We start from the raw sequence: 144,179 nt of genomic DNA, 5'->3' as shown, positions 1-144,179 counted from the left end.
TACTCAAGTATAGGCAGGCATTGTTCTGTTCACCTCTGCAGCACTGATAGGTATTGGGTGGATAAATATTATTACTCTCAGGGCTAAAAGTCAAATTGGGGATGTGAGATTAATTGTCACTTTTACAGCTGCAATTGGAACTTTGGGTGTCTCGGGGAAATAAATACCCAACTCACCTTACTAATTCTTCTAGACTTCAGTGCTGCCTCTGCTTCTCTGATTTTATTTCTAATTTCAAAGTTGACCTACTAAATTAGAATCTCCAGGGAAAGACTTTTTGTGAGCTGCAGCCCATTACTCTGGAGGAGTGCAGTTGTTCTCTTTAACAGCTGGACTGTTTAGCCTGGTTTTACTGAGGACATTTGTTTCCTGGGCCACATTGTGATAAATGCAGACTCGCCTTCCACTGAATTTTTAATGGCAATGCAATCTGCAAAATTATGTTAAATGTATCTTTTTTAATGATGTGAATAGATTTGATCTTAATGTGTTTTGATGTTATATTTTAGGACGTATTTAAAGGACTGTGGTCCTTTGTGTACATTATCAGCAGAATTGTCTTTTCAGTCCTGACCAGATCTGTCCTCCAACCCACAGAAGATCATGTTTTTTGTGAAACTGTTCTTGGCTATAAAATTTGGGCTGCAGAATCCCTTTTATTCCTGATGCAGAAGATGGAAATAGCCCAATTTAATTTTAACATCCCAAGCAGAGTTTGAAGGGCTGGTAAGTAAGAAACCCCCTATCTGTTAAACATCCCTTGGCCACCTTCTTCTAGTCTAACAAATTGAACTTGCAGCTGCATTTTAAACTAAGTTCACATGACTGGGTGGAAACATTTTCACAATGAAATTGTGTTAGCCATTGATCTTGTTTGTTACTTTGGCTAAATCTAGAGAAAAAGAAACAGTAAGAATGGCAAAGAAATCAAACCCCACATGTTTTAACCAAATATTGAAATAGGAAGTTGCAAGAGAAGATAATTTCAAATAAGAATGACTATGCTGCTGCTTTGGATCAAAGGCCATGTCAGCAATGCTTCTTCTAATAATTTCAGACATTAAAAAAGGAGAATGGAAAGTGCAAGAAATAAAGAAGAAAACTGGAGTTTTCTTCTCCAGGGCAGCAACTTTTAATCTCAATTAAAGCAGTCAGGCTAGCAGAGCAGCATGCTAATACTTACTACAGAGAGTCAGTGAATACAAATGACCTTTGTGGATTTGGTTTTTGCTGCTTTTCCTCCTGATTGAAAAGGACACCCAGCAGTTGTCTTAATTGGATGTTAATTGATACATATTCACAGGAAGCAGAGTCTGTGATCTTGCAGCTTGTTTGTATGAAAGAGTATAATGGAACGAAGTGTGAGGAAGGTTTTTAATGATCACAGTGACATAGCAGAGTAGTAGGAATTTTAAAATTATCTCAGAAATGTTTGAGGAGTCATTACCGGAACAGACTTAGCTGCATTCACACAGCTTTAATATTCTGCCTTACACATTAAAAACATAATTAAACTAAAGATAAACCTTATAATTATGACCTCATACCTCCTGTCAGTAATATTCTCTTACATTTTCTTGAGTCCTCATGATGATATGAAAGAGGATGATGAGACAGGATGCAAACTACTCATCTTTCGAAACCATCAGTCACTATTCCCAGGTATGAAGTGTTCCCTGATGATGGGCACAGTCACTCCAGGAGACCCCTGTTCCCTCTTGGATATCCTTCTACCCCCACACAGCATGGAAACATGGGAAGGAATTTGCTTAGTACTTCCCAGTGTTGGATTCAGTGGGTTGAATACTGTGGTAGGAAAGACACCACCTTTGTCCTTGAGCATTCAAATATCTGTGGCTTTGAGCTAAGAATTATGTTTTCATTTCTATTGCTATTTTTACTAGAACTGAGTAAACTCAAACAGCACAGCCCCTTCAAAATGCCATTGAGCTCTGAGGGAGATATTGTCTTATTGCTTTGTTCCAGTGACACCTGTAAATGGATCCAGAAATAATGTTAAGTAATCCCCGCTTGCATGAGGATGTACTGTATGAGAACCAAGAAAGTAGAAGTCTTTCTAATTAACAAATTGCAGAAGCATTAAGAACTGCTACACAGCAAGAGAGACAGCAAAACTATTGGAAACTTTTAGTGGTTAATCCATAAATAAAAGCAGGTTGCCATAAACCACTTCTGAGACCAACTCAGCCCAGTAAGACCATGCAAGTGTATTGGGCATACTCCTGTTCACAAAAAATAGTATTTAAAATGAAGCATGTTGCTTCAAACTAGACTGGCTTTTTTGTGTGTGTAAAAAGGAGGTATGAAAAATTATAGAAACTGGAAGCTTTGTAAGGACAGTCATCTAAGCACAGGTGCCGTGTAAAAATGACAAGTGGTCACCCTCAGTGTCTAAGAACTGACCCCTTTGAGCTGCAAGCCCAAGGGGGAAGTGTCCCTGCTATTCCATGAGCCAGCCAAGCCCTGCCAAGGGCACACAGAACCTCTGCATGGAATTAGCCAAAGTCTGAGGGAAATGCCTCCTGTGCTCCTGTTTCCCTGGGCTGTGCTGGTTAGATAAAGTGAAATGTCAGACTGCTGGAAGTTCAACAGTGTTCAACCAGCTGCTTTTTCTGGTTTAAATTAGGAACTGGATTGCTCTTTAAAATGGTTCAAGTTTCCTGAAGGCAGATCTCTAAAAGTCACTCTGCATGCAGAAAGCCCAGCCTCTCCTAATCCATCCTTTCTGCCTGGAACAACAGACTGACTGTAACCTGAAGAGCAGTTTCTCCTATTTCTTTTCCTGATAGTGGCTGTGGATCTCCCTTTAGTCCAAAACCATTTCAATGTGATTGAAATGGCAGCCTGTACTGACAGACTTTAATGTGTTATTTTTGGAGTTCCAGTTACGACCTTGTCTGTCCTTACCTGTGAATCTGTCCCAGTGCTACTCTAATATATGCAGACAGAAGATGTTTAATGTTTAGGAGTGTGATAAGTTGGCATCCCTTAGTGCATATATTTACTGGAAGGTACAGTGGAGTCTATAGGAGCAGGCAGGAAAGCAAAAGGGAGAGCAAGGCAGTGCTGAGAAGGTGAAGTGTTTATCTGCCAATTTTAGTTTCCAGTGTGTTTAATACTTTATAATGTCAGTTGCTTGGAAACCAGTGTTTTGTGCCCTTTTGCTGCTTGGCAGAAATCACTCTAATTGGCATGTTTCTAGCACTGTCACTGCTAGCAGTTTGCAGCGTTTTTTTTTTCTCCAGAAGCAAAATTTTTCTTTTACATGAATGATGGCTCACATTAATTAGACAGCAGTCATGGGGAAAGACAGCCATTTAAGTGTATGGATGTATGAACCATTATCTCTATCATCAATCACTGAGAAAGACTGCTATTCCTATCAGCATTTCTGCCTTTCCAGAGGCTATCCCTTTGAGTCTCAATTCCTTTCCTTTTAGGCAAAAATACTTGTTTATGTTTGAGATTTCTTGAGTGGAAATAGTTCATCCTTATTAGATTTCAGTACTTATCTAAACACAACAGTGTAATTCCACATTTCTGGTACCCCAATGACACATTGTCACTGGATGCTAGAGCAATGCTGACATGTAAAATGAGGTTTCCATTATTTGGCAGTAAAATGTCATTGCTCTGTAAATATCTTAATGTAGTAAAGCAAGACATTAAGTCATGAGAATTGTTTTCTACTTTCACATGAAAATCTTGAAGCAGCATTATTTCCTGGTGAAGGATCAGGGTCCTCATTGAAATTCCACTTAACAAACAGTGAGTTTTTATTGGTAATATGAACATAAAGTCAGTATTGCACATTATTACATCTAGAAAAGGGAAAACCCAGAATTCTCCATTTTTTTTTCTTTTGAAGTTTTGGTAATAGCTTACCCACAGCTTTTTGGAGAAAAATTTAAAGCAAAGCTCTGAAAGGTCTATTTTTCTGCCCTTCATCAATACAAGACTGGCTTTTTGCTGCTGCTCTGGAAGCACTTCACCCACTCACCTTTGTTTATGTACTCCTCCTGAGACAGGGTTTTTGTAACTCCTAGAAGCCAAATGTGTTTGGGCTTCTCAGTGTTAGAGAACCTCCTCATTTTCCAGCGAGAGGTTCTGTCTCATTTCACAATGGAAGCAGCATCTGTGTTTTAACATCTTTATAGGTAATTGAAAGCCACTCTGAGACACTTTAAATAAGCAGCACTACGTGAATGCAGCTACCTGTGACATCTCCTGTCACAGTGTGGGTGGTGTTTTGACTATTGAGGATCTTTATTTCCTGCCACACAACCTTCTGTGACTGTACCACAAATTTGCTCATGTCTTATTTGAACTTGTTTCTTGACTTATTTCCCAGTCAGATTTCCATGGATAATGTGCATCTTTCCCATTATGCAAATCCTGGTTTTGTTTTTTAAACAGACACTTGAGTATAGAATATTGTAGTAATCTGCAGGAGAATAAGATGGAAATCAACATCTGAAACAATGTGGGTATTCCAGATTGTTTGTGTGTCTTCAACTGCTCCAGACAGATGTTGATGTGCTGCTACTTGAGTTCCTTGGCAGAATCATCAGTGGTTCAGCCTGGTAAATGATCACAGATGTCTGAGTTTCTGGGGGTTGGTACCTGCATTTAATAGATTTTTAATGTCATTATCATCTGGTCTTCACTGAATTAAAGAAAAATGGGTGGATGAATGTTTACCCATTTGGTTCTTAGTGTGGAATTCTTCAAGCACTGAATGGGAGCAGTCACCACAGTGTTCCTGATTCCTTGTGTGGGCATCTCTAACTTGGCTGTGAGCACTACCAAACCAGAATTTTAAATTAATTTGCCTTAGTACCTACATTTGAACTGTGAGTATTTGCAAGCTTTTTCTGTCCACATGCTGAGCTTTTAGACCATGACCCAAATGCAGAGCTCAATGGAAGGACTTGCTGGCTCAGGCTCACTGCCACGTAAATTCAACTTCAGGGCTTTTGGTAATTTCAGAAATAAATTTCAGGATAATGTGTGGGCCCTGTAATAACTCACTGAATAATTTTAAAGTGAGCAATGCCCTAATTCTCCTTTACAATGAGACTGCCTTACACTGCTCAGGAAAGGTGATAGAACAGTCCTAATATAAATAAATTTGGGACATACTGGCATAGATATAAATTACAGTGCTGAATGTGAGGCCCTGCAGTACTGAGTGAAATGGTCAGCAGCTATAGTATCTGCTGATAAGAGAATGGAGCTGGTGTAAATCAGTATCACTGCTGACAGTTTACAAGAAATGCAGGGTTTGCTCTCCTATTGTTCTGTGCATGCTCTGTAAATAGGAAAAGCACTATGTACATATGGATTTTCTTTTACCTTGGCAGTTCCTCCAGTTTCATAATTATTTGCTATTTAGCTGTTACAGCACCTTGTCAGAAAGTTAAGGGACATGGAAGAATTGTTTTAGCCATTAGAATGCAGCAACAGCTCCACTGGAGTCTGATGTGTTCTAAAGCAGATACATTCAACATATATTTTGGGGACTGAAAGGATTAAAAAAAAAAAGTGTCCTATTAAAAGTGAAACAGCAGTGAGGGAAGTGGTGTGTAATCAATTGAAATCTGATTCATGCAGTGTTAACACAGGTGCTCCTGCAGAGAATTGCCATAACATCCTGAATCCTTCAGCTCGTCAGAACTTCCATTTTACTATATGTTCAAAAAAACCAGACCCTCCAGTACCATGGTGCCCCCAAAAAAGGGTGTAGATTTCAAGTTTAATCCAAATGAAGTCAGCTTCCTGCTCTCCCTGCTTCCTTCACTGGATATTGCTTTGAAATCTTCAGGGTCCAGATGCTCAGTGTCCTCATTTGAGATTTGTGATGGGATCACAGCTCATGATGGCACGGCTGCAAATGATGCAAGGTGCTCATTTAGAAGATTTGTAGTGGGTTTTAATACAGTTTTAGTCTGCCCAGGAAACAGTCCAGCTGTATTTGCTGTAGTTTCAAAGTTGTTGCCTCCTGCCCTTTCTGGTTTATAACAAAATGGATTGTTGTACTACATTTTCTGCCACAGAAAATACTTACTGGCAATGGTGGAAGTTGCAGTGTGAATTAAATTGCACTTGTTTTTCACCTGGGAAGCCTCAGCTCCCCTCCAGTTTGCCGCTCCTGCAGCAAGTCAGGCAGTGCCCAGCAGGTACCTCCCAACACCAGCAGGGTCTGGCATGGTGCCCACAGAGGAGCTTTTATGGCTGGAGCAGGGAATTGCTGCAGATGCACACTGAAATGCTTTTATGAAAATAAAGGAAATGGCCTGTGCTCCCAGTGGCTTTCAGAGCAGTGACACACAGGTTTCATTTATATTTACAATTGGTTGTAAGCCTCTGGAAGAGGCTGGATTCTTTCTAACAGTGTCTGGAGCAGGAGATGTTCTGTCATTAGCTTTGTTGATGTAAAGGCTGATTCCATTAAAGAAAGAAAACTGAATAAGCTATTTTATGAAATGGTGGCTAAAAATTCCCATGATCAGAGAAATGCCTGTGTATATATTGCTTGATAGCTACTTAATTACTTTATTTACTGCTTGAAATATTTGTTCACCAGGAATCTTCAGCCTTAGAGAGAGAATCAAGCTGGTATAAATTGTCTGCTATTCCAGCCTCAGGGAATGGGGCAGAGGGAGATGAGCAGGGAGAGTGAGAGGCTGAAGCACCTGGTGACATCAGGATTACATCAAACAGTGGAGCAGCCAAGGGCTTTGCAAGTTTCTTCCTCTTTTCCAGGCTAATCTGTTCAGGCTGGAGCCAAACCAGCTGAGCTGAGCAAGGGGTTGGCATCACATCAGTGCTTTAATAACCATCTCTCCCCTGAATTTGTTTTTGCACGCCATAGATCTGACCTTATCAACTATAAATTTGATCTTCTGCAACAAATACAACCTTACTGTGATTCCTTTAAAGGTGCTGAAGATGACCCAGGGTACTTAAACAAGTAGAAACTATGTTTAAAAAAAAGAAAGGGTAAATATCTAGCTTGTCCTTACCCTGATGAAAAAGTTTCTGACATTGCTATCACAGCTTCCTAATATTTTACTAGCACTTAAATGATAACTAAGACAAATTTACTATTTCCTTTTATTTTTATGAGTAATTTCTTAATCAAAGGCACCAAGAATCCCAAATCTTAGCAGTAAAAGTTCAATTCCCCAACACTTTAATGGTCAATTAACTGATGACCTTGAGTCTCTAAAGGATTTACAGAGTAATTTAGGAAGTGCATAGTTACACCAAGCTCTGAAAATACACTTGCAACTAATTTTCTGTATGTGCAGTACACTGCTGGGTCACTCCTTTGTGCATGTCTTTGACCCTTATCTGTAATAATATATTCCTGCAGAGAAAACTGGAATTATTCCACAGTACATTATTACTGCTCAGAAAACTCTTTTAATGTTCATGCTGATAAAGATATTAATGTGGAAGAATTAGACATATCCTTTTGTCTGAACGGCACTTGAAAATCTGTGTTGTGACTACAGTTGACTGAAGCTCAATTACTTTAATAAATGTATTCCAAATTTCACCTTGATTACATTTGCATTTTAATGAAGGATTCTCACCTACTTGTCAAATAGGCAGCCCAGCTAAATTTATTAAGTTATTGTATAAACAGGGTATTGTGATGCCCGAATTTAAATGGAGAAATATTTGATGTCATATTCCAGCAATATATGGTAAATCTACAGTGTAGAAGAGTGCATTGGTTATCTCTGTATTTTAATTTTGAGTTTATTTTACTGGGGGTTTTTTAACAGCCCATGAACCTTTAGGATCATTCATAAATACCCCAAAAAATGAAATTATGAGTAGGTATTTTGGTGTATTTAATCCAGGTGGTTATTACAGCTCTTTTATATACTCAATTGCTGTTAAATGTTCTGCTTTTTATTTCTTTTGCTATAGTTGAGCAGGAAGGAGGGAGTAAACTGCTTTCTTTGAGAACTGGGGAATTTGGTGCCTGAAATTACAGAATCACAAAACGTGCTGAGTTGGAAGGGACCCACAGGGATCTGAGTCCAACTCCTGGCCCTGCACAGGACCATCAGCAACCGACCATCATCATATCCTGTGCCCTAGAGTGATGAGCACCTTGTGGCCTTTGGGTGCTTTAACTCCTCTGGTAAGAAAAGAGAGTTATTACTTGTCAGTAAAACCAATGAGACCCAGCTTTCAAGCCTGGACTGTGTTTAAAAGAATCGATGCAGACCTGAGTCAAAAGTCAGCAGCACATTCACTGGCAGGGATGTGTCCTGTGGTGTGCTCCTTGGACTTGGATCTGCTGCTACATCCTTACTACCATTTTACTCTGAGGTTGCAGAGTACCTGTGTGCCAAATCCCTTCCACTGCCATCATCTTTGCTTGTTCTACTTGTATTATTTTTTTAACCTGTGTTGTTCTCCCACAGGCAGCACAGCAGGTTCATTTCTGTATTTCCTTCTCCAGCAGTAATACCCTGCCTGTTCCCTCCAGCTCACTGACAGGCTGCACTGGCACCTTCCCTTTTCCTCAACAGTGCAGCCTTCCAAGATCAAGTGGAATTCAGCAGTGAGCAGGCAGCTGCAGGGCAGTGACAGCTGAGCCCACACAGTGAGGCCAGTACTGCTAGAAATTAGAATTAGACAGGGTGGTTTTGAACCAAGGACTGGACAAAGTGATGCCAAGCTCAAGACATCCAATAGTTCTCCTGTGTGATGCTGAAAGAGATAAGAGCAAGCTCTCCCAGTTCATTTGGGGCATTGTTGTCCTTTGTTATCATAGTGCAGAGGGAGATACTAATGTTGAACTCTTGAATATAGAAGAATGTGAAATCACCTTTGAAAATTAAGTTGGTGGGCAACAGAGAAATCAGTCAATTTAATAGTGATCAGAACACTGCCCAAGTTGTGCTGAATTTTGGCAGGCACCACCTCAGTTCTGTGAAGCAAGGTGGAGAATACTCTCATAAACTTGGTCAGGAATCACTGAGGAGGAAGAGCACACAGAAAGGAGCAGCCCAGCAGGCTTGGGGCACGTGAAAAAGAACTGAGCTCCAGCCACCCAAATATTCTGTGATGTGGGGGAGTCAAAGGAACAAATAAACATGTAAGTCAGCTCAGAAGCCTTTGGGTGATCTGAGGGCAGGGATTTTAAAAAGCAGCAGTTTCCATTTTCTGTCATTCCTTGCTATTGAGGCAGTTCCCCTGGATGGACTTGAAAGGGATAATGCTTAAAGTCTGGGTAAGTGAGCAGCTGTAAACTCGGCAAGCGTGGGGGGAAAAGTGCTTGAAGTGGTTTTAAAAAGGCAGGAGGAAGGTGAGTGAACTCTGGAGAGGTTTCATAGCTACCTCAGAAATGCAGAAAAACCTGGTGAGCTTGTGCCATGCTTTTGTTTCCCCAGTGTGGGACCCCACAGCACTAAGAATAAAATAAAATTATACTCAGCAGAAGTAGCTGGGTTTCTTCATGACTCCACACCTATTACTTACAACCTTCTCCAGGTTTGCTCTTTATTTGATCACTGAATTGTCTTAAGTCCTTTGGCTCCCACTGCACCTCTAAGAATACCCATTGTACACTGGAGTTGTCCTCCACATGCCAGGCCTCACTGGGTGGTGATTAAATCCTTGCTCAGCAGGACAGGGGGACTCTTCTGGAGGTTACAGAGCTTTGGAGCTTTGGTGCTTCAAAAGTTCATTCATCTCCAGCAGTCTTTTCTCATCACTTTGTTGTGGCTTTTGCCACTCCCAAGTACCACCTTCCTCTCATGAACTGACTCTCAACTTGGAAAACTCACTCTCCACAGTCATCAGAGATGCCATTATGCTCTAGTCACGAACTGAGACAACAATATGTAGCCATTAATAAAAAATAAGAAATAAAATCTCTCCTGAGAGTACAAAAAAAAAAAACCAAAACAGATCAAAAAACCCCAATCAAGTAGTACAGACAGGCTGAGTAATTCTCAGCAGAAAAGTATCATATTTACTAGAGTGACACTGAGTTTCCAGCATTCTAAATGGTCCCTAATTGAACAGTTAGAAAAGGTGGGAAAGGAACAAAGTACTCCTGAGAGACAGTGTGATGGAAGGAGAAAACAGGTCAAAGAGACTCATGCAGTGAATGAGCAGCCCCCACAGCCTGTAAAAAGCTCAGCTTTCTGTTACACTTGCTTTGCCCAAGACTCCTCTCACTGGGATGAATCTTTTCAACTTAATATTTACTATTTCTGTGCTGACAATATGGTAACCCAGGAAAAACTGAACAGAATTTGAAGCACATCTTGAAACTCTGGCCTCAGGTATATAATCCTACCACCTCCAGTGGCATGATTCCAAGAGAAAACAAGTGAAAGCAAAAATGGAATGCCAGCAGTGTGTCAGCATCTGTTCTCAAACAAATCAGTCACATTATTTCCTCTGCCTCCAAATCTGATTTCACATAAATGCTTAATTGCAAATAATAAGCAGTAGTATAAATTTGTGGATACAAATAATACTGTATTATAATTTATAAAGTACTGTAAGCATATTAGAAATAAATGAAAATTATATATCCTGATAAACATAGAACTATCCAACTCTCAATATTAATAAATGCTAATAAGTGCAGTCATTAACAATTTAGAAATGCATCTAAGTATTCTTTGAAAAGCTAAGAAGGGGAGGAAGGGTGATGAAAACAATACACAGTTTTATTTGCTCTGCCTTCACTTCACATACTACTTTTTAAACTTCAGTCTTTCTTCTTTCCCACAGTAGACAACCACATGAGGAAGTCAGGAAAAAAGAAAAAAAAAAAGATGATCTTACAGGGGTTCATTACTGTTTATGCCAGTGTCTGGACTCCAAACCAGCCTGGAGCAAAAAAGGTAAGTTTGAAGGAAGATTCCTGTCCTGCCCTCCATGGTAGGACTTGAGTGAAACCCACAGTGACACAGACCCATCACAGTGCTGCTGGTCAGCTGCTGAAATTGTATTCTGAGAATTTCAGGACTTGGTAGGGATACAGCCTGTCTTTACTGACAGCAGCTGTCAGATTTGAACATTAAATGATTGAATCCTGAAGAGCACCTTGTGTGTGCAGAAGCACAATCTCATGTCATTTACCTTGCTGTCATTAACTCAGCAAGTTCTAAACTGCATAAGATGTTTTATGTAGTGTAGCTTTCAGGATTGGGCTCATTTTAAGGAAAGGCTGTGAAAATTAAAATTCAATCAGCCAAGGTAAAAGTGGGCCTGTGAAAGAGAGAGAGAGGGAGAAGGCAGTGCTTGTACCATGTTTGTTTCTCTGTAGTTTGGATTAGTCACTAACACACAGTCTGGTTTTTTCTAAGTTCATTAACCCAATTACTCAGCAAATGTGTCTTTATATATTTACATGGAATAAGCTAAATGCCAAAAATAATCTTGGTTGGGAAAAAGATGAGCTCAACGTTTTAAATTTGCACACTGTTTTTACTTAAATGCAAAACTTAGAAGCTCCTGTAGAATCCAAACCCCCCAGAATCCACAGTATAATGGGATAAATGTCAGAATTCTCCTAAGTTTGAAAGCACTGGGCACATCATCAAGATAAGCCCATTGGAAATTTCACATCCAAAAATATTCTTTGAGGACACAGAGTTATGTATCAATACTAGAAAAACCTTGAGAGGTGCCTAGAACCACTGGGACAATGAAAAGCTCCTGCTACAGAAATAATTGGATGTGTCTGTTTGAGCCCACATGGTGCCAGCTGGGCTTTTTCCCTGACTAGAATGTAACATGTTGGTTTCTCTTCTTTCCACTGAGCACCTTTTCCAACAGCTCTGTGCCACACACTGGCTTTGGGAAGCTTTGGCTCTCAAATCCAACAGTTTGACCCATTCCATACTGAACCTGCTGGAATCCAAGGGGAAGGAGTGAAGTGCTGGGGATCTTTTGTCCTTTGTATGTTGTTGTTTCTCTTCTTTCAAGAAATAATAACCATTTCAGTGGAATGTTATTAATTTGGTGCCATGCACCATAAACAAATCCTGTGTTGGCTTTGTCCCTGTGCAGTCAGCAGGGAGTGGTTCAGTCAGACCTGCAGCACAGCATCCTCCTCTCTTATTGCAGCTTGCAGAACCAGGAGAAAATATTGAGATCCTAGCCAAATCTGTGTTTTCTTCCCTTTTTCTCTTTTGGCTAATAAATATGGAAATTAAATACATTTAGCAATAGATGTATGTATATTCCCACAGCCTTCCCTTGAAGGGTTATCCCACTGAACTCAACAGGAATTCCATATACATTATCATTACAGAACAAAGCCAGCTATTAAGTGATATTTAGTAGCTGATTTTAGTCTATCAATTATGTATGACAGTGATGGGTATTTTGTAAAAGATCTCTTGCTTCTGAACTTTTAGACTGCCAAAAGTAAATAGTAATTTAGATTTTCAACATTTTTTTAGTCAATACAATAATGTTGACATAACGTGTATTTAAATTATTCATGAGTGGTTGGTAAGAACAGTGAACAGTTTATGCTCTGACTTGCAGGGTAAAGCTCTCCAAAGCTGTTGTGTTTTCTGTCTGTGTTCTCAGCCAAGACAAAATGTGTCTGTGTATAGCAGAGGCAAAAAAGTAGCATTATGTAGAATTAGCCTGATAAATTGGAGGACAGAAGCACTCCTGGTGTGTGTGATGAATGGCTTTTTGAGCCCTTTACATATGGGGACCAACCAATGGACTGGGATAAAGCAGAGTTTGTCAGCAAGACTCCCAGGTACAGGCTGGCAGCAGGGTATAAATGCACAGAGCCCTGGATTTCCCCCAGGTTTTCCAGTTCTGCAGCTCCTGGTTGCAAATTTCCTTTTGCCTCTGACCACTTGATAGACCTGACAGAGTCTTTATCTGTTGGCTCTCAATGAAGCTCACCACAAAACTAAGTAATCTTAAATCTTTTTGTTTCCTTCCAAGTCAAACTGGACCAGAAAGGCACGTTTACCATTTAGTACTACTAATTACTTTTTAATTGATATTTATGTTATCATTATTAGGCTGACAGCATGCTCTGCTACGCTCTAAATTACCACTCAGGAAGGAGCTCTTGGAGCCATTTGGGGAGAGTTCTGGGACCATTCAGGAGCTGTCAAAAAGGCAAGAAAACCCCTAAGAATGAAGAGGAGGCTAAAAAGAAAGTATTTATGGCAAAAATATAAATATTTTTAAGTATTTTATCAGTTCCTCTCCTTCCCATTCACCCAGGCTGGTTTCACAAGTAGTAAAGTTTGAAAGAAAAAGTGGTGAGATATGGTACAGATCTGAAATGACTTCCACATGAGAACCAGTTAAACAGGCTGAGGCTCTTCAGGGCAGGAGAGAAATGGCTGGAGACAAGGTTATGACAGATCTCTCTAATGTCACACAGTGCATGGAAAAAAAGTGATTAGAGTGGTTATTCACAAGTTCCCTTGACACCAGATTTATTGCACACCAAATTAAATTATCTGGCAGAAAATTTAAAGCAATGGGAAGTGTTTTCAAGCATTATTAAATTAGGAACTCATTGCTACAATGTATTGCTGGAAGTATATTCAAGTGCAAACACAATTTAACAAAATTGAAGGGAAAACAATTAATGGATACAAGTAGAGCTGCCTTGTAGCCTCACACCCCAAATTCAAAGATCTTCATGTAGCTCATACAGACATAATTTTGAGAGCACACACAACCCTAACCCACATGGGCACATATTTTTATTTCAAAGCTGGGAAAGAGATTCTGTAGCAGGCAGATAATCTGTAGATACAGCTGAGCGTGACTCTAACAGAAAGGTTTCTTTTAAGAATTCATGACTCAATACAAAGCCTTTTGTCCAGTGGTACCTTTGCTTATAGAAATTGGATTTTTCAGTGCTTGGTGGCTGAGTGAGGAGCTGCATTAGTGCAAAGGTTAAAATGTTACATCATGCTGACAGAGGTAAATGTTGAAGCTGCAGTGGTGGCAGCTGTGGTAGAACAACAGGTCGCTGCTGAGGAAGTATCATTTATCACTCAGCCCCCACCCAATCAGTCAAAGTTTTTACAGAGCAGATTAGAATTCTAAGCTTGCTTTCTTCACCCCATTTTAAGAAAAATTAAAAATCTCATTTTCCACAGACAGGGAGTATGTGATCCAAATATACAAAATGCAAGCCTAATTTTTCATGGCTCCTGTGTACTGAGCAATGTGTGTGTGCAGACCAGTTCAGATGACACAAATTTGCTTCACAATGCAAAGGAAAATTGGGACTTGTATGAGAGATTAAACTCTAACTGGATATTTTTTCCCCAAAGCTTTCCAGACAGTAGTTTAGCTTTGACTTCTCCGTAAAAAATGCATTTTTAAAAAGAGGATATAAGTATTTGTGCAAAGGATCTTCCTTATAAAACTTATTCCTGAATTTGGGGCTTTTCTTTGAGGTTGATCAATGCCTCTTCAACTGATTTATCACTGTTAGATCTCTGCAGAACAGGTAAATATAGTACCCTATTTCACAGATGATTAACTAAGGCATAGAAATCAAAGTCAGGTGGAATTACTGAATCCTTCTTTGCTTTCTTCTCTTTTCTAATTAATGTCTGAGTAGCTCACAGCTATGGAAGTTAATATTTCAAAAATATTATTATTAATACAGACAAGCTTGATTATTTGTCTTCAGTTTCTCCAGGTGGAGATGAATGAAGGGACTGGGCTCTTCCAGGCAGGGTTCTGACTTTTACCATGTAGAAATAGCTTGGGCTGCTATTCAACACAGCCACCATTCCTCTTCTGTATGCAGTGCTTCCCAAAAAGACAGGAAAAGGACCTTTTGAATTTGGGGATTACAACTTCAGGGTGTTGTGTGCTCACGGAAATGTCACTTATTACCATGTGGGACACACCAAGCACCTCGGAGGATGATTTAGGGTTTGACAGCTAACACTGGGATTTCTGCCAAGGAGCCTGACAGGTGTTTTACTGCATGAGTGATTGGAGGGAATAAGACAGAGAAAATGGGTGTGTCTGCTCTTCAGGGGATTGGCACCAAAGCAGGAATGAAACAGCAGCGGGAAGGACAACAAAGATGTTAATTTGAAGGAATGCAGTGAGTTAAATTGACTTTGCAAGTGTTCCAGGGACGGGGAAGAAAAGCATTCACCTTACAGTGGGAGGCAGAAACAGTAAAGGGTATTTTTGGAGAGAGATCTGCTCAAAGAGGGGGAGTCTGGAAACTGCAGCCAGTGAAGGGCTGCTTGAGGGTGTCTGGAGTGGTGGTGGAGGCTGATAAGGAGACACAGAGATGTAATTAGATACCTGGTGGTGTTAAATGCATTAAATTCCACATGACATTTAAAAGAAGAATGGCAAAGTGATACAGTAGGTTTAGGAATTCACCAGGCTTGACAGTTATGCCACTAGCACAGCATGGCACTGAAAACAGACTTTCTTCACAGTTTGTTCAAATCTACCTTGTTTTCTAATACACTATTTTTATAAGTATCTGATGTAAAAAAATACTTAGTGTCTTCTACTTAATGGCTGGGGTTTTTCACATCTGAAAGAACAAAGCTTATCTTTTCAACAGTGTTTAATGAATTTGGTACATTTGTATTTGGGTACCTATCTCAAAACCTCTCTAAAAATCTGCTTTTCTTTGAAGAAACTTTAATTTTCAGGAATACTGAGTAGCAGGTTTCTTTAGGATGTCTCATTCATAGCAGCATAAGTGGCATCCTCTCTGAAGGGAGAGAGCAACCACTACTGAGTTGGCAAGATTTTAGAAAATTGTTTTTGTCATCCCTGCAGGTAAAACACGAAGAGGTGTCAAAAGGTGTCCATAAACAAAAAGGTGGTTAAGAAGATTGGACTGCAGGTATGTTACCTGATGGGTTTCTGCATGACAAGGGAAAGCAGCTCATCAGAACAGTTTATGCATTTTTTCTTTCTTTCTTTCTATTCTTTCTTTCCCCCCCCCCAAACAACCTAATTCAGCATTCAGTAAATTCAGATAATATGTGCATTTTTTTTTGCATGGGTGGCAGAATAACCATTTTGCTGCTGTGCAAGCAGTATGTACTTTCTGGAAAATACTCCATAAGTCTTGCCTTTGCAAATGGAAGAAATCCTGTGCTCCAGCAGCTTTGTAGAAAAAGCAATGTTCTATCTTATTCCCGTGGAATTGTTTCTATTTCCACCAGTGCTTTTTTCTGTAGTCTCTCTATAACATTTCCAGCTAACATGAGGTGTGTTCCCCCATCACTCAGCTCTGTGGTGGTTTCCACAGCTGTAAGATGAACATGACAAACCATTCTTACAAACAGACTTTGCTGAAGGGTTTTTTCCCCCCTTAAGGTCAAGAGAAATAAATTTTATACCTGGATAGCCCCATCAAGTGTGCAATATTAAGAGGGTTTTCTCAGCACCTGTAGAATGTCTCACATCCTGGAGAAGGCACAGTGTGCATTATTTTAAAGGTGGTTATGTCCTAGGGTTTGCTGCCAGAAGAACTACAGGGTGAACTTGCCACTCATTAAGGACTAGGAGAGTGTAGCACCAAGGAAGCAGAGGCCCAGAAGGCAGGGTGAGGGCACAGAACTGGTTCTGAAGCACATCATGTGCTGTACAAACTCAGCCCTCTCCATGCAAAGCACTTGGCATGCAAATGTCAGGGAGCATTTTCTGACACGAGAGCAGCAGAGGCCACAGAAACCTTGCAGCACTTTTAGTACATCCCAAAGCAATGTGAGGGCACTTCCCTGCCAGGATGTGACTGGAGTGAAAGATGATAACAATCCAAATTCAATATCATTTACCATTTTTTAATACATCAAATTATTTCATAAATTTGAGTTTAAAAAACCCTGCCTGTACATTATATTAGATTGCAATTTTTAGTGAGAATAAGAGGCCTTGCTGTATGTTCTGAGCAATGCTGGTGCTTGCCACAAAATTGTTACCACAGGATGTCAGTTTCTTGCTTTAGCTGCCCTAAAAGCTCTTCCATTAAGAGCAAATCCATCTCATTGCCAATATGAGGCAGAAGATCATGAAGAAGCTGCTTGATCCTTACATGACACCTCAGTGAGCCTTGAGAGGTGGGAAGAGATTGTTTTTTGTAACTCTTGTGACCAGATTTTGTTTTAAAGATGAAGTTATGTGATTTGACATTAAAATAAAAATATAGGAATGAGGATGGACAGTTTTATGACTGTGCACAAAAATACATTACAGGTTAACTATTTACAGCAAAGTTTTGGGGTTATTTCTGAATTACTCTTCTGGGCATATACAGTGGATATATTTACTCTGGACATTGTAATCCTTTTCACACAAAAACTGAATTATAAATTCAGCCCACACACAGTCTGCAGTTCAACTCTGAAGATTTTCTTACCTACAGCCTAAAGTTGATATAAAATGTAAACACTTTTAATATATTTGTAAAATAGGGATGTATAAGGATACTGCAAAAGCTGGTAGTAATGCCCACAGGCAGAACATGAAATCTGTTCTTCACATCCATTGTTTTCTGCCTTCTTTAGTGTCTTCCCAGTTAACCCTGCAGAAGTGTGAGCATGTTTAAAACACAGCTTGGTTTTGGTTGGCTGGGCTGCTTTGGTTTTTTGCAGCAGGCAGGAAGGGTGATATTGTCAGGAATAACAGGCTGTGAAACAAATGAAGTATTTTGGAAGTGACGTGGAAAGATTAAGACAGCTGGGCATGAGAACTGAAAGAGAACGTGATGAAGATGGACAAAACTGATAAGGAGGCACAGAACCCCTGGGTAGCTTTGACTTTGCCAGCACAAAACAGATGTGTTCAGCTCCCTGTGCCAGCCCTGCCCTGCCAAGGGCTGCCTGCGAGGACTGAAATCCCTGTTCCTGCTCCGACAAGGCTGGTCACCCCTCTCGTGGAGACACAAAGCCATGACAGAGGCGTTGCTTTCCCCAGGCGCTTGTCTCGTTTACAATGGGGCTGGTTTTTCCATGCTCTGCCTGCCAAGGAAGCTGAATCACAGAGGAACACTTGACTGCTGCGTGCTGCTTGTCTTGGCTCTCTCCTGAAGTGAGAAAAACAAACAAATATGAGCAGTGTAGTGTAAGAATGCACAGGGCAGAACTTCCCTTCTCAAAATAGTGCGTGGAGGGGCTATAAAAGGGCTGTGGGTGACATGATTCCTGTTACCTGGATAATCCAGCCAGGGATAATAAGGATTTGACTGGATATCCATACCAGCAGGACACTACTGAGTGTAGAGCTGGCCTTGCTGAGGCTGAGAACCACGAGTTTCCTTTTTTACTGCTTTAATGAGGAAATTTCTCACCCCACTCCTCCTATCCCAGTAACATGTATCCTAAACTGGTGGGAGGCAGCTCTTCCTCACGATGTGCTGCCAAATCCTCTCTGCCTGTGCAATGGAAGGCACAGCCCAGTCATGCACAGACTAGAAAGGTTTGGAACATCAGTCTTCAGGACTGTCAAAGCAGCACTGCAGAATTTAGACAGAACATTTAAAAATGGCAGTCTTTTCACAAGAGTTTTATTTTTATTGTAAGCTGTAATTCTCTTCCTGTATCTCTGCATTCAGAGTGAAATGGTAAAGGCTGCTTGTTGCAGAGCCCTTACATCAGTGAGATTTATCTCAGCACATGGAGAGAGGAGAATGATGATAGCACAGGGAAAAGGGATAGTGAAGACAATCAGAGAGTGTGGCAGAACAGGCACTGATTGCACTGGAAAATCCACAGAGGCCAAACAAAATAAATAGAGAAAAATGAAGAGGACAAATCTGTAGTAAAATGAAAGCATTTGTTGGGGTTTTATTATTTCCTTTCATACCCAAGTTTGTCATCCAGAATTTGATGAACAATGAAGCAGCCCTGATTCCAATGCTCAGCAAAGGGAATTGGTGCTCAAGTCCAATAAAGTAAAGCTCTTTGGCATTATTCTCTTTAGAGGTGCCTTCCAACCCAAAACATTCTATGATTCATTCAGAATTACACTGAGTGCTGCATTCCCCAAAGAGCCATTTTTCCTCTGGAACTTATGGAGGCTGTGAAGTGGCAGAAATGCCAGGCAAACTCTGAGTTATTAATCAGACATGCATTTGTTCCCCAAAGCTTCTCTTTTATTGCTGCTCTTTCTGCTAAAGGTTTCCTGCATTGCTTGTCTGACTCCCAGAGTGTGGGAAGGGTGACCAATATGTACAGAAAAACTGGAAAAATATGGAAGAGTCCTGATTTGAAAATTCACCCAGACACCTTTTTTAAGGTTCTGGCTGCTCTGCAGGTGTGTTCTCCAGATCTCCTGCAGCTGTGGAGGTGAGAGGAGCCCTGTTCTTGATTTCCTGTGTGATGAGGGTGGGGAGAGCAGGCACCTGTGGGTGAAATCCCTGGTAACTGAAAAATTACCAGATAAAGGCATTTAGGATCTCATTAAATGCAGATTCATTTTTACAGTACATTTTGAACTCTTCAGGGGAAAAATGTTATGACAAGCATTGGCTTATTAATCAGTATCATTTGATTATTGTGTCATTGTTGATTTATTTACCACCTCAGTGTAAGTGACATCTGTCATAAACTGTTAGGACACTCGAGAAGAAACATTAACTGGAGCTCTGAGAAGGGGGTTGTTCCCAGTCCTTGCATCCATGAGCTAGTCAGGTTTTGTAAATTGTCACAGACCCTGGAAATCCTCCAGACCGCACTGAAAAAAACAACAGCTCCTTCTCAAGATCTTAAATTGGGCTCAACTCTTGTTCTGGAAGTTTTTGGCCGGCGGGGAAGGACGCAAGGAAGGGAGGAGAGCGCGCTGACAGCGTTACCTGTGCGCGGTGTACCCAGGCTCCTCTGACCGAAATGACAACGATGCCACCTCGTGTTTGGTGCTCTCAGCACAGTTCTTCCCCTGACTGCGCCACCAAGAGCGATCTCTCACCGGCAGCACTTTATTCTGCATTTTACACATTCCGAGTGTCATTGTGCCTTACAAAGGCAAATCAGACTCTCTGATTGTCTTGATGTTTTATAATGTTCCTGTAACAATACCTACAGTATAGGAAGCATCTACTCACTACAGATATCCTGATTTCCAGCTCTAAATAGCATTGACTCTATCTGCTCTTCAGTTTTGCTCTCCTTTATACAAACACAGGGTAGTTGTAAGATTTAAGACTTTTTTTTTTTTTGCATTAATTATTTCATTTTTGTTGTTCAGATAGCTTGGGGGGACAGTTGGCATTGAGTTTATTCTGGAGTTATTTCCTGATTATGGATTAATTCTTGCCTTACTAACCTCAGTACTGGATCACCAAGCATCATTAGATGCATTTCCCAGCTTTCCAGCTGAAGGTACATTTTACATTTTCCCCTGACTACCTCAGCATATGTTTGCCAGCACATTGCAGGAAAAGGCAGTAGGATGACACCACTGAACTTGTAGACAGTGATAAATATGTGATATTTATGAACCTGTCTGGGCTCAAATGTGTGTTTCCTAATGGGTCACAGTTGCTGGATGATGGAATTGGTGACCTGGTGATTTTCTTAGCTGATTATTTTAATGAACTGCTTCCCTGCCTGTCAAAGCTTCCTGAGGGCACACTGGGAAGAAATGCTGTTTATCCTTCAGCCACAATAAGGGGAAACAAGGCCAGGTGAGCACAGTGACCACTGATGTGTAATATTTTACTGATTAATGGCCTTATTTTGTCCTTCCTCATTATCAAGAGGTAATTGTTTCTCAGGGAAAAGAACCAAGAGTACAGATTTCCTTGACTTACAGACATTAAAGATAAGTAAGTTCTTAAAGTTCTGCAGAGCTCCTGCTTTTCTCTTTCTATATGTGGCAGTGATAAATTAGCACTTGTACAGGTAAAGAAATCATATTTTCCCCTGTCCATGCTTTTCTTTTCCTCCATCTCAAAATCCAGTTGAAAAGCTTCCCTCCACAAACTCTGTGGGCCTGATCTGGTGCTCAGAGAAATCAATTGCAGTGATTCTGGCAGATAAGCATGACCAGGTCTCCTGATCTCTGAAACCTCAATTTCAGCATTTCCTTCTATTTCTTTAAACTTCCTTGCAGCCCTCAACAGGTTTTGAGAGGCCCCAGCTCTGCTGTTCTTCTGGGATTGTTTCACCATGAGCTGGGTCAAGTTTCATTGACAGGGCTGTTGTGTTACCCTGTGGCCAACGAAAAGAAATCTTAATTTAGCAGCTTGGAAGCTGCAGGTTAAAGTGTGGTTACAAGAGGGTGGAATCTTCATCTCACTCCTTCCTCACTGTATGGAACTGCAGACAGAGTTTGTGAAATTTCATTAATAAATGAAATTTATTTATGTATCACATATTTAAAAAAAAAAAAAAAAGGAAACAAAAGGGCTTGTCCTTAGCTAGAAGGCACAAGCCACACTGCCAAAATCCAAACTTTATACCAGCTAAGAAGGCAACCTAATGTGTCTGCCTGCATGTAAAATGAGAGGATTGTGCCAAATGTCATTAGCTAATGTCTGAGCAGCTCTGTGAGCTCCCAGAGCAGGATGCCAGTGTGAATGTTAGGAGTCTCTAATGGTTTTGTCTCTTATGTATGCTTTTGTTTGATGAGGGCTCTTCTCTCTCCTGTTGCCACCATGTTTCTCTCTAAAAAGAAAGCAGATTGTCTTTTTTGGTTCTCCATCATCATCATAATGAATTTTTTTCCTTTTCCTGCTTCCTGAAAAGCCTGATTTCCTCAGGCAAGATCCTCAGCTCTCCTGAAGTCTTCATCTGCCAATTTAAAGGACTGAAATGAAACACTGAGAGGGGCGTACCCAGATAAAAGAGCCCTTGAGCTTTTTAAACCTTGGAGGGTTTTCTCTGCAGATATCTTGGATTCTCCCAAATACTTCCATGAACAATCTCACAGCCTTAGACTCTCCCTTTCAGCATTGCAAGGGAGGTTCAAAGTAACCCATTTAACACCTGGAGATGCACCAAGAGTTCAAGCAGCTTGCTCAAGGTCACCAGAGTGTGTGGTGGAACTGCTCAGATCAGAGTTCTGTCCCATCCTCTTCTGACCCTCTACAATTTCAGCTGATGGAGCAGTCACTAACAAATTCCATTAGCCAGAACAAGCCATGAAAACTTGGATTGGTCACTTGCTTGGAGGACATTCAGACAATGAGCTGTTTCCTGCTGTCCATTCCCAGTGTCACCCAAACCCCTCCCTCCTCAGGTTTCACCTGGGGCACTGAAATAAGGTTTTCCAGGAGAATTTTCTGGGTTTTGGGCTGGCAAGTGCTACAGGAAAACTCATCAACTAAAAGAGTAAATAATGCTTCTTTTCAGCACTCACCTTTCCCTTCTGCTTCACAAGGGTTCTGAAATTGTCATCTCTATTCTCTTTTCCTAGGAAAGATTTCACCATGGTAGAAAAGAGGCAAACCATCCTATTTTATCAACAACAGCCCCTCTGTGTTTTATACTGGACATAAAAAGCAGCATCTTATAAATAGGGATTATAAAAGAAACATTTCTGTCTTGGAGATAGGCTGTTTTATTGGAAAGAAATGTCACTGGAGGGGTATTCACAAACTGGGGTGCATCTTCCTAATCAGAATTTCAGATTTATATATCACCCCTCTGTTCTGCTGTCTGGTAAATGAATGGTACCACACCAGCATGTTAAAAAGATGGAATTATATTTAGCCTGGCATACTAATAACAGCAATTCTTTCTGCTAAGTTTCAATAAATATCACTGTAGTAGCATTGCAGAAGTTGAAAACTCAGGCTTACAAACTCCAGGATATTTGGGATCTGCTCCAGCTCCTGTTAAGGTCAGTGCAAATATTCTTGTTTACCCTGATGAGAGTTGATGACTATAAAATCAGAATAGATTATTATCACAAGTGCCATGGCTGATCTTGTAACCAACAGTTTGATCTGGTAACTGTGTCTGTGTAGGCATAATTCTACACACAGAAAACATTTCCCAGTAGGAAAACTGACCCACTACATCAAGAAAATTATCAAAGACAGACAAAGATGGGACCAAATGCAGCTGGGAAGAATTCTCAGGTGTCCCAATCTTAATTTTCTTGATTTTTAATCAAAAACAGCTGATCATGAGAAGCTGGGAGGAGGTACCAGGGCCTGAAATACCCTGAAATTGCCCTGGTTTTGTACTCTTCATAATCATCTGCACATCAAAAAGGGGCTGTAGGTGCATTTTGATCTACCTGATGTAGCATAAGTCAGATCCTTGATTATTCTGCAGTCAAAAAGGGAAATAAAGGGTGTATTCCACCAGAAGGGAAAAAGTCACTTTTGCACAAAGTACAGTGACTTTGAAACTTTCCCCTCAGAACGTGCCTCCCCAAGGGGCTGGACTGCTCCAGCTACACAAACCTGCTGCAGGCTTTGGGCTGATGGCTGCAGCAGTCCCACACTACAACAGTATTTTTAGTGGTGTCAGTCCTGATTAACAATGCCCATTTTCAGGATTCTGATTTTCCATTGTTGATCCAGATTTCTGCAGTGCACTTCACAGGGGCAAGATTAGACCTGGAGCAGGGGAAGGCTCAAAAGAAATCCTTTTCTCTTTGTTGACATCTTTATTTTTTTTTCCCCTGGCAAATGGTTGTTTCCTTCCCATGTAAATTATATGGCTTGTTATTAGGGTGGCTGTATTTTAGTACATTACATTGTAAATTACACTCAACCATTGCATGATTGATTTGGTCATTGTGTCATAAATTGTAGCAGATTTTTAAAAGAGCTTGTCCTGGTTGACCCCTCCAGCATTTAATTTATTTCTAGGACTGTAACAGTCATCAAAACATTGTTTTGACTGTTTTATTGTAACAGTCATCAAAGCGTTGAACACAGAGAATTCATTAGGATATTTCTCAGAATATTCCAGCAAATCCTTGCCTTTCAAAGGCTGCTGTTCCTTACCTGTGGCCCTTCAAACCATGCTTACAGAGGAGGGCAGGTTGAAGCTAAGGGAAATACACATATTTTGTAATGAAAACTTTGCATTAAAACAATGTCCAGCTGTTCCCATTGCTTGTAGGAAAAGAGGAAGAACTGTGACACACATAATCTAAGTGGCTGAGAGAAAAATGGCAGAAAACCAAACTTTTGCTCCTGTAAAAAACCAGACTTGATTACTGCAGGTTTCTAAAAAGAATCCAGGGCATGAGCAAGGGCTGAAAGTTGTTCAACTTTTTTGGAAGTCCTCTACAAATTCCACGAGAGATTTACCAGATTTTCTCACACGTGAAGTGTCAAAGGAAAATACTGAAATTGTTAAACAAGACAAGCATTTAGCATGGAAGCTCTGTGGGGATGAGCAGTGGGCAGTCAGACTCAGTCATGGGCAAGGAGCTGTTAATCTTCCTCTATAATTGCAGTTTCTATATCTAAAGGGGAGCAGAAGCCCCTCACCCTCACAGAAATCCACAAGCTCCTACAAGCAGCCCTCCAAGAAACTTTTGTGGATTTTTGACAGTCATGCAACAGAGCATGGCAGTTCTGTCCCAAACCAGAATATTTTGGGATATTATTTATCAATCTGATGTGCTGGTGTCTGTACCATGGCTTGTCTTGGTATCAGAGGACAGACACATTGAATTCATGCATTTGAACTTTTTCAAATTGTGATAAATGTTATGTATCAATTAGAAAGGTCCTGTTATGTTTACAAGCAGGTTATTTCCTGGTGGGTTCCTATCCCACAAAGTGTCTCACTTGCTTTTTCCTCATGAAATGATCTCTGACACAATAATTACCTGAGCCCTGGGCCGTGTTCACCAGTGCACCCGAGGCCACTGCAATTCCATTGAAATAGAGCTGGAGTGGCACTGATCAGCCAGATGCAAATTTGATGACTGCTCTAATTACTGTATTTGGGAGCCCTTAATGAAAGAAGAGTACTGGTGTGTATGTGTGAGAGAAGGAAAGATGCCTCCTTTGGGATGCTACACAATGGGAAAGCGCTAGGTATATTAAATATTTATAGAACAATTAGTATTCAGCTCCTCCCACAAGTTCAGATGTGAGTCCAGATCCAAACTTTCCCTAGTGGGTGTATTTAGCCTTTTGTTCAAGACTTATCCTGCTTGTAACATAGCTGTGCACAGCCCTGCCTGTGTTTTCCTGTTGTTTGTGTTGTGTGAAGCTGGAGCTGACCAGGGAAGTCCATGAAAAGATTCCAGGCTGACTGTGGAGTGGGAACTGATTAAATTAATAGTCTGTGTCAAATACCTTTATTAATGGAATATGAAATAAGACTAAAAATCCAAAAATATTTCCATAAGCACTTGAATTTGTGAAAAACATTCAAAAGAGGAATGTTCCAATATTTGCCTCTATAAATCGGTTTGTCATTTCTTTAATGATAAAAATACCATTCAAGTTGGCAAAATTATTCAAATTCTTAAACTAACAAGTTTTCATGAACTCATAGACAATTAATGGTCTGTAATATTTCCAAAAGGCAGAATTCACAGCACTGCATTGCACAGCTACATCTGAAATGAATCCTCATAGCAGGAAATCTGGAAAATTAGGTGTGCAGTTTGAAAAAATCATATAAATGAGAAGGTATCTGCTATTAAACTCCCTTGTAGTAACTCTCCACATGAATTCTGAAGGAAATTGACTGAGCTGAGCTTTGATGCTCTGTTTTAAAGGGAGGTAAGATAAATTCCTGCCCTTTTAGTACTACAACAGACTGTCTTGGCAGTCACAAGGAGAAAAACTTTCAAGAAAATGAACTGGTTTGCAGGGAAGTGGAGCACTGAGAGGAAACCAGGGCTCCTCCCAGCACAGCACAGGTCACCCACAGCACTGAGCAGATGCCCAGCACTGCCTGAGCTGCCAGAACAGATCCTCTAATGTTGATATCTGACTTCATCAGACAGGTCAGAGGCCAGGAGACAGCATGGAAAAGGACAGATCATGGAAAACACCCAAAGACATCTTCACATGTGTTTGAGCTCTTGCAGGCTTGCACAGTCAACTTTTTACTGACTTCAAATTGTGATAGCATTCCAGAAGGTTTTCACTGAATGAAAAAGCAATCTCAAATTGTGAAGGTAACTTTAATTTTTATCTGAGCATTTCACTGGTCACATATTTATTTGCCATGAATAATTTAGCATAGTTAACAGCTCATCACAAATCTTTGGTGTTTCCAAAGCCACAGCCCTCAGCTGTGGCCCACAATGAAAAATGGGAATCTGCAGCTGCAAGGGTAATATTGAAAAGTTTGGTTTAAACTAGGAAAAGCATTTCTCTCACAATGCCTGTTAGAGCATCAGTGTACAGAGCAGAGCCCCACAGTCACTGCTGAGTCAGTAACAGAAATACAACAGCAAAACCATTCCTGATCCATAATTTTTAAGGAAGGGAATGTGCATCCTTCCAGTCATTACAATTTCCACTGTTGAATTCACCACATATTAAACTCTGTCCACTTCAAAAGCAGGAACAAGGAGCTGTTTCCTTTGCATAGTGTTGGCAAGTAATTTGATTCATATATTCATTTGGAATTACCAAATGAGAAGTGGTTTAAGCAGCCTCCCAAACCTCTCCCTTTTCATTTCTCCTCATGCTTCAGTTTAGTGCTCTCAACGTGTCTGAACAAAATGCTTCTATCTACAAGCTTCACTTTTCAAACAATATCATCACCTGAAGAGCAGCTAAAAGATACTAAAACACCTAAAGCCAAAAGCATAATGGCTATTTTCCAAAGCCTGGCAGCAAACAAAACTTTAAAAAACCAAATTGTGAGGGTACTTGTGTTTAATACCTCAGGGGAAGAAGGCACGTGGGATGGAATGTTTTCTGCAGCTGAAGTTAAGGCAGAAGTTAAAAAGACAGTTCACCTCAGCTCACTATAAATAGAGGCTTCCAAGCAAAGACCTATCAGTGCAAAGCAAATTTGGACAAAAAAATGTACAAAATGTACCAAGGAAAGAACTGATTTAGCAGGAGACCTGCGAAGAGGAAAGGCTGGAGACACTGGTGACTTCCTGGGAACAGACAGGGAGCCATTTCTCTCCAGTGGCTGCTGGAGTGGCACAGATTTCCTTCCAACTTCACAGCACCAAGAGCCAATATTGCAGCTCTGGCTGTGCTCCTTCATAGCCACAGTCCCTGAGTTTGGGAAGTGTTGCTCAGGGGCCTGGCAGTCCTGGGGATGGGCAGCCAGCAGAGAAGGGAGGTTCCCACACACTTGGCAAGACCAGAATGACCAGACACAGAATTGTCTTTGAAAAGAGAAACGTGGGTTAGTTTTCCCCTGCTCCCCTGCAGAATATTTCCATAGAAGGACTTATTAAACCAAGCCAAAATACTACTTTTGGGAATATGGGAGGCCTCCATCCAACCTCTTGTGTCCCATCTCCAGGTGATCCCCCTTTTGGGTAAGGGAAGTTATATTGAGCTATGTGACAGGAGAAACAGCCCTGCTGTGTGTGCATAGTTCAAACCCCATGGGCTTTCCTCCACAACAGGGATGGGTTTTATTATCATGAGGTATTGTGATGAAGTATATAAGAACTTTAAATTACTGTGTAATAGATGCAGCGTGAGAATTTTAGGCACTGAATTGTTTCATTTCCAGTTTATATTTTTTTCTTCCTTTTGAAGGTAGGGAGATTCTCTCTCCTCTCAGGAAAGACAAAGCATGGCTAAAAGTTGGAAGATGGTAAGACTACTTTTTTTTTCAGCTAAGTAGAACTCAGCTTGGAGCCTGATGTACCCTTTGGCTGTTGCTGTTTCATGTCTGGACATACATGTAAGCCCCAAAGAACCTCTGGGCGTTGAACTTTGCCATTTTTGGTCTTTATGTGGACTTGTGTGCAGACACTGGAACTTCTTTGCAGGATCACTCTTAGCTGTGAACATGCCTTCGAGGAGAGTCCTTCCAGCCAGGAATACAGCAAAATGTGGTGGAGAGACCATATTCCACTGTACAAGGAATCCTGCTGCAAGCCATAGCATCTGAAATCAGGAGACCTTTCCAAAAAAAAGCATTTTGCAACTGTCATGTGTCTGGCCCATCTGCTTTGCCCATCGTGATAAGCAATTTATCCATGATCTTGCCTTACTCATATCCCTGGAAAAATTGCTGCTCTGTGCAGAGTGATCAGTTTCTCTTTCAAGTTTCAGCATGAAGTGCCAGGCTGTAAGCAGCAATATTGGGTACTCTGACTCATTCCCTTGGAAGGCTATTTTTATGATTGTTCATGGAACTATATCTTAAAACTCTCAGGCCACGTTCTTAAATCACTTTCACAGCTTTCTGCCGAGCCGTCCCAGCACAGCGGTTCTCCCCTCGAGGTTAGAGCCTCTCCGAGGCTCTCGGGGCTGGAACTGCCCTCCCTCGCTGCAGCCTGCGAACCCAAAATGTTGGCTGAGGACCTCCTTCCTTTTCCTCACCTCGGTAAGTGGCTACAAGTCAGTGCCGTTTAAAATTTAATCAGTCTCGTCCTAACAGGACATGGTTCTTGGATTTTAACCCATCTTCTACACAAACCACTAAATTCAGCCACACTAACTGCCTCCTGACAGAACCTTTATCTGAAGAACCTCTTAATGAGCTCTCATTAGCACAAATTGGCCCTGACTATCTCACCACTTCCTATCTCCTGCTTTCTCTGCAATCCATTAGCATCTGTTAGCAGCCTGGTTTGAACAATTAAACTTTACGGTTTCTAGAAACACACAAGAAACACCAGGTTCTTCTGTTAGATCTGTGTCTTTGAGAGACCTGGGAAGGGATTCACACGGTCCAGCTTAACAGAGCCCAAATTCTACCTGCACTTCATGGTCCTCAGAGGAAGATTTAACACAGGTTGTTGATGTCACTGGTGACTCTGCCAGTCTCTGGATCACTCTCTTGGAGCACAAAATCTCAATGTCTGAAGTTAAACAGGAAGAATCTACATCCTTTCCTCACAGCCCAGGGTCACATTTCTCTGGCTGATCTCTGCACACAACTTTGCCTTCTCCTCAAAGCTGATTTGCCACAGCTTTTTGCTGTCCTTTTTTATGTCCATCTTGGATGGCTCAAACGGCCTCAAGCAGCTGGATTTTCACAGTCATGAGATAAGAAATAAATTCTTATTTAACTTTGTTTCAACCACCAGCAAGCAAACTCAAACTCAAACCACTCTAAGCCATTACAATGGGTCCTGAAAGCGTGCTCATGGATTAAAGGCTTGAGGGGCCCTGGAAACTGCTGAAGATCCCTGGCAGAGGATATGGACTCCATCCCTACTGAAATCAGCCCCAACAGTAATTGTGTGATGTGAACTGTTCCTCCTGCACTTGTCTGGTGACTGTGATTAAAGTTCCCTGAGAACAAACAGATCAGAGATTTTACAGCTGCACGGAGCTTGTGCCTGAACATTAATGGCTACATTGGCAAGCAGATGGGAGCTGGTCTTTCTTACTCTTTCCTAAAGATGTACCATCTTTTCTTTTGACATTTTTGATAGATCAGCAGATTGTCACTCTGTGTTATATTCCAGACATGCAGCTGAGAGACGATTAATGTCTATGAAAGTGAAAACACTGCACCTTTATTCCTTATAAAAGTCTTTACTGCATCATATCTTGAAAAATAACATCCAGAACAGGGAAATGGTGTCTCCATTCAAGTCTATTGCAAAAAAAAAAAAAAAAAAAAAGTCTCTCATTCATAAAGCTGTAAGCACACCTTACTATTTTTTTAAACTTTAATTAATGAAATGCTCTCAGGACGAGCCAGTGAGAGCACAATCTCAACTTCAGCCTTCATCTGACCAAAAGTCTCTATTTTGCTGATACAGGTGTGAAGGTTTTTCTAGGACCACATATCAGAAACAGCCTGTTCCTTTCTCAGTGTAGGCTGCCATGTCATTCCTCACCAACTTGAAAACCATTATGGAAATCCATCTTTATTGACTTGTGGTTGTTTGGGGGTTTTCCCTCCAACAGGTTAGATTTTAGAGATAATATTGATTTCCTAGCTCCTTTTTGTGCATCCCCCACAGTGGGTTTCACCTTACAGATGTCATGTTCAGTAAGAACTGAATAATTTGCTAAAAAATTCACCATAATGCTTTAAGTTCGTTAGTTTCTGCTGCTCTTCAATGTTTTTGCTAAGTTCAGCAAGAGGCTGGGGTTAGGAGATGGCAATTTCAGTCCAGGTGCGAGGAAATGGCTTTGCGGGCTTTACCCCGCTTGCTGAAGCGGCTGGGACACTTGGAAACGCGAGTTTAAGAACGCAGCGCACTTCTCCCGGGGCTTGTGCAAACTCGGCTCAAGTCCTTTAACTGCAGGCGCTGAAGAAGCTCCCTAAAGGCCGGACCAGCCGCAGGTTCTGCGCCCCGGCCGCGCTGCGGCAGCGCCGGGGGCGCTCCCGGGGCCGGGCGGGACCCGGCGGGGACGGGGCGCTGGGAGCCTCAGCGGGCGGCGCCGGGCTCGCTGCTCTTCCCACCGCTCCCCGTGATCGCAGCCCCGCGCTGAGACCCGCGGCAGCCCCCCCGCCCCGCCCGGCCCCGTCCCGGGGCGGCTCCCTTGGCTCGGCGCCGCTCGGTCCCGCCTGCCCGGAGCGCTGGGCTTTCCGCGCCGCCCGCCCGCCGCACCGCAGCCCCATGTCCGCGCTCCCCGCCGGCGCCGACATCAAGCGGGCTCTGGAGAACAGCCCCGAGACCAACATCGAGGATGAGCTGCCCGACGGGCCGCCGCAGCCGCGGCCCAAGAACTACCTGCTCCTCAGCATCCTCGCCTGCTTCTGTCCCGCCTATCCCGTCAACATCGTCGCCTTCGTGTTCGCCGTCATGGTGAGTAGCACCTCCGGCTTGGGCTGCGAGCGGAGCCGCCGGCCCCGGCAGGGAAAGGGGCATCCAGCCGCCTTGGGGCCGCTCGCCCCGGGTGCTGCAGACACCGGGTGAGGCAGCGAGCCTGGGAGCATCAGCGGGCGCGGGCAGGGGCACCACCGAGCTATCCCAGCAGCGATGGAAAACGTGGAGTGAAAGGCAGTTTCCAACAAGTTTTCGCGGTCAGGTGGCAGGTTTATTCCAGTTAATGGGGTTTGTTACATCAACTAAGGTGCACACTGAACTGGACAGAGTGTCTGTGAAAGCGTCAGCTGGAGAACAGAAATCAGATTTGATTTCTGCTTTAGTTAATCAAATATTATAGGAGTGCCTTTTTTTCAGTAAACAGGCTCTTTGATACTATTTGTTAGAATAATACAGACGATGATAATGATTGTAGGTTGTCAGCAACTGTCCGTGTAAATTGAGTATCAAACACACTGAGAGAACAGCCTTACTCCTACTGTCTGAAATTGATACACATTGTCCTTAATAACCCAGCAATCCCCTCAACTTCTAGAGGATTGTTGGAACAGAATCCCCTTCTCTGAGTTAAAAGTTGCAGAGTCAGATCCAGAGTTTTCTAGTCATATACATGATCAGTGTTATCAGTAACACTGCAATGTATTTCTGTTGTTTAGGAGCTGAAAAAGGTTTAAAACATGTTGTGTATTTTCATCCTTTTCTCTGACAGCCAAGCTGAGAAGGTATGTAAAAATGTAGTTATTTCTTTTTACAATTAAGTATAAGAATAGCTAACTATGTCTAAAATATCCCAAAACACACCTTGGTAAAGTGTGATGAGTAAAGATTGATGAGAAGTTTGAAAACTACTATTCCAAAGCCATTGTTCAAGTCTTTTTTTTTTTTTTTCCTTCCTTCTGTGTTTATTTTCTTTGTTGTTACCTTAACTATACAATATGCTTTTTTCCTCATTTTGGGAAGATTTGGTTCTGCTGGTACTCAGCATCCTTTCTGTCCATGGACACTGAGGGTGCTATATAAAGTAATGAGAGCTGATGATCTGGGGCTGGGAGCGTCTGTTCCCTGTGACACTGTTTTCATCAAGGTGCTGGGGCTGTACAGAAGTTAACTGTCAAGGACAGAATTTGGCCTCTAAAGATTTTTGCACCCCATATGGAGAAATCTCCACCCACAGCCTGGTTGAAGTTCACGCAGGCTTCTGGAGTCAGGCATCAGTAACTGTTACCAGGGGATGTGAAGGAACCAGGGTGGGAAGAGCACTTCCTGAATGCTGAACAGCCTGTGCAGGTCTCAGCTGCCCACTCCCTTACAGGGGGAAACAAAAACCAGACCAGTGACCTCCCCTGTCTGGGAATAGTTTCTGTTTCAACACATCCTACCTAAAACCTCTCCTTTTCTATAAAAATAGCATGTCCAACTTCTTTTCCACAACCTGACCCCCCTGCCTTTCCAAGCTGCAACCTGTAACTGCTGCATTATCCTCAGCTGCAGGTTCTGCATTTTAGCCTGTGCTGGTTTTATTTCTACTTCTGCTGGCACCTGCACCGTCCCTCCCTTTCTCAGCTGGAGTTGCTAAGGGTTAACATTGAGATACAAGAGTGGGTTATTTTCTTTTCTTACAGAAGACACCTTTACAGTCTGCAGAGCTTACCTGAGACCTTGGGTCAGATTTAAAGACCCTCACAAGTGGATTTTCTACAAATTTCCACTTCATAAAATGGATCTAAAAGGAAAAGTCCTACTGGCTTCTAGAGGGGGCATGGTTCAGCACCCTGTGTACCTGTGTCATGTCCTCTTTAACTGTTCTAAATTCAGACAATGTTTTCACTCTAAAAGTAGAGTCTGGGCTCTAACACACCCCCAAAATAAGTGACAGATTTGTCTTCAGTCTCTTCTGTCTCTTCTGCTGCCCCATTTACAACTCCAGCACTGGTTTCCTCACTCCTTTCTCACCTTTGGAGGCTCAAACCTCACCGTTACAGATCTTATCTCCTTTATTTTTAGAATAAACCTTTTGCAAGTTCTCCTTATTGCAATAATAACTTTCCTTGCTCCTTACCTGTCTGTTTCTCATGGCAGGGGTCAGAGGAGAGCTGGTAGAAAGGGCATTACTGGCATCACTGTGTTGCCATATTGGCATTACAAGAGCCCTCCTCCAACGAGCCACTGGCCACTGGCACGGTGAGCACTGCTCGGCATTTTTGGCAAATGGAGCTCTGTTTCCCCCAGGACTCCTGGCTGTGGGATCACTGCTCTCAATACCCTTCTGCAGCCCCAGAGAGATGCCATCAGTTCTGCTCCTTGTCCTTTCAGCAGCTGGGTCACTGTCAGCAGCTGTGTCACGTTGCTGTGCCATCAGTTGGCTCAGTCAGCCCCAGGGACCCCCCTCAGCTCTGCCCTGTTCTTTCCCATGCAGGTGTAACCACAGGCAAGAGTTTGGGGGCAGGTACCAGGTCAGGAGGCTTCTGTTGGACAGGAGATTTCTCTGGTGTGGGGCTGGGGGTGGGCACTGTGTCACTGTGCTCTTTGGCTCCTTCTCTGCAGAGGTGAGCCCAAAGAGCTCTCAGTGAGCTGCCAGCTGTGCCTGAGAGCTGGCTGGGGTGGACTGGCTGTGTCTGGCTCATGGGGTCAGAGCTAGAGGGAGGCTGTGGAATAACTCTGGGAAATGAACTGGATATTTTCAATGCCAGCACTGAGGTCTGACAATTGAACACGTACTGTTGGCCTTTCTCAGTTCCCCCCTTCAGCTGTCTTCATTTCAAAGACCTCTATGTCAGACTAGTTCTGTAATTCCATAGGGCCTTACATTTGTAACAACCTCCAAACAGTCTCTCCAAAGCTATTTCTCACTGATTTTTGCTCCAAACTCCCTCTTTCTGTTGACACATTTTTGTTTAATCATTTCCATGCTTCAAACAACATATGTGGTCAAGCTGTGACAAACTTGGCTCATCTGCCTCTGATAGTAACAAGTTCTTTGTCTGCATTTGTTGCTGTTGGATTCAGATGCCTTGTCTTTATATGGGTTTCCCTAAGCACAGACAACAAATTAGAGGGTGGTGGAAGCCTTGGGGACAGGAGAGGATGGACCTTGCTTTCTCAGGGAGCCTCCTCTTCTAATTGGGATCCTTGTGCAGTGTGTTGGCTGTGGCCAGCTCAGTGACCAGCAGAGTGACCAATGTTTCTGTATTTAGAAAGTTTACTTGCAGAGTTTATTATTTTTACATCCCTTGTTAGGTAGCTTGTAGGTACCTGGATATCTAACACCATATGGGACAGCCTGTGCTCACTTCAGGAATATTAAACAGCATATTTAATATTCAGGAATATTTAACAACAGGGCTTAGCAGCTGCTGTTAAGGCATTTTTGCATGGCCCTTCCTTTGCAAACTGGTAGGTTTTTGTTTTTTCTCAGCAGCACCCTGCAGAGCCAACTCCCCTTTCACGTGTCCTGCTCAGCACCTGCCTGTTCTGAATTGCTCCCCAAGTCCCCCCTCTCCTTTGTGTTTCCCTGTGAGCTGTTCCTACAGTGAGGACTCACCCTGAGTCAGCAGGTCTGGTTCTTCCTTAGGTCTGAACTAGAGAGTGTCTCCTTTCCAGGCACAGCCAATTAAGGTTCACCCAGCCTGGCTTATAGAGCGTGGAAAATGCTGATCAGAGAACCTCAGTCTGGTCTGCCCAGATATGTAAGAAATGTAGAGGAAGATTTCTGAAGTAACTCAGTGTTGCTTCATGGTTTTGCCATGACCAGTGCTCTGGGAGTGTGGAACAGAAAATAGACATAAAAAGGGATGAATATTTTATAGCTAATTCAGCACATTTCTGTTCACATGAGGCCAAGTCACTTTATTGTTGAACTGAGAATGTTTTATAAATAGATGTGTGTGAACCTGGTGAAGTCACTGAGATTACTCAAGTAAATAAACAGCTGCAGAACTGTGGCTTTAATTTACATTATGACTTCATAGCCAGTGAGGTAGCAGAAACCTGAGAAATCATATGGTGTTAGGCTGAAAAGGGCTGAAATTTGTTTTAAAAGTTGGACACACCAAATGCCTCATACAGATGCTGCGTTCTCAACGTAGTGCCCAGCTCTGGGAAATAAATAGATGTAACAGTTAAATATGAAATAGATGTAACAGTTAAAGCTTTAACAGTTGATGTTATCTCTGTCTAATGTTGAAAACTGGAAGCTTGAACAGGAGCCCTTTGAAGCAGATGGAAGTAATGAATTTCAGAAAGCTTTACATCAGACCCCAACCACTCCCTCAAACCTCTTATTTTTTTTATTGAATGCTTTCTAAGTTGTTTCATTTAATTTAAACCTCTTCATAGAGAAACTTTGATCTCCTTCCTGACTCTCCCAAATCCTATTCTTTATCATTAATGTTGTTTTCCTCCTCTTCATCGTGGATTTATATTAAAATGGCATTATTTATTAAAGTTTGCATGGTGAATTATTTATGCAGTACCTGCAGAAATCACATGGACATTTTCCAGACTTCCTAAATACATTAGTAAAATGGCCCAGAATTGCAAGCTGATGCTGTCAGGTCTCGCTTACAACTCTGTCTCACTTTTGAGACCACAAGCCTGGGGAACTGAGTGGATGGTGTCTGCAGAACCCCATCTGCAGATGCCATGCAAGGGGAGTCCTTTGATAAGAGGGAAGCAGGAAGTCCAGGCCAGGGTGTCTGTGGTGCTTCTCTGTGTTTCTCCCTGCAGCCACAGTGGCATTGGTGGTTGTTGGCAGACACAGGAGGAGGTCAGTCTGCTCAAGGCCAAGCTGAGCTGTGTTTCTCCTCATAACCCTTTTAAAGACCTTTCCAAATGTACTTTGAGAAAGCTCTTCTGAAGCCAGGACTGCTGGGGACAGTGGAGTGGCTTAGGTGAGAGGACAGTGCCAGCCCCTTTGTAGCAGGATCAGGCCTGGCCCTGTCCTGTTTGACTGTGTGCTCATGTCCATCTCTCATTTCCATCTCTGCCCTCTTCCCCCATTATGTGCTTTCCAACCTCAATGAAATCTGACAGCAGAGCAGAGGTTTTAGTGATATTCTTTGGGGACACAAACCAGAGAAATGTTTAGGCATGTGGGCTTCCAGGAAGGGAAGAAATGTATCAGTTCTCTCTTTAAGGACATGAGTGCATCAGCATCTCAGCCTTTCGTAGACTCCAGAGAATAAGTACCTGCACTTATCCTTGAGATGCAGTTCTAGGAATGCAGGCTGTGTTGCTTTGGGACTGTCTGGGCTGGGCTGATGCTCCTGCAGTGCTGACACCACGAGTGCACCCAGCCCATTAGCTCTGCATGCTCACTAATTGACACAGCACACACATCATGCCCCTCATTGCTTTCCTGCTTGGGAGAAATGGCTCTACAGCAGTGCTTGGTGTGCTCTGAACTTCATCCCTTTCCTGCCCTCCACAGTCTCAGCTCTTCACTCTGTTGTTCTGTTTGCTGCAAAGAGTGATTTATGGCTGAAGCACTTTCATTATAGCACTTGGTGGTACCTCGCACAGTCATTTTCTGGAGACAATCTGAATTCTCTAGTCCAGAGAGCAGTTAATTTGATCAGGTCCCCATATCTCTCCCCCTACTCTTCCCATTTCTCTGATACCTCCTGAAATATATACAAGATACTAAAAACCATGTTGTGACTAATCTGATTCCCTGAGGAAGTATGCTGAGTTCAATAGTGAAATCTGACCTAGAAATCTGGACTCAGTGTTGTGGCTTATGAACTGAAACTCTCATGATTTTATAAAAGAATTCTTAGCAATAATGCCCTTTTTAATGCTTTGATAGCATCTCATTCTTGGGAAAAAATATCCTACAAACTGTGTTTAGACTCATGTACTACAGTACTTCATGTGGTTCACTGAATCTTTTCCTTTAAAAATGGTTTGGTTAAACCAAAAATTAATTCAGAAAATCCTACAGTCTGTCTCACAAAAGCCTAGAGGGTCAGAGTGGTCCTATCACACATTGCAATCTGAGCATGTAATGAATGTAAAGCATCTGCTAAGTCAGGGGTGGGTAGAGAGAAACTCTCTTGAGTCTCTTGCGATAGATAATATGGGGATTTCTGATGCACACCTCAGGATGGATATGATAATAATTATAAGTGTCTTCCAGAAATGCAAAGGAACACAATTTCTAGCCCATGAGGATGGCACTAAGATGTTTTGTACAGATGACCTAAATTTCTTTGGTTTGTATTTTTCCCACCACTAGCAAACTGCCTATTAATTCTTCAAACTTTGTTTGGAAAAGTAAAATATTGGGAAAAAAGCTAATTAGTAAACTTTTAAAGTTCTGCTGAGACTTTTTCTAAAACTGCAGCCTGTTTATGCTTTTTTAAATGCTTATAGTATTGTAAAGCATAAGAATTTATCTCACTACTAGTGAAGTGGCCAACTGATAATTCCCATATACTACAAAACTATTTCTAAAGATAAAAGCCACTGGTTTGTGCAAGTGGATTGATGTTGGTTTGACAGCTTTTTTGCTGGTGTGTGTGGTATTTTCGGGGTCCCCTGTTGTTGGGAGGAAAGATGACTCTGCCTCCATGTTCTTAGAAGGCTAATTTATCATTATATTATATTATATTTTACTAAAGAATACTGTACTAAACTATACTAAAGAATGGAGATAGGATACTTACAGAAGGCTAAAAGATACTAATGAAAACTGGTGACTTTCTCCAGAGCCTCAACACAGCTGGCTGTGATTGGCCATTAAGTTAAAACAATTCACGTGTTGGATAAGCAATATCCAAACCACATTCTAAAACACAGGAGAGCAAATGAGATTATTATTGTTTTCTTTTTTCTCTGAGGCTTCTCAGCTTCCCAGGCAAAGAATCCTGGGCAAGGGGATTTTTCAGAAAATACGATGGTGACAGGGGGTGTATCATATAAACAAAGCCCCACTACTGAATTAAAAAATAAAAAAAGAGCTGTAGCTTCAATGAAAGGTACTGAAAATTGTCAGCAATGGAGAGAGATGGGGAGACTGACTTGGTGATCAGAATCTGATTTTATTGTGAGATACAAACACTTACATACTATTTCAGGGAGACTAGTAATGTGTACTGCAATGATTAGGTTAAAATCACATACACAAATTATGCATATAACAACATCTCTTGCTTGCAGAGTTTAATGGGATTTTCTTTTTCCAGTAAACCAGTCTGATTTAATCCTCTTGCAATTCAGGACTAATTTTCAAAGCTCCATTTGCTTTTGCCAAGGCATCCTGTTATCAAATCTCTCATGTTAACCAGGTCCAAAGTCCATCATCTGTCCTGTGCCCCCCAACATTCCTACAGAAAATGAGTGGAACAGAAAACTGGACTCCCTGCTTACCTTGGCAGCGGACACTGGTTTGTTCTGTGGGTTCAGAGCTGCCATGCTGCTTTGCTGCCAGGTTTGTGTTTGAAAGGCAGAGCTGTGATTCCCCGTTTCCCTCTGCAGGCTCTGAACAGTTACAACCAAGGGGACATAGAAGGCTCCAAGCGGCTGGGTCGCAACGCGCTCTGGGTGGCCGTGGCCTCCATCATCATCGGCCTCGTCATCATCGGCATCTACTGCGTGGTTCACTTCACAACGGTGAGCAAGGGCTCTCACAGCCTCCCTGCAGGGCCCAAGGGCTGCCACAACCACCTCTCTTTATCCACCTAGGGATGCATCTATGCTTTCCAAAAGGATTTTATCATATTTTACGTGTTAGAAAATTCTGTTGTCTGTGGTTAAACACGCGCGACTCTGTCTTAGCAGCAGGTGGTTTTCTTGAAACTCTTGCAGCTCCAATATGTTTTTCCAATTTTGGTCAGTTGCTTTTTGGTTTTTTTCCTCCTCAGCTTCACCATCTTTCTTACCAAGTGACCTGAGTTCTTTAAATTTCAGGTAACAGAGTCCCCAGGGGCTAATTTTCAGTTTCTCGGTCTGGCCAACAGATCTTTTAACTCTGCAAGGAGGAGACAACAGTCAGTTACTCCTCTATTGTTTGACAGTAAAACAGATGACCAGAACTATATCAAAAGTGACCAAAAATGTCATTCTGACTTGTGTCTCTGTGGGGTAAGGCCCTTCACTCTCCATGCTGTGTTATTGTCCTCCCACACCTGCAATAATAGAAACAAAGCTCAACAAATGAATCTCTGGGGTTACCCAGATGAATTACTGGAAAAGAGAACAAAAACAATTGAGGGTATTGATAATCTTTCTTAAGGTTGTGCAACAATATGTTCTTTTCTCCACAGTACTGTGCACTTCCCATTAAAATAACCAATTTAAATGAATTTATTATTGGCTGGTTTGGTTGGAGGGCATTTCAGTGCACTGTACAAACTTATGCATAAGCTATAAACAGAGAACACTCCATTTACCACTGAAATGAAGACACCTCTGGGGAGTGGAATGGAGTAACTGGTTAAATGTGTACAGCATTTTCATACAAAAATTGAAGTACAACATATTGAGCTGCAAGGAAGTTACTGGACAGGGGGTCCAGCTCTGTGGGATATTATTAGATGGTGCTGCAGACTCTAAGTGTTCTGTGCATTCATTAATTTTCTGTGCATTTTGCAAGCAAGAGTCTTGGTTCAGCTCCTGTTCAGCTCATTCAGCGCTGGCAGATATAAACCCAAGGCCCTTCAGGCTGGGGGTGCCAAGTTTTGTAATTGACAGCAGCAGTACATTCCACCACCTTACTCATCATTTCTCAGGCAAGGAGAGCAGCTCAGTTATTTTTTCAAAGAAGGGGAGGGGAGGAGAGGGAAGGGCAGTGTGAGGAGTGGCAGACAGCACTGGCCTGAAGCATTCACAGTGATCAGGCAGCAGTAAACCAGGATAATACAACTTTGTTTTTCCTTTGGGGACTTTTTAATTTGATTTTGGTTCTGGGTTTTTTTTTTTAAAGAGAAAACTCTCTGTTGGGTGGAAGCAGCCAGGTGCTTGGGAACCCTCAGAACACTGCTGGGATATTAATTTCTGTACATAGTTTCCACAGAGCTTTCTTGGCCAAATGGCACCATGACTTTTGTGAGGAGTCAGGGTTTACTGGATTCACTCTTCTCTCTGCCCTTCCAGCCTCTTCACTGCTCCCCTTCTCCCTCTCACTTGTCACCCTCCAAAGGTGGTGAGAGCCTTTGCTTCTAGGAAAGGATTTGATGGCAACAACAGTCTTTTGATGTGAAAATGAGTGAACAGAAGCACTCAGCCAGTCTTTCCACTCTCCATGCTTACCTGGGTCCCCTCTGTTGCCCTACTCTTGGATATTTTTCCTTTATACTAAATTGTCTCAGTCTGATGTTCCACTGCTGTGAATGGCTTTTCACACTCCATTCAGTGACCTCACACCCATTTGTGCCTTTCTCATTATTATTTACTGACAGCCACTTTGCTGAAGTGATTGTAAATTAATTCTATGCTAACTTTAATATATGTTTCAAAATTAGTAAGACAGCACAAAATAGCCTTTATATAATAATATGGCATATTTATTTGATCACCATTAAGCACAGATTTAATGTTTCCATGACCTACACATGCATTTTTCCTAGAAGTTAGACTTTAGCAGTATGTATGAAAAGCTTGACCCTTCCAAGACTGATTCCTGTACTTTATCCACTTGCAATTAATCAGATACCACAGTACCCAGTTCTTCCTGCTGACATTCCTTGTGGCTTCTTTTGGTCTTCAAGGGATAACAAATCTCACTGCAAATTACATTGGGGAGATACCACTGCCAGTATCAAAGATGCAAAGTGTACTGAGAACTCAAGTTCTCTTCCACAACATGAAGCCTCTGAGAAGCAACAAAAGTGAGACAACCAAGTCAGGTTGGCAGGGAGGAATCTCTATCAATTGTTACACAACTTTTCTTATAGGTACAGAAACTTGAGTCAGGCTCAGCTGGCTCTGAAGCCGCCTTCAAAACAACTCCACATGCCTAAGCCAGGAGAAAAATATCGAGTCAGGTGTGTTGAGGGTAGAAATGGTAGAAGTTGCAGAGAGAGGAAGAGCAGGAAATTCCTGCTTTGAGCAAACAATGATTTTATACCACCAATAACACTCCCAAATGTACCCCCAATAGTAGTGGCAGACTTGGGAAGTGGAAGACCCTTTCACTTTTCAGCAATCCCCTACTTCTAAGTGTCCTCATGTGCCTTCCTTGGTTTGTTCAGTCACAGGAATAACAGCAGCCAACACCTACGTCGGCAGGGAAGAAACAGCCTTGACTTCTCATTTTGAAGATTTACTCAGAGCTAAGTCAGCTTGGGGCTTCTCCTACTGCCTTGGAGAGCCTCATTTGTCTCAAACACTGGCATGTTATCTTTAGCTAACATATATTAAGATATGTAGTGATACATATTTATATCCTGGAACAGGGCCCACCCACCCATCTATGATCTGCAGCCATGCCCCTAAATGTAGGCAAGGGGAAGCCATCACTTGCATCACTGGAGCTGACAGCCCAGCAATAAAACTTGTGTGCCCTGATCAGTGTGAAGTGGCATGTCCCTCGTCCTGCTGAGGACTCTGAATGCAGGGCTGTGGTGTGTGTGAGATCAGGGTTGTGCCTCATTCCACTGGGCCAAATTTATTCTTACTCTTCCCCATTTGCTTTTAGCCTCCCCTGTCAGCTTTCCCTGTGCCCCTGCCTTGCCAGTCCTGACTGCTGAGTTACATTTCCAGGGCTGGCTCAGATGTAACTTTAGCTGGTATTTGTGTCACCACAGTCTGGCCCTGCATGTGTGCCTCAGGCATGATGTCCATCAAGAACTGCAGTGAGAAATGGGATGGATTTGCCTTCCCTGAGGGGACAGCACCGTGACCTGGAGCAGGGCAGGGCTGTGTGCCACAGCCTGTGTGTGCCATACCCTGCTTGCTCCCACCCAATGCGACTGTTCTCCTCATGCTCCTCTCAGAAACCTTTCCCCAGACTTGCACAAGCTTGGAGTCAGCCTTCCCACCTCCAGGCATTTTGTTCAGCAAAAGGTGGTGATTTTGTCAGTCAGTGAGGGCTCTCAAGTCATTTACAATCTGTGTTTTCAGAGCAGCCTCAACGTTTTTGAAGCAGATTCCAAGTTCTGTTTTGTTTTGGATTTTGCTGACACGAGACACCCTTGGATTACATTTGTTCTGCTGGCAGGGTTTAGGGAAACAAGAGCCTGGGCTGGATCCTCTTACTTAAGTGAAGGAGATCCGAGGAATCCCAAACCCTATTCTTAACTGGATCTCAACATGTCATATTCTACTTCATGCTGTCATGTGAGTAGTTCAGAACAATAGTCAGCTCCTCATAGCACATACTTGTAGACCACCTCTAATGTCTGAGTGACACTTTGCAGTGCTGCTCAGGGCTCAACTAGAGCTCACATGAGTTTTGCCACCCAGTTGAGCCACCAGGCATTTCATATACAGCCCACGTCTTCTGTGCTCCTCTCTTGTGGACTTCTGCAGTCTGGACAAGTAGGAGTGAGTCAAGCAGAAATGTGGAGGATGAGTGAGACATGTTAGAGAGAAGTAAAAACTTCAGTAGACTGAGACAGCAAAAGTTTTGCTCTGAGGAAGGAAGCCAAAATGCTGTGACTTTGGAATTTTATGCAAACCATTACAATATTTTAATGCTTTCGTAGAGGAGCCTGAACTTCTGACCCCTTCCTTAATCTCACTTGATTTAGAACTTCGTCCCAGGGAAGCCACAGAAATGCCACCTGTCAGCATGGCTTCCAAGGAACACAAAGCCAGCCAGGCTGAGGAAAGCACCAGCTTGCAGTGCTCAGAATCAGAAGGGTTTTAAATCAAGCACATGTGCAGTAATGCAGCATTGGTAATTCCAGCTAGAAGGAAAAGGAGTAAGTGTTTAGACAGGGTATGTACAGTTACACATGCAGTTTTCTCACTGACTTAGAAATAATTCTTCAGGAGGAAAAGGAGTGCAAGATTATTTTTAATATCTCTGCTGTCTTGTTCCTGAAGCTCTCAGAAGCCTTTGCAGACATTCCACTCAGTGACTGCCTGTCTTTCAGAGACAGAACAAGCTGAAGACCAGGACAAGGACAGGGATTACTCAGCCAGCCTCCAGATCTTTACACTGGCCATGCTGTCCTCTGCACATTACCATAAAAATAAACAAGTCAGGGTCTTTTACTGCAGGGACTGGCCTGTAAGGATAGAGCTGCAAGCCTGAAGTCAGGGCCTTCCTGTTCTTTAATTCTTGGTGTCCACCCAGCCAGGGAGCTCATACTGCTGCTTTTCTATTGTAAGGGTACATACTGATTATTTCCTTGTTTTACTGGATTTGTGAAAATACAGGAACCTAAAGTCCTCTACCTGTCTCAAAGTATTCCCTCAGCTGGGAGGCTGAGCAGTGGCACAGTGTGCAGGTGCACAGACAATGTGGCTACATCAGCCTGAGCTCCTCAGCCAACCACAAGAAAAATCCTGGTCCAGAAAGAGCTGTTTCATCTGTGCACAGAGGAGATGTTCCCACAATGGATTCTACCCATGAGTAGCATCCAAGAGACAGTCAGCAAAGTCATTAATGCTGTCTGCAGGATATATTTGCTGGGCTCCTTGAAGAGCTGCTAGAATGTATCTGCCTGATGGAGTCCCTCAGACTGCGGCAGAACCCAGAATCCAGGGATATGTCAGGGCATCCATGGATATCATCTGAGAGCTTTCCCCTACACAAGAATTTGAGGGAACTCCTCAGATCCTTCCTCTCCTAATGCAGATGCACAGGACAGGTTTCCCAGTCCTTTTAAAGCACGTTGTGTGTTACTGTGGGATTTACCAAGTTCTCCACTGCTGGAGGGTTGTTCTTGTCTGACTGCTTCATGTACCACTCCAAGGAAGCAGAGATGCTGTTGACCTCATGAATCTTTGTCAAGTAAGAGCCCATTTCCTGGAATGAAAGGCCCTGATTTGCATTGATTCAGGTAACCCAGTTTAAAAATTCAGTTCGGATTGACAGATGACCAATGCCAATAGAAACTCAGCTCTTTGACTCAAAACTGTATTGAGCTGCTAGTCTAGAGGGATGTTTGTTAAGAGAACAACTACCACTAATGTGGCATAATGTATCCATTAGATCCATGTAGAATTAATAATTTAAACTCACAGGGCAAACTCTGTCTCCTCCTCCTTTAAAAACACATATTTCTGTGTCCTTGCAGCATGCTATCTGAAGACCGGGACTGCATTTGGATGATATCAACGTGTAAACCTCTGGAGAGGGAAAAAGAAGAGATGGAAACCATTCCAGACTGTTAGCTCTGACCCAACAAGTCTGCAGAGGCATGTTGCTGGTGAATGAACTGATAGCCCAGTTAGTTAATCAGCATGGCGTGACCAGGTTTTCAAAATTATTTATTTATAAGACATCTCAGTATAAAGCAGCATTTTCTCTTTTACCCTAATGTATAATGAGATCTTGCCCTAAAAAATAATCCCTTTTCTTTCTCTTTTCCATGGAATGTATGCTGGATCTGTGATGTTCCCTGGCTGACCCCAGCCAGACAAACCAACATACCCAGACTGTTTATGGTGCACAGTGTAAGATCTGATGCACAGCCCACTGAAGCTAGTAGGAGAACTCCTGTTACTTCTGGCAGATTTTGGATCAGGCCGTTAAGGATTTTTTCATTACTTTAAAATAGTCTCAACATGACACAACTGTACCCATGGGTTTGTGATTTTATCCTGCTCTGTGATTTTATAATGCTGTGGGCGCACTCTGACTCAGCAGCTGCTTTCTTTTGTCATCCTCAGCTTTTAGAACTTTACCTTGGATTTTTAAACACCTGGGACCGATTTCAATCACTTGATTATTAAGAGAGACTCTTGTTCCATAGCATCCATGTTTTTCTTAATGATTTATTTTTGTTTTGTTGTCTTTCATTGTTGCACTCCCTTGACTTAGTTCCTGCATTAAATTTGCACTGATCATATTTTCCTCTTTAAACCTCACATATGTAAAAAGTTTCTATTTTTTTATCTGACAAAAGATCTTCTTTTTAAACAGATGTCCTTCATCCCTTTGTTGTTGTGCTTCTAGCAAGGCACATAGTTTCATTGTGTTCTGCTTTGTTCATGTGGGTTTTGTTTAGCTCATCCTCTCATCTCTATGACTGGTCTGTGTATCACTGCAGTTAGAGATGGACAAACTTCTGCACCTCTGCCTAGTTCCAGACACACTTCCTGATCCTTAGACACTACTCAGCGAGCAGCCTCAGGTTCCAGAACTGATGGCCTCTAAATTACTGCAGTTTCTTGATACCTTCTGAAAATCTAGCATGGGACAGCTGTTTTTATTAGCTGTTTCACAGAATACAATTGTTTTGTCACACAAATATTCCATATTAAAAGAAGTGAGCTCTGGTGAGCATTAAGATGTGGCTTCATCCTCAGCAGTTGCTCCTCTGCTTTATTACCACACCTTGAAGCGAGCTGTGCCAACTTCCATTCCCTCTTCCTGCACCAACATCAACCTGGAGCGACTGCCCAGAAATCCAGGGAGTTCTGCAGGTGCAGGTGAGAGCAGAATCATCTGTCAGGAGTTCAACAGCCTATTAAAAACAAAAAAAAAATCCTCCCAGAAACCTTTACCTGTTAAGCATATGCCTGGAAGTAGCATGTATTTTTTGTGCCTTGATGTTATATTTTCAATGTGCTTTTTTGCTTTTCTTCCTGCCAAATTCTGTTTTTCATTGAAGTCAGTGAAGCATTACCTCTCCTTAATTACTGCAGTATTAAACTTCACAAACACTGGTGAAGTCAGCTGATTTATTAACCATTTACACTGATCAGATTTGTCCACATGGGAATCTTGCCACTGATTTTGATGATCCCAAGAATTGGCTGTTCTGTGAACTCCTCTTTGGTTTTTGAATACTATTTTAATGGTCTGATATGTCTTGTGGGACTTTTAGTAGCTTGCCTTATTATCAGATATGATAGAAATGTCATTGACAAGTGGAATAAAATTACTTTTAATTCATGTCTATTCTGGTATGTGGGAAGTGTCTTTCCTAAGTTCTGTTGCCTCTTCTGCTGGAAAGAGTAATATCCATTTTTCCAACCCCTTGGACAGTTTCAGAATGAAGTGAATCACAGCAAAAGGAGGTTTCCAAAGTTATGTGGGAACAGAGGATAGGGAGAGGCAACTTGAAGTATTTTTTTAACTGCCTGACAAGGGTTGAGATCAATAGGAGCTGGACACCCGACTTGTTCAGAAGCTTTTGAAAACCATACTGGAAATCTAACTTGCATCTTGTTCCTCATAAATATCTTTGAAGTCTCACTCTTAATATAATTGAGAATTGAGCCATTGTACCTTCAGTGCTTCTGAAGATAAATGTTGGTACCTTACAGTGCTATTGATTGGTATAAAAATAAAGGCTTTATATTAAACCACTTAATGTGACAGAGAGGAGAGAATGCAGCAATTCCTCTAATGTCCTTAGTGCTTCTGTGTCATAGGTAATCTTATTTTTGCTTTACTAATGTATTGGTATTGGTTCTCTTCATTTATTTATGTTTACATAAATTTCCAACCATGTTTGGGAAGTGCAGCTTGTGCTGGAAAGAGGTATGGTCCTTGTACAACCACATTGTTCTGATGTGTGACAGAGACATCCCAAAGCAGGCAGCAAACACAGGGAGCCTAAATGACATTTTAGTGCCCAAATCAGCAAGGCCCTAGTGCCAGCAGTGGGTGGGGAAAGCAGGATGCAGGTGTCTGACTGAGGAATTTGTGCCTGCTCCATATTTATACATGTATACAAATTCCATTATCTCAAACAGCTCTGGAAATTACCTGTTCTTCATTGTCACACATCTAGATTTGGATTTGATCCATTATTCTGCATTGGAGCTACCTTTTTTGGTAGGAAAAAAAACCCTGTTATATATGTGCTGAATGATGTTATTTGATGAAACAGAGGGAGGTGGGAAGGAGTAAAATGTATTTCAACTCAACATCTGTGTTCTGGGTGCATGAACAGAGTCTTCCTTCTGCAAAGCTGCTTCAGGCTTCTATTTTTTTGGACACAGTGTCCTCACGCACTGAAGGCACCAACTTATGCCTCAAGTCCAGCTCCCTTTTCTTTCCTGCACATATTACAGGCAGAGACAGATGGCAACTTGAAATTGCTGGCCTCAGCTCCTGGATCATGTTGGCACCTTTGGCTTCTTACAAGGCAGCTGCATTCTGCAAAACAGCCCAGTGCACGTATCTTGATATGTAATCCTAGAAGAGGCTTCTAAATATAAGTGGGAGTTCTTTGCTGCTGTTTGAAGGGGGTCAGCCAGACACTCAAAACGTGGTGTAAGTTTCATCAGGTTGCACAAAAAAAAAAAAAAAATCTCGAGGATAATATGAAATTAAATTCTTGGGGTGCCTCCCTGCAGGCACACCCAGGGGTTTACAGCTTTCCCCTGAAGATCAGCACTGGCTCTTCAATTTATGTGGTTGCAGCCAGGATCCATGAGTGGTGAGACTCCAGAAGTTGTAGCTTTTGGACCTCTATCTTTGGATATGTGCTCACAGTGTGTTCTGCCTCTCAACCTGGAAATAGGTTGTTATCTGTTGCTGCCACAGTGTCCCTCACTCTCAGCATCTGTTCAGGTGCCTCTGCTGAAAGCGTGCAAACATCTCTCTCTAGGCTCATTTCCTCCCCTGCACCCTAACTTGGTCTGCCAGTTATTTATTACTGATTGTCTCAGAAGGGGGAAGATGGACTCATCTCCCTCATTTGTTTTTACTTTGTGTGTTTGTGTGGGCACACATGCAAGAAGAGTTGAAGGGTTGAATTCCCAAAGGCAAGTAAAATCTAAATACAAGGAAAGTCACTGGATTGATGGGAGGCTAGCTGTTTAGAAATATCCTGGTAACCTGGCAGCTGTTCAGGAGCCTTTGTGGAGTCCATATCACCAAACCTTGAACAGATGTGGGACCTACCCTGGCTTTGTAGGAGATAGCTCCAGGCAAGGCTGGAGCCCTCAGGGCTCTGCAGGGCTGCTGCCTGACCCCCACCTTTCTGAGGCAACCCTCAGTCTCCACAGGCAGCACCTTCAGGCTCAAAAATTACCTCAGTGTTGGTTTTCTCTTACAATCCTCCCGCCTCCAACCTCATTTTGAATTAGCAGGTGTGCAGTGTTGGAGCAGAGAAGGGATGCAGTGCTGTGTGAGGGATTTCCTCGGTGCACTCCCAACTTTCCATTTCCCAAGCACAACAGCACGTTCTGCTCGCACAGCAGGACACGTGTCCCTGAGATGGGACTGAGCCTCTGAGGAGGCTGCCCAACCTCCTCTGCTGCACTCCCTGCCAGCCTGGCAAAGGGGGCTAAACCCACAAGGGGGCCTGGAAACATCAGTCAGCCACTGCAAAGATGGAGGAACTAATTTGGGACCCCAAGGCATAGTAAGAAATTTACTCTGCCTTGAACTCTGCGGTAAGTTCTGTTCTGCTCCCACACAGCTCGCTCTCCACAGCACTCAAGCTGCAAGAAGCACTTGCTCATGTGTCCTTTATAATGTGATTTATGGCATGTGTGAATCTGATCTCCCAGCTCACGTCTGAGGATGGCTCCTCTGCGTTTGTCATCTCTCGCTGTAGGGCTGAGTCAGCTTCCACACCGCTTGCAATGACTCCTCTTTGGCTAAATAAGCTTGCATCATGTCAAGGGAAAAGAACTTTGCCAGATCTCAATGGATTCTTCAGGACTTTGAACTGCACAGCCTGAGGCTGAAGGCATTTCTTATTTGACACCTACTCTGAGGTAAGAGAAGGGGAAACTCCACTGGAAGTGAAGTATCCAGACCAAAGCAGGCTGTGTGGTCATGGTGAGCCGTGGCAGCCTCATGTTCCCTCTTCAACCAGTATTCAGTGGGGGCTTAACTGCCTTTTGATTTTAATCAAATAATAAGAGATATAATTCAAACAGTGAAAATGAGAGATTCTGGCCTAGAGCATGGTGTTTGGTGAGTGTCATCCCTGCCTTCTGTGCCTGAAAAGCTTGTAAAGTCCCTCTTCACCCCATCTAATCCAGGACATGCAGGTCTGTCCTGACCTCAGACCTGTCCTGTTTGGTCCTTACTCTCTTTTAAAGTGAGTCAGCTGATAGAGAGGGACGGTAAGTGATATCTCCAAGGGGGTAGAGTGACTCAGTAGCAAAGATGTCACTTCACTTGACCCCTCAGCCTGTACAGCACCCAAAGTGCTCTGTAATGATTCCCAGAACTTTGACCAGCTCTGCTGAGTCTCATCGTTTTAAGAGCCAAGAACCAAACTGCCTTAAAATTAACTTCTGACTAAGAAGATTTAAGAGTCAGGCCAGGTCTAGCTCGTGTTTACTAAAAAAGGTAGGTGTGAGGGAAGGAAAAAGGAGCTGAGCTTTGCTTGTGGCTACTGACATGGCAACTAACAGAGACCACACAACTCCTCATATCCTGCAGGTCTTTTACAAGCCTCTGCTTTTAGAACCTCGCATTGTCCCAGGAGGTGGTGTGGCACAGTCATGACACCAGATGAAGCATTTCATCAATTACTTTTATCTTGTTTTATGGGCTGTGAACAGTCTGAAAGTGATTTTTTTTTAGGGAATTTCTTATTCAGAATTAGTCACTTGTGTTTTCCCCTGGTCCTTTTTCCCCAACAGGGGCAGAGGTAGAAAAGGTATTTTGTAGTCTTCCTTTGGAATGTGGAGGCTGGTTCAGATGGGGTGGAAGAGGGGGAGTTTTATGCCCTTCAGGCTGCAGAGCATAAAAGAAGGCAAAAAGTCACAGATGCTGTAAAAGGGAGGAGCAGAACTCCAGGGTTCCAGAGAATCAGTGGGAGGCTGAGCTCTGCCAGGCCTGTGGCTTGTCTTTAGCTAATCCCTCACTTCCCACATCTCCTGCTCCAACAGCTGTGAGGGAATAGGGCTCCCACTCAGGCTGAGGGGAGAAAACAGCACTCCAGGGAAGGCAAGGACCGTGCACACAGACGTGTGTGAGGAGGTGGGGATGATTTAGGTGTTCATGGTGTGATGTCATCCAGCCCTCTCAGGGAGCAGCACCTGACAGAGCGAGTTACAGCTGATTGCTCCAGGAGCGTGCTACACCCACCTGTCAGGGCGAGGGGAGACAAGAACCAGTCCTGAAAGGGGAGCAGACACAGGGAAAACAGGGAGGAGAGGGCAGCAGCAGAGAGGCTGAGATGCCTTCTCCATGGCCTCTGTCCTGCCCACAGACCAGCAGCTCCCAGAGGTTTTGGGATGGCACACACCAAGGATGGCTCATCACCACGGAAGGAGGAACCATCACATTTTAACATGAGACTTTAAAATGAATGCTTGTGCCTACCACAGACTGGTTACCACGGCCTCATGATCTGCTAGCAGTCCTCACCCTGCAGTTTGTTACCACTCTGTGGTTCCTAGAAGAACAAAAAACATTGCAAAGGCCAGGCCCAGATGAAGGTACCGTGGTCTGGAGTGGGTCTGTGTGGCTGCTGTGCAGATCATCACAGTGGTCCTGGATGGGCAAGTGATGGGCAGGACACGGTACCCTGTACTGCAAACAGCGCTGGCCAAGAAAAGTGGGGAGAACAAAACAACCGGGGTTGGAGACAGGGCTTTTGGGAGCACTAAGCTGTGTGAAATGCCAGAACAACAGCAGCTGCATTTTATAGCAGGGGCTGGGAAGAGCTGCCTGCGCTCACTGCCCGGGGAGCCTTGGCAGCCCGTCCCGGGGGCAGAGCGGGAGCAGCAGCTCCGGCAGCAGAGCGGAGCCAGCGCTGCCCGGGCACCGCCATCCCGGCACAGCTCTGCCCACAGCGTTAGAGTGCCGACACTTCCACTCGGTAGGAATCCTCCTGTCTCTGCGCAGGCTGCTTCTGTTATAATGACAAAAAAGCGATTTCTCTGTAAAGAGAACGGTGACACACCTGCAGGCCTCGGCTCTGGGGCTGTGAGGAAAGCGAATAAAAAGCCAGCAACAGGTGGGGAAGAGCCAAGGGTAAAACCAGATAGCGTGAGTGGGAATGCTTTGAGAAATGTATCAGTGTAATTGCAGTTGGGAAACATTTATCATTTAAGGACTTGGCCTTCCATCTGTGCCCCCCCAGCCGCCAGAGCTGACGGTTCCAGCACGCTCTGAGGGCGCTGAGGGACGCGCCATGGCCCGCGGCTCCAACACCGCCCTCAGGCGCTGCCCTGGGCACGGCGGCTCCCGGGGCGGGCACGGAGCCGTGTCTGGCAGCAGTGGGTGCTGAGGAGGCGCGGGGGGAGCCCGCCATGGAACCCCCCACGGAGCCCGCCGTTGAGCTGGCCTTGGAGCGCGGGGCAGCCCGGAACGGCCGCGCCGGGCTCGGTTCCCCCCGGCGGGCGCGGGCCCGGCCCGGCGGAAGCGGAAGCGCGGCGGCGGCGGCGGGAGCGCGGCGGGCGGTGGGTGCGGGCCCGGCGGGGCAGGGCAGGGCAGGGGCGGCTCCCGGGGTCGCGGTCCCGGGGCTGCCAGGCCGGGCCGTGCCCCCCGTGCCCCGCGGAGGTCCCGGTGCGCGCCCAGGCGGGGCTGGGTCTCTGCAGGCGCTGCCGCTCCCGGAGGAGAGCGGGGACGGAGGGAGCGGCAGCGGGACTGAGCTGTTCCCAGGGACCGGTCACAGCCCCGAGGCTGGCAGAGCTCCAGGAGCTTTGGGACAGCGCTCTCAGGCACTGGGTGGGAGCGTTGGCTGTGTGTGCAGGGCCAGGAGCTGGCCCGGCTGGTCCCTGTGGGGCTCTCCAGCACGGGACATTCTGTGGTTCTTTGTTTAGAGCCCCTTCAGCTGCTCTCAGCAGGGTGAGATAAGTTATTCTGTGAGGTCACATTTCAGGCAGGCTGCTTTTGGAGCCTTCCCACAGAACAGGAGCTGCAGCTGGCGAGGTGCAGCGCTGTGTGCACGGGGGGCAGGAGGCAAAGATCGAGCCCTTGGCTTGGGGGGACACCACAGCTCTGTGCTGTGTGCCAGGGACCTGCTTGGTCAGCTCCCTGCCTGCCTGGCTCTGGCAGAGGTGCTCATGTATAGAGCTGTAGCACATCAGCAGCAGTAGTTAAAAGGTGTCACTCAGTGCCTTTGTTCAGAGTATGGTGTCACCTAATCACGTTTCTGAGGCTCTCCAACTCAAAAGCACAGCCCAAGGCTACTGATGAGTTTCCTTTCCTGCCTGCTGGTGTTCCAGCTGTAGGAGTGCATGTGCTAATCTGGCTTTCCCTGCTCTTTTAGATCCACAGAAATGGGGAACACGAGCAGCGAGCGAGCGGGGCTGGAGCGCCATGGGCACAAAGGCACCCGAGGGGACAGTTCAGGAGGAGCCATCAGTACCAAGGAGGGGGACAGACCCAAAATCCTCATGGACAGTCCTGAAGATGCAGACTTGTTCCATCCAGAGGAAATGAAGGTATTGCTGGTTTGTTCTCCCAGTGCTGCTTGCTTGGAATGCTCTGGGGCTGTTTGCAACCTGCAGGGATTTTGTCATTGAGTTTACACAAAGCTGTCCATCCCTCTTCCTTCCCATGCCAAGGAGAGAGTGAATTGGTGTTTAAGCAGGTATAATTGGAGCTGGAGGGAGGAGCATTATTTTGCCTTCCTCTCTTCCTGCAGATTTGGAAGGCTTTAACACCTTTGCAGAATTTGTGCAAATGAACTTCTGAACAGTATCTAGAAATGCATTTTCTGTTCTGCATCTGACAATACCTGCTTGTAGTAGACTTAGAGAATTGTGCCTGAGGGCAAAAAAAGTGTTCAGTACAGCACAGGTTTCTGAGTCTGCCAGGAAATAACCTTTTTTGATTGAGACATTGTGCTTGTAGGCTCCACTGGAGAAAGAAGAATTTCTAGCTTGGCAGCAGGACCTGGAGGTGAATGACAAAACCCCCACTCAAGCTCGGCCAACAGTCTTCCGCTGGACTGGAGGAGGGAAGGAGGTTTATTTGTCAGGGTCCTTCAACAACTGGGGTAAAATTCCTCTGACAAGGAGGTAAGGAAGTGCTGCTGCAGTGTGTTCCCCATGGACTGGCAGTGCTCAGTGCATGAGGGAGGTGGTCAGCTCAGAGGTGGGATTGGGCTTGATTTACCACTGTCCTGCCTCTCTCCTCACGCCCTTGGTGACAGTCTGGCTTCTCCATTCTTAGAGGCACAGGATGGAGGTTGAGCTGTGTGTCAGTTCACTGGGCACAGCACACAGATAACCCCAAACAGTCCCTGCTGAGAGTCTGTGCCTGCAGCAGGGCATGGAAAGGGGAGCTGGTTCCAGCACAGTGTCTCTGTGACACATCCTTGCCATGTCAGTGGCTTTTGCCCAGCTCAGAGGGCCCAGAGGCTGTGTCCTGTTGGAGCAGCATCAACTGTTTCTCAGCTTTTTTGAGATGCTGCTAAAGCCTTCCGAGGAATCAGGGAGTTCACAGCCCAAGGAGCTTGGAAATTGCCAAGCAGCAGCTCTTCAGACCCAAAGTAACCCAGAAGTATCGAGTTGCTGCTTTTATCTGCTCATTGTTCATTTATTTCATGGGCATTTGGGAAATGCAATTTATGATGGCAAATACTGAAAGGCAAGGAAATATGAGAAAGCTGATCTTGTTCCATCAGCAGATAAATAAGGTCTCCTGTGCTAACAAGTAACATGAAGATGTGAGAGTGACTTTACAAAAGCTCCGTGCCAGTTATGAGATGTCAGGAGTGTGGGGGCACTCACTGTCACAGAGGAAATTTTCATGAGCATTAGTCATAATTTGATTCCTTACCTTTGGATTAAATCAGAGATTCTCTGCCTGTTTAAGGTTTTGCACGTTGAGGAGGCTTGTGCTCTGTGTCACAGCGTGTGTCACAGCTTAGACACCAAGGCACTTCTCAGAATTTTGCTGGGCTGATTGTTTCTCTTAAATTCCAGTCACAATAACTTTGTGGCAATCCTGGACCTGCCAGAAGGAGAGCACCAGTACAAGTTCCTCGTGGATGGGCAGTGGACGCACGATCCTGCAGAGGTAATGTTTGCTTTGAGTCACTGTTTATTGATTGAGGCATCTGAAGAGGAGAAAGGGGCTGTTCAGGCTGGTGAGAGAGAGGTTTCTGATGACTGCTGGCCTGGGTGGCAGCATCAGCCTGAGCTCAGAGGGCAGGAGATGCAGTGAGGGACAGGATCTCTTGGCCATTGGTTTATAAATGATGCCAAGCTTTTCTTGTCCAGTGCCAAACTGCCTTTTAGAGCATTGCAGCACTGCTGGCAGCCCAGAGCTCGCTGTGCCTTCCTGGCTCTCTGTGCCAGCATGTTGCTATTGCTGCTCTAGATCTTTTCACAGTCCAGTAATTGTGCCAAAATCTACCAGGCCTGTTTTTCCTCCTCTGCTATAAAATCAGCTTTAACCCCAGCCTGCCCAGCAGTTCCCCACGTGCTCAGGGACGCAGTGTCCAGAGCTGGTGTCACAGGTAACTCCAGCCCAGACTGACCCCTGCCTTGTCCGGAGCCCTGTGGGCTTGGCAGTTCAGCTGACATTTTCCCCTCCCAGTCCTTAAAATCCTGCACTTCCTCTTAACCTAACACTCACTGACCTCTTCTCTCATCTGGTTCTGTCATATTTCAAATGTAATTGTACCTCATTCTTGGTAATGCTGATGGTGCAGTTCTGAGTCTATTAGTCCCACAGGTGTTTTTTATTCTGGTTTTTCTATCTTGTCTTTTGCCAGCCAGTAGTAACCAGCCAGCTGGGTACTGTCAACAACATCATCCAGGTGAAGAAAACTGACTTTGAAGTGTTCGATGCTTTGATGGTGGACTCCCAAAAATGTTCAGACATGTCTGGTATGAGCTCACTGCTAACTTTATGTCACACTTTTTAGAGCTGTTCAAAACTTCATTTTCCCTTTTTATCTGAGTTAAAGCTCCAGGAGAGATTAATCTCCACTCGTGTCAGGCCCTGTGATGTGCACAGGAATCACAAATGCCCAGAGGAAGAAAGTGGAATGCACAGAGGAGGAAGCCTGTGACAAAGCACCACAGCTCTGATGAGGATTAAGTCCTGGGTGCTCAATAACTTTGTTTGCCCCTGCTGTGTGCAGTGGCTGGGTTTAGTGTAGTCACTGGTGGATCAGTCTCTGCTTTACCACATCAAACCAACATTGACAGCCTGCACTGCTCCTACTTCAGTCTTCCTCTGTTAAGGAGGTGGCTGAGGGGCCAGGAGTTGCACTTTAGCAGGGAGAAATTAGGTGCATGTCAGTCATAACACAGGCTCAGGACTATCCTCACAGTGTAGTATAAATTATCTGCCTAAGAATAACACAAAAATACATTTCTTGCCTTAAGTTTCATGTTCCAGTGTAACAGGAGAGAGGTGGGGTTTAGCTTGAGCCGTGTCTGAGGTCAGCCTTGCCCTGTTGGTTGCTGAGCTCTGTAGGGATGGAGCCCATGACTGAAGCAGCACCTTACACCCTCCTTCAGCAGACCTTTGAACCTGAGGCAGGAGGTGTGTTTGGGTGTGTTTTGCTCTGTGTGACTTTGCCCTGGACCAAGCCTTTTTGGAGAAAGTGTTATGTGATTGTGGGGCAGGCCAGGAGGACATTCTAGTAGATGCCTTCCCCCACAGGCTGTAGCAGTGTTTCCTTTTCCTGATCATACTTGGAAGGGCTCTTCCCACAGCCCAGTCTGCAGGGGGGAGCAGTTGCCTTTCCCAGGTGTTCTTGCCCTTGTAGGGCAGCCTGCACTGTGGAGTGTTAGCAGGAGAAGTGCTGGGCAGAGGCGACAGAGAAGTTCTGAAGTGCAGTTGTGCCCTCAGAACTCTGCTGCCCAGAACCTCGCAGCTCCTTCCAAGTCAGACTTTGGGCACCTTAAATCCCCTCTTGGGCAGTGACTGATCCTCTGGCATTGCATCAGCTGCTGCAGTTGTACTTAAGTGCCATTGATTCCTTTAGGCTGCATGTACCTATAAAGAGCAGATGTTCTTACAGAGTATTCAGGATGAAATATTTACCATCTCTCTGGCAGAGCTGTCCAGTTCACCCCCAGGACCGTACCACCAGGAGCCCTATGTCTGTAAGGCAGAGGAGCGCTTTAAATCCCCACCCATTCTCCCCCCACACCTGTTACAGGTCATCCTGAACAAGGACACAGGCATTTCTGTGAGTACATCCCTTTGGTTTGCTAAATAATGCCCTTGGGAGTGGGAACAGATGGGGAAAAATCTGAATATGGACAAGGGACAGCTTAGGAAAAACCTTAGGATAAGTTATTGTGTGTTCCTTATTATGTATGTCCAGATGAATTCATCTGAAGGAAATCTATTTTTCTAGTTGACTGTCTTTAAAATGGAAAACTAGAATGCTGTTTTCCTCCCAAAAGCTTAATCTTGTTAACTGTTAAGACACCAGAAGCACATAGGGGATAATCACAGTCTAATTCATGGTCCTGGTGAGGATGCAGAGGGTTTTACTCAGAGGGACCTGGAGTTCTGAAAGGTGACTGTGTTTGTGATGGACTCAGTGTGAGCAGCAGTGATGGATGTATGGGGGTGTGGCTGGTCACAGATGCTGTTTGTCACCCCTCAGCTGTGAGGAGTGAGCTGTGACTCCTGTCACTGTCACACTGTCACTGTCACACTGTCCCTCTTCTCTGCAGTGCGACCCCGCTCTGCTCCCTGAGCCCAACCACGTCATGTTGAACCACCTGTATGCGCTTTCCATCAAGGTGAGAGGCCAGGGCATGTTGTGCCCAGGGGCAGCCTGGGTGCCTGGCCATGGCACATGCTCACTTGTTTTCCCTCCCCTGTAGGATGGAGTGATGGTGCTCAGTGCTACACACCGTTACAAGAAGAAATACGTGACCACTTTGCTGTACAAGCCAATATGAGCGTCGCAGTCATTTGTGACCAATTGTTCTGGGCCAGTGCAGTCTCAGATAAAAATGCTTCACTTTACCAAATGTACTTCTGCTCTGTGCTGTAGCAAACAAACTCTGATTTCATATTATTCCTGAGACTTCCAGGTTCTCCTGTATTTGCCTTATTTTGTTAGCCCTACCGTGGAAGTTCTTGGAAATGGCAGCTTCACAGCAACCAGACAGGTGGCAAAGGTGTCAGTGCCCCTTGTCAGCTGAGTAAAAAACCACCAATTTAATTAGGCTGAATAATGTCAGGGCAGCAACAGATCCAAGAGCTTTAGCAGCAAGGCAGACTGGGAGTCTGCCAGCCCAAAGTCTGGAAAGTTCAGGATTCTTGGGGAATCTGATTTGAGCATAACACTCAGCAAAAGCAAGCTCATTACTGCTTCCTTTGCTCATCAAACACTATTTCAGTAGCAAGTTCCAAACTTGCCTGGCTGAAGTAAGTGTGAATATTGATGATCATTTTGTAGCAGCCTTTTCTGGGCAAAATCAGCAACATAATCATCACTACAAGCTCGTTATTATTTTACGGTAGAGTGGGGTGCACTGTTTCTACTGTGAATAGCTCTGTAGTTTTTTCTCTTCATGAGAACTGAAATACATCTTTTCCCCTGTGGAATTTCTGGTAAAGACAATTGTTTTTAATGGCTGGATTTTTCTGTAAATCATAACTGTGTGTTGCAGTAATCTGCTTTTGGAAAACTGGTTTCTATTGCTGTCACTGATGAGGACTTCCTTAAGCTGAGAGAGGAAGGAGATGGATGGATTCAGCTTAGGGATGAGTTCCTCAGCAACAGCCTGAGGGTGACTGTAAGTCTCCTGTGTCCAGTGGCCAAACTTACCCCTCAGTGTCAGCAGAGTGCTGGATACAGCACCCTCTGTGCCCAGGGCTGGAGCCGGGCAACTTTTTATTCTGTTTCTGTTTTCTAAGTGATTCTAGTAATGCCAGGCTGCCTGTCCTCGGTGCTGACAGCCTGTTTTATCCCAAAACAAATGCAACATTAATGCAAACCTGCTGCCAGTGTGCTTGTTTTGGTGCCTGGGGCACCGTGACGTGCCAATGATAAGCAGCCCCTCCCGCTGTGGGGGAAAGCACTTTGCACAAGTCTGAGAGGACTCTGGGTGGGCACAGAGCTGCAGCAGCCAGCGTGGGGTGAGCCACAGTGGGAGGGTGCCTTGCCAGCCTGGGGTCTGTTCACCGGCCTTGTTGCAATATCTTCAGTAGCTGAGTAGATCTGGGTCTAGTGCAATGGTTTTCTCTGAAAACTCTTTCTTCATTCTGTGCTATGGATAGTATTTAGTATTCTGAACTACAGAATTGCTTGTTTTCAACCTCTTTAGAAACAAATAAAACATTTTCAAGAGATGTGGGTGACTTGTCTTGTTACTACTGTTCCCACCTGTGGTAATTTCGCCTCAGTGAGTTATTTTGTTATTACATGTGATTTCCTGATTGCAGTTTTATGCCTTGGTGGGTTGTACAAGCTTTTCATTAAATGATGCAGATTGAAACACTTTCTCCTCTTGCGCTCAGTGAACAAGGCCGAGGTGTTCATGTTTATTTGTGACATAAAGTTTAGAGGAAGGACAAGAGTCCAGTTATTTAAAAGCTCCAGCAACAGAGCTGGAAAGCTTGGGATGGGCCTTAAGCTCCTGTCAGCTTCTCTTTGTTCCAGCAGCTACTTTGAGCAGACCTTTTTCCCCAAGTCTCTGTCCTCACCAGGATGAGTCTGGGCTCCAAGGCTCACGCAGGTCCAGCTGTGCGAGGGGACAATCTGTGACAGTCTGTGTCCCTGCAGTGTCCAGGGAATGCCAAGGCTGTGGGGTGTGTGCTCAGTGCTGGTACCTGCAGAGCACTCCACGTTCTTCAGCAGTGCACCAGGTATGGTGGAACCCCAGGACAGGACCAGTTGTTGTGTAGAGAGCTTGAGGATTTTTAATTTTGGTTTGTAGCCCCTGGCCCTGTGTTAGCTGGCAGAGGGCTCAGTGCAGGGACTGCAGCTGCCTCTGCACCATCAGCTTTTGCAGCGCCAAAAAGTTGTGAGGGCTGGGGAGGAGCCCAGGGCCGGGCCCCAGGCTGTGTCAGGGCCTGCAGGAGGGACCCTCCCTCTGCTCCACCCTTCCCTGTGCCCCCAGGAGCGGCAGTGATGGAGGGGAGCTGGTCCTTGGCACCTGTGCCCTCAAGTGACAGTCCCCAGAGCCACACATTTCCTCAGGTAAGCCACTGCCACCCTCAGCCCCCCCAAGCCCTTTCTCTCCATCAGGATGAAGAAAAGGTAAGCTGGGTGTTTTGGTTTTTGCTGGGGGGTGGGGTTTGGGGTGGTACATTGGTTTTTTTTGCTAGGTCATTTTCTGCTTGACAGGTGAATGAATTAATCACTGTTCCCTTATTGCAATGGGATGAATCAAATCCCTCCAAAGGCAAAAGCTGGATCAAGAGTTGGATTTATTAGCTCATTTACATTCCCCACCCACAGCTCACAGTCTGTGCTGTTATGTTTATTCTTGGCTGTTGCTAGGAGAGCACATTTTTTTAAAGGTAGATGCAGACACTTTTGTTACAGTCACTTTTGGGGACCCTGGAGTAAACCAGTACAGGAATAACAAGAGCTCCCTGCCCTCCCCAACCCCCTGAATTTCAGCACAGCATGTGGGGGTCAAGCTGACATGGATTTGTGTAGGGTTCTTGGGAATCAGAAAGCTCAATAAATAATTAATTTTTTTTTTTACTCCACCAGTTTCTGGATTAATTTAGTTTTGTTACAATTCGGATCATGCATTATAGGACTGCAACAATGAGCTTTAAATAAGTATTGTTTGTGCACAGTAAAAGAAATAAAGGAACATTGAACAAGTCAGCATTTCATCATATACATCATAGTAGGCACAATAGATAAATCAAGCAGCTCGGGGTTGATGGAGAGCATTTTCATGGAGAATGTCATGTAGACCAAATTGTAAGAGGAGCCATTGGTTACCCACCCCCAGAGCCTCCAACAAGCCCTTTCTCAGGGCTGAGGGGGTGGGTATGTGCACAGAACCAAAAACACTGAACAGTAGGAGGACAAATTAAGTTACTGTAGGCAGCAGTGTGAATATTAAAAACCTCTTCCTGTGAAAGAATACTTCAGACCCTGTAAAAACTAGTTCAGTTAAAAATAGATGTATTTACATTTAAGTCTGATCTAGCAAGTTTTCCCAGCAGGTGTAAGTTGAGCTGTACAGTAACTGCAGGTTGTACTCAATCTGACTGGATTTGTGAATGGTCTTTTTTTAAAGTTGCAGCTATTAGGCCTTAAAGCACCAGCATTTTACAGCAGTGGGATGAGGAACTGCCTCCCTCCACTTTGCTCCCAGTACACTGCTGGGATAAGTCCCAAACCTGTCATTAGATCACACACTATTGTTAATTAGGATGCCTTTTCTCCAGCTCAAGATGTGTGGGGTCACTTACCAGGGCAAGACTGTGCCCCTCTCACAGGACTGAGCTGTGGGTGCTTGCAGCTGCCTGCTGCCCTAGTGAAGCACCTGGATAAATCCACCTGGGTCAGTGCATGTGAACGTACCTGGGGTTTGTGAAGCCACTTATGCTACTGTTCAGGGAATGAAGAGTATTAAATGCTGAATATTGCCAGGGTTTGCTCTGGGGTCAGCTGTGACACCTAGGATTCCCCAGCCCCAGAGCCAGGTAGGGGGCAGGAGGGGCAGGGGCACTCCAGAGAGAAGGAAGCCGTCAGTTCACCATGCCAGTCAAGATAGTTATTTGTTTTATTTGGTTATTGTTCAACAACAAAGTTCAATACTTTCCCGGTGGAGCTTTGAACTGTCCCTCTGGTTCCCTCCCTTGTCAATAATAAAAAGGTAATGAAGAAAAATCCTGTACTTTTAGAGACCTAAAACCTCATTTATGCTAACAAGCTTCAGTTGCAATTTAATGTTACAATATTTCTTCATGGGAGCAGGAGGACTGAGGCGAGGCCCCTCCAGTGTCTGAGGATGGCTGTCCACAACCACCAGTAAAACAAAAAGCCAGTGTTGAAAAACGCACAGTTTACAATAAAAAAGTAGAAACCAATTCAATTCCCTTTTGTTACGAATATAAAGTTTCTTGTAAATATGTACAGTCCTTTGAGCTATTTCTATAGCAGGAAGCATTTCACGAACAAGACACAAGATATACACTTTCAGGACTCAACAAGCCCATTTCTGAGGTCTTGAAGATCTTCCATGAGATGCAAAGATTTAAAGACTGATCTCAGTGACCTTTCAAAATATTCAGACCAGGAGACAAAAACTTTCAGCAAATTTCCTGCCAAATCATCTGACTGAAAATAACCCAACAGACAAGAGAACAGAATACAATATTCATGAAACTCGCCAAAGGACACTGACAAGGCATTGGAACTTTGATGGGTTTCTAGAACAGGTTAGCACAGGCTTGCAAGGGACTAGCAGAAGTTTAAGTGTGGTGCCAAGGGAAGATTGGATGCAGTTTTGCTCTTTCCAGTTGTAAAGAACATGGTTGTTCACTTAGAATGTTGCTATTGCAGAGTGAATGGTCAAAACCCGCTTTGAAAATCATTTGCTCTCTGCTTCATGTTCACAGCAAAAGAGAGTAGGAAGCAATAAAAGGCTCGAGGTCAGACACGGGGAAGCGAAGGTGTGTCAGCAACTGCCAAAGCTGCTCCCTGTGGGTGTCCTGTGCCAAGACACCGGATCTGATTGCACCACAAGCTACAGCTCACGGGAGGAGCCAGCCCGGGCTGCTCCCCCTGGGGAGCTGAGGCTGGCAGGACTCATTGCTGAAGAGACCATGTCCAGTGCTGAGAGGAGAACACAAGTGAGACTGTAATTCTTGTCATAGAATAAGGCTTGTTAACTCTTCGGTGCCAAATTTCCAGAGTAATTAACGGCTATTTTGCAGCGTAATCTAAAGGTTTCGGTTAATTTACAAGTGAGGTACAATACACTACTCAGCAAAGCAACCTAAAAGGAGAGAGCCAGTGATGGTGCAGCAGCATGCAGTGAACTGTCATGCAGAAGACCTGGATAAAGTCTTACAACCCAGTAGCTTATAGGTAATGCACTTTGTCTCAGGGCCGGGCAGGGGGCTCGGTTAAAGCAGGGTTCTTCCCTCCCCATCAGAGCTGCTCTAAAGCGATTTTAGTGAGAACAAAATAACTTTCAGAAGTGGCAGGTGAACAGGCTAATCAGAAGAAATTTTTCATGTGTTCTGTGGAGAACATCCAACCACAGCTCCTATTGAAAGACTCACTCACCTTGGCCCTTCTGTTTCCAGGCCATCAGGGGCTCCCAGCACATCTCAGAACTTTTGACCAACTCTCTGTTAAGGGGTGCTAACCACAGTGATGACCTGGGGTAGGACACGAGTCCCATTTCCTGGATGAACTACTAGGGACTAAAGTGGATACAAAAAGTTCATGAACTGCTTGAAAGAGTAACAGTAGTACAAAGTGCAAAAACAGGAGTGCAGGAAAGTGCAGAGAAATTAACTGAGCTGCGAACGGTCTTGGAAAGCGTCACGGCTCCAGCTGCGGAGCGAGCTTTGGCCCAGGAATGCTGTTTGGGAACTGGGCTGCAGACAGATGGAGTGCATATACTCAGTATATTTCTTTTTTTTCCTGCAGGTCAAGACGAGTAACTTTGTCTAGCTGAGACTTACACTGAAGACTGGTCCCAGACCTGGCAGGGAAATAAAAGGACAAGTTACAAGTCACAGGTGCTTCTCTTCCAGGCAGGAGGTGGTGGGAGCAGTACATTCATCAACCTGCTGCTGCCACAGAGCCAGGGCTCCTGTCATCCACAAACACTGACAAAGGCAGGCACTGCCAGCACCACTCTGAGCACAGCAGGCTCCCACCTTCCCTGCTCCAGACATTATTCCCCTTCAAATCCTCTATCCCTTGCTAGTAAATGCACCTTTGCTTTCAGCCCATTCTAGGGTCAAGCAGCTTTTGCAGTGCCAGAACCAGCCCAGGGCTGGTGGTCACAGGACATGACACCATGTGGGCTCTGCTCCGACAGATTTTGAGGAGCAGTGGGGTGAGATTTGATCTGCTCTTGTGCTTTCCAATGCCACCAGCCCTTCTGCGGGACCTACAATCCCTTCCCTGAGAACAGACTCTTCCTGCAGGCTCCTGACTTACCTTATTGACTTGAGCAAGGGGAGTTCTGGCCCCGCTCACAGGCACCCTCCCTCGGCCGCCGTCCTCGAAGAGCCGTCCCGGGGAGCGCTCCCTGCGGGTGCTCAGCAGCCGCCCCGGGGACTTCTCCCTCTCCAGGGGCCTCCCCGGGGACTTGTCCCTGCGCAGCTCCGTGCGGCCCTCGCGGTACCGGTGCGGGGTGCTGGGCTCCCGGGGGTGGCTGGGCCCTTCGGGGGGCCCTGGGCTGGAGGCCACGCGCTTGGTGATGTGCTCGTTGTACGTGGGAGGGCCTCTCTTGTTCGGGCTGCTGTCATTCAAAAATAATTGACGCGAACCGCTGAGTGACAAAAACCTCCCGTTACATTTTCTTTTAGCAGAAATGTAACTTTTCCCCCTGCGCCCTTCCGGTGAGAGGCATCAGCCCCTCCCTGAGGCAAGATGGAAAATGCAGAGGTATTTTGGCAGCTGGAGTATGCTTCACATGGATGGATCCATCACATTAAGGCAAAGTGCCTTAATGAATTGCCAGTGTAAGTCATGTTCTCTGGCCTATTCTGTACACAACACCTTTTCATACACTCCAGACATATGCTTTTCCATATAAAAATACACTAAAATTTGATATATGTGTTTTCACACAATTTTCTGTAGCTCAGGGATGTTCAGGCCAGGCTGGGATTAACTACAAGCCTCAATTTCTGTTTCCTGTGCACACAGTGGCACCATCAGCCCCAGTATTTAATTACCTGTATATCACATAACAACTTCCCAGCACTAATCTCCCTAAGGCAGACCCATTATTTGATAGAAAGGGCCTCTTGCTTTACATCTTGTTACAGCCAAGCTGTGTTTAGTGTCATATCTACAGTATCTGAGCTCAAAACCTTTGAAGCCAGAGCTCTATCACAACATCAAAGCAAACCAGCACAAGGTCACAAAGCATTTGTGGAGATTATCCCCATCTTCCTAGAGCTGATGTTTGTTTCCTTGTAGTTGTTAAGCCATTAGTGACTCTATTCCAGCATTACAGTAACTGACTGTCACCAGGCTCTAAGAACAGAACAAGGGCATCCCACCACCCCAGGGGAAAAGGCATCAGGAGGGAAGTTTGCTCCTGAGGCACCCAGGGACTGTAACACCCCGACATCGTCACCGTGACACCCGACGTCCCCGTACCTGCGCGTGGCAGAGGAGCCTCTGTGGTGCTGCTGCTGCTGCTCGTTGTTGGTCTCCTTCACCAGGTTGCCCTTACAGCAGATCACCCTTAGCTTGTCTTGGTAGGAGGAGGCCAAGTAGATGGCTCCCGAGGAGATGGCAGGCCCCAGGTACCGCGGGTTCGGGATCTCCAAGTGCGCTCGTGCCGGAGTTCTGGGGAAAATTGCAGGAAAAAGTCTTTACAGTGGCAGCACAGTAGCTTTTCCTGGCTAGTCCATATATTCCTGCAAAACAGGCTGTTCAAAGAGATGAAAAGAGAACCACTTACCCTAGAGAAGCTCGTGCCTGAATCTCGATCACTTCAAGGGAATTGAAGTGGGTCACGAACAGATAGGGCTCCCTGTAGGCTGGAGGAGCAGTGCAAAGGCAGGAAAAAACACAAAATACATTCTCTATTAAAAACTTCTAAACCACAACAGCAAGCACAAGAGAGGCTGACAGCCCTGTGGGAAAACTAAGGAATACATTTTATGTAATGACACAGACACCATCAGCATAGGGGGAGATGCAAGTTAAAGGATTGTTGCTTTGAAACTGTATCTCAAGGACTTTACTAACCAAAGTATCATGAAAAAGGCATTAAAACCAGACTATTAACTGAACAAAATCCCATTAAGCAGTGCAAAAGGCCTGAGGGAGACATGCTGCCCTCATATATTCTTCACTACTTCAGAAAGTTAGAGCACTGTTAAAAGTTCTACTAGCCAGGTCAACCAGTGTCAGACCAGGAACGGAAATGAAATGGAATTCAATTTAGTTTTCCTTAAATTGCCTATATTTCAGGGGGTTTGCCATCTGGATTTATAATAAGCTTAAATCATGGGGAAAAGCTCCATAGTTTCTGAAAGAATTGGGAAGGGAAAAGGAGACAGAAGGGCTGAGTGCAGAGTAGCCACTCCACAAGGATGTTTCCTGGTTTCAATAATCTCCACACCCCAAGGGGTTGTCCCTGAACACCTACCAAAAGCTAAGGGCAAGCGGTTCCATTTCAGGTCGTCTGTCCTACTGCGTCTTCCATAGGAATCCACAAAGACACCAAACTCTGCCAAGAGAAGTCACATCAGGTCACAAGCATCTGCCTGAGTTTTATTCATTTATTTCTGAAGGGACAAAGGCAGTTGTTCCTATCAGAGACATCTTACAAATCCCAGAGTGCCATGAATTACTCTAAATGCCATGGAACTGGTAGGATGTAGGAATACTGCCAGGCCAAAAGGTGCTGTGATTCCATATCTCTATGTCATTATTTAATCTACAGTTGGGCAGGTGATGACATTCCTACCATTAGTCAGCCAAAATTACTGCTAGAGGGCTTCAGAAGATTTGTGCATTCCCATGACAGTATACAAGAGGGCAACAAAAGCAGCTATACAAAAAAATAACACCCTCTCTTATTTAATCACCAGAAGGTTAAAAAGTCTCATCTGTGTGCACAGAAACCAGACAAAGCCCAAGTCTGAGAGCCCCTGAATATCTTAACAGGGTAATCAAGCACCTGTTTGCACTTAACACACTGCCTGCAGTCCTTCCCTCAGGCACAGAAATCTTGTGCAAAAACTGATCCAGCAGGCACGGAGAACTTTTAAGCTAAAGCAGATTGTCCAAAATTCAACAGCATTTGGGTACCTTCTGCAGCTCAGAGAACAAGAGAAGTGGAACACCTGCACAAGCATCCACCACTTACCATGGAAACACAGCAGATACTCCTCCCTCTGCCCTGCTGGGTTCACTTGGATGATACTGACTGGGAAGCTGTTGGTGGAAGCAGCAAACACAGCAGAGGCCAAAGTGTGGTCATTTTTATCCAAAAATTCTGCAAAGGAAATGGAGAAAGACACTTTGATTTGCATCAACTTTTTGCAAAACTGCTTTCAAAAAGCTGTACAAAAGAATCTGTGGAGCCACTTGGAGAATTTCTCAGGAATTATCTCCTACCGTCCAGTGTGTACTGCTTCATCTCAATTTCATAGAACTTGTTGGTTCCAATGATGATGCTGTAAGTGGTCAAATGGATGCAGCTGCAAGGCTCAGAGGTTTCAATCTCCTGGAAAAAAGGATAGCATGGACAGATATTAGTCCCCTGTACCAGCTCAGAGATAACACTGAATCTGGAAAGTTGTATATTGCTACATTTATCTTTACAAAAGGGAGTGGTAGCAACCTTAAAGACCTTAGCAGTCTCTCTAAAGCATGTGGACAAAAACTCTTGCTAGAAGAAAGTTTTGTTTTGTTGGAAGTGATGCTTGAATACAGACTTGCATATAAACTCGCCTCAGGAGAGATCATCTTCCTTTTGGAAGAATATACTGTTCTGCAAGATGGTTTTCTGCTCTGCAGCTCAGTTTTCTGGAGCAGCTGTGAGCAGCTCCCTTGTAGACCACAGCCAATCTTCCTTCCTTCCTTCTTTGTACATGAGAAAGAGATGTTGTTGACCAAGACATGCCTTGTGACTGAGAGCAGGGATACTCTGCAGGTTAGCCTGACACAATGCTCAGATTCCCAGATCTTCTGAGGACAAGATTCCTTACATAAATCCTACTTTATCTGGAAATTTTGTTGGCAGAAAAGAAAAGCATATTCCGGGCTTGCTGCCATCTTGCTAGGATCTAAATTCAGTTGGCTGGAATAGTGAAGACAAGGAAAACCTGCCCTCTAAAACATGACTTTACATGTTGTGCATGTAAGCCCTTGTCAGAGGAAGGGCTGCAGCCCCTCAGTGTTCCCTGCTGTGAGCAGGAGTTGATATCAGCTGCAGGTGTGCCCAGATCTCCCTCAGTGATGCCTTTCCTCCTGAGGAGTCCAGATCTGCATGGCTGTGCCCACTGCTTCCCTCCAGCAGCCTCAGTCACACTGGAAAATGAACTGGTGCCTGCAAAGTCACCTGCAGAACCTCCCAGGGAGGTGTAGTTTGACTGGAACATCCTTTAATTTGTGCATAGGAGAGAGCATGAGTTTCTGGGTGCCAGATGTTTTAAGGCAGCTGGTGTTTAAACTTTTTGTCCTGAGGAGAGAGCTCTGAGGGTATAATTACAGCTCAGCCCAATATCTCAAAAAATCACAGTTCTGTTCTGCATCTCTCCAAAAATGCCAACTCTTATTTAAAGGAAATTGCTGCCTACTCCACTTTGAGTCAGTGCACAGTGCAATTTGTTATCATTTTAGCTGGCAAATAAATTTTCTCATGCTCACAGAAAGGTTTTAGATGTTTGCTCCAAAGCAAAGGCTTAGAGCACTATGTGAATTAACCTCAACTGCAGCAGGGAGTTACTAAACTCACCTTTCTGATACAGAACTTGCTCAAGCTCTCGTTGTATCGCAGAACCACCACTTTATTGGGCATGGCTGCACAGATACAAAGACTGTTCTCAACCTGTAAGGAAGATAAAAAGCATAGTTCAGGACAGCAATAAAATAAATTCTATTGCTGAGCGTGTGAAACGGATCTGAGAACCTCTTGCCACAAAAAGAACTTTGCAGAGATAAGCAAGTACATTTTATTAATAGGGTAATTATTGTGAATTCATGAAATAATGAAAAGCCTCTTCACATTCTCAAAAAAGAACGTGAATTTAAATGGCTTCTATGATTTCTTTTATGCTTGAAAGACGTTAATAAAATATGAGAAGGTTTTGCACAGAAAAGGGGTTGACAAATTGAAATAGGTTAGGTCTACATTTTAACCCCTGAAACTTATCTTAAGCATCACTTTGAAATGAGTGGTGCTGTTTGTTACCAAAGTAGTCCAGAGAAGTTATTGTTAATGAGAATTTTTGCTGTGGTTAAATGCTCCATACTAAACCAGTAATCTGTGTAAATGTCGAAAATTAAAGTGACACAAACACCTAAGGAAATTTGCTATCCTGGAAGCAGGACATTCAAGAACAAAGACTGGACAGAATTTACTAATTAAAAACCTCAAAACTGTAATCAATAATGAGGAGGCAGTAGCACCATGCCATGCTGGATTTCTTACTGTCTAGCAGTTTAAGCTATACCACCATGGCATCCTGACTGAATTGACCCACATTAGCAGCAAATCCCCCATTCTGTCTCCAGCTCAGCCTCTCTTCAGCCCATACATTCTTCTTATTTTTTAAGAAAAATATTCAGAGCAAGAATTTAGACCTTGGATGTATTGCCAGTGGAGTAAAGATGCTGATTTGTTAATATTAAGCTCAGAGCAGACTTAGGGGTGGTCTGGGGGCACGAGGGAGCTGTGACTTACTTTGCCAGCAGCAAAAAGGTGACATCCTTTGACAGCCTCAAAGACATTTGGTGAGACATCAGGCTGGGCTGGGAGGTGAGACTGGGCTAGGGACTGCTTCACTTTCTTTACATCAACAAGACACAGAGCCCTTTCTTCTCCTGGAAACAAAAAAAGGGTGCATTTCATCAAGGGAGAACTCCCTATTCACTACAAAAGTCTTACCTAAGCAGCAGCTCATTGTTACAGGCTGTTACTGTGGAAACAGTCACAAGGTACCAGGCAGAATTCATTCCATATTATTCCTATTCAAACTGAAACAGAAAACTTACAAAATCCCAACCCTACAACAGGCAGTAAATCCACCAGGAGAACAACCATTCCCTGCGTGGATGATTAGTGTTGCTGAAGTCTAGCAGAACACAGTAACTGTGGCCTCATTAAGACATTATTCAAAATTAGCCAGGAAGTTTTATTTTGCCCTTCAGAACTTCTTCAAGTACAAGATGTTTTAATCACTCTGAGCCAACAGAACTGGCAAGGGATTTCCAAGAACTGCCCTAATGAATTGCATTACAGCCCAAGGCCAATTCCTCTCAGAAGCCCAGTGACAGACTAACACAGCTTTCTCATTATGTGTGAGATTTGCTTTGTTCTCTACTACCCTGGCACAAATAAACCATGGACATCTTAAACCCTTACCAGGAAAAAACCACAAAACTAGCAGAAGAGGAAAGAATTTGTTTTTCATTCCCTGCAAATGTCATATAGACACTTGATAATTTGGGCTTTCAGATGAAGATACAGCCTAATGTTCAGCATGCCTACATCCGTGTGGGAAGGATTATCTCTGGAAAACCACAGATGGGGAGATTAAAGCTGGTGTTCCTTTCACAAAGAAATCTTAAATCATGACAGAAGTCCCAGCTTTGTTACAGGGCAAGAGAGGGTAAGAGTCAGCTCTGTGCCCCAGTGATCACACAGTGGTCCTCAAATAGTTAATTACATTAAAAATGTTGTGCAATAATTAGGAAGAGATGTTCACTGATTAGCTCAACACTTTTTAAACTGAACTTAAAATGACAACTGACCTCTAACCTGGAAATGTTTTGTCTCTGCTTGTTCCCTCCCTCAGATCTGAAATCAGTTTCCTGTGAAGGTTTAACTGAGTGCTCTTTCACATAATCCCCTACCAGCCAGGCTCAGACAGGACTGTGTTAACCACAGCAAGGCATTCCTGCCAATTTGCTGATTAAAAAAACCAGACAAAAGCCTGGAACAAACCCAAAGGCAAGCAGGACCTGGCAGCACAGAGCCACTGCAGGGCCAGAGGGGACACGCAGCCCTGTACCTGCTATCATGAGTAGCTTCTCCAGATCCTTGATGAGGTGAATTTGGAAGACAGCTCCCATTCCTGGGATGTGTGTTAAGGAATTCTTCAGTACATTCAGGGCATAGAGACCTTCTTCTGCACCCACCAGCACTACCTACAATAGGGGAAAAAATAGCTCTACGTGAGGAGAACAAGGAATGCTCCAACAGCAGCTTGGGTGATACTCTTCAGCAATGAAGAGAAAAATCAAACCCACAAACAAGTGCATAATTACACATATTGCAATCAAGATACCATTTCCCTGAATCAATTATCCCCTCCTGAGAAAGACCAAGTGCACATGACCATTACCTGGTCACTGAAGGGCATTGTGCAATTGATATCCAAACGATCTTCACCCTCCAGCTTCAGCAGGGAGTTCCCCAGCAGTTTCTGTAAATGACAAAAATGATGGTTTTCTTGTTGAGTTAATCTTCATCTCTTTATCTGTGAGTACTTTAACAATGTAAGGTCATAATTTCAGACAGGCAAAGAGATTGGCACAGATTTCTTTTTCTCAGAAAGCTAAAAGTTGCAGGGATGCCTCCTACAAAAGAATTAGTAAACTTTTATCTACCTTAGACACAGTAAGGCAAACTGATCAGAATTATCCTAAATTCAGGCAGAACCTATTGTTGTCTCTATCCTTTCCATTTTCCCCAACCTCCTACAACAGAACAGTGGAATTTTCCAAGGGGAAGGATTAAAGAAAAGTATAAATGTTGGTGGGAGCATGTTATTTTCTCAGATACAAAAGAAATGTGAGCCTGAGGAAAAAAGAGTATTTCCTGCAGTCAGATATTCCCTACCTCCAGAGCTAATTCTCTTATGCAATGCCACAAAATCCAACCTCCCTTTGCCAGAAAATAGAGTTATCATTGTAACAGTGTGAGAAAGGCTATCCAAAACCTAAACAAATCTGTTTAACCTCTTATTAGGAATAAAACTTACACTAAAAAGTACACACCCACACACACCTCCCCCCAGCAAAAAACATAAAGCCTCTGACTCTCTAAGAATGGGAGTGGAGGGAGTTTTTGCTTCTTTTAAGGTTTGCTTGTTCCCTGTGGTACCTTATGAGACTGGATTTAAACCATGTCCTAACTGCTCTTCCTTCCTCTGCTGGAATTACAGAGATATTTTGGGATTCTCCTACTACACTCCCCAAGCCTAAAGAAGGGTATTGTAACACACAGCATCAGTCTCCCAGTGAACTGGCTCCTGGTGCTCAAATCATAAGGCAGAAGCAATAACTTACCTTCAGTTAAACCTCAGTATGTCAAATATCGAAAAAATATTTTTCAAAACTCTGCTCCCTCCCAGAATATTTTATTATTAAATGAAACTTTTATACTCACAGCATCAGCCTCAGCTTTTTCTCTGGAAACTCTCCCACCTGCCACTATTGATTCCAGTGCTGTGACCCAGCGCTGTTTGTCAGGGAAGCTGGGTGCTAACAGGTAGAGTGTTCTACCAGGCCAGCAAGTGGTGTGTGGATGAGACTCCAATTTTAGGATATATGGCACATCTGAGATGTTATATAGATAGAATAAGACTTAGATTAGTTTTTGGAATATTGTCAATGGACTTAAAATCAACACCTTTCAGCCTCATTGGAGAGAAGTTGTATTTATCATGACGTACCATGGCAATTTACACATTGGTTTCTCCTTTACAGGTCCTGCACAGGCTAGCTACTTACACCTAAATATTAGCTGGATGTTTGCAATCCATATATACAAGGCTCTTTAACTCAACAAAAATAATTTCTTGCCTTTTATTCAAAAGAGAAAGAAACTCCATTGTGGGAAAAGAAACAAAACCAAAACCAAACCAGCCACTTGACTAAAGTTTTCCCTGTACTGATTAAGAAAAAATCTGTAAAAACTGGTTATGGAAACCTTTGTTTTTAACAGTCTGTATCCTTTAATGTAACAGTCAAGACATACAGAATCTTATCCATCAGTTCTATTCAGTACATACAAATCAACACATCAACAGTTTTTCATTATAAGAGACTGTATACACCCCACAGCATTTCTAAGTTAATGGCTTTGTGGTCAGAGCACAATGGTGGCAGAAGTTATGATACATCACAGTTAATAGAGAAGAAATTTAAATAAAGCAAGTGTTTATGCTACAAATCTTTGAAGATTTACTTCCACTTGGGTTGATGACTATATTAGCCACAGTTCTACCACGACAGAAGCAACAGCCTGGGTGTAACTAGATCTGGAGTGCTGAGCTACTCCCCTAATTCAGATGGAGGTAAATTACAGCATTACACAATGAAAGCTCAAGGGAGAAAACTCTGTTCAGCCAAACAAGGCTAACTGATGGCAAGCCAGATGAAATCCATTTGACCTCATCTATGTAAGATTCTCACCTGTCTTTGCTGTATTGGTAAGCTCAGTAGCTCCTACAGCTCCATGAACAGTTACATCACCATCAGGAAGGCAGAGCTCAAATTCCTCCAGAGGCCTCTGTCCAGCTGCAGGAGAATGGGGAGACAGATTAGGAACAGACAGGTAGCAAGAAAATAACTGTGATAGCAGAAAGTAGTGGATGCACACTGAACGTTTTCACAGTTGTATTATCATGACATGTCAGCCAATAAAATGACTAAGAGTCATGAAAACATAATGTTGCCTTATCACTGAAGATTTAGCTAAACTTGGTACAGCTATAGGAAACAGTAATAATCTTTAAGCCTCTCAACCCACCAAACAATATCTGAAGATTAAAATATATGTTCTTGCTAGAAATTCTAAGTTACCTTCTCTTGCTTCTGCATCATAAATGAGCACTTTGGTTCCTTCCAGGACAATATACTTCCTGTCCCAGCCCTGTTGCCCACGTTTATTATTCCTGAGGAAAAAAAGCACAAAACCATGTTGGATTTTCTGCTTGGATTCTGTACAAAGCAAGCATGCAACTCCTATAAAAGAGAAATTTCAGCAGTAGCAATTGTAATTATAGTGGTGTAATTGTAATGCCCATGTAATGGGTCTTTACCAATTATCTCATTGTAAGAGCCAGGGTAACATCAGGCCAAATATTTCAGCACCTGACATGGCACCAAGAGTCCTGTTTATACCTTGGCACTTTCATCCACCCTTCGAGACGCAGACTGGTGCTCGGCTCCTTCAGCTGCAGGCCAGGGGAATTCATCTTATCCCGGCAGAACGCTTCTGAGAAGTGTGTGGCATATTCTGCTGGCAGCCCACAAGTAGCTGGCAAGCAAGTTGAGCATTTTGGGTGACACATCACCTGGCATTCTGACAAGAGGACAGGGAAAAACTTCTGTTAAATGACAAAAAAAAAAAAACAATCATGACACAGCTGCCTCAACTTCTAACACACAAATCCCAGCTTCTCCAAGGTTCCCCTTCCGCTCCAAACCATGATGTTTTCTCAATGTTTGCACCAAGTAGTTTCAGAGTCATCACGCTGTCATTTCTCTCCCTGCTCTGGATGGGTGATGCCTTTCCTCCCCCCGAGCTGTGCTGTGCTTTGCCCTTACCCAGACACTTGGAGGCCTGCCTGCCGAAGTGCACGGTGTCCAGGCACACGGCGCACTTGGTGGCCCTCATGTTGAGCCCCACGTTGAAGCGATGGGGGATGTTGTGGTGCATCCGCTCCTTCAGGCGCCGGCTGTACTCTGCAAGGGACACAGCTCATCAGCAGGGCGAAAACGAAATCAGTAAAGAGATGGCGCTGCCAGAGGGAGAAGAAGAGGAGCTGAGCAGCCTACCCTCAGGTGTGGAGGATTCCTTCCTGCGGCTGGAGGGTGGAGCCAGCAGGCTGATGGGCGTGGGCTGGTGCTCTGGGGAGCGCACTATGGCAGACATGATGATCTGCTGCCTGGCCGTGGCCGGCGTGGAGGGGTGAGGGTGGTCGGATATTTTCCGATGAGCAGCTACAGACAAGACAAATGTCCCTGGTTAATGTGACCAACGTGGCACTCTGGTTCCTAGCAGGGCTCTGTGTCACCAGTCTGCAGTTACAGCCCACAGAAACAAGTGTAGCTTTATTGTAACATCACAGCAGTGGTAATAATTAAACAACATATGTTATTGCTAGAGTGGCACCCAATTAAAGGCACATCTGCAGACCAAGAACGTGTGCCTCCTTCCAGATTCACCTTTTCTGTTAACCCCTACCTTCTTCACGAGCAGATCTGAGTTCAATGCGTGTTTTCTGTAGAGCCTCCTCCAGCTCAGCAGAACGAGCCTTCTCCTTCTCCAGTGCCACTTTCAGCTCATTGTATTGCAGGGGAACCTGTGTGGGTAAAGAAGGGTCCTCTTTCCGCCGACTAAACAGGCCCTAGCAACAGAAACACACAGACAACTCCTAACTCCTAGCAAGAGATGGCTTCACCTAGGCAAAGTGACACTAGCTAGTGGCAGTCCGGCCAGAGGGCCTAATGGCAATTCTGTTATGTGCAAGGATGGATTTTTAGCTCATATTGGCACTGGAGAGAAAAATGTCAAGATATGGATTAATTTAAAGAGGGACATACATTACCTGTTGGTACTCACACCTGGAGTCTCTGAAAGCATCTAAACAGAGGATCTCAAAATAGGTGGTTAAAATTAAATTACTTCATTCAAAATGACAGAGCAGCTTATGACAAAGATGTGACACAAGTCACATTGTCTGCTCCGTCCTATGCTGTGACTACAGGACAACCACTCTTGATACACAATAGGTTTGTGCACAAATACATACTTAGCATTAAAAAAACATGCTTAATATTATGTATTCCTACAGCTTCACTGAGGTGTAGCTACTAGGTTGTAACCTAAATGTTGTAGGAATAACAAAATACCAGAAAAACCACAAAGAACACATTCTGCCTAGGAAAGTTTGTGTTCACCAACTCAGAATGGTCTTAAATGAGGACAACATTTTGTTACACAAAGAAAGATAAAACAAAATATTAAGAATACACAGCACATAACTAATTACAAAACCATTTAATTCCATGCCTCTCAAACCTTCTTCACCCACCTTTTTCTTTTTTGCTGGTTGGTCCATCTTTGCCTGCAGGAAATCAATGAGTTTAGTTTGCTGAGAAATAGTGCCCTCCATTTTCACTTTTTCATGGGAATAGAGAACCTGTGAATCACACACAGATACAAGAAATTTCATCTCAACAGAAGAAACAAACAAGCAACTTGATAGCAAAACAGAGCTAAAAAATTCCATGAAGAAAGTGTCACACACAAACTGTAAATCACATCCTACAGCCTCACAGGGAATGAGGCAGAGCATTGCCCTGCTTCCTCACCTGAATGTTTTCCAGCTGATATTCCAGGTCACTTCTCTCAGTCTTCAGAAGATCTGCTCGGTCCAGAGCCTCTTGCAGACCTTGAGTCAGGCGGAAGATGTGATTCTTCTGCAGATCCATTTGCTGCTGCAGCTTTGCCTGCTGTTGAAAGGAAAACAAAGGCCAGGGTTTTGGGTTTTGTTGTCTTCTTGTTTGTAAGAAAAAGCTATTAAATGTTGTCCCTCCTTGTAAAATATTGCATTGCATAACTTATAAATAAACACACAATTCTTCAAAAGCTGGAAAATTACAATACTCTAGAAGATTCCTTTCAGAATGCATTGTGACTAAACAAGCATTTCTGTGTATTTATATTAATCTCTAGCAACACCATTTTCTCAAGCTCTCTGTAAAACCACCAGAAGCCACCTGTGTAAAAATAAATTAAAACTCTCATCTTTACTATAAACCAGGACAGTCATAGTCACATGAATAAGGAAAATAATGGCCAGGTGTTTGCATCTTTGTCTCCAGTTAACACCAGAGGAGGGCACATGACAAAATACTCCTACTTCCTTTAGGATTTACACTTTCTTGACAAGAAGGTCCCTGACTAGGAAAACCATGAATGTAACCTATGTTACAAAGCAGGAGCAGAAATCTTTCCTGGTGATGCATTAAGGAGTAGGCAACCTGTCAGTACCCCAAGAATACCAGAGGGCTCTAATTGTCCATAACCACCCCTGAGATACTCCTCTGGAGCCTCTTCCCCCACCACCCACAACTGGTTGCCTGCATTCAGTTACTCTCTGATATGGTGCAGATGTGTGACCTTGGATCCAAATGCTGTGACCCAAATTAATGATGAAAAGAGGTGTGAGAGAAACCTCACCTGTGGCCTCCAGGTGTGCACCCTCAGCATGTTGGCTCCAGAGCTGGTTTTAAGCTATGGCCCTTGCCCTTAGCCTGGTCAGAGCTGTGCCTGGGCACAGGCCTGGCCTTGCAGGCCTGACCTAGGAGCTGCCTTGTGACTGGAGGTTTCTGTAATGATCACTGGTACCTTCAGCAAATCTGCCCTGGTCCTCTGGTTCAGGTGCTGTGGGTCTGCAGGCTGCAAGGTCCTGTCCTTGCCTGGCCCACTGTGCCCCTTGGCTGCCAGCTCCCCTGCCCCTGAGGAGCAGCTCACTTTTACTGCTCCCTGACACGGCCACACACTCTGCAAACTTTTAAGTGAAAACAACTCCCCCAACTCGATTAATCTTCCCAGTTAAATAGAAGGATGGATGTGTAACTCTTATTCACACAACCTCCCCTCCTCATGATGTGGAACCTTCTGAAGTTCTAACATGAATCTCCAAGGTTACCTCCTCCAGAAGCCTCTGCTTGAGCTCCCTTTCTGTCTCAAGCTTCTGCTGTAAACTGCGGGCGTTCATCTCCAGCATGGCATGCTTCTTCTCCAGGTCATTGAGCTGGGAAAGAGGGTCAGAATAACATTGAACACCAATAAATATAGTTCCACAGTCTTAAATCCAACTTCACTAAGCACATGCTGAAGAAAAATGATACAATTAGCCTTTGGTTGCTGGGGAAAAACCAGGCAAAAGACATTTTGGCTTGTTCAAATGCAGATACCAAGTTATTGAAGGACTTCATTCCAGGCATCATAGGCTGCTGTCTGCTTTAGTCTTTTTCAAAGAAAATTTGAGGTCTTTGGTTTGAAGATAGAATTCTATTCTATGACCTCCAGTCTTTTTCATTTGTCTCTATAACATCTTGAGAAAAGCTGCTCAAGGCCACATTTCTAAAAGTAATATCAGTGGAAAAGTATTTCATCTAATTATGAAAGTCTAGGATTGAAAGTTACTTACCTTATCAGAAAGGCTCTCTGCTTTGAGTTTTTGTTCCTTGAGTGCTTGCTGCAGGGCCAGAATCTCTGCCTTGTGTTCCTTGACAGCCAGTTCTACCACCTGGCGAGACTCAGTAATACGCTGATCTGCTCTCACTCTGCATTAAAATGGAAAATAATGTTACCTAACTCCTTGACCTCTCCCTAGCAGGCAGTGGCATCAATAACTCTTTCAGGGGTTGCCTCAAATTCAAGATGTTACATTAGAAAGCCAGACTGTTTGCTGCAACACTTTTATATTATATAATCCTCTTCCTGCCCCTGCTAGAACTACAGCCTTAAAAATTTCAAGACCCCACAGGAACAGTCAGGAGCAAAGACTATTTTTTCCATAAAATAAAATAGAAGATAATAAATCAAGACATTTTATAAATTACAATGATAAATACCACTCCCCTTGAATCGTTCACTTGCAAAGAAACAAAAGGAACAATATCAGTGATGACTATTAACTAATAAACCATTTTTAGAACTACCTCACAAGATTTTATATTTAGCTCCAACTCCCATATCCTATGCTAAATATAATTTTTGTACTAGCTTCTATAGAGAATTTTCATAAAAGTTCATAAAAGGGAAGGAAGAGAGAGAGAGACCTGCTCTGTTTCTCAGTATCCAGCATCCTCTGCAGCTCTCTAACTCGACATTCAAACTGGGACTTCTCATCCCCTAGAACATTTCTCCACGCTTCCCACTGGCGCTCTTTCTCCAGGAGTTCATCATTCAGGGCCTCCAAGTCCATTACTTGCTCTTCCAGCATTGTACATGTTGTCTTCAAGGCCTCCATAGTCTAAAAATAAATCCTCCTATCAATTCTCACATCCCACATCAAGCGTGCACTCTCAGCTTCAGCCGTACCATTTCGATTACAGTACATGCAAATCTGCAGCCAGCAGGAGCTGGGAAATCACAGCCCATTTATTTCAAGGCTCCTGCACATTCACTTGTGATCCCTGATAATGTCAGGTCGATCTCATTATGAACATTTTGAGATTTCCAGAGCCACGAAATTAAAATGAGTAATTCTAAACGACAATGCTTTCAGAGTGCAGGATTGCTAGATAAAATTGTGTAAAAACACGATATGGGAAATACCAAAAATTTCCATTCACTCAACTGCCCCAGGAAGCATCATCGCTTCTTATGGGTTTCCAGATGTAAAAGGAATTTTTGCCAGCTCCCACCAAGAGCTGCTGATCAGACCTAGAGAGCCTTACTTGTTTCTGGCTGGTCAGCTGCATCTCCCTCTCAGTGATCTCCCGGCGGAGATGATCGACTTCGCTCCGCAGCTGCACAACCTCGTCGTTGGCCCCCGAGGCCTCGTCCAGTTGTTTGGACAGGAAGAAATTCTGGTTGTTCAGCTCTGCATTGTCTTCAGTGAGCTGGTTCAGCTGCTCTTCCAAATCTGAAATCACCTAGAAAGAAAAATAAATTACATGTGAGTAAGCACAGGTTTTTGAAATCGTAACTGGGGAGATTATTCAATTCACACAATTATTTATTGCCAAGCTTTTACAGTTTTTCTAATTAAAAAAAAAAGGGCAGCATTAGTGGTAGATATTTTTGCATAGTAATGTTCTTGGATTAGGAGTAGAGTTTTGTATCTTAGAGAAAATAGCTTTTTTTAAAAAAATCTGGTTCAGAGCATAAATAAGCTGCAATGTAATTTATTATTTGAGAGAGCTGTCATAGTTCAAGCACTGGATTGGGAGCCAGGAGTTCTGGCTGGATTCTCAGCTCTGCTGCTGACTTACAGTGACCTTTTTTTGCCTCAATCTCCCCTAAGTGCAATGAGGCTAATCACTCTCAGAAAGGCTTTCAAAGTGTGGTACTGAAGAAAACAGACCAAGAGGTGCAGTGGAGGCAGTGAAACCTGATGGATATCCCTGGGAATTGCTTATATTGTTATTTTTAACACTGGGTATATCCAGGAAAGGCAGAAAAATGTTAAGAAATACATTCTATCAAAGTAACAGCATTATGGATGGCAGCTGGGTACACAGGAGGGAAGAAACCAGTGTGGTAACACAATATGGAAAATCAGTGAAAAGCAAAAATTCAACAAGGCCTTTGCCAAAGTGGGAGCATCCATTTGTTCAGTCAGCACTAACTAAAAGCTTTCAACCACAGGCCCCTCCAACTGAAAGACAAGTATAAACAACAGTGGGCCATTTTCACAGTTGGTTTTATGAATGAAAGGCCTGAACACTGGGTGGATGAATTTGTACCTCCTCCTAACTCAAAACCAATGTCACCACAACAGAAGAGAAAGAAACTTCAGTAATCTTGAAATCAGCTTAATAAAAAGAATTTCAGAAACTGGTAAACTCTATACAATTCACATTCAACTCTTAATAATATGTTCTAGAGGCTCTTTTGCCTGGATGTTAAAGAAAAGTGAATAAGATACTTCATTAAATGGGAAAAAAATAAAATCTCAGCGCACAGTTGGCCACACATTCAAATGTAAATGTTCCCATTTCCTACACAAGCCAAGGACTTAAATATCTAAAGCAGTAGAGGATAGAGCACACAGCTCTCCTCAGCTCTCTGGAAAGATGACAACCACTTCTTTTTGAAGAATCTGTAATGCATATTTTGGCAGCCTTTTACCATGCCTCTCCTAGACCTAAATTAACAGTATTTGGTTTTTAAACTGTGAGCAGAAAAAGTCCAACAGCCATTACTCCCTGCTGGGTGAAGGGGAGTTCCTGCCACCCATATGTTCAGGGTCAAATCAAGATGATTCACACTTCAAAACACAACATTTCTGAAGAAATCTGATCATGTGCTTGTTTCTGAGCACTCTCACTGCCCTATTCAAAATACACATTTTCCCCTGCATTGTTTGCACCAAGCTTTCAGAGGGAGCAGCCTGGGTTGTAAGGACATGTTAGTGCCTATAGTGCTACAGAAATAAGAGCTTAGATTTGTTTATACAAACAAAAAGCAGCAAAAGAACATTTGAATTTACAGTGTTTTACCTACTGCTCTTACAACAGCTGAGAGCTCTACTAACTGTCAGATCAGAAACTCACTTTTTCTTCCATTTCTTTTAATTTTATGTTTAACCACACCATGTATCTAGGCAGTTTCAGGAAATATTTTATACATTCATGGTTTCTTCCACATCTATTTTATATACTAGTACAAGTAATTTTTATTAAAAAAATATTAAGCTAGTTATGAAATACAAGAAAACTGAGATGAGGGAAACACAAAATGGATACAGAAATATGCAGAGTTAATATGTCCAACTACTTAATTAATTATTAAAACTGGCTGTATTTCAAGTTGATTTTATTCCTTAAGGGCTGGAAGTTGAGCTCTCATTTTCTTTTATCCTAGGTTCTGAGATTTTGACTTCTTTCCCTGAATACAACTAAAATTAAACCAGATCATATTATATTTCACTGCTATATTTTATCTAGTAGGATATTTCTGGAAAACCTCAGACAAATAACAAAGCAGTTAACAAAGAAGGGTTCCAGAAGATGTGACATGATTTCTTTCCTTCTTCTAACAGTGTATTTACTGACAATTCCAAAATACCTTGGCTTAAATTCCAACTATAATAAAACCTAGATAATGTAATCTAGACAGATATAATTTTTTTTTTAACAGGAGCAAATTTATTCCTCTTGGTACAATCTACCATTTTTCATGGGGAAGGGGGTTGTTTTTTTAGCATATCCAATAGCTGTCTACAGCTATGCGTAACCCAACAGGATTAGAGAGTTTATTAACACTCTAAAGCCTAAGGAGAAATGGGTAATGCTGACACAGGAAAATGGGATGTAGTGTGATAGAAATGCCTGTCCTGGGAATCAACCAAAAAAAAAAAAAAAACCAACAAAAAACCCCACAGATCAAAAAAAAAACCAAAAACCCCACAACCCAGATTTAGTTGGAAATATTGTCTTGTGCATACATACAACCTATACCAGTATCCTGTACCTGGAAAGAGTGAATAACTCTAGATATTTTTATTTTTAGTAAAGGAAATCCCCAGGCAAAAAAAAAAAAAAAAAAAGCCCCCAAAAACCCCAAACAAGTCAACCAATTCTGAGCTATTCTCAGGTAAATGTGAAGCATATTAAAGGAGAGTCAGTAAGAAAATGCTATTATATCCTTTAGAAACCCATAATATAATTAGAAAAATCATCACATTTTAAGTTTATAAATTAACCAAACACTTGAAACCTTGGCAAAGCAATTCTAGACAATCTAGACAGCCACTGTATCTGTGTCACTGCATCACCACTCACAGCAACTGGAATTTTCTCCTCTATTTATGCACATCTTCATCACAACTAATCCATAAACCAGAGATATCATCTAACTACACGGATTGTTCACTGCACACCACAACTGAGCACACAGCTTATCTTTATCCTGATGCAGAAGACTGTATCTCATTTTTAAATATTGCAGAGCAACCCAAGCAGAGCAGCTCCTCAGCAGAAGGGGCCATACCCAGCATCATTCCCTCCCCACTGAATAATCTGAGGAAAGCAAAGTATTCCCTAGTGAGGCTGAGCAGATTCACAGCTGTTACCCCTGGTCCTACAAACCTCTCCAGCCATGGATTAAATCAAATATCAGAGCAACAAACAGTCAGGGCCATGATGATTTGGTTTGCACACCAGATAAAATGTACTAAATTTAATCCATATGCTCCACATATCAAAACCACAGGCACAATAATGAGGAAAAGGATAAAAATAAGGAGTTTTATTTATATAATAGTAACTGTAACTTGCAAACTTCCCCATACCCTATTCCTTCATAAAGGTGTGTCAGTTCTCAGATGCCATCAACATGCAGAAAAATGCTAGGACACAGCAAGAAAAACTGGTTGGGGATGCTATCAGCAGAGTCTTATTTGGAGTTTAATCCAATTCCAGACTAATAGTGTTGCTCTATCCATTTCCACTCCTCCTCACCCCCACTAATCTTTACCAGAAAGCTACCTGTCAGAAGTAAATAGGAAACAAGAAAAAGCTGTCCCTCAGCCCCAAATTATTGTTAGGAGGAAGTGAGAGCAGAGAGACTCCTTTTGTCTTTACCTACTGTGTGAGGCAAAGCTTTTCAGGCAGAGAAATCCCAACACTGGAGGCTCAGGCTCTCCAGCAGGGCTGCAGACAGATTGTGTGTCTACCTCCATCAATACCTGACAATGAATCCCTCCCTCTCCTCCCCTCTCCATAGTCAGACAACATCTGTGCCTTGAAACACACCTTCAACATGGATCTCAGTCTCCAAAAACTCTTCCTGGGTTATCTTGAGGGACTCTGCCCACTGGACACTGCCCAGACTGCATTCCTCTCCTCCCCACAGCAGGCCAGGATTAAAACACCCAGTCCTAGGTCCCAGAAGATGAGCTGCCTCTCCCAAACAGGAGCCTCTTCTTCAAATGATGATGATGTTATCCAGAGTGAAGGTCTCGTTAACCTCTCACAGCAATGCCTCAGAAAACTCTGATATTTTTGTCAGGCTACAAAAAATACCAGTTACAGGCAGAAATTGAGTTTTGTATCTGCCATCATATTTTCTGTGAAATGGGAATCAAGGATAACCCCTTCCACCCAACAGGAATTTTTCTTTAAAAAAAAAAAAATAACAAAGCCTTATAAAAGTTTTTGCCTGGGTATTAGCCTTGTCACAGTGGGCAAGATTCCTTTACTCTGAAACACAGTTTAGCATCAAAGTAACATCTTTGAGTTTTATTTTGGAAGCTCACAAGAATACAACTTATGTCAACTTATGGAGCAAATGTGGAATCAGGATCTTAGACTGAATTCAGCAGGAATTCACACATTATTAAAATTATACCACTCTGATGGGCTCACAGATTTAATGCCTCAATATCCAAGCTCTTGCACAAGTGCAGATCAAGCCTGTTAATGTTTAAGACTGGAACACAAGATGATGACAAAAGAAACTCAAGAAGGGAAGATAAACTTTGTTTTATTGGGGAAAACTTGAATAAATGGAAATGCAATATCCAGTGAGGAATAAGAAATGCCAGTCATTGCTAGAGTAAAAGCAACAGCCTGTATCTGAAAAAGCCAGGGGATTCAGATGGTGGCTCTCTGGTATTTTACTAAGCTGAGTGCAAGGCTTTTATAGGACTATTTCCTGCTAAATATTTAAAGACTTGAATTCCTGCTTAATGGAAGTTTCTTTTTGGAAACAATTCTATTATTATTTAGATAATTTAGTTGTATTTTTAAGTTTAAACATGTTGGTGATCTCAGAACAAGCCATAATTTGGAGGTATCTGGAAACTACTGACAAATGTGTAAATTTTCCTATTTAAGAATGCCTTTTATTTCTAGATCTTGCTTTCATTGCCTGGAAAATACTTTTAACACTCAAATGGGCCATTTATTTCATAGAGTAAATGTAGGGGACTAGTCCTTCTCCCTCAACAGATTAGCTGGATGAGCTATCATTGTGAGAAGGTTGTGATAAGATATGACACTGTGTGTGCCCACAAGCACATGTGTGCGTTCAGCAGGTAGCAAAAGTTACAATTTTTGTTGTAATTATGTGTCCTATTATTTCTTGCTCAACTGAGGGAGAGAAAGCATGAAAAAGGAGAACCTGAAAAAGCCTCCTTGGTCAGAGACTTCAGCAAAAGGAAGAATAAGTGTGCAATGAGGACACAAGGAAAGCAGACACAGCCTTCTCTACAATCAGAAGCTGTGACATTTGTGAAGCTAGAGAATCAGGAACAATACCAAAGAAAGTAGATTAAGTATTTTTATTTATCTTTTGAAGACTGCAAAAGTACTGAAGTAATTCAATTTTTAAATTTTTTTTCTATCTAATCTTATTTTTGTAATTCTTATGCTGCTGGAGCTTCTCGATAAGATCAAATAAAAAGTAATTCCCTACCAAAGTTTGCCAGACTAGTTCAAGAAGTTTGTGTCAGCTTAAAAAGGATCTCTCTTGAGAACTTCCTGAAAGAATAAATCCATCCTTTATCAGGCTGTATAAGCAGCAGCATATTACAATTATTCCCTTGAAGTGTTGTTGGATTTTAAAAGGAGTATAAATTCTAATCACCTTCGAGTGGAGTCACATGGTCACCAAAAAGCACAGCCTGCATCATACTGGTACCATCAGATAGAAATGAGTTTGAAACAACTGGTGAAAGCAGTGTCATTAGCATTTCTTGACCCCCACTGGCAACAGAAGATTGCCCTGATTTCCTCATTCCTCAGGCAGGATGGACAGCCAGGAGCAGGCACAGCACACAACATGAAATTATCTGTCCACAGTCAATTAAATTATACATGCATTCTCCTGGGCTGCAAAGAGAATGTACCATGGGCATGTATTATTCATTTAGGAACTATTTAATTAATTTCTTATTGATGAGGATGTCTGATCCCACTTATCCCACTGGAGGGCCTTACAATGCACAATACTTTTACAAGTCCTTTGAAGCTCTTGACATTCTGGAAATGTTATGGGTCATTCTTCCCTGCTGGAGCTTGTTCCCCACACTCAGAGCTGAAGTGTCACTGGATAATGAGTTACAGCTCTGCAAGGCAGCTGACCCTGCAGTGAACAGGAGTCACAGAGTTCCCACACCTGTTTTTTCCCTTCATGGAGATCACAAAAGTGTTTTCAGAAAAAGAGATGTCACTGTGAATGAAAGGCAAACTCCAGAGCAACAGAAGATAGCTCTAGATGTAAGATCTATGATGACACATAGGGAGCTAGAGAGTCAACCTAAGAAAATGAGGAAGGGAACAGAAAGTGAAGTTTCTTGTGTAGGCTTTCTTTTAGACAGAGGTTAGAGCACTTTGGAAAGCTGCACTTCCTCACTTATTCCTATCTGGATATTCCATGTCCAGAAGAACCCCCTTGCTTAGTGCTAAAGAGCAAGTGAGGAAAACAGAATGACTTTCATGCTGAAAAGATATTTTAAAAGATGAAAACTTATACATTAGAGACTTACTCCTACAGCATGAAAAATTACATTTGAGGAAATCACTCAAGGGAAGCAGGGAAACAATCAATATAAAAAGTCCCAGCAATTAAGCCCTGCTTACAGAGTGGGGTAGAGAGAAAAAGCCCAGAATAATTTACAATCACTGCTGACCCAGAGGACTGTCCTTATCCAACACTTGTGTAATTCATGTCACTGGAAGGCAGATACTCTCCATCAACTGCCATGAACAAGTGTGAAGATAGTGTTAAACTGCAAGAATCCCTGTGGATAGACAAAGCCCTTGGAGATCTGTCCTGGACTGATGAAATGAATCTGAAATTATGTCAAAGATCTCAGGCAACAGAAGGTGAAAATTCAGATCCTGGAGTTCTCTCTGCTGTATGTCAATGAATTATTTGGAACCTTAACACTTCTTGTTTCTTCAAACAGTGTTAAAATCCTCCTTAAAACCCACTCAGGCCTAGATCTACAATGCAGCTCAGAATTTGGACAGGTAGATCTTTTCTTCTTGTGAGCAGAAAAGACCTTCATCTACAGTCATTTTTTGCAGCTGCTGCACCATTCTTATTAGCTGCACTGCAATGAGATATTTTAATTTACTTCTTCTCCAAAAAGAAGAACAGTGACAATTTCATGATCAGACTAAGACCTCAAAATTGAGGTTTACCTGAAACCTAAAAGAAATCCAATCCATCCAGCTCCTACTAGCACCTTGAAGCCAGAAGTCCACATTAGGAACTACTGTCATCAAGGATTAAATGAGGAAATTGTTTGTTTCATTATCCTTAATTTCAAAATAATTCAATGATCTGGATTTAATACTCACTGTGCAGCTATTACGAAGGGCTTCAAATTTACGCTGGATTTCATCTCTATGTGCCTAAAGGAGGTAAGAAGTTCATCATCAATTTTTTCATACATTAGAATTCAAGAATGCTGTTGCTAAACAAACTGCAGAACAGTCTACCAGCAAGCAAAGTTTGGAAGGCAGATGCTGCAGGCTATGAAAGCACTTTGTAGTGGCAAAGAACTGATTAGCAAAAGTCCCATCCTATTTAATCAAAATACACTTCTGCTCCCAACTCTGAAGTGCTTCAGGAAAATGTACAAGCTCAAGAATGGAATTATGTAACAGGTTCCATCTGAAATGGGCACCAGAAGACTTGTTGATCCCATGTTAAGTTTTTACATTCTTGACATTTTAATTTGAGTTGGTTTCATTTCTGTGTCCCGAATGGTGTTTCACAGAAAATAAACACTGCACACAATTTAATGCTTGCAAAGAAAAGCTATAGTGATGTATAATGCAAGCTACCCCAAACAGCTCTGCCAATCTACCTGAATCCTACCATAAAGTCACATTTAAGCCTGAGCCTCTCTAAAAAGCAGTGATAAAACATAATAATCAATTCTTTGGAGGACAGCATCTACAGTACAGAAAAGTTCAAACACTCATATTAAAGAATGCAGTATTGCATGCACCATTTTTATCCCCTAATTTACAAGCAAAGCATGACAAAGCAAAAAGTTCTTGTTTCAGCCTCGTGGCCTCTCTCAAAATTCAAAGTGATTTAACAAGTGTCTAATGTCATGTGCTATCTGAAAACTTAACAAAGGAAAGGTTACTGCTCAAGCACATCCAGCCACCTTTCTTCATTCAGAACATTTTCCTTGGAGCCAAGAGACTAAACAGGAAAAAAAAACGTTCAGCAGAAGTCAAATATGAGAGCTTAAAAGCTATCTTACCACAACAGGCAATGTGAGAAATAAAAGTATGTAAAAAAATCCATGAGAGGAATAGCCCCAAGCCTGCTTGGCTGGGCTGTCTGACAGCAGCTGGTCCAGCACTACCAGTTTGCCCCATTAACTGGAGCAATAACTGAGTGAACACAGGTCATGAATATTCATCTGTTTCACTGCTGGGTAAGGATCCCAAGTGCATTGCCAGCCCCCTGGCAGTGATAGTGGCTGTTATGCAAAGCTTTCAGCTGGAAAGGGACTGCCTCAGTTCTGAGCAAAAAGAACCCAATGCCATTTCTATTCAGTTATTCTTAGGCCTCGATGCTGTTGCTGCACTTGCCCAGCCTGTGCCCACTTTAGAACTGAGAGAATGGTCCTGCCATTCATCTACCCAAAGCATCAGCATAATACCAGCACCCGTGCCAGCTGAGCCCCCCTCCCCTCCCAAAAACCAGCAATGGCAGCAATATTCAAACAGTTCTTTGATTAAATGCCACTGGAGCACATTTCCAACACTTCCAAATCACAGGATTTGAAGGTCATTTCAGGCTGCTGCTCAAGGGGGTTTAGCTGGTAGCAGGTCAAACTCTCTACCCACAACCCTGGGAATCTTTTGTGAAGGAAATATTTCTTAGAATCAAACAGTTTGAAAGCATCCTTTGTGCTCAAGAGACAGCAACCAGCAGCATATAATCTAGAACTCCATTTACAGGGGTTGGGGTGGAAGAGGGTGGCAGGACTTGAATTTTTTTTTTCCTTTCTATCACTCACACACCTCACCAGACACACATGACAATTTTGATGAAACTAGCACTGGAATAAAATTATGTGTTAGAAGACTCTCCCTAGGAATTTGGTGGGAGAATTATGGTATATATACCCCTGAATAAGTATCCTCAAAGCAGGGTAACTGATAGGAAGAAAAAAATCATCAAAACATTTACGACCATCAAGTACTTCCAAACTCATGAGCTATTATTTAAATAAGTAAATCACAGAGTTAAACTCCTAACAATACCAATTTCAGATGCAACTTTCACCTCAAAATAAAAGTAATGATGCTCCTACAAGCCATCAGTCAGTTTAGGCAGCAATGAACCATTACTCAGAAGTATTCAAATGGTTAAAGGTAAAATTTGATATTTTAGCCCTTCATGCCTCTATCAACACAAGGCACAATTCATATACCCATTTCTGAAAATTAAAAATTAGATCATATAAATTCCTTTTAACCTCTTTATGAAACATGCACCTACATAATCCTAGTGTGTATCTGCAGCTGCCAGGACAAGTCCCAGGGCTCACCGTGAGGGCTTGAATCTCCTCCTCTGCCTCGGCCGTGGTCTCCTCCAGCTCGGTCTTGGCCTCGCGGAGCTGGTTCTCCAGGGCTGTCCGTGCAGCCTGCAGCCCCGTGATCTGGGATTCCCTCTCCTGCAGGGTCAGCTGCAGCTCTGTCAGCTGCCTCTTCAGCTCCAGCTTTTGTTCTTCGTGCTCTAGGCTAACCTGAAGGAAGTCACAGTGGTACCCAAATGTGAGTTATTAACAGACATGACAGGCAATGGAGTCTCGTTTCAGAGCCCGCTTTAAGAGGCCATTGCCATGTCTGTTCCCAAAATCACATCCTGGCAGACTGCTTAAGGCACTGAGAAATCAAGGACTCAGCTTTGTTTATTCCCTACTGGTTTTTTGGAAAAAAAAACCTGGCATTTTGGAACAACAAGGGCACAAGAATAGTTCCAGCTGAAACTCAAACATATCAAACACTGGTAGAAAATGTTGAAGTAGTTTGTGATGAACTTTCTTCACTGAAGCTAAGAGTCTCTAAGGATCTTTATGTGGGAATCTCTGGGCATACATTACATACATTTTGCAATTGACTTCCATGTTTTGTCTTCCCTTCAAATTTCTTTTATAGAAACCCAAAAGCTCATCTGGCTTTGGGTTTACCTGAATGGCTTCTGATGAAGGTTTCTTGCAGCACACAAAAGGATAAACATGTCACTCCAGGGATAAGAAATAAACAACTAAAACAGATCTCAGTGTTCAGAATCAATTCCAAACCTTAGCACCTTCCTCAGGCTGCCTGCTCTACCAAGGGAATCTGTCTGTTGTGCTTGAGATGTGTGACAAGGCTGTCAGAAACCTTACACTGGTCTCAGTCAGCTTCTGGCCAAAGTAGGACAGGTTGGTTGTTCAACAACCTTAGCTGAAAATTAGTGGACTGAGACTGGAGAAGAATTTGTAGAACCAAACTAATTAATACAAAATTAAAACTGAAGCACAGCTCACACATCTTTAAAAGAGTGTATTACATATATTACATATTTCCATGTTAGGTTTTCCAGAAAACTCTGAAAATGGTGCATGAAGCAGCAGGTTCCTTTTTTCTTACAGCAATTCTGCTGTGTCCTTTGCTTTCTAAGCTGTGGACTCTAAGACTACAGGTTATCTGTCTGGTCATTGTACATTGCTGAGCTATTATTCTCTACCCAGACAATATTATAAGGGTATTGTACAAACAAACACAGAAATAGAATTCTGAAAAAGCAAGATGATCTAAAAGCTCAGATTCAGCATGACAAGTCCTTAATAGTTACATTTACTTCCTTTTCATGAGCTTTTTCATTTTTTGATTTACTAATACACTTTCAAATACCACTACAAGAAGTTAATTCTAGTTCTCACTGTATTGACAAAATGGGGTACATTTAGGAAAGTTTGTTGAGGGGGATCAGAGCCATGTTTTCACCTCTCTCAGCCGTGTCTCCAACTCCAGCAGGCGGTTCTTGTCAGTGTGATCTTGGTGACTCATCTTTTCCAATTGCTCTTCTAATTTTCGATTCTGGGCCTCCAACTTTCCAGCTTGTGTTTCCAAGTAGAACTTCTGTTGCCTGAGCTCTGAAATCATCTCCTCTTGGGCTTTCCTGATAGGAGAAATGCACAAGTGACAAACCCAAAATGCCCTTAGCATACGTCCTTCCACTGGGGTCAAGTAAGGCAAACACGAGTTTGCTGTGAAGTAGAACAGTTACGTTCATGGCTTAAATTCTACATCCCAGCTAAAAATAAAAAATACTAGTGTATTCATCAGCATATGCCCAGAGCACTAAAATTCCATATTTGCCAGTTGCACAAATGAATCTTGTGGAGGGTAATCTATAATGCTATTTAAGGTACAATTAACTCTACACATTTCATCAGTTCCTTGTCACATGTTTTTCTATAGGGGAAGAATAAATTCTGAGAGTTGCTTTCTCAGAGTGTATTTCCATGAGACAAGAGGAGCCCCATGCTTTAGGATTGGGAGTGGTGTGTTGGGGGCTCTTGAAAGTTGTAATGGACGTAGAATTTGACCTACACTGAAGTGAAGCTTTTGCTGTCTCTGATCAAAGTCTTAATCCACAAACTGAACAAAAATAATTACTTGTTCTCATAAGAATTTGGAGAGCTGGCAATTATTAATTATTATCATTTGAAATAGACACTCAAAAAAAAAAAAAAGGTCTTTCTGCATTATTTACAGTTCCTGGAATTATGTTATCATGCATTGGAAAATTCTGCCTCGTAGAGCGCTTTCTACTTAGAAGCCTCACAAAGCTCTACATATATTAATGAATTAATATTTTAAGAAGTTCACTGTGAGATAAGCTGTTATTAATCCTATCCCAGAGAAATTATGTGGGTTGCCCAAGATCAAATAGGAAGACTTAACAAAACTAAAAATAGGACTTAAGTCTTCTGACTCACATTTCTGTGCATTGCAAGCAAAACCACCCTTTACCCTCTCTGTTTTTTTAATTTACCTCTACAGATTATTGTCAGCCAGAACTGTCAAATGGTGTTATTTCATTTCCTGCTGTTTACTGGGCTATCTTCTCAGGAACCTGATAATCATTGGTTTCCTCAGATACTGCTGGAACAAAAGCTTGCAGAGCTCCCCTCTCCTCTGAAGAGTTTAATCACTAGCTCTCCTCTTGATGCATGCTCAGATTAGCTGCAGCTTTTGTGGGTTCAAAATGCAGTCCAACAACAATTTATACATTTTCAACAGCCCAATTCACAAAATAAGCACAAATTCATTAACTAACTGCATGCATAATTAAGCAATTTTCTCTCAAAATGTTGCTAATTCTGTACTGTCTCCTACCAATCCTGCAAAGTTCATCATTTGGCAATATGTCTCTCAATAATCTATTTTAAATTGTATGTTAAAACATTATTATATGTTTTTCTTGTTTTCTGTGGCTCTCCAATCAAGGATATGGCTCCCAGAGGATGCTTTAAGTCCTTAAACTCAGTTCAGCACCCATGACTGAGACATTCAACCTTCCATACATTAAACAGCTCCACCTCAAGATATTTCTGTTTTATTTCAGACTGAAGGTAAGTTATGGCTTTTGCTGCCTCAACAAACTCCCTGGGTGATTAACTGGAGGTCATCTGGAGCATTAAGCAATATAATTAAGTTCCTCAGTTATTTCTGTGAATATTTTTGGCTGCTAAGGCTAAAATAACTTGCAAGATATTTGAAATGCAATGAAAATTGGAGCCATTACATATCTGGAGGCATAATGACCACAAAAAAGGACTGAAACCAAAGCAAGTCTTTGCCAAAACTCATCCTTGCCTGATTCTATTCAATACCAGAGATGAATCCATCCAAGTGCCTCCCACAAAGGCACTGCCAGATGTTGGATCCAGCAGCTGATGGACACTGCAACCTTTGTGCAAACCAAGCTGGTGAATCTCTGAACTCAGTAAGGGCAAATGCTGTTTTAGCCCTGCCCTGCAGGAGGTATCAAACAACCCATGTGTTTCCACTTAAAGTAGAACACCTCTAAGTCATTTATGAAGGAAAAACAACATTGTAAGGATAAGGAATCTCAGCTAAAATCCAAACAAAAATAAAGTTTGGGCAGACAAAAGGATAAGAAATAGTAGAATTCAAAAGCATGCAGAGAAATTCTTGGCTTAAATATCTAGAGCTCTTCCTTGTCTTCTCACCCATCAAGGCATGATGGAATGTTTGTGAGTGAAGAGTGTTTAATGTTTTCAATTTTAAAATCATGTGTCAGGGGAACTGAGTAAAATATAAATCTATTAGCAATGTTTATGTTTAAAGAAGGAATATATGCTTCTCCAGGGGTATTTTAGACATAAAATTATAGGTATTCATTTAACATATCTGGCAAACCTACAAAAATCACCTGCCTTAGGAAATGCTCCAAAGTAAACACTGTAATACAAACCAATTTTCCCAGTCATGTTTGAGAAAACACAAAATACACAGTGAGCCCCAACTATTTGAAGAAGGGAGCATATTTTTGAAAGGCTATCAGTGAAAAACAAGCAGGGAGCAGAGCAGGCCTGTAAAAAAGAGCCACTTTTACATGGTGAATCAGAGAACCATTTCAATTGGCAAAGGCTTTAAGGTCATCTTCCTGAGACCTGTTCAGCAGTGACACAGCTGCCACACTTACATGTTCCTCTGGGTAAAGAGGCTGCTATTTGCTGCCAGTTTGTTGGCCTCAGACAATTCCACAATTCTCTGCTCCAGTGACCTGATCTTGGAATCCATTGCATTGATCATCTGAAACACAGCAGTGAGACTTTGAGACTGCACAATGTGAGCGGTTACAAAAATAAAGTTTATAAAAAAGTCTGAACATTTTCCAAAAACAAACAAGAAAACTGATCAAATGGCCAAAATGAGCAACACAAATGCAATTACTGGAGCTATTTGCAGCTGCTTGCTGCTGCTTTAATGTTAGGAAAAAGCTACCATTATCAAGGCCCAAAATGAGGGGTACACAAAGCTGCACGGCTTTTTTTAGGAAATATTCTTGAACACACTCTGAATTTTTTAAAAAAAGTCTCTTAAAATTCATATTAATCAATGAATTTCCTTCAAAGCAGCTCAGCAGCACTACAGAACCTCAAGCAAGATTATCTTGCTTGAAATCAGCTTTGGAAAGCTACTCTTCAACCAGCTTTGATTTCCAGCTCAACACCACATACCGCCTTCTGTTCAGCCAGAACTTTGCATTTCTCACGTGCTTCTTCTTCATGTCTTCTGAGCATATTCTCAAGTGCTTCCTTATCTGCAAGATCCTTCTTCATCTGATTTTCCAACACCTAAATGAAGACATTTCTTTTGTCTAAATTATATCTGTTTCACTGGGCAAAGGGCAAGCAGAAAGAAAATCATCAATATAGATTTTTTTTTTAGTAAGCAATTGGTCATATCTCAAGCAAAATTAAATCCATGATGCAATTGCACGAAATCCATGAAAGATCAAACTCCAAAAAGAGCACACTCTCAGTTCCCTCTGAAGACTGGATTTAACAATAAGATTTTATAGAGATATGGAGATACTGTAGGTATTTTATTCATTATTTTGAGTCATATAAACTGTGTTCAATAATTGTTCCAGCTTAATGCAACAGAAACACAGAAAAGACTCTCTACCCCAATATGTGCAGCTGAAGAAATAGGAAAGTGCCCATCCTTTGGTTGCCCTACCAACATGGCTCACAAATAGTTTGTGAGTTCCAGAGGTAGGGATGAGAAGGCAACTGAGACCACACAAATTCTTCCAGTCAGAGACAAAAATCTAACAGCAAAGTAAAAAACTTCTTTTTGTGGCACAAATAGTTGTCATTGGGAACAGGACAAAAGTATTGAATTGCTAAATTTTTCTAGAAATGCATATTGTGTATGTATGACCAGAGTTATAAATCAGTTGTGAAACTGAAGGTCTTTTCCTTCAATAAAAAGTTTATCAAAGGCACAAATTCTGGACACCACAGGATAGTTTTTACTTTTCCAGTTTAAAAACTCCATGTCCTGTTTTATTCCTTTGAACCTCTTTCACCTGGCTTCCTGATTTCTCCTATTAAACCCTACATCATTTGGACCCATAATACACCAGTTCTCTTTTTATTTTTATTTTTTCCAATGCTTATCCTCTTTTCCAGATTTTATATCACCACTTATTTTTCAACATCTACATCTGATCTTCCTGCTTTCTATCACTCTCCTCTCATTACTGATAACCACATGCTCTGATCTGACAGCAAATCTTACTTGTTTTTCTTCTTCATATTTCTCCCACAGAAATTTCTTCTCTCCTCTTAAATACTACATCCTCTCACATTTCAGCATAAAATGTAGAATTAAAGTATTAGATAAATGTACAAGATGAAGACTGTTCCTACTGAGAATAATTTGTTCTTATGAAAGATTCTTACAAAATCCATTTACTGGCTGTTATATTGCAAGCTCTTTAGAAAAATCCTTAGCCAGTGTACATACTCCTATTTTCCAGCTTGTTTTTCCTAATTTTAGATGGTGTCTATTTCTAACTGTTTGTTAATGCTACCCTGGAAAAGACAAAAACAAAGTGGGTGGTTTCTGTGGCTTCTTGGCAGATGTTCCAGCTCCAAGATGGAATTTCAGAAATGGTCTACTATTTGCTGCATTTAAAACTTGCAGGTAGGCTGAGTGAACACTCATAGAAAATCAGTGGGAACTGAAAGCTTCTTCAGGGTGTGAGATCCAACAGCATTAACTAAGTATTATTTAGTCATCAAAAGTCAAATTACAACCAACAAGTGCCTTCCTGTAGTTCTGGCTTCAAATGCTACCTCTCCTAATCCAGTGCCACAGACAGATAAGGTACAATGGCAGAAAAAATAGGAGAAAACTGACTTAGATTCCACTAAGCTCCCTCAACATTGCAGCAATGGCAACAAGAAGGCAACTCACAAGACAAAGCAATCAGAGCCTAAAGACAACTGTTTTTCCCTGAACTCATTCTACCCACAAAAGCTTGTAGGAAGATAAGATATTTTTACTTTGAGTTTCTCCTCATAGAATTGTTCCTTCTGTTTCAGCTGCAACTCCAGATGTTGTGCTGCAATCTGAGCCTCACGGTGCTTCTCCTCCAGCTCCTAAAAGCAGCAAAAAATCATATTCAGACACAAGGAAATGGTAGGTGCTGTGAATATGTGTTATACAGGTACCAAACATTCATTCTCTTTTTTTAAGGCTTCACACTATAAAAATCCCAAGTCCAGGGCCGTTATGGCAAAAAAAAAAAGGCATTATGAACATTATCAGCTTTTAGTTTGCATATTCCTGCTGACCCATCTACTGCAGAGTGGGAACACTGCTAAGGACAAGGATTTCTACTTCCATGGTAAGAATCTCCATCTCCCAGTAAAATATACCCAAAGATAGGCCAAGGACATTTGGTGAAAACACATAGTTATAAACATTTTATAGCTGCAGTGGCATCACAGGAAGTTCAGATCTATTTTTAACAAGGTCTCACTTGTTTTCTTACAGCAGACCTCAATAACGGGGTACTGCTGTCTGTGCTTTTCATTCTGCATTCAGAGGGGGAATAGCATTTACTTTGCTGTATTCCTTGGACAAATGTTGTCAGAAATGCTATTTATAAATGGCTTCAAAAATGAAAAGTGCAAGATGCAATATATGTGGTGGAACGTACCAGAATCTTTCTAGCCTCTTTATTTCACATCAGATAGTTTCAGTCATGCACAGTAAAGACTTACATAATTTGTATTTCAAAAATCAGCTATTTCTGCAGTCTGACTATATTATTTGGGGTCTATCTATAATCACCTTTCAATAGGACACTTCTCAAGAGCCAAGCTTACAACTTTATGCTCATTTATTGTCATGTTTGTCATTCCAACAATTTCCTTAGAACAGGAGCAGGTCCAGGTCTGTCATTCACTACCACTGGGCTGACTCTTGCATAGACAAGTTCAGGTACTGAGGTACATCTGGATCTTCTGTCTGCCCTCATTACTGCTCAGAACAGTAAAAATTCCTGATATCTGTGTGTGTTTTAGCACTTTACATAGTATTTTGATACGTTTTTCCTGATCTTCCTCATCTTGTAGGCTTTTTGCTCCAGTAATTGCCATAGACCTCCTTTTCCAGAAGTGAGAATCAAAGAGGAGGTTCACCAAAAGTAGGTCATCAACAGTGCCTAGACCCTGACACTCCTGCATGGAATGGAGATTGCTGCTTTTTGCAATTGAAATATGTCTCCCAGCAACAAGAGGGACAACTCACCTCCCCCAGAAACCCACACATTTCAGGTCCTGGCAGAGAATCAGACAACCAGATCAGCAGCAGCTTCAAAGCTCCCAGCATCAGACTGCTCATATTGTAGCAGGAGCTTCACCAGTTCCTGCAGTGGCACTTAACAGCCAGTGTGGGCTTAGAAAGGTAATCTCTTCCCATTCCTGCTCTCACTCAGTATTCTCTGTGTAGCACTGACTTTGTTATTGGCATCACAGCAATGATCTGCCCTTTCAGGCAGGCAGAAGTATCTTCTCCAACTTGTTTCTTACTTCTTCATTAGCTCCTTACAGACAGATGAGCAGGTACTTCTCAGCTACTGCTACATGAGTGTACATGGAAATCATGCCTCTATTCAATAATTTCCACCTCATTTTATGCAATTCTGTATCTTCAACTCCCCTCTTACCTCACTATACCAGGAAAAGTCAAAAATTTTTGAAAAGACAAGTTGAGAGAAGGTACAGGGTAGGAGTGGAGGAAAAAATATCAGCACCATGTGCTCCCAGATGAGTTGCAAGGGACTAGGAAAGACTCTATAGGATTACTTCTTCAATCCCTGTTTGACTTTTTCTATAAAATACCCCTCCAACATTCTGTCAGGACTCCATGGAAACTATCTATAAGAAGAGCTAAGCATATCCCATGGTGTAAAACAATTAGTTGATATTTCTGCCTTCTCTTCCACTTTCTCCTGCACAGAGAACATAATCAAAACCAAGGAACAATCCCCAAATATACACAAGAGGCTTATGAAACAATTCAAAGTTTTACACTATTTCTAAACATAAAGTTGGCTCTCTGCCCAGCAAACCATAGTCTCCCACTTACCATGCACTCCTGCTATCAAAACAATTTGAAAGGAACAGCACTACTAAAGAACTGATTCTACCTTTTCTTGACAGTGCTCAGCATACTGATGCTAAAGTCTGTACACCCAGAACAAGCCTGGGGCATCTGTTGACTCCAAATATGTTGAATTTTACATTTTCATTTGGCCTTCCTCAGGTCTGTCTCAGCTTGGGATTACTATCAGTAAAATGTAATCCTTTTTTTTCCTTGTCATATTGGCAACACACAGAGAAAATTCATGAGGAAGGCAAAATAAATTTAATTATTCCAGTATTAAATTATGCTTTCTGTCCCAAGGAAGCAAAATTATTAGAAACACCCTCTGCTTGATTCACTAGAGACTGACATACTAACTTGCCTTAATAGTTTTAACCAGGAAAGAAACAAGAAATTGCCAACAGAGAAGTTATGTGGGTGCAAATGGTTTCCTAACAAATATCTTTGGAGACGAACAGTTTGGATGACGAATTTCTCTCCGCTTCAAAACGTAAGCACTTCTAATAGATCTGACCTCTAAATTCCTCTGCAATTTACTTAAAAAGAGAGATGTTTTTGTTGTTGCCATAACCCACCCTCAGAACGTTTTACCTCTGAAACAATCATGAGGTAAATAATTTAAATATTACTGTGTTGACTGAAAAGTTTTCCCACTGAGATGACTCCAGCTTTGAAGCACTATTAAGATTAAAGGCACAGGAGACAGTTTGTAACTAGGGGTGCAAACAGTATTTGAATACTTAAGCTTTCTGCTGGTACAGGAAACAAATCCCTTTATTCAACAATTTCCACCTTATTCTATGCAATTCTACTTCTTCTGATTCTTCTCTACCCCTTTCTTACAAACTCTTACCCTCTAGGTTTCATTTATCACCTCTGCTCACCAGAATTTTTTCTGCCATCTGTTGAATCTGTTGAGATTTAGTTTGAATATCTTCTTTTAGGCGGTTTTCTCTTCGTTCCACAGTCTCTAATCTCTTCACTTGATTCTCCAGAGAATGGCGCCGCTCCTGCAGAGCAATCATGAGCTGCTGGTTAGGCCACCCAACTCTGCACTAGCACAAAGCAAGGACTAGTTTCTAGAGAAAACAGGCTGAAGCAGTCAGTATAAGGCTAGCTTTCATATTTTGAATCCTCATCACACCCAAAATCCCCCAGGCTAACCACATGTCCTTATCCACTCCTCACTGAAAATAAAACCCCTCAGTTTTCCTCCAAGAAATGTTTCTTAGTTAAAAATAGCCTAAAGTCCAACAGCACTTTTCCCTGAAGAATTACTACAGGAATGCTGTTCAGAGCCACCCAGGTGAGGGTTCCTAAACTAAGACACATCTCAATAACTGATTTACTCTGGACAGACACTCTGCACTCACCTCTGCTTCAAGCAACTTTTTCTTCATGCTTTCATTAGAATCTTCCCGGTTCTGCAGTTTCTCCAACTCCTTCTCAGCTCTCTCCTTTGCCTGACGGATATTCTGCAGGAGCTCAGTTGCCTCTGAGCTGGCTTTCACAGCCTGAAGGTCAAGAGAGAGGAAAAAAAGGTAATATATGAAAAACACACAAAAATTTGGTGTATGAAAGGTTCAGAACTTGAAGACGGTCAACTTTCTCAATAAAACCACTACAGAACTTTGATTTAACAGTTTAAATTAACATGTGCATGAGTCCAAATTTTAACTTCCAAAACATAATTTTGACTTCTATTTCACCAAAAAAAATCAAAATTTAGGATATACATGTTTGTCTTGCTATACTGCAAGTTACTTGACTCTACATACTGAATGTTAAGTCTATCCCAAATTCTTTAAAAAGAACTCAGAAAATACTCTTACTGAAGGACAAGGATAATAACCTGCTGGCCTACAGATAATGCCTTGGCAATAATGCAGGTAGAAAAGGAGACAGGGGATTAAAACATGATTGTTTTGAAATATTAGAAGTACTATTTCTATGTAGTTTTGGCCTCCATATTCATGATCATTAACCCTTGAAATAGCCCTCTCTCAGCAGGTGCCAAGTTTGAAAAGCTCAATCAGGGGATTATTATGACAACCCCTTTCTTTCCTGCTGAAGGATTCCAATAAGAGAAGTTCCCTGACTGTTCTTACGGTGACACCTTAAGTGCCAGACTGACCATGACAGCAAATCTTAGATATTCTGCACCACTTTCAGCAGACATTGATAAGGTATTTTAATTCTGTTGTGATTCCTTATCATTCAACATTTTTGCTGTGAAGATCCTGTGAAGAACTGAACTGTCAAGTGATTAAAGCGGATTATACTGGGAGACTAAAGCAAGTCCAGCATGTGTTTTACTATGAGCTAAAACAAGCTGAACCTTTTTTCAGAAGCAAGGGACCAGTGCAGTGTCCAGAGCATACCCAAACAGGCCTCTAAATGAGAATTTCTCTACACTACTCCAGTTCTGACTCAGCTTCATTTGTAAAAATAAACACTGTTGACATGTCTCAAGAGCCAAAAGCATATTGAGAGCACCAGTGATTTCAGATACCAGTTCCCACCCCCTTTTCCTTATCATCCCCCATGCTATGACTAATTCTATTTTTGAGGGTAAAACAAAGTGCATCCCTCCTCTTCATTAAGGTTTCACTGGGAAATCTTGTGAAAAACTCACTTTCACCACCCAGTCGTTACCTTTGTCAGCTTTTCCTGCAGCTCCTGGATTTTGGCTTGCTGCTCTGTATTGATCTATAGTTAGGTAAAAAGATGGAAGGAAAGAGTCAAAACCAAAGAGGACAAAATGCTCTTGGCTTATGATACCGTATTTGTTTCAATTCACTTCCCAAAAATCTTGGTTTCCTCCTGTAATCCCAACACACCAAAACACCCCTTGGCAAATCCATTCCCATTTTGCTAACTTCCAGTTGATTTAATATTTTAGTTACCAAGAAGATTGCTCAGTGTGAGAACACTCAGAATTCTTTTTGCTTTTCACTTGCTGTTCTTTCTGAGTAAAGAAAACTCTGATGTACCCCCAGCCTGACTCCAAACTCAGATGACACATAACTGTGTCTCTGCCTGGCTTCTCAACACAATCCATTAAGAACAGGTTATCCAGAGACAGCTTTAGATCAAATAAGAGAGAACAGTGAATCACACCAAGATGTCTTAAAACATAAAATGAATGGAGGTGGGGGCTGTGAGGCCATGCATGCCACTGACTGGCCACTAGTTTGGTTTCTGTGCAAAAAATGAAAGACCCAGGAAACAAAATCTAGAACACTGAAGTAACATACCTTTTCCAGTTTGGAATACAACTCTCCTGCCTCATTTTTTCCTTGATCTTTAACCTGTAACTTAAATATAAAATACATGAAAATCTCAGGAGAAGCTAGGCTTCTATCCAGTCATCACCTCATGCAATTTAAACACCAGCAGTTACACGAAGGAGAAATCACATCATGAAAAATACGTTGTGTTAGTTGTAGGAACCACGCTCATCTTTGAGGGGCACACCCACAACTTGTGTGTGCATGTGTCAAGCAGCACTAGATATTCCAGCAAGCCTCAGCCCCCTCTCCCATGGAGCCTAAACTACCTTTTGCAGTTTGTTGTGGCACTCGGCAGCTTTACGTTTGAATTCCTCGGCTGCCAGGCGGGACTCCCTCAACTCCGACTCGTAGAGATCGCTGCGCCTGCGAGCTGAGATCAGATCCTCTTCCAGCTGATTCATCATCAGCCTCATTTCTTCTACTTGAGCTTGGTATTCCTGTGGTTGGGGTGCAAGGGAAGGAGAAGGGATTACAGTTTAGAGGCAACAGGGGAAATGCTTGGAGCAGCAGATTCCAGAATACTGGCTGCAGGCAAGAGATGCACATAAGAGCATGTAGAAGAAAGGTAAAGTACAAAATAAAACAGTAAAAACTAACTAAAATAACATCCATGGTGTTGTAGTTTGAGTCTTGCCACTTTCAACTCAATACCTCAAAATCAAAGCATTGACTTTTTGAGAGTGCAGGAACACATACATACATCTACATACAAATGATAAAAATTACTTACATTTCTAATTTCTGAAACAGAAATGTGCCTTTGAGTTGATGTCTCTACTAAATGCCCAGATGCTCCCTCAAGATCTATTTTCTCAGGCAGATAACATGACAGTTATCACAGATCTGCACAGCTTGGGTAAAAGGAAAGAAGGAGAAGCAGAGGGGTAGCACACTGTGGCTTGCAGCCAACAGATTTCTCTCGACAGAGTTAAAAAGGATCACATCACTCAGTATAGGAGACAATCTAAAATCCAATATTATCTTAGAAAACCTACCTAAAACTCACATTGCTCATAGAAGATGTTTGCCTATACAGGCAGAAATAAATATTCCCCATGTAGGAGACTACAAGACAGGGCATTTGGAAGGGGAAGGTGGGAGAAGAAAAGAACACTTGAATTGACTATCTCAATGAGACTGGGAACTCAAACTGAGACTAGCTCGAGAGATTACTTCACCTATTTTCACTGGAAGAAAAGAATTTAATTATGTTTAGCATTTACTAAGTCCTGCAAGTATGCATTTCATAAAATTCCTCTCAAGCAAAAAAAAAAAAAAACCCTGAAAAAACCCACCAAAAAGCCCTCTCTAAAATCAAAGTGTTTTTTACAAAGCCGAGAACAAGTAGAAAACATGCACATCAAGAGTTAGGAACAAAGATTGTGAAGGACTGACAGTGGGGGAGTCTATCTTTCTTTCCATTTTAATATCTTACAGTATGCCTGACTACCCCCATATTCAGAAGAGTAACTGTCTCGTGACAGAATCAGGTTTGTCATCGCTCCCTCCAGACAGGCAGCGCCTTCAGCTCCACGAGTGACTGCTGAGCACTGACCCTGAGGGCAGCCCCTCATTCTCCAGCATGGAGAGCTTATGCAGGTATTGAAAGAAGCCAGACCTTTATAGCAGATTGCTTTACTGTCCCTTACAGGGAGCAAAGAATGGCTCCTTGGCTTGCAATCCCAAAACTGATTCTCCACTTTGTAAGCCAGACAGGGACCTATTCTTTCCAGTTTGCAAGAATAATCTTATTTTCTTGCTGGAAAAAAATTAGAGCTTTTTTTTCTAATAACTAAGCGTGTATTAACTCAAATATTCTTTTTATACAAATACATATGTGAACAAAAAAGGCAGAATGGTTTGAAGGAATAAATGCTCTGCTCAGAAATCATAATTTGTTTAGACTTCCTAAAATACTGGGCTTTTATAACAGCGAACACTTGACCAAAGAATTAAAGGTATGACAATAGTTGCCACTGTTACAATGAGCATTTGGGAAGGGAGGAAAATGGGGAGGGAGAAAAGAAGAAAGAAGAGGAGATAATTAGTAATATTTCAGGTTTTCTTGTTTCATCACATTTGCAAGATTGTCTTTGAATAAGTCCCGAGATAGATCAGAGGAACAGGCCACACCACTCAAGGCAACACAGAACAAACCTCTGGGATATGCATTGCTCAGAGTTCTAGAATACCACGAGGCATTTAAGCACAGATTACTAGACAAGTTCAGGGCATGTACCTGAAGCAAATCACATCAGGGAACTACACAGACATGAGTGGGGCTTTCAAAAAAATACAGATTCTGATTTTTTGCAAGTTTGTCTGTTAGTACAGTTCTTCATCAAATAATGACCAGAGGACAGGTTTAGTTAAAACAAAAAAAAAAAACAAAACAAAACAAAAACCAAGCACACACCCCAAGCAAACAAAAAACCCCACAAACCCACCCAAGTACCTGAGGTTAAGTTGAACCTACAGCCTTGCCCTGAAAATATCAAATGCCTAATTCTTGGGTTTTGAAGATTCTGCTTTGCTGTTGATTTGATTCATTCTCTCTCAAGCCTCAGGTTTCCAACAGCAAAACTCTAAGGGTCTCTTCCAACTTCCAGTTCCCTCTGACTTAAAAATCATGGTCCAAGTCTTTAATGGCCAAGATCCACCTGCTCACATGAGTCAGCACAAATCTCTCAGCATTTTTGGTTGCAAGGTTCTTGTACAGGTGTTTCAGGGAGCTCAAAAGGCCACCACAGACATGAAAGTCTGCAGGACTCATTTGTTGAGCTAAGCAGCCTCTTTATGTCATTGTGAATCTTCACAAGCCAAATTAAGAGATTCTGGGACAAAGTGTTTGATTAAAAATTACTTGCATTATGTTTCCTCTGTTACATTTGTCTGTTCTGCCTAAGAATCTCTGGATATTTAAAATCATCAAAAATGTTCCCCATTTCAGCATTTAAAGCAACTTTGCTAGCAAAGCACCAGAAGAGAGAGCAGGGAGCTTTAGATCCCTTGTATTACATAAAACAACCACCCAGAAGAATGCTGGGGAAGTCTGTGGAGGCCAGCTACATCCAGAGGGTTGGGTTTGCATTTCGTTACTTTTTACATAAGAGCTACTCATGTCTGGAGAATTATTACCAAGGTTTCAGGGCTTCCTTGTCTCAGAGACTTTTGAAATTAGTCAGTTAATGTTTGTAAAGTGCTTTGAAGATGAAAACCAACAGATAATTACAAAGAATTGTTTGAATGCTATAGCAAATTTCAGTTTCTTTTTCTCAATGCAGTATGTTGCTGTTAATTCATGAAACTGAATGGGTTCTCCCTCGCAATGACCACATTTGTCACAATGTTTTAATTTAATTTTGACCTTTTTTTTCTTATGAGCAACTATGTGAATTAGTGAACTTGCAACATTCTTTGGGTAGGAAAAAAAATTATTAATTTCTACTTCGCAAACAGACCAAATCAGGAAAAGAACAGTTAGGCAACACACATTCTATTTTGAAATGCTATTAAGCATTTTAAATTATAAGATAAAGAGGAAAAATTTTTTAAAAATCAACACAAAATTCAGGTTAGCTCAGCTCTCTCCCAGGTGAAGATTCATTAGCTTGTGACATTTCCATACCTTAACCATTTAAAATGGAAAGGTCATTTCTAGTGCAACATGTTACTAAAGCATTGGAACTTTCTCCTAAACTGATTGTATAGATGAAGTACTTTCAGAACTAGGAAAAGAAAAAGGTGAAGTTTGGAGTTTGTGCTTACTTGCAAAATACACAAGTGGAATTTTGTAGCTTCCTGTATTGTTCAGGAACCCCTGTGAAATCACACAGCTTGGGAGTTATCACAGCCTATCAACACCGAGCGTAATCCTGGCACCAGAGCTAGAATGTGCCAAGAATGCCTATTTGTGGGCAGCCACTCTGCTCCCCAAAGAAGCAGGAATACCTGTTCTTTGATCTCTTGCAGTTTTCGGCTTTGCTCTCTGATATCATGAAGTAGCTGCAGTGCCTTATCATCTTCCTGAGACACCTCCATCCGTGCCTGCTCCAGGCTGCGCTTTAAGCTCTGCAGAAAGCAAAATGTTCAATACATAGGCTTTGGTTTCTCAAATGGTTGTATAATGAAGATCTTTAGTTACACAAATGCCTCCTTGACTGCAGTGAGGCATCAGAAAAATGGAGGCACCAATGATGGAATCCTAATGAAATTCATGGCCAGTGCTGCTCCTATCTGAACAGAAGCAGCCCATTTTACAAACACTGTTTACTCAACTTAAATCTTAGTTCAAATCTCCACTTCCTCACATCAGGTTTAGAGACAAAAACCAAACACAGATCACAAAAGGCATCCATTATTGACAGCATTTATCTATATTTTATCCAGCACTATTAATTCACAACCTAGATACAATCCTTCAACTTCATGTTACTTACATTTTTCTTGTTGCTGTTAAGTGAGTCAAATGCTTTAATCATTGTTAAATTTCTGTAAGGAACAGAAGGGCTGAGTCTGTATCTCACCACGTGCCTTACCTCCAGATTTGGAGTCACCAGTGGAGCGATGCTCCTATTAACTGAGTGTTATTCATCAACAGGAAGATACAAACTGAATTTTCTTTCTTTGCCTAGTAGCATTCAGTACAGGAAAATCACTTGGCCCCATTTTAAGATGTTTCCCAACAAACCAAGACATCAGAAATGTTTTTCAATCCTCTGGAACAGAGTATTAGCTGCATTTTTGCTCTTGGTACAAGAGAGGAAACATAATTGTGTATCTAACTGAAAATACAGAGACTATCAAGTAGAATGAAAATATCCTCACTGGAATATTGCCAGCGGCAACTGGGCAGGCATTCCAGCTCTCATGAAAAATGATCTTTGAAGACATGGCTTCACAGCCTCATTTTTATATTCTACCTGCAAAATAGCAGCTGCCCTAGATCTTCCCTGACACTGTGCTGGGGAATAGGATGGGTCTGAACCCAGGACACCACAGATGGAGGCAACACCACTGCTTCCTAATCCTATTTGTTCTTGAAGATTTCTGTCTAGGCACTGATTAGGCCCCATCCTCTTCCGGCTAAGAAACCTTCAAGAAGCACAACCCAGGCATGTTCTAGCACAGCCAGTAAGACAAACATCACAAAGAGTTTCAGCAAGACCAGGACAGTAGTCACTCCTGCATGATCTAAGCACATGACCATGAAACAACATCTGAATAAAACTACCAATCAAGCTTGTGCAAACACTTCAGGGCTCCATGTTCAACAGATATCCTCTCACATAGTATTTTCTCTCCATCAAGCACCCCACTGAAAGCATGATGGAAGAGAAAGACAAAGACCACCAGATTTCAGGCCTTCAGAGCTGAAAGGACTGGTGTAAGGGCTCACACTGCATTCTGTGATATAGGTGGCCAGGTCCTGCTCCAGGAGGGATCGCTGGGTCTCAGAGGCTTTCAGTTCCACCTCCTTTTGGCTAAGTACAGCCTCCACCTCTGACACTCTCCGGTGCAACCGCGTCATTTCCTGCTCCATCTGCAATAAATATCAAGAGGTTATAAAGGGGGGCTTCAAAAGCTTTGTTAACTGCTACTTTCAGAGCTCTCTTTGTAAGGAATTTGTCTCCAAGAGACTTCTAGCTATGTTTCTCCAAATGGTGTTTAAATTCCGATACCATTGTCTCTGCTCCAGGAATGCACAGTTCTTCTTAAGGACAAAGTAGTAAGTCTAAGTCACCCCATTCATTCAAGCTGCTTGTTCATATTCAGTCATTCTTCGAACCCCAGTTAGCAAAGAAGACACAATCATTTTTCACCTGACTTGCAGAGATGGGTCACTTTAACCTTATCCCAAATCCATGCTGGACCAGAAGATGGTTTCCCCCCATCTCCTTGTCAGGAGCAAATGGTCAAATCCAGAACCGAGCAGGGAGAAAAGTAATGGAACTCTCATAAAAGTCTCAAAACAAGCAGTAAGTGTTAAAAGACTCCACCAGGTTCCCTTTATTGGAGCACAGCAACTGTTACAAGACGTTCACCATAAAGCAGTGACGTGACAACAGTTATATAAGCAGGAGCTGATGAGTGAGGAAGAGCCCTCAGAACAGTACTGCTGTAATGTGTGTCTGATGAAGAGGCAGGGCCTGCAGGAAGCAGCAGTCGTCTGTGGCACGCTGAGAAAAGCACTGTTTAAAATCCAGAGCCGCTTCTTGTTAAGTTAAAAGTATCTACAGCAACAGCATGGCCTAAATTCATCTCCCTTTGTACTGGACAGGAAGCCACCTCTCTGAAGGAAAAGCACTTTGCCCACCACGAGTCTGGATGATCAGCAGCATCTGACAGATCCCTGGACATACAGTGGTTGCAGATTCCTGGAGCAATGGGTGTGGCCAATCGCATGAATAAATACCTTGTGACACTTGTCCTGGGCGTCTTGGAGCTCTTTGCTCTTGAGAAGAAGTGTCTTTTCCATGGAGCTGACCTTGGCTGGGGAATCCACACTTGAAAAAACAGATCTAAAAGAGCAAAGCCAAACAGCACGTGAATATGGGCAAAAGGTATAGAAATCTGATTTATGCAGCCTTTGTAAAGTCACTGGGTACTTATTCCGGGGTAAAAGAAATGTGATTGTGCAGCAATCACAGCCTAAGAGCCATCACTGCAGATCAAACATACCATAAAAGCTAATGACAGTACATCATTATTAAATAATCCACGTGTACTTCTAGTTACAATATTAATATTTTCCATCAGTGGCTGTGTCAGGGTGCAAAACAATAAATCACAGCAGCAGTTTTCCAAGATTTGTAGGGATTTATAGGTGCAAGAAAAACAGAGCATAAAGTCAACATAACCATTTGGAAAGGTAACAAATTTTCAGAGAAATGCTTTTTATTTGGTACTTTATTTTTAAACAGGTTTTTAAATTATCATCGAAGTATAAAAGCCCTACAAACTTCAACATGTCATAATCTGCACCACAGGAAGAAGAATTTAATATCCTTAGTTACATTCTGTGAATCAAAATTGAAACTTCCCTAACCCAATTCATATGATCCCTACAAACCCAATCAATATCAATATGATTAGTCACACTGCAGAACTTCAGAGTTCCACTTACAAGTAATTTTTTTTCCTGAGACACAACTGTACTGTTCAAAACAATTTGACTCCAGAAGCCAGGGGAAAATATTTACTTGTTCTTGAGCTTTCTGTCTAATTGGGACTCAGCATTTAAGTAGTTTACCATTCCTGTTAGTTTAAATTTATTTTAGAAAAGGATAGGAAGCCACCTGATGTTTAGGAGCATATTTTTAGTGCTTTGCAAAGTCTTAAATATGCAATCTGCAACCAAAAAATTAAGTACACACATCAAAACACAATTTTTAAAATCACATTCTCCCTTGCATAAAATGATTCAGACTAGAGACTCGAGCAGTTAATGATGGAAGCAGTGTTAACTGATAGATGAAAAAGCAGCAGTACAATGAAGGTGCTAATAAAAGATCACACAGGCTGCCCACACGTTGCTTTCTGCTTCTCCTGGCCACAGTTTGGTGTGCAGCCAGTTATCCCCACGGAGAGAAGGGAGCTTTGAGCAGCTCTCTGCATAGAGCCAGACACCCACACACAGCAGCACAGGCTCCTCTCAACACCAAGGAAAGTTTCATTCCATCACCACCATTTTCTGAGAAAAACCTACTCCTTAATCCAACTGGATATGCAGCAGAGGCACAGAAAGATATACACGGATTTTTACAAAAATGCAGCAACATTTCTGGATCAAACAGACCTTCAGCACCACCACCTCGAGCAGTGATTAGGAAAGACTGTTTTAATATCAGCAAACAAACACAGCAAAATCCACCAATGCTGCCTTGAAAGGTCAGGTATTAATATATCTCTTCAGAAACCTGATATGGAAAAACTTAGAAGAAAGAATCCTGCATGTCAATGATAAAGATATGATCAGGACTTACTAAAAAAAAAAGTTTAAAATTAATGCTTTTATACAGCATTCCTTTAGCCCTGGTCCAATCAATCTGATCCATCAAATTACCATATTTAAAAATCAATTTATAAAGCGTGTCTATACTCCTACAGAGAAAAAGCAACCATCTGAGAAAGATGCATATTAAATCCCATAACAGCTGGGTGTACAAACAAGGCTAAAAATGAATAGTTGAGAAAAGCAGTCTAAAAATACAAATTAAAGCTCACATTAACTAAAAAAGACACTAAGGAATCTGCTTTCAAATGTTAATCAAATATATGTAAATAGCTGCAAATATGTACTGAGACAAATCTGAAAATCTTCTTTTAATGAAAATTTAGTTTTACAGGTCTGAACTGTATTGGCTAAAGCAATCTTTCTTTTTAAATTATAGTTTCAACATTAACCACCACTTTTTTACTTCCATTCTTTTCAGATTTGAGGCATTACCTAAGAAACTCCAGTCAGTTCTCACAGAGCTGGTTTTATTTGGTCTTCTATTCCACCTCCCCAAAGGAGCTAATTTTATTTGCCATTTTTGCTTGTTTATTTTATTTGCTATTAAAAGAATCAGAGCCTAATATTACAGGCACCATTTTGCATTTCAAAAACTTCTCATGGTGAGCCAGCTGAAAGCATCCCCAGGCACTGCAAAGCAGGCAGGAACAGGAGGGATTCAGGAAAGGAAATGTAGAGCTCTGCAAAAGGTAGGAGGTTCAGCCAGGTGGGATGGGATGGGACAGGGCACAGGAGACTGCCCAAGCTTGGATTTCATGAGGTGACTGCAGAGGGAGCTGCTCCTCAGGGCTGCTGTTGGCTTTGTAAGAGGAGAGAAGGCTGCAGACACAACTACAATCTTTCTTCCCCATCCCTGTCCAAAGTGAGGAAGAAATTCCTTAAAAATATATGTGCTGGTGACACAGTGATTTTCCTGCCATGGAAACAGTACATCTTATCCCCAAGGGAAGCTCATCTCAGTTTGCACTGGACACACAGGTTTTAGGAGACATGCTCTCCCAGTAATTCTTTCCTGTGTACAAATTGTATTAGAACAACTTCCTGAACATCCATACAACCTTCAAAGTATCAGAAAGGGCCAGACAGAGGAAATCAAGAGAAATGGAATACTGGCTAATCTAATAAGCCTTGTCATGGTGATAGAAGCTCTCAACAGAGCATGACAAGGTGGAAAATACCCACAGTTCTGGGGCACTTATATTCTTCCTCAGTCAGCATCATTGCAGAAATTAAACACATACAATCCAACATCAAAAGCCATGATGCAAAGCTATCATTCAGGCTGGGACCATCTCAGAGTATTTCATTTAATTAACTGCTACATCTGGATCAATTCTCTTAACACAACAGAGAAGTTTCTGCTGTTTCCTCTCAAGTGTGAAAAAAATGATTAACAAAAGGTAACCAGCTCCATCAACAAAAAATTTGCAATAAAAGATAAAAAAAAAGCCAAATCCAAGTCTAGAGTACCAAGTTCTCCTAGCACTGGCTGTGCCAATTTACTTTACAGAGAAGCAGTGCCTGCATGACTAAAAGCCAAGTTAACTTAGAGCTGACTAGTGATTTCACAGCTAGCTCAGCAGCAGCCTCAACCAGCAGAACGAGCAGAAATGGGGCTGCTTGTGTAAAAGCTCCTCCAGTCCTAACGTGGCTGAGATGAAGAAAAAAGCATTGGCTGAGGAAAAGCTCCAAGCTGATTCTTGGTATCCAACTTGTACCTTGTGCATCCCATCACACCTTGTAACTTCCTGTGTCCTTTTGTGCCACTGTCCTAAACCCCCAACTCACCTGTGCTTCCTTCTCACAAGGATTGGCACCATCTGTCCTAATCCTGGCCCCCACACAGCATGCTGATAATCTCATCCCCCATCCCTCATGCTCTATTCTTTTTAGCATTATACTCATCTGTACCTTCCACCCCCTCGTAAATGCTTGCTCAAGCCTAAAAAAAACCAACCAAAAACAAACAGTGATACCATCAATCTGTGAATAGAGCTTGCTGAAGCAAAGCATATTTTTGGTATGCTCATCCTGTGCTTCCTCTTTCATCTATCTTTGGTGAAAGAGCTTACCAGAACCCAACAAACTGTTGGAAGAAATCAGTAGAAATCCTTCTTTCTGGAGGAATGGCCCATTTTAACTCAGTATTTTATAATGACAGTCACGAATCCATACCAAATTTTTAAATTAAAAAAAAATCAACCAAAAATCAAAACAAAAAAAACCCCAGAAAACAAAACCCCAGAAATGTTGAGAAACACCATTTCTTAGGACCTCAGAGAGAGAACGCAGGCAGGCAAAATTTTGCATAATAAACTATTTTTAATTAGGCACTTATTTTTTATTAGGCATTTTGATATATTTTATTTGGTATCTATTTTTATTAGGCACTAATTTTATTATTAGGTATTTATTTTTATTCAGCACTTTGGTATATTTGGTTAGCCCTGGATTTATAACATATTCATCTTATGTTTTCTGCTAGTCACCTGCAAAAGACAAGAACAATTTTCTTCCACCACTTGATGCATATTTTTGGCAGCTAAGGGTTTCTGTCACTTGTTTTAAGCACTGGAGATCAGCCATGGTTAGGGACAGGAAGTAAGGTGGGGCTAGCTTTTAATGGAATTAAACTCTTGGTTGCCTCTTATCTTGTCACAGTCACACACTTGCAGCCAAACCAGCAGCCAGATTTGCAGCCAGACAGGCTTTTCTCCCCCACATCCAGAATTCAGAGGCCATGATGAGAGGAGTTTGCTGGTCCTTCTCTGCAGCCTCAGCCCAGCTCTCCTAAGAGCAGATTTAACTGAAACACTTTGCTAGTACAGGAGCCCACAACTTGAACAATGCCCTTGATTTCTCCTAATTGCTTCCTATGACACATCATTGCTGTGTCTTTTGCATTTTTGATAAATCTCATATTTGTTCGAGGGACACAAATTCTTCTCAAATCTCATGGTGGGGCAGCAGACTGAGCACTGTAATCCAATGGACCCTTCTAAACTACACACCAACCATGTAATTTCTGGCAACAGGTGTAAGTGACTTAAAGAAGGAAAACCCTTCTAGCCCAAAGTCATCGGGAGAGTGGAAAGGAGAACTTCTATTATCCTTCTTCTGTCCTTTTTTAGCTGCCTTTTCTCTGAAGTATTTGAAATACCCAAATACCCAGCTTCTTACTGTCCAGTGGACAAGGGCAAGAGCATAACCCTGACCTTCAGAGTTTGACAGCCCCCAGATTCAAAGTGCTGAAAGTTTCAAGGACCTCATCACCGGCACTCTGCAGTTGCCTGGCCTTACAGTGAGCAGCACTAGAGGGTTCGTGCTGCAGACAGGAAAATAGATCTGCATCACTTAGCAACCATAAGGATAGACTTTCACAGGAAAAGGGTTTTTTAAAAAAATTCTGGACTGATAAACTTCATGACTTAGGACCTTCCAGAGAAGGCATCCCAAGATTCACAGCAGACAAACCCCCTCCACACTTTATTGTTCTTCATGTAAGAATTTGATTTTCAAGGCAGTGCAGACAAACAGTACTCTATTTCCTCAAGAAAAACACACATCAGACAATATTTTATAAGTAAGAAGTTATTTTGTGACCCATTTGCAGTGGTATTGAGAATAAACTAAATCACTGCATTATTTAAATACAGGTATTTTAAAGTCTCCATAAGGGCTTTGCTATACTTAAATCACCTTAGAACAAAAGGCAAGTATTTACTGCTAAAAATAAGTGCATTTATTGAGATCTCACTCAAGAAAAAGAAGCCATTATTATTTAGGAGAAAATTAAATATGACTTTCTGCTCCAGTTTAAGAAAAAACAGGCCACACCAAACAGAAATTTTATTTCAATCAAAATTTCTGCAGAGGACATGAGTCTCTATACTCATTTGCTATACCTCTTGTCACCTATTCCCAAAATTCAAATGTAACTTCCATACGCATTTTTGGTACCAGCTCCACAGAGAAAGCACCTCAGTCCATCTGCTACAGCTCTCTCAGCCTCCAGCCCACTTACACCACTGTTCTGAGACTTTCCCCCATGCTCCTCTTCAGTTCTAGTCCTGGGCCCAATTACATACATGTTTTTACCACACATATATGGTCACTGTTGAGGCTTTTCTGACTGTCACCTGAATGGCCACATAGACCTGGCACACAGATTGCAGTTCTCCAGGCAGACAAGAGAACAGCCCAAGTTATCTCACTCCTAAATTAAGACAGATTTTTAACCCCAGGTATCTACAGATCTAACATTCCATCCTGCTGACAATATTAGATCATTTCACCAAAAGAATACTTTCTGGGGTTTTATATCCTCTCCCTTCCTTCCTCTTTTGCCATAAAAGCAACTCTGCTGAGGAGGGGAAGGCAAAGATTCCCTTTTTATTTCTGGCATAACCATCATATAACCTTGATTCACGGTGTGAGCAAGATCAAAGATGTCAACAGTATCACCAAATTCGGTGACAAGCCTACTGCAGAGCAACTATCACCAATATGACATAAAATGAAACTCAGTTAAGACAGATTGACAATGAAGTCCCAGAAGGGAGCAAACCAGCAGCAGGGAATGAGGGTTGACATGAAAACACAGAGCATTGAGTCACTAACCCAGCCAAAGCCACTGCGTTCCTGAGAGGCCTCCCAGGTCCTGAGCTAAGGACTTCCCAACTTAACACACTGCACTAATACTTTTTCCATAGCTCTGTCACCAAATACCAAACACCCACCACATCAAATGGTTTATATGTCGCTACTTATATTCTTCTTTTTCTCTGACTCCATTCTCTTGGAAATCATGTTTTCTTTCCATTGAAAATCATTTCTCTGAGGTCTTTACATCCCTCCACACACATGGCCAGTGCATATTTGATCTGAATCTCCAGTCTCTGAACACACACCACAGCAATGTCCAGTCCTCCTATTTAACTTGACCCAGCAGCACAGAGCCAGCTGCCATGCAGCTCCTTCCCTTGCTCACTGACCCATCACTGCACATTCCCAGGTTAGTGGAGCTCCTTTTCTATGGATCACTGATTCAGCCTTACACATTCCCAGCACTTGGTGCCCACTCTGTGACCCAATAAAATAACACCATCCCCTTTTTCCATCTCTCAACTCCTCAGTATTCTCCTCCTTGCAGGGATCTGCAGTACCAGAAATGCAATCACCTACTGCTCCCTGCTTAACAGCAACAACTAATTCAAACTATTTGAACTACAATTTTAATAATAACTGGTTTAGAATGAATCTTTCCATCCCGTTTCCTCCCCCTCATCCCAGAAATAATCAGAGAACAGTAGGACATGCACAAGACACACCAGCAACAGATAAAGCCCGAATCTGGCAGCTTCCCTACAGCAGAGTACAGGTCAGTTAAAACAGCTTTCCTTCTCACACACACCATCCTCTCTGCAACAAACCTACCCATTTTTCCAGCAGTCCTATCCACCTGAGCAATAATTTCTACTTACTCTGATCTGAGTATCCCCAAAGCCTTGATGAATGAAAACCCCACAAATGGCAAATCTTCCCCCGAGAATCCTGCTGGGTTCAACTGGCGCGTAGAGGATAAAACCCGCGAATTCTTCTCTGGTTCATCAAAATTTGAGGTGTCATCATCAGACTTGAGAGTAGGAACGAAGGGGGGAGGAGCTGGTGGAAAAAAAAGCAAGAAGAAAAGATAAAATTCAGCTACAGTTCACTCTGCAACAGTCCCACTCATTCAGTGCTTGCAATGGCACTGCAGCTCCTGCTTTTAATCTTGCTAACACAAGCAGACTGAGCTGCTGCTCTCAAAGCGTATTACAGCAACAAGAGATTAACCCCTGAGCTGCCAACATGGCTACCACTCTGCAGGCACAGCATCTCCCACACTGATCAAACTGGGATTTAGCTTGGGCATTGGAGATTCTGGCATTTGGGCTTTTTTCAGGTGAAGATGTTGGGTTTTTTAACACATAAATAATAAAATCAAAGCACCAGGCTGAGAAAATCATTACTGTAATATAGCCAGAAGCCTGTCAATTCTGATTCATCTTGAAAAGGAAAATGTCTCCAACCTGTCCAATTAGTGACACTACCTGAGAAAGAAGCCTGATCCTGTGCTAGTCAGCTAAGGGATATATCTTACCCTCTAACACTAACAAGAATCTTCCCAGCATGGGTTTCTAATCAACAGCAAACTGGTTTTTCTCCTGGAAGGTTCTAATAAACTACAGCTACTAAAAGCTCAGTGGTCTTAAGGAAAAGAAGATTGATTTTATTTCTCTAAAAGAGCTTGCTTAAGATCTGGAACTCTTGCCGGGACACCACTGCAGTCTGGCTCTGATACAATCAGCTCTGAAGAGAGGTATAAATAGCAGGAATTACAATGTATTTCTTACTATAATTTCTAAATTGGTACCACTTAACTTGCTAAGCAGTTGTTTAATTTCAGATGATTTTCTCGTGCTTGCTTCAGTTTAATTAACCTAAGGAACAAAAGGACAAGTTCTTCTCGGTGCTGTGCAGCACCCGAGCTACCTGCTGGCTTGGCTACGTGTGGGAAAGGAATGAATGCAGAAGCCCTGCTGTGCAATCCCTACCTCATTAAATCACATTTCCTAACATTTATTTATTTAATTTCATCACTCGGGTCGCCACTCGCTGCAACTCTGAGATCAGCAAAGGGGAGACAGCTCCTCAGCCAGCAGCTAGAACAGTCCATTGTCACCAGCTGATGGAAGTGGAGTGTGCTAAAACCGTTACCATGGATCCAGTATGGATCTCCCGTAGCTGAAGGGCTGATGAGGGCTGAAGGACTGGGAACAAACATTCCAACCCCTGCAGTGCAGGCTCCCTGCTCCCGAGTCCCCGCATGCCGGCGTTAACCCTACCTGCCTGCGGCGACAGACGCTGCTGCCCGTGAGTGGCAGGGGCACAGCCAGTCACGCCTGGAGGCTCTGGCTCCCTCTAGGCTGCCAAAGCCTTCCACTGCCCGCCTTTAACTCTCCATTCCCTCGCTGGAACTACCCACCAGACCAGCGTTAATAGACAAAATAAAAGAAAAAAAAAAAAAAAAAAGGAAAAAAAAAAGAATCTGTCTCCATCAACTGCCAAATCCCAGCTACACGCGCAGGCTTTGGTAGCAGCTCCCTGAAGAGCCATCCTGACGCTGCTCCCAAGCAGGGAAGTGAGAAGAAATTCCATGAAGCAGATGCTGCTCATGTACTGTAGTTCCAAGTGCATTAGAATGAGATAAATGGGGAAAATACACTAATTAAATAGGTTCTGTAGTAAGCAGTTTCAGCCTACTGGAACTTACCAGCTCCAGAACATTTAAAATGTATGTCAGTATCACAGATTTATTATTTTCTTCTATTTAATTGATTATAATTAAAAATACAACATAATGCTGATATTTATGCAACATAAACAATTTTGAAATATAGATTGTTGATTGGAATATGTATTTCCTTTTAAAAAAATCACCTAATGTCAGGATAATGTCCAGCTACTCTTACATATGTTCTTAATTATTAAAAACAGAGAAGTAACAGAAAACAATTTGTAAGCTTATCTTAAATGCAAATACAAGCCCAAAGTTGTAGTTAATTCACAGCAGAGGAGGATCACTTCAGGATTAGTATTTTTTAGTTTCAGCACCTTTGCTGAAAGAACTCTGTGGTTTCTCTCACAGAAAGGGGTTGCTGTGGGATTTTAAACACTGTTTTTGAAGGCAGATACTGTCTATGAGGTAAAGTAATAGAGAAAACAGCCAACTCTTCACTTCACCTGCAAAAGTTTAGAATGTTTTTAAAGAGGTAGCAAAAACCAACTTAGCTGCTTTTTTATAAGGATACGAGCACCCTGTTCTGTACTCCCCAAAGCCTGACAGATATAACTTCATCTCTGAAAGAGACATCTAGAGCCCTACTTCCCACCAAAAATTAGCAAAGATCTTAGCAGTCATCTTCAAGGTCTTGTAATTAAAAAAGAAAGTTGTTCCTCTTACGAACAATAAGAATTGCTACTCAAACCACATGCATAAAAGAAAATATCATTTAACTATGCATGCACATAAAAAGATGAAAAAGCACTCAGTGGGGGAACAATGGATGCACAAAGATAAAACTGAATGAGAGACAGAGCAAACCTTTGGGGCTGGTGGGAAACTAGTTTAAAGAGCATAGTGTTTTACACTACAGCTTCCTCTGGTATTTAATAAAATATGAGAACAAAGAAGAGAAATTGTGAATACTAGATTAAAAAATAATGAAAAAATCCTTTGCCCTCTATTTTACATTCACTAAAATCCATGACTAACTGTCCAAAATCTCTGCAACTCTGAAGTATAACTTTGTTACAATATTTGTATCAAGAAGTAGCAGCAACTAAAGAGAAAACTTGGAACAGTCATTCACAAAAACACCTCTAGATGTTAAGTAGTTCTGAACTTGTCAACAGTGGCTGAAAATGAGAAGCAGAACTTTTGAAGAAGTTTCAGCTATTGGAGAAAAATATCACTTAGGGGTAAGAGGGAATAACTTAAAGAAAAAAAAAAGCTAGATCCACTCTTTCTGATGTTACTAATTATTTGGTGGCTTCCTCATAGATTTTTTATTCTTCAGACTAAGAGTCCTTTATCTGATGTCCAAAATACCCACAGAATAAACTGAGTAGTCCTGTAAAATCAAGCTAAAAGAGACAAGCAATTCTGATCTCAAGTGTGGGTCACACCATGACATAATGTCTAGTTAAGTTATTATTTCTTGCTTAAAATCAGAAATCTGTCACACAACCATTCATTTTCAGAACAAGATGAAGACTGGTGAATGCAAATACGTTGATGTGCTTATCAGTTGCTTCTTTAAAGGGAAGGATCCTTCAGCAGAGGTCAAGATAAGCCTCTGAGAAACAAATGTGAGCACCATGCCATCACATCTGACAAGGTGACAAATTTGCACTTTTCTCAGGCTCACCCAAAAGGAAGGCAAAAGTATTACTCAAGAAGACAGGAAACCCAGTGCTTCTACTCACACAAACTGGTTGGGTACAAAGAGCTCCTCTTGTCCCCGACACGTTACAACAACGTACATGTTCTGTTTACCATTTAAAGTATCTTGTGGAGAACTGCATGTTTTAAAAAAGCCAATTCCTTGCCTAGATACATCCCCACTTGTGGAAGGATGTAATCCTCTTCCATCTGTTCCAAAGAATGACTTTCAGAGGAAAAGGGGGTGTTGCAGGTTGCTAAGTTTAAGGGGAAAGAAAAAAAAAGAAAAAGAAAAAAGGAAAAATCCAAAACCACCACACATACTCCAGTACTTTAATCAGTTTATAATTAAGATTAGATAAAGTGTCTCTTATGGAAAAAAGCGTTTTTTTTTTTTTTTAAACTCTGCCTCAGTGTGTGTATTTATGACTGGTACAAAGAACATTGCCTTAACCAGGTCTTTCCATCCTTTCAAAATATTTTCATGCAAATTCAGAAAAGAGAGACTGCATTTCCCCTGGGACAGTGAAAGACTCAACTGAAACAGGAAACTTAAAGGCAATACAGAATGTTTCTTAGGGATAAAAATGTGTCTCTTCTTGATCTACAAGGTGATCTATAAATGCTTTCTGAGGAAAAGCATCCACACAGCCTTTTTAAATAGGTTAGGCATTCCTCTTCCTCAGGCTCTAACAGACCTATTTGAAAAAGTGTTATGAAAGAAAAATAGACAATCCCAGTGATGAAACTAAAGGAAATTTTTGCTAAGACCACTTATAAAAAAGGCACTGTGCTAGTTCTAACCTATCATTACAATATTATCTTAACACCTTTGGTGTTTTGTCAAGACAATGATCCAACACATACTTTTCTATTAATAAAAGTGATTTCCAACCTGCAGTGCAAGTGATCTCTTCTTCAAGAAACAAATCAACACATTTTTCTGAAGCCAAGAATTTAGATGAAACACTACAATGTGTAATTGTTAGCATCCTGAGTGACAACATGGTGTTCATTAGGAGAAGTGTCAGGGACACATGAATAATGAGATTTGGGTCCTGCCCCTTTAACAGCAGAAAACAGTTTAAAAATCAGTCTTTAATACTTTCACAAGTTCTTCTGTTTGCACAAGACATTAACTCTTGTCTTTTCATATATATAGTTCCCATGTGCAAGTCCAAATATGCCATTCCATTTTCAAGACCTCTTGGACTGTAATTACAAAGCAATTCTTAAAAGGAAAGGCTCTTTATGCTGAACACAGATGAAAGTTTTCTGACCATCTCCCAGCTAGACTTCAGCAAGCAGATTTTTGATTCCAAATTAAAAAGCTGATGTAGTTAATGGATGCCAAATAACAAAAGTCAACCAACAAAATCTTGAAATTATACAGAATGCAGCCTTGTTGCTGATAACTCAAGTATGTAATTCCCCACCTCTGATTTTAGATACTTCTTAGGTACTCAAATAGTTCTGTTATCAACTGTCTAGTGAAATACCTGATCATTTAGCTGAAACACAGACAGAAATATGCTTGTTTCAGGTAAATTAATTCCAAAATACTTTCAGAAAATTCTTCAGTGAGTGAACACAAACTTTTGAAAGTTTTGGTTTATTTTTGGGGAGGAAGTGCAGTGGTATCTGTTTTCAGGTGGGTTTTTTAAATAAGCTTTAGAAGTCGTTAAATAGCAGAAAAGAGAGCAACAGAGAGCAAAATCTATAAGTGTGTTTCAGTACAATACTCCAACAAAGAGGAAAAATCACCTGTTGAGACAAATTCAAATAAACCTGACTTTAGGTTTAATTGTTTGATTCTGTTTCTGTAACTTAAGAGCTGCTTCTATAGACACATTACTTGGACCCAGGGAAGTTGGGAGTTTTTTTTAGAGGCAATGATCTTTTGGAAAGGGGTTTACTAAAAAGTCAAGTGCTTCATAGGTTACCATAACAACAAAGTGTAACACTGAAAAGCCCCTTAATGACACATTCTTAACCAAAATCGGTGTATTAAGAATGGCTATCCTGGAGCTCTCAGCATGATAATTAAATATCTGCAAGGCAAAAGGTACCAATTTTTTCCCTACCTTGTTCAGCCCGAAATAGAAATTACATCACTGCCCTTGTAGACTATAGGAAAGTCTCACTATACCGACACAGAAATTTGTCTAACAATTGTGGATCAGTCACTTCAGTTGGCTTTAGGATCACCCAGGCCCAACACTCCATAACCTTAAATTCTTTGACCAGGTTAACTTGGGGTAGCGAGATTCTTTAATGTAAATCTAAATCCTATGACCTCTTCCATCACCCATCTTCTCAAGCTGCCATTGCTCCAGCTGAACACCTCTATCAGCAGAGGTCAAGATTAGAAAGAAGCCTTTAGCTTTTAGATAGCCCAGGTCAAACCTGACCCAGGTTTAGAACAGAATGACAGCAAGACTACTCAGAAAAATCAGCACAGGGAGAACCACTACTGAGAGCAAAGCAATAGGTGATACATTGAATCTGCTGCTTGAAGCACAGAGACTGCTGTGTTTTGTGCTAGTTACAGTGGGGGTTTATCAAGTATGAGGCATAACAACAAAATGAGGGGTCAAAACTGCATGAAACCTCACAGTAGGTAGCTATGGATATTACAGGGAATGATGCAATCTGCTGGCCAGCTGCAGACAGAAATGGGATTTTTTAAATCCCAAATAATTATTCCAACATTATAACCACACCAGGGCTGCCTAGTGGCTTGTCCATCAGCATCACTGCTGTCACACGAATTGGCAAAATGCTCCATTAACTCCTGCAGCTGTGTGAATACTAGACAGGCAATTGCCAAGGAAACACCAGAACATATGCTCACATGTCATTCTTCTCTCTATATCTGAGGTGACATGATATAAATGCAACACAAAATTCAGGAACAGAAACTGGTGGCTTAGGCAAGGCTCTAGGGAGAGAAGGCAGAGAGCACTGGGAAATGTATGCTAAAGTGATGAAAAGGGCTCGAGGCTCAATGGCTCTCAAAGGGCAGAAACAATGGAATTTAACAGAACAGCAGCTCCACAAGTTCAAAATTAATGAATCGACAGAAAAGTGAGCAAACAGTCTGTGGAGCTGACAGCTGAAGTGCTGAGATAGTCATCAAAAGTAGAAGCACTGGCTTAGTAATTTATCGTGGAAAATGGAGCAGAATCATTCCCTTACAGCATGTTTGACAAAAAACATAAGGCAGACATGTTGCTCGCCCAGATAATCTTACAGTCCAAATAATTTAAAATACTCTCCAACACAATCAGATCCCCATACAGAGATCACTGATGAACTGTGAAGTATTTGCTTTTGCCATGGAGCTGGTGCCTCAGTACTTCCAAATACCAAATTCCATTCCTTGCATAGTATTATAAACAGTTTTCTGCATAGAGAATTATCTGGTTCACTGGTTTTATTCTATTCCTGGTTGAATGAACAGATTTTTGACCAAAAAAAAAAGGCAGTAATACATTATCCCCATTGACTTTGACAAAAAGCTCCAATGGCCCCTATGGCCACAGACATTTCTTCATCTACTGGAAGGACAAAAAATAAACCAACCTTAAGTTAGTCCACAAATAACAAAAGAGAAATCTGAAGATACAACAACAAGAAAAGATGAAGCTAAAATTTAGCAAACTGAAGTGGGAAAGGCCTGAAAAAACATACTGATGCCTTTTAATCTGAAGAAGGACATGGAAAGGACCATTTTGATTTTCCAGTCTAGTGCCTGCAGTAATATGGCAATTGCATCAGAAATTCATGTGGAGTTTTATTAAACATCCCCTTACCTTACAATTTTTACCTGAGATGATAACACAGCCTTTGCAAAAACCAAAATGAGCTGTTTTGTTAAAAACACCTGCTCCAGGAACCAGTCCTGTTTCATTAGGAATAATTCAGATCATACATACCTTAATACTCATTGTACAAATTTTCTAAGTACCAAAAAACCCCAGAAATTGTTTATAAATACAATTTTATTCTACTTACTATTACGGATATTGTTCCAGTCAATTTTAGAAAAAAATGGATGGCAGCAAAGATCCTCATAACCCAGCCTTTCCTTCTGCCCACAGAGCAGGCTCTGGATCAGGTCAAGAAAGTCACTGCTAACTTTCACATCCTCTGGGAACTTCAGAAATCTCTGCATTAGAAAGAAATGGATTTCTGCTCAGTAGGAAAACAGACTCAGAACTGGAAGATTAAGTTTCATTATTCTGAGATATGTCAGGTACAAAGGATGAATATTTATAGCACACAAATAAAAGCATGGTGCATTTTATCCAAGTAGGCTTTTATATGCCTTTACTGCAGTAAAGATAAGAACACAGGAACAATCATTCCCACCCAGGCAAATGGTGTCCCAGGTCAGCATCTTATGCTGAACAATGGCCAATGGTACACACAAATGGAAGAGTAAAATAAGACATTTCCCCAGAAAATTCTCACAAACTTCCAAAGGGTGGGTCATGGGATTTTTTGAATTGGGGATGATGACACCTGTTACAAAAAATAACATGATATCTATAATATATATATAAATACAACACAATGCATATATTCAAAATCTTTTATGAATGTGACAAAATAAGAGACATCCATAAACTTTTATGTAAAGCTGAGAAAAACAGCCTTTAGTTGCTGCCCTTTTACTTGAGAACAGGGAAGGAGATCTCTCTACCTGGAAGTTCATGATGTTATTGAAAGTCTTTGCTGAAGTGCCTTCAGTGAAGGGAGACCTTCCATAGATCATTTCATAGGCAATGACTCCAAGGGACCACCAGTCACACTCAGGGCCATAGGAGGCTTTGCCATCCCCTCCCAACCCTGTCAGCATCTCTGGTGCCATGTAGTCAGGTGTGCCCACAGGGAGCCTGGCATTTACCTGGGAGCAAAGACAAACCAAATGAAATTACAGCACTTTCTGCTCAATGGCATCTTGGTAATAAAACAAAGGGGTTTTTTTTCCCCCCTACCCTTTTAAAATTTTTTTTAAAAGACATAATTTTCAGCCCTCCATGTGAATTTTAAGAAAGTAATTTTAACCAAAGCTGTTTAGCAAATAAGCACCAGGTTAAGGAAACTGCTGATAAACAAAGGGATTTGTTTGATATATTTGATATAAAAAGTCAAATTATCAGAGCCAATTGCTACTATCAAGTACAAACTACTAAAGTAGAAAAGTAGCATCCCAAAAAGCACAGAAATACTAAGCTGATGTTTGTTTTAAACAGCATACTCTGCTTCAACTAGCATTAACAGGGACATCATAGCTAAAATTTAAAAAATGGTCAAGTTCAGACAGAAATATTTCCTGCCCTCATTACATTCCCTGTCAACCTTTTTACCTAGTGTTCATGATCAGCAAAGTGCTAATATTTGAATTTCTGGCCTGCTTAGAAAAGGTAATTCAGGAGCCAATGCTACAATCATTTTTGTACTGAGTGGCATAAAGAATGAAATAAAACAGCAGGCAGGCTAACACAAAAACCTATGAGTGACTGAAGAGATAGCATGAAAAAAAATATCAAAGGAAAATGCAATGCAGAGAAGCACTGAAAATGTAAGAGCAGGGAAAAACAGGCTATTAAGAATCACATTACAAAGAAAATGTTATGGAAAAATAAAAACTGTAAAACAAGACAGAAATATAGTACAGAACTTCATGTTCTCACTTAGACACATTTAAATTTTAAAAATTTTCACTGGAAGTTGTGTGCAGTTACCAAAACTTCCAAGCAACTTATAAAAAACTGCACTGATTTAGATTTGATGCAGTACTTTGTGGTGAGTGAAGCCCAGAATATTTAAATGTGACTCATTTTGATCAAGAGCTCCCCAGTCTTCAAAGTTATCTGAACTTAGTTACAACAGGCACGATTTTCATTCCAACTCTAATTCCATGTCCCCTTTAAACCCAGCATTGAACAGCTGTAAGAACCTGTAGAAGTATGATTTTGTATCACAGTGCAGCATCATGAGAAAGCAGACTTACCTTTACCTTTCTTGTGTATTAATGTTTTAATAAGGAAATGTGTGTCTGCTGAGGGCTGCAAAAGATACTTGAGCTCATGCTTGAAAAGCCATTCACAAATGGAAAAATACAGCTGTGAATAGATTCCATAGTGGACAAGAAAGGCAGAAGAGAGAAGAGCAAGGTGAAATCAAAGAACAATACCAAGTTAGTTTTCCCTTTTCAACCGGACTATGCAAACAAGCCACAGACAAAGTTTAAATCCACATTATTACCATTTTGTTTACTGTCATTTTGGCAGCTGACCCAAAGTCCACCAGTTTAATGTGTCCTGTTCTGTCAATAAGAACATTCTCTGGTTTGATGTCCCTGTGGGCCAGAAGAAAGCAATCAGAACCTTTCCAGACCATTCCCTACTGACACATCCAGATAAAAGGATATCCTATCCAGCTATACTCAACCACACGCATAAAAGCTTCTCAAGTGGGAGTCTTTTTCCAAAAATTGCCCTGTTTCCAAGCAAATATGGAAGCATTACAGCTCCCCTTATTTCATGGCAGGTTCATAATTATTGACAGCAGATGAAAAGAGAAGGTGATTTCACACCTTGACCACATTGTAACTGATTTACAGTCAAGTATTTTGTAGTTTTCTTCGCAAACTCCCTCACAACTTATTCTGCACATCTTCCAAATTCAGCCAGTGACCTTGCACTAGAAAGCCACAGCCCATGCTCTAAGTGCAACCACTACAAGCTCTTGGAACATAATATCCTTCCTAACATTTCCACACCCTCAGAACGGAATAGTTTTTTTTAAATACCATGATGATTTGAAAATGCACACAGTAACAGTCTCCAAGCCCTTAGAGAAAACTCTGTGATATTTAACTACTCCAACATCCTATACTGCCCTGTTCACCAATCAGCACACAGCCATTTTTAACAATTACATTAATTCCCCATAGTATTTGGTGCCAAAAGCAGCAATCCATAGAAAATATTTAAATTTTTTATAGTGCAACATTAAGGCTTCTTTTTACTGAGCCTCCAGAAAAATATATGTAACAATCCTTTCTTGATATTGGTCTGAACTTTACATCAAAGTTAATGCCCTGAGCTACAATTATAGTTGGGAGTCTGATTAACTTTCTAATTTTTCCCTCTGACACAGCATGTGAAATACTGAGAGGACAGAATATAGAAGCACCCAAAGCAACCTTGACGTACCGGTGGACATAACCCATCTGATGGACACTGTGAATGGCCAAAACCAACTCTGCAAGGTAAAACTGCACCATATTCTCATCCAGCTGGTCCTCATATCTGTTTAAGAGTGACAGCAAGTCCCCTCCAGGCTGATACTCCATAACCTACATCCAATTTTAAAGGAACAGATATACAAGACATTCCATTCAGCTCCCCAGTATGACACTGGGCATATATCAAACAGTGCAGGAAAATTTACAGAAAACAAGCACATTTCAACCATCACATTATTCTTTAATAAACCAACAACAATGGTGTTCAACAGAGGAGAAAATCAAAAACTAGGCATTACCAAGTAGAGATTTTTCTTGTCTTGAAATGCATACTGTAATTGTGGAATCCATGGACTGGTGCTCTGAGCTAATATGCTGCGTTCTTCCTCAAAAAATGACACCTACCAAAAAAGTGTTCAGTTACATCATGATGAGAGGGAGTGAGAATACGTTAGAATCCCCTAGTTTTAGAAATACTTGGCACACATCACAAAAAAATTACGCAGAAATTATTAAGTGCTGTTTCCTGAGCAATGCCATGTGAGGGTAGCACCATACTTTACTTTCTTGTCAATCTGGGTCCCAGAAAGGGTAATTTTAGTTGGGCACCATTTCTCCGAGCCATGAACAATGCTGAGGGATATCAGGAGCAACCTTAGTGCACCATGTATTGGGAACAACTGATGCAGATATTGTATAAATTCATGAGGTGTCTCATGGAGTATCTCTGTCCTACTTGTCATCTCATGTCAGCGAAGATTAACTTCTGTTTCTCACCAAACTATGAGAACAACCTCCATTATCCCTTTTTTAAGTTTCCAAGTAACACATTTCTCAAGCTAGCAAGAGGCTCTCCATAAAAATCCAGTCACCACAGTTTGCCTTCACACCCACTCCTGACATTCTACTTCGCTCTTTAAAATAAAAAAAAAAACCTTAATGAATAGATTGGCTGAAAATTCAAACCATCTTCAACAAGATCAATACTGATTCAGTGTTTTCATCATCTGTTTTTCTTTTCTTATAATTAGATGGGAAGCTCTTTACAACAAGGGCCATGTTTTGGTATCTGAGGATGGCACCTCACCCAACAGACCCATAGACTGTCACAATGACTTTTAAACACAGCAAAACCACACACAGATTTATTGCTTCACTCAAATGTAGGATGAACTTTCTCAAGATATATTTTTAACTCAGTTCTAATAATAGTGACAGAAAGGAAGTGTTCAACAAATTGCAATTTATCCTCCTAGTCTCATAACAGAAAAATATACATACGTGCTCCTGTGCCAGCAAGGACTCCTTGCTCATCACCTTCATGGCATAGACATCACCAGTGACTTTCTCTCTCACTACTTTGACATCTGCAAAGTGACCACAGCCAACCACACTCTTTACTTCAAAGTCCTTCACACTGGGTTGCAGTTCCTTTAGTTCAGCGATAGCCTCTGCATCTACAAAAATAAAATACTTATTTTTACATTTGGCAACTGGCATCTTATAAAAAAGAGACAACATCGAAAGTGGGGAATAAAATTAAAAAAGCTCCAGCAAACCAACACCAAAAAAAATCCCAACATTCAGTTCCAGATTCTCAAGAAATGTTAAATCTTTCCAGAATATGCTTCTTAAAAATAACAGCATGCATCAGAACTAGAAAAAGACTGTATCAATGCAGAGTTAAGTCTGAAATATGGTACATACAAAAGGATCAGGAAATGCTAAGACAGTTCCCATGGCAACCATAATTCTGTCCCATTCATAACATCAGAGGCTGAGAACCTCTTTGGTTTCTAATTTCTTTCCAGCCATCCTTTATCAATACAAAGTGTGTTCTCTAAACATGAGGGTTTTACCCAGCAAGTTCTAGTCCAGGGGCAGGGTTTGCTCCTCTGCCTGAGGGAGGCACCAGTCTATTGTCTAACAACCAACCAGAGGCATTTACTGCAGATATTCAGCTCAAGTTTTCCACTGACTAGTTCCAGCCAGCATGCACTGTGATAATCAGTCACTCACAGAAGATTGGTCTAAAAATTCTTCAAACCAGCAGAAAATTACTGTCTGCTAATAATACCTCCAAACCATTGGGTGGAATTATAACAAGGGGGCACAACATGTTACTTGAAATCAAATGTCTTTCTACTACATCTTAATGGAAAAATTGATGGAAAAATTTCTTTGCTCTTCCCCAAAAGGATTCTGGGCACGTTATCAATAAAATATTTACTCCTTTAGGACCTGTATTTCTGAAGCACAGAAATACTCTTTACAAGTTACACATGCAGAACTTGGGTGACACATGGAATCCAAAAGGTATTTTGAAAGAGCCAGGGATTACCAAGTTTCTCAAATCTTTCTTTCTTTCTCATAGTCACTAGCCTACACTCAACTTCTGACATCCTTCTGTGGTGCACACTCAGAGTTTCGCTGTAGCCAGTACTCACTTTCCAAGAAAGTACCTCTTCAAATACAGTACAGACTAAGAAGGAGGCACATTTGAGTCACAGCACTTCAAAAGCCACTTGCATTTGATCTTCTTGGACCTGAACAAATCCTTACCAAGATTGCCAAGATCCCCTTTGCAGAGTTGAGTCTGCCAACAAAAAATCAGATGCTCAAAGTCCTGGGTTACAATCAGAGCAACTAAAGCATACTCCCTAACATCCAGATTCTTAGAACTGTTTTATAAAGTGACACCTGAAAATTAGTCTAAACAAACTTACACTTCTTGACAAAGTTGCCAACATGTTTAATTTTCATTAAAGCAGGGTTTCTGCATTCTTCAAAAAGAACAAATAATGAATCAAGGATGCCTTCCCGGGAGAGAGGAGACATCTGCTGTTGAGTCACAAAGAGTGGCTTCCCCTGGAAAAAAAAAGCAGCAACAGCAGATGGAGTCTCAGACAACAATGAAAAGCCTCAAATCAATAACAGATGTATAGAGCAGATAATATATATCCACTTTAAAATCACTACTTCAGAAATTAGGCAAATGATACAGAAGTGTGAGGTAAATATATCAACTCACTATGTCTATCTGTAATAGCAGTTACAGGTATTTTTCTTGTAGACAAAGCAATCCTTTAACGTTTCAAGCAACTAAACCACCAGTCTCAAGAAAGCTGTGATTCAAATTTTAACAATCTATATCCTCCTGATGACTCTGATCTGACTGGCCTTTTCCTTGACACTGCATCATGCAGGTCTTTTTATGGTATAAGCAATTGAAGAAATCAGCATCAACAGTAGCTCTGGAAGGAAAAGCTGTTGGACCTCATATGATGAAAAAGCAGCCCCTTAGGTAAATTCATCTTGGGACAAATCCACAGCTCCTTCACTCATGAAAAACTTGAAGATTACAGGGCACAAAGCAATATTCCATCTCTAACTGGAAAAATCTATCAGGCTAAAACATCAGCAGATGCACAAAACATAAGGCCAGTAACTATCCACTGAATTTTGTGCAAAGCAGGTACACTTTGAACTCCACCTAGTTATTCCTTTCTTTTACCCCAAAGAATGACACTGGCATGTATTCAGCATCCAAACAAGAGAAGCTGTATTTTGAGATACTGGGGATCAGGACAAGGACAAAACTGAGATCAGCTGCTCCCAGGCCAGATGCCCTTCACCTGAAAGAGCAGATTTAGCCGAGACACTCGGCTGGTGATGGGCTCCATCGATCCAGCCTCGACCGGATTTCGAGCTCCACATTTAAACTTCAACATCTTTACAGCTTATCTCATAGAAACGAGCACCTGAAAAAGGGAACAGGGACATTCAGGAAGCACTTGACTGGCTGACTCTAAGCAAAATATATGGGTGAGAGGAGATATAATTTAAGTAACATCTACTTTTCCTTGGGGACAAAATTTATAAGCTTAAACGTGCCTGGGGCACCCCAGCAGTTAAAGTGGGGAGAAGCACAGAAGCAATTACACTGAAGACCCGCGGAGACTATATACTGAGCGAACCCCACCACGCCACCTTCCCCGTGGCACTCAGCACCTCGGCCAGCCTTTCCCTAAACACCTCCAGGGACGGTGACCCTATCACCTCACTGGGAGGGCGCGGAGCCCCCCAGACTCTGGAGGTTACAGCAGGCGGACCCGAATTCCCATCAGAGCTGTCCCATCCCAAGCCCCAGGTCCCTCTCAGAGCTGTCCCATCCCAAGCTCCTTTCCCCTCTCAGCGCCACCCTGTTCCAAGCTCCGTTCCCCCCTCAGAGCTGTCCCAGCCCAAGCCCCAGGTCCCTCTCAGAGCTGTCCCAGTCCAAACCCCGTTCCCCCCTCAGGGTCTCCCTGTTCCAAGCCCCGTTCCCCCCTCAGGGTCGCCCTGTTCCAAGCCCCGTTCCCCCCTCAGGGTCTCCCTGTTCCAAGCCCCGTTCCCCCCTCAGGGTCGCCCTGTTCCAAGCCCCGTTCCCCCCTCAGGGTCGCCCTGTTCCAAGCCCCGTTCCCCACTCAGGGTCGCCCTGTTCCAAGCCCCGTTCCCCCCTCAGGGTCGCCCTGTTCCAAGCCCCGTTCCCCACTCAGGGTCGCCCTGTTCCAAGCCCCGTTCCCCCCTCAGGGTCGCCCTGTTCCAAGCCCCGTTCCCCACTCAGGGTCGCCCTGTTCCAAGCCCCGTTCCCCACTCAGGGTCGCCCTGTTCCAAGCCCCGTTCCCCACTCAGGGTCGCCCTGTTCCAAGCCCCGTTCCCCACTCAGGGTCGCCCTGTTCCAAGCCCCGTTCCCCACTCAGGGTCGCCCTGTTCCCGAAGCTCCCTAGATCCCCTCAGTCCCCGCGCGCGCCCCGCTTTTACCGCCGCCAGCGTTTGAACGGCGCGGTGGGCGTGGGGCTCCTGACGTCACTTCTGGTACCGCGGCGCGGGCCAATCGCGGGCCGGCAGGGCCGGAAGCCCTGCCTGGGTGTGGCGGCGGCCCCGTGAGGGCGGGAGCGGCCGCGGGCTCTGAGGGGGATCGTGAGGGGACCCCGGTGCCGCGGGGCTTCCACTGCTCCGGAGGGAGCACAGGAGGGCCTTCGGCCACCGCTGGTGCTGCTCTGCCCTCACGGGTTTGGTCTCACTTGTCGTGTATTTCACGTCTTTTGTTTGTTTGTTTGTTTTCCTGTGCCAAATCTTAAAAGGGAAAAATGACTCATTCCCAGTGGTTCTGAGTGGAGCTGGCTCAGCCCTACCCTAGACGTCATAGTTGGCAGCTGCTGCTGCCAGGTAGGGCAGCCAGAGGAGAAGTGGAAAGGTTTTCAGAAGCTTTAAATTTCCTCTGTAAAATGCTTGCCTGACCTTTATGACCCTTTCTGTACGGCCGTTTTATTCAGATGCAGAGTGATTAACTTTAAAGCGAGGCGCTGGTGAAAGGCCTCCAGCTCGGCACCCCCGTGTCAGTGACGCGTCATCCATGGGAAAGTGCAGTGGGATGCAGGATGACCTTGTGTGAGGAGGGATCCGATGGATCCCTGCGGAGATATCCGTGAGGACGTCGGCAGGGAGCACTGCTGTGACCTGCAGACATCACAGGGGTGCCAAACACAGCCCCTTGTCAGACAGTGTCTGGGCAAGATTTAATCTAGTAACAGAAATCTCCGTGGCGTGGACCTTAAATATAATCGTGTCACTGTGAGTGATATAAGATAGTTTGCTGTCTTACATTCATTTTAATGATGCTAATACTGGTTTGGCATCTTGCTGATCAAGTAATGCACTGATGGATTTATTACATTTGACTTCATACAAATCATTTTACAGATTTGTGCTTCCTTTCACCTCCCCCAGTCCACCCCTGGAACATGACATATTTGTGGTGTATTTCTCATCTGAAACTTACATAGTTGGATTCATTTCAAGCTACAAAGCCTGAAAGAGTTTTTAAAATCTAATTTATTGTCCACTACCTGCACTGCCAATTTGGTTTTGGACTCCACTCAGGACACTGTGACTGGCTGTGTCTCATCCACATCCGCATTTCCCAGGGACATCAGCTCTTAAATAGAAATGCAGTAAAGAGCTTCCTGTGCATGAACTGGGCAATTGCCATGGTAGTGCATTTTAGTAAAATGCCACATCCTTCTCTGATATTGGAGCCCTATCATGTCTAAAGGTGCTCTACCCTAGATTTTGAACAAGTCTGCCGTCCAAACTAAGAGACCTTCAGGCTCCTCTGTCTTTCCTTTTCTCCAGCCTGTCTCCTCAGAAAATTTCATTAACCCCCTCTGGTTTAACTGCTGGAATTACTGTTAAATATCCCCACTCTTTCTAATTGCATTGGGGATATCACCATATCTGCACATCAGTTCGGATTTAGAAAATGGGGGAAGCAGAAGACCTGGGTTGTCCTTCTGAACAGCTCAGTTCTGTATTGTGTTCAAATCACAAGGTGTGGCTGATTCTCCTCCCCTCCTCTCTGCAGGGTGCTGTGGAACAGTTGATCCACAAGCTGGGAGAGAAGGTGGCTCATTAAGGGTCTCATCTCATGTACATGAATGCTCCCCTTTCCCTTCAGAACATGAACTGGCTCTGGTGTCCCACACAATATCCCAAATTTAACCAGCCACGTGAGCTGCTTGGCTGGACCACCGGCCTCTCTCAGCTGCCCAACAGGTTCAGCAATACCATCAGTTTACTGATTTACAGTAAATTAATTTATAATTAATTTTTCCAAATAAAGATTTTTTTTTGACTGTTTGCAAGCAAGGAAGCTGTCTCTTAAAACCCTTTGGGACAGATACAGTTTTCCTCATCATTTAGGTGAAGACTCAAGTTAGGTTAGTTCCCTTTAAGAAGACCTTTAAATGCACATTTTGCTAGAAGCAGCTGTGTGATTAAAGATCACGTACTGGTTCTTTCCTTCTTTGTTGCTCTGTAACAGACTGAGGTAAACAGGAAAGTCTAACAGCAAAATGAAATAGTAGCATAAAAATGCAGTTGCACTAGAACTGTTATCAAATGCTAAGAAAACAACTGAAGTGGCAGATGAGGGGAGGAGAGGAGAGAGAGAAAAATTGCAGTTTCAGTGCTAACACCTCAATACCCATTTCTACTGTCTCAGGTAAAAGAGAAATACATACCTGTTCAGAAAAACACATATTTCCTTTTTGTTTAAGTTGATGATCTGAAGTCTGCAGAGTGAAACTGATGATTCCTTCCTATCTTTGATATTTTTATCAAGAAGAATCAGTGCACCAGTCCTTTGCAACAGCCAAATTATGTATCACTCCTTGAACTTGACAGCTGCTCCTGGGTACAACCTCACTTAACTGGAAGGAGCAGCAGCAGACCTGCAAGTGTACAAAGCAAGGACTTATTCCTACTATTAAATTAGTAGGTTGTTCAAAAGTGCAACAGAATAAATAGCACTGTGATTTTCCCTAAGCAGGTCCCAATATGGTGCTCAACATGTTTTGACATCTCACCATGCAGTGAATTGGTTAGCATCTGTTTGACATTATTTTGTTATAAGAGATGGGGTTTCCCTTTGTTTCCTTGGCCCAAATTCTCCTCCCTCATGCTGCTGCATTGTGCTCCAAGGTGACTGTTCCCAGGATTGCTTGTCACAGTAACACCTTTCAGGCTTGCCTGAGGTCTAAGATACCCTGTAATTGTAGAAGTAAATGACCAGGCAGGCAGGTACTCCAGGTTTTTGCCAAGAGCCTGGTGCTCAGATCCTCATCCTAACTAACCTCACCATATTTTAATGGGCACAGAGCTGCCAAGTCCCCCCCAACACCATCTGGCTGTGAACTTCTGTATTTACAGCAGCATTACTTGGAAATCTCTTCATCTGTGGAGCACTGAGCACTCGTAGTTGTGCCCACGGTGCTAATGAATTTATATCTGCTCAGAAAGCAATAAACAGGGCTTGTGCCATCACAATGCTAAGAACTAAGTATGACCACAAACCTGGGGTTTTGTCCTACCTTGCAAATTTTTCCATCTCTGCTCTTTCCAAATTGTGATGCTGCACATGCAGATGGGTCTGCAGCCAAGGCTCCCAGGGGATGTGGATGCCAGAAATAAATCATGCTCTTCAGCAAGGCCTTTACCATAGCTAATCTATATGTCAATCTATAATTCTTTATGAAAACAAAAAATGAATTTGCCTTTATCAGCTGTATCCCTTCCTCTAACTCACCAATATTTAAAAGAGGTTTTAATAGACCAAACTCTTTCTTCAGCCCTAACCCTGATCATACCTGGGTTACCACTTCCTGTTTCAGAATAAAGGGTTTAACTTGGCTGACTCCAATGCTGTCATAAACCCTGCTAAGTGGAGCTCTCCCCACTGCTTAATGGGACCTAAATAATCCTTAGTTTCCTGACACATTTTGTTCCACTTTCTTTTCCCAAACTATCACAAAGTATCCAACCTGATATAATAGTCATGCACACTGCAGGGGATAGGAATATTTGCAAAACACAGATTTGGAAAGGAGAGTTGTGGAAGAGGGAAGTAAATTCCTTATCGAATATATAAAGGCAAAGAAAAATAATCACCAGGAAAACAATTACTTTGTCTTTCCTTCTGCAGTATTTTTAATTTCCTCCAGAGCATTTTTGGAAAAAGACCACTCTGCTGTCATCTTCCTGGGATAAGCAAAGAGGAAATGAAACTTCAAAAGACCTGAAAGGCTGTTTGGTGTTTCTTCCATAGACTTTCACAAGAAGGTAGGCACAGAGATAATATTCTTCAAGGTTATTTTGACTAAAATATTAAAGGCCTTTTTTTATTTGTATTAGTAATATGCTAATAATTGTTTTATACAAGTGCTAATGTTAACTGGTTTTTTTTATGTATTGCTTCTATTTTCTTTATATTTACAGAAGTAAAATCCATTAAAACAGTTTTTAAAACACAGGGCCTATTAGATACATAGTTGTCATCTCTCTTTTGATTTATTCCTAAAAATGCAAACAGACATATGTGATGATGCTCTTCAGACCAAATCCCAGTTCTGAGGGTTCCTCATTCCAGCACACACTGCTCAGTTGTGACCACACTCTCCTAACACAGCCATATGTTGAATTTCCCTGTAAGCCAAAACATAATCATGATAAATTTCTGGTGTGACCAAAATGAAATAGTAACAGAATTGGGTCACTACGAATCTTTCTTTATGTGCAAACTGAGCATTTAAGCTCATAAAAGTGAAGTGCTTTTTTTAATCCTAATTGTCTTCTACTTTTTTTTTTTTTTTTAATATTTAGCCTAAAACAAATCCCTCATTACTTTCCAGAGAAATAATTTATTTCACTTGCAGATGCAGTGAAAAGCAAATGATATTTTAGATATTTCAGCTTCAGGCTTCCTTTGTGCTATCAGAGGAACATCCCTGATTCCACAAAAATTATTTTATAGAAAGCAATTTATTAAACCTCACAATCTGTCAAGAGACATGAATATTGATGTGTTCATATTAACATCTCCTGGAGCTGCTGAAAACTACATTTGTCATGACTTAATGGGAATTACATGTCGCACAGCAACAGGTGACAGGAGCTTAATTAAAGCAAAACTGATAAGTATCTGAGCCATTATAAAAAAATGTTTTGTTTTAAATGTCCTAAAGAACCACTTGCATGTTTTCATTGATGGGAAGGGAAGGCAACTCTGGTTTACAAGATAAAACCTAGAACAGGACAGGTGCTGCTTATCAGATGGCAACTGCATCTAACATAACACTCAATTACTCTACTGTAATTGAGATAGAATAATCATGTAAAAATGGCCATGTCCAGTTATATTTTATTCAGATTCCAAATGAAAAAAAGAACAGCAATACCTTTATGGTGAAGAGACAGAATTCTTTTGAGAGCACAACTAAACTTATTATTAAAATTTAATCGTTTGTTGGTCCTAGGGTGAATTAATTCTAGATGTTCACAGCAGGACTTTTTTCTTTGCCTTAAATCAACAAATCCACAGAAAAGACATCCTTTCCTCAAGTACAGCAATAATTTGCTTGTTTGTGGGATTGGGCATCAGTGCCCAGGTATTTTGTTACAAAAACATATACCATTAGACTGAAGTATCAAAATTAAGTATGAAAATAGATTAAACAAAATATGTCTGTTAAAATTATGCCAGCTTTTTAAAAGTAAACAAACCCAGTCTTAACTAACTCTGATGATTTAAGATACAGATGTAGACTTGGATTCTTTGTGTAATTGAACTTGAAATAAACTCTGTCTTTTTCCTTTGAAGATTTATTCCAAAAATTCCAGTAACCAATAATCTGTGCTCTGCAGCCCTGCAGCATGGTGGGCAGTGTGAATAGGGTAAAAAAGCACAATAGTAGCACTTTGTGCAGAGTATAAATAAAAGCAGCAGATGAGGCAATGACAGTTTTAATGTCAAAGGACTCTTCCAGGTGAGACTAAAAGAAATTTGGATTTGATTGCCTGCCTATTTTTTAATCTGGAATCACGATTTTGGTACCTTATGGATTTTAGATGTTCTCGCTCTGAGTGGGTGTGTTCATTCCTGTCCCGAAGAGCTCGGCAATGACAGCCTACATGTTACTTTATTTAATTCTTCTAGAATTAGTTCTATAATGTTTGCTTGGAGGACAGGAGATATTTTACAGTGACTATGGTGGGATTCTCATTTTTAAACAGCTTTTCCATGTTAAGAATTGTGATGAATACGTGATTAAGAAATAACACTGACAAACAGTGAAGTAATTTAAGGTTCATAAAGGAAGTGAATGACAATTTCTGGCTGCTTTGGAGGTCACTGCATGGTGAAATTGCTTTTTTTGGAGTGCTCTTCACCATTTCTCATAGTGATTGGCCTGGCTCACATTGTTTTTTCACACTTTTAAATTTCCTTTACTACCTGGAAAGAAAAGGCTCCAAACCCAGTATATTCTCCTCAAAAAAAAAAAAAAAAAAAAAAAAAAAAATTGGGAAGGTGGGAAGTTGTTGCAATGGTGCAATGCTCATGGTCTGCCAAGGAATTGCATTTTGCCATTTTTAGCCAAAGGCTGGATACAAAAATACAAATCTTGAAAGAGGAATGGAAATTCCATGAGAAAGAGTTTCTGTAGAATAAACATTTCCTGAATCAAAAATGGCTTTAGGCTTCTTTTCCCCACTGTGTTTTTAAAGTACTGCAGGTCGTCTTTTGTTTTGAAAATAACTTTTTAATGAAAGGTGGGTTTATGCTACTATTTCAAATTCCTTTATAATTGAATTATAGAGCTACTAAGGTAGAATATTTTCTTCTTTCTATTCCTCTCACCACTTAGCCCTCTGGTTTTCCTCAGAGCGATGGATCTTGTGCATTGCTTCTCTGAAATTTGAAATGGATCAGATGCAGCATTAATGAGTTCTGCCAGTGGATGAGAACAATTAGTATCAATTAGTCCCTTGGAAATGAGGGGAAGGTGCAGACTTGGCACACCCCACATCTTAAAGCTTTTAGGCACAAAGCAGAAAATAGTGAGCTTTTCACATCAAAGAACTATCAATAAAAGCCTAACAGCCAACCTCAAAATGACAAAAAACAACAATAACTAAAATAAATAATTTTGGTTTTTTAATTTATCTTAAGTTATTTGTTAACAACCAGATACCACTTAAAATCCTCCATAAAACAACCTTTAAAGCAGTGGAGAAGTCTGGGTTCAGCATGAGCCTATTCCTCCATGAACAGATACTACAAAATAAAGATTATTTAGAATACAAGATGCTGGAATAAAAGAGATTTGCACACAGGCTGCACCTCTTTCTTCTCTACATTCCCCTGGCTTTCATTCTGATGCCTTTCAGTATCCCAGCCTCAAAAGATGATGTATCATCTAGTTCCTGTGAATAAGAACTGCTACTTCTCTCTTGAAGAGGGTTCTTTAAATCCTACTTGTTTTCTGGAATTCAGCTCCAAACTGAGCCAGAGGCACAGCCAGGAAATGCTGGCAGTGGTGTTCAACAGCTGTGTAGAGTCTGCAAAAGTCTTCCCCCCTTATATGTAGCCTCATGGGGCAAAAAAATGCTATTCCACATTCAGAAATGTCCAATGAAGAGGCTGATCCAAGGCATTTATAAACAGTGAACATGCAGGAGCAAGGCTGCCTCCCCCTGTCATTGCTTGTCCAGCTGTGGTGTGAGAGAAGGACACACAGCCCCCACTGCATCATTCAGCAGTACCAACACATCAGAAAATGGCAACTCCTAAATAGCATTTTTCTTTTCATGCCTACCAAGTCATTTGTAAAGGGCCATTTCTGCCCAAGCTGCATATAAATCCTAGGTTGTTAGTGGATTGCTGCTCTCTGGCTTCCTCTGCACAGAGCTCTGTGCCAAAACCAGGGCTCTGCAGGACCTCAGCCATAAAGAAGAGAATGATCAATAAGCCTGGGCAGCCTGTGACGCTCAGTGACAGATTTTCACTGCCTCTACGGCTGTGTTTGAATTTAGACAAAAATAGTGAACAGCGCAGTTGCAAGGGAAAAGAAGTCATCTGCTTCTTATCTAATGTGTAATTCAAAAATTCCTATAATTGATCTTCATTGACAGTTTTTGCAAGCTCACTCACCCACACTGCACATATTGTGCTTCCTGACATAATTCCCGACATAGACGATGATATTTCAACAGAGGAAGCTTGTTAAATCAGGTCAAACAAAATAAAGAATTAGAATGTGCTGCAAGTCCTTGCAGCTGTCTGTCTTTTCACTCTTTCCCCTTATTCCCACCAAAAAAATACAAAACAAAACAAAGAAAACCCACAAAACAACAACAACTAAATGCACAAAAACCAATACAAAACCAATTTCCGAATACTGGTAATTTTGTAATGGGCTAAAAATACAAAATTCAGCTTTGTTAAATGTTGATAGGCTTCTGAATTAAAATACATTATTTTCTCCCAAGATGCTGGAGTATTACTGTTTATCAGACATAACTGCCAGTCTTTTATTGCTTCCACATGGTTTAATTGTCCCTGGAAGTGTCATATATATTCTAATGATCTGCTGAATTAAAAGAATTCTAAATTGGTTCCCAGTTGATGAGATGGTGTTTCTGTGATAGGACAATAAAGGGCATTTTCTCTCACAGAGAAACACAAAAATTCAGGAGGTGATAATGGGTCCTCAGGTGTCTGAAAGAGCAATACATAATTTCAGACCAACACAAACAATAGATGCATTTTCCATTTACAATGACTGTAAATAAAGAGGAACATAATGTTTCTGTTTTATAAACACAATCACTGGCCTAAGCAGCATTCTCCAATTACTCAAACTGCTCTTATTCTTCAAAAACTGAGATAGAGGAAGGGTTCAACAGACTAACAACTAATAGATACAATTAAGGTAGGAGAAGTCCAGACGAGTTCAACAGAAGCATGTTAGAATAATAGATACAAAAGGCCAGCATAGGGGAACCCTCTTTTAATTTCTATAAATACAACTCCAGCTTTTAAAATAAAACATTTGAAGTGCAGAGTGAGGCACTTTTCCATAGAAGTAGATTCCTTTATTCCAGATTCTTTTTCCAACTCTAGGTGCTAATTCTCTAGCAGTTGAGAGATGATTCCCATAAATCACCTCCCTGACCCACAGGCCTTTCCCCCATTGGCTGGAGGTGGCTCTTAGGCTGTGCTGCTGAATGATTTTCCAATTTCTGGTGGCTATCGCACTGCAGGTTATTTATGCTACAACTTATTGAGCTGAAAAGTCATCAGGAGAGAAAGAGAAGCAACCAAGGGTGACGCATGTGCAGACACACTAAAAATAACAGTAAGCTCTTACCTTTCATGCCCACAGCAAGTTCCCAGGAGGCTTCTGCACTGGACAGGGATGTTGGTGTGCTTCAAAAAGTGAGACAATATTTTCTGAACTCTGCAGACATGCTATGTGCAAGCATCTCCTTTTTCCCACTGAGTAAGTTCTGAAACACTCAACAAACAAAAACACTTGAAGGGCAAACCCATAAATATTTCAGCTAGATGTGTATAGATTTGGAGTTAAACTGGAGTAAAACTGACACAGTGTGTATTTTATACTGAGTAGCACAAAACTGACCCAGGGAGTAGCAAGGATTATGAGGTAGACTGTGGAATGGGAAGCCATGCAGGCTCTTCTGCAAGGATATTCAGTAATGGAATGTTTGGAAGGTAGTTGCTGGCTTTGTTTTTTTTGGCCTTTACTGAAATGTCTTCATTTAAGTGTAAATTTGGGGAAGCAAAACTCATCTGTCTATATGATGACTTTATATAAAAACAGTGAGGGAAAATAAAAACGAAATTCTTCACATAAGGCTACATCTGACATTGACCCAAAAAAGACTATGACTAAAATAGGCAAAACCATGTTTATTTAAACTAAAGATATACTTTTAATATCAAAGTGTTGCTGAAAGAAACGAGATATCCAAATAAGTGGCAAGCTAACCTGCAGCACTGAAATAATGTACAAAATATGATTTTTGATGACTTTTCCCTTCCTGCTCAACAAAGCTGATTTAATGTCATTCTAGGCAGGCAAAGGTGTGGAGCTTTATAAAACAACCTGATCTCCAAGAGGGAGGAGAATCACAGACCAAAGGGCATTCAGCCAAACCCAGAGCCTGGATTGCTGTGGATTTTATCAGCCTCTACATCCAGGATGAAAGGCCATTGAGTAAGAAAAATATGCACCCAATCTTCCTATCTTTTGACAACAGCATGTCAACATATTCATTGATCCCAGTGAAGAGTATCTGGCTTCCTTTTTGTCACATCACTGCCTTCACACACCCCATGGGAGACATTGGCTGTGAACTCACACCAAGGCTGCACTAAATGTTCATAAATGTCATTCCCAATGCAACTGAGCTCACCCTGCCCCTGCAGGCACGTAATGCTGTACAGCAAAATGCAAAAATGGGAAACAAGAATAGAAGACACTTTATTAAGGTAATGTTCAGTTCTAAATTTCACCCCCATATAGATAATGTGTGGGTGAATATTAGATTTAAGCAGTTAGCTTAATGCTGAATATTTTAGTGACAAATATGGTCTATGCACTTCCTAACATGTCTAGAAGTATGCAAAGCAATAATATGGGAAAGGCAGGATAGAAAGAGAAAGGAAACTTTTAATCTTAAGGTTTATTTTTAGGTGATCTATTGAATGAAGGTTTGGCTTTTCCTTAGAACACCCACACCCCTGCAGCAGAGCAAAGATTCTGATGAATGTGATACCCAGAGTATCACAGCTTTCTCCATCGTTGTTTTTTCATATAATCTAGTCAGTTAATTAGATCTCCTCTGATCAATCATTGAATTACCGCTTCAAAAGGCATTATGATATGATGAGAGTGCCTCGCAGCAGTTAAACACTTTGATTTTTCTGTCCTAACACATTTACAACTGATGTCAACTAGGTCCTCCCAGCAGGAATAAAGAAATACTTTTTAAAATTACAAGAATAATTTATCTCACTATTTAAAATAAAAAAATTTACTGTAAAGTGGACCAGTAAAATTACTGTAATGTGGATTCATTCTCTCCATTGGTCCTTTCTAGTATTTAATCTTTTTCATGTTTTCTATGTTCCTTATGTTTTGATCTCAAGCCCTCTAGAGCTTCAACCTTCTCTCTTGCTCTTGTTCTATTCAGCTGTTTTGTACCATCACTGTTATATATCTGTGACTTCAGCTGTGTTACAGCATCTCCTTCCTTGATCCTTGAGAGTCTGACTCAAAAAACCAAAGCAGTGTAGCCATTGCAAAGAGATATTGACAGGAACTCTTTTGTTTTCCTTTTGTGACTTGGGTCTTGAAGAGAAACTGTGATCTAAGGGTTACTACTGTAGGTCTCAACTTGATAATGAGATTTGCATGCCTTGGCATTGGGGACTGTTGGGAAAGTTGCTGCCTTGGCTCCTCCTCATCCCTCTGTGACAGGGAAACAGGGATTACAAGATAATGTTACCCCAAGAGTTGCCTCATTATGGTTTCTGTGAAGAGCTTTGAAATCCTTGGAAAGCAGACAGTACAGGGAGGGGTGGTGTGTAGTTTTGGGAAAGGTCTGGTTTTGCTTCCTCTCCAAAAGTAGATGCCATGTGCCACATCCAGGGATCTTTGCACAGTGCCGTACAGAGTTGTTATGTTTGCGGTAAAACAAGAAATGAAAGAAGTTTTCTACGTCCTGCTTTTGTTTGTGATTCAAGTCCCCAAATGGGGCAAAAAAAATGCATTGGTTTTCTGAGCAGTACAAATGATGGAAAATAATTTACTTTCTAATCCTACAGAAATACTTTTGCCAAATGAAAACTGTTCTGCCATTGCCTTTCCAACAGGGTAGTGCAGTCTGCAAGTAATTAAACAGCAGAAAGCAATACCCATAATTCAACAGTAGCTGTTATTTGGCAATTCTTTTTCTCTTGAAAACTCCTATACATAACATGAGCTTAAAATGGAAACCTCTCATAGCAGGTTTCATTTCATTGTGAATTGTTCTCATACACCAATATGTAACCACATTTGTAAGAAACCCAAATCTTTTCCTGCCAGTTGAAGCTGTCCTGCACTCTTACAGTCTGCTATTTTGAATTTGAATACCTGCTACGTGGGCAGCAGACCCCAGGAAGATGATACACCAGTCTGGCAACTCGCCATTCTATGAAACAGAAGGGTGCTGACAAAACTGAAGGGGATTTAGAAACCAGCAACTAGCATGAGAAGACACAGGATTTTCATTTTTCTGGAGAAAACAAGACTTGGCTATTTTTATAGCAAGGTTTACTGCCTCCCAAATTAAACCCCGCTACTCAGGGAAACATCATCTGGAGACTGGTTCCCTGGTACTTGTAGATCTCCCCATGGCCAGGCTGACACAGCAAAGACAGATTTCCAGGTTCCTCCAGAGCTAAGAGGAGGAGAGGTTATTGCTCCTGACAGTGCAGAGCACTCCTGGGGCCCAGGGAGACAGTGTGTGCCCCCTGTCCTGTGAGCTGAACATGTAAAAGGGGACAATGTTCTTTTTAGTAACTCAACTGTTAAAAAGAATCAGAAGAAATCTCAGTTTAAAAGCATGAAAAAGGAGAGAGATGCTGGGGAGTAGCACTGACTACCTCAAGCTAATGCAGGATTCCTCATCCATGTAGAATGAGCTTTAGCTCACCAGGAGCAACTTAATTACTTCTGTTCAATGGTTTTCCACCCACATGTTTATCTAGTTCGTGCTCTTGGAAAGTGCTGAGGAAACAGCTCAGGGCATGAAAGGGGATTACTCTCATAGGTAATGGGTGCTGCAAAAGCTCCTCTGAAAGCTTCTGTGCTGCACATACCCAGGATGCCTCTCCCTGGGCAGGATGGTCTGGCTCCTAATGATGTGACAATGGAGCAGATCCTGCAGGGACATGAAGGTGCTGATATTTGCACCAAGGAGTGCAAATTAACAGCTCTAAGGATTAGTAATTACACAAATAAGTATACAGCTAATGAAAAACCCTGTTATCCTGTACTTTTTATTTCAAAATTTCTTGTTCCCAAGAAGTGAATCAGGCCTCTCTTCAGATAATTTATAGAATACCAGTTTCCATAACAACATAATTGCTCAATGAAGCAAAAATACCTGGCAGAGTTGCCATTATCGTGAAATAATTGACCACAACAGTGAGTGAAAGAGGCTGCATTAAACCCCACCATTGCTTTGTGTCAACATGGCCAATTACAATCCAGTAATGCCAGATCAAAGACCAGCATTCCTAAAACAAGTCATTACAAATCACAGCATATCCCTAAGAAGCAGAGCGAGAGCATAGTGAGCAAGTATTTTTCCCTACAACAAAGCACAAAGTCATGTCCAATCATTTAATGGTTGCAGAACTCCATGGCCCACACCATGACAGGTAATTTTAGGACCTAAGGGTTTGCTGTAAAGACATACAAGCAATAACAGCTCCCTCAGTTTGTGCCTTAATATGGGCAAAGGCACAAGCTACTTTTTAATTCTTAATAAGAGTGTTTGTTCCACAAAGGCTTGGCAAACATTGTCATGAGATAAGATTCAAGAGGGAGAACTCACACCCATTGCTGAAAACACCTAGTTCATTAAAAAACACAGCACCAGTCTAGATGTAGATGTACATCTCCCATGGAACCATTACATCTTTACTCCTGTGGGCTGCAGAAGCAGCCAGCCCATAGCAGGATTTGTGTGGGAGCACTCAGACCCAACACCTCTCACATGAGTGTTCAATGCCACTCTGTACATCCCCAGCCCAGCTCTCCTCTGCACCCTGTTGTGCTCAGCGTGCCCCTGAAATATTTTCTGTTTCTCTGCAGCTTCTCCAGCAGCTCTGAGTAGCTCCAGCAGTGTGTCACATGCTGTCTAAGGCACACTGCACTCCCAGCAGCTGGCACAAGGGTGTGTGAGGATGGGAGCCCTCTTGGCATAAGTGTTGGAAGGTCTTCCCACTAAGAAGGAGCCAGCCTGGATCCTGTGTCCAGACTCTCCCTGGATCATGGTAAGCCCAGAAGGAGCCTCGGGTGCAAGGCAGCATGTGTGTCAGATCAGGGCCAGCTGTGAACCAAAGCCAAATCTTTAGTGGGGTATCCCAAATAGATCAAGCTGTCCTGAAATATTGGCCATGCAACTCCTCCAGGTCTAGAGTAGTTCTGCTTGTTCCTGGCACTGTCAGTTTTGTTTTGGAGAGACTGTTACAGAATGCTTCCAAACTTCACAATTCACAGAGACTAACACCTATAGTACAAAATAGTTACATCTCTAACTCCTATGTTCCCTATTACAAGTCAAACTATTCTCCTGTTCTTTTCCCTTTGCACCCCTTGTTCCTTACACAGAGGCAAGGTGAGCACAGTGTTGGTTCTATCCTTGGGCACTTCTGAGTCATCCATGCTTTACCCCCTTAGCAGTCAAGGGATGTTTCCCCTGACTTCAATGCCATGAGTCACCATGGTGGATGAGTGGTCTTTCTGTTCTACCTGATGTGATATTGATAACCCTGGGAAAAAACAAACTAATCAGAAACTCTGTGGAGAATAATAAGCCTTGAGAAAAATCAGGATGGTCTTTTATTTTACTACATCTTGCTAGGCTAACACTCATAACAGTTTTCTTTCCCTTCTTAAAACTCTCCAGAGTTTAACAATAAATCTCTGGTTTTTTCACCCTTACCAAGCTCTGCAAACACACCTTCCCATCCTGTATTTCCTCTACTCAGCATCAGGGAAAAGCTGGACACACACATACTGGATAGCTTTGGACATTACAGAAGCAAAGAGAAAGAAAGGTCACATATGAGTCTTATCTCTGGCTTTACAGTTCTGGCCTGTTTTGCAAGCAAGACACAGATGGCCTTTAATTATTCATTAGGGTAACTTCGAACTCTCTGAGGCTGCCTGCACCTCTTTCAGCAGAGGAGGCTGTGGCTGTAACACCTCGGCACAGAGGTACACAAACAACCAGAAAAAGTAAGATATTTGTCAGAAATTAAGTGCAGAAAAACAGAGAGAAGAATAAAGCAATTCATCATTTAGAAAGGGGGGAGTGGGGCAGGGAGGGAGAGAGAAAGAGTGAGAGAGAATGGCAAAAGAAACCTGATAGCTTGTGTTGCCTCCCTTGGAAGTCTGTCAGCCCACTGGCAGGAAGATTAAGGATGTTGATGGGAATTCCTTTCTCACCACAGTCGGCTTTAAAAGCACAGGACAATAACCTACTTTTACAGGTCTGCCTGTGGCTTTCCCACAACACATCTTTTTCTCCCCTTACTCTAAACAAAAAAGGATGATCTCTTGCAGTGCCTGCTATCTGAGTGCTGCCCTTACAGCTGAGGTGAAGGTATTGATTGAAGCACTTGGACATTTATTGGATTTGCAGCTTTTCTGATGTGTGAAAAATGCTTTGTCCTACTTAAGTCATACAGTCCTACATGTTCCAGCATTTGTTGGTGTAACCACCAAAGGTCCAGACCCTCTGCCACACTTCCTTTGTGAACAAACCAACCAGTGAAATCCCTGCAAGGCAGAATACGGATTTCAAAGCATCAGATTTAACAATATACTTGACACTGGGCTTGAAGAGCCTGCACAGCTTAGAGTTC

At 42.1% G+C, this 144,179-nt stretch overlaps 3 protein-coding genes across 5 annotated transcripts; 2 read left to right on the top strand and 1 right to left on the bottom strand.

The window, feature by feature from the left end:
- Positions 1-30,660: 30,660 nt before the first annotated feature.
- On the top strand, positions 30,661-44,163 carry TMEM233 (transmembrane protein 233; the record flags this gene model as incomplete). The annotated part of the gene is made up of 3 exons (XM_084217140.1): positions 30,661-30,849; positions 38,347-38,481; positions 44,058-44,163. The coding sequence occupies 3 exons, from the start codon at positions 30,661-30,663 to the stop codon at positions 44,067-44,069; spliced, it is 336 nt and encodes a 111-aa protein (XP_084073266.1). The 3' UTR covers positions 44,070-44,163.
- Positions 44,164-51,279: 7,116 nt separating this feature from the next.
- Positions 51,280-58,106, top strand: PRKAB1 (protein kinase AMP-activated non-catalytic subunit beta 1). Of its 2 annotated transcripts, none has more exons than XM_084217243.1 (8): positions 51,280-51,309; positions 52,122-52,296; positions 52,709-52,875; positions 53,785-53,878; positions 54,579-54,693; positions 55,876-56,009; positions 56,506-56,574; positions 56,659-58,106. In XM_084217243.1, the coding sequence occupies exons 2-8, from the start codon at positions 52,132-52,134 to the stop codon at positions 56,734-56,736; spliced, it is 822 nt and encodes a 273-aa protein (XP_084073369.1). In that variant the 5' UTR covers positions 51,280-51,309; positions 52,122-52,131; the 3' UTR covers positions 56,737-58,106. The 2 variants fall into 2 exon arrangements, with proteins under 2 accessions (XP_084073369.1, XP_084073370.1); XM_084217244.1 differs by lacking the exon at positions 51,280-51,309 and adding an exon at positions 51,392-51,697.
- Positions 58,107-62,416: 4,310 nt separating this feature from the next.
- Positions 62,417-127,866, bottom strand: CIT (citron rho-interacting serine/threonine kinase; the record flags this gene model as incomplete). Of its 2 annotated transcripts, XM_084216991.1 has the most annotated exons (47): positions 62,417-62,472; positions 62,937-63,240; positions 64,110-64,301; positions 64,417-64,495; positions 65,110-65,190; positions 65,833-65,961; positions 66,084-66,192; positions 67,426-67,518; positions 68,374-68,513; positions 69,704-69,839; positions 70,037-70,117; positions 71,083-71,252; positions 72,111-72,215; positions 72,501-72,592; positions 72,822-73,002; positions 73,248-73,385; positions 73,479-73,643; positions 73,888-74,050; positions 74,738-74,845; positions 75,018-75,158; positions 76,361-76,465; positions 76,865-77,000; positions 77,499-77,692; positions 78,120-78,317; positions 85,698-85,751; positions 87,917-88,114; positions 89,361-89,535; positions 92,092-92,201; positions 92,630-92,746; positions 94,469-94,564; positions 97,463-97,588; positions 97,952-98,092; positions 99,234-99,287; positions 99,836-99,889; positions 100,138-100,308; positions 103,823-103,942; positions 105,270-105,413; positions 106,287-106,392; positions 113,372-113,552; positions 120,892-121,045; positions 121,583-121,786; positions 123,151-123,244; positions 124,104-124,246; positions 124,435-124,536; positions 125,417-125,592; positions 126,862-127,003; positions 127,771-127,866. In XM_084216991.1, 47 exons carry the CDS (start codon positions 127,864-127,866, stop codon positions 62,449-62,451), a joined length of 6,222 nt encoding a protein of 2,073 aa, XP_084073117.1. In that variant the 3' UTR covers positions 62,417-62,448. The 2 variants fall into 2 exon arrangements, with proteins under 2 accessions (XP_084073117.1, XP_084073118.1); XM_084216992.1 differs by lacking the exon at positions 97,463-97,588.
- Positions 127,867-144,179: the final 16,313 nt, after the last annotated feature.

This window comes from Fringilla coelebs (assembly GCF_963513975.1).
Source record: "Fringilla coelebs genome assembly, chromosome: 17".
NCBI classification, from domain to species: Eukaryota; Metazoa; Chordata; class Aves; order Passeriformes; family Fringillidae; genus Fringilla; species Fringilla coelebs.
This window is presented reverse-complemented; position numbering and strand designations above follow the sequence as displayed.

What these genes read in the sequence shown, in the direction of transcription:
- PRKAB1 (XM_084217243.1), top strand. Translation starts at nt 52,132, where the DNA reads ATGGGGAACACGAGCAGCGAGCGAGCGGGGCTGGAGCGCCATGGGCAC. An exon ending in AAAATGTTCAGACATGTCTG is followed by an intron (nt 54,694 to 55,875) that starts GTATGAGCTCAC and finishes TCTCTCTGGCAG; the next exon opens with AGCTGTCCAGTTCACCCCCA. An exon ending in ACAAGGACACAGGCATTTCT is followed by an intron (nt 56,010 to 56,505) that starts GTGAGTACATCC and finishes TCTTCTCTGCAG; the next exon opens with TGCGACCCCGCTCTGCTCCC.